The 131,678-nt window shown below is 50.9% G+C and overlaps 24 protein-coding genes and 1 non-coding gene across 26 annotated transcripts; 11 read left to right on the top strand and 14 right to left on the bottom strand.

Moving 5' to 3' along the window:
* Positions 1 to 5,140: 5,140 nt before the first annotated feature.
* LOC100908098 (PHD and RING finger domain-containing protein 1) lies at positions 5,141 to 6,810 on the bottom strand. Its single transcript, XM_003745793.1, has 5 exons — positions 6,666 to 6,810; positions 6,266 to 6,530; positions 6,050 to 6,169; positions 5,732 to 5,945; positions 5,141 to 5,614 (listed from the first exon to the last, which is right to left on the bottom strand). The coding sequence occupies exons 1-5, from the start codon at positions 6,711 to 6,713 to the stop codon at positions 5,443 to 5,445; spliced, it is 819 nt and encodes a 272-aa protein (XP_003745841.1). The 5' UTR covers positions 6,714 to 6,810; the 3' UTR covers positions 5,141 to 5,442.
* Positions 6,811 to 7,892: 1,082 nt separating this feature from the next.
* LOC100907817 (histone-lysine N-methyltransferase ATXR6) lies at positions 7,893 to 8,911 on the bottom strand. 2 transcript variants are annotated; one of them, XM_018640493.1, is made up of 3 exons: positions 8,806 to 8,911; positions 8,454 to 8,664; positions 7,893 to 8,367 (listed from the first exon to the last, which is right to left on the bottom strand). In XM_018640493.1, the coding sequence occupies exons 1-3, from the start codon at positions 8,825 to 8,827 to the stop codon at positions 8,301 to 8,303; spliced, it is 300 nt and encodes a 99-aa protein (XP_018496009.1). In that variant the 5' UTR covers positions 8,828 to 8,911; the 3' UTR covers positions 7,893 to 8,300. The 2 variants fall into 2 exon arrangements, with proteins under 2 accessions (XP_018496009.1, XP_003745840.1); XM_003745792.2 differs by having other exon boundaries at positions 8,473 to 8,664; positions 8,806 to 8,825.
* Positions 8,912 to 10,096: 1,185 nt separating this feature from the next.
* Positions 10,097 to 14,239, bottom strand: LOC114828358 (PHD and RING finger domain-containing protein 1). Its single transcript, XM_029112192.1, has 6 exons — positions 14,188 to 14,239; positions 13,799 to 14,057; positions 13,560 to 13,679; positions 13,252 to 13,462; positions 11,713 to 13,049; positions 10,097 to 11,043 (listed from the first exon to the last, which is right to left on the bottom strand). The coding sequence occupies exons 1-6, from the start codon at positions 14,233 to 14,235 to the stop codon at positions 10,259 to 10,261; spliced, it is 2,760 nt and encodes a 919-aa protein (XP_028968025.1). The 5' UTR covers positions 14,236 to 14,239; the 3' UTR covers positions 10,097 to 10,258.
* Positions 14,240 to 18,880: 4,641 nt separating this feature from the next.
* psidin (phagocyte signaling impaired) lies at positions 18,881 to 21,276 on the top strand. Its single transcript, XM_003745912.2, has one exon. It carries the CDS (start codon positions 18,934 to 18,936, stop codon positions 21,274 to 21,276), a length of 2,343 nt encoding a protein of 780 aa, XP_003745960.1. The 5' UTR covers positions 18,881 to 18,933.
* Positions 21,277 to 23,382: 2,106 nt separating this feature from the next.
* Positions 23,383 to 26,825, top strand: LOC100907678 (ras-related protein Rab-10). Its single transcript, XM_003745791.2, has 4 exons — positions 23,383 to 23,841; positions 25,138 to 25,324; positions 26,157 to 26,376; positions 26,531 to 26,825. Exons 1-4 carry the CDS (start codon positions 23,715 to 23,717, stop codon positions 26,609 to 26,611), a joined length of 615 nt encoding a protein of 204 aa, XP_003745839.1. The 5' UTR covers positions 23,383 to 23,714; the 3' UTR covers positions 26,612 to 26,825.
* Positions 26,826 to 29,298: 2,473 nt separating this feature from the next.
* Positions 29,299 to 32,047, bottom strand: LOC100901360 (uncharacterized). The gene is made up of 10 exons (XM_018640485.1): positions 32,023 to 32,047; positions 31,678 to 31,811; positions 31,335 to 31,525; positions 30,867 to 31,245; positions 30,636 to 30,771; positions 30,347 to 30,476; positions 30,137 to 30,259; positions 29,814 to 30,039; positions 29,495 to 29,648; positions 29,299 to 29,369 (listed from the first exon to the last, which is right to left on the bottom strand). The coding sequence occupies exons 1-10, from the start codon at positions 32,045 to 32,047 to the stop codon at positions 29,299 to 29,301; spliced, it is 1,569 nt and encodes a 522-aa protein (XP_018496001.1).
* A 1,910-nt stretch (positions 32,048 to 33,957) lies between these two features.
* On the top strand, positions 33,958 to 38,534 carry LOC100907531 (nuclear RNA export factor small bristles). Its single transcript, XM_003745790.1, has 10 exons — positions 33,958 to 34,080; positions 34,236 to 34,388; positions 34,511 to 34,801; positions 34,911 to 35,176; positions 35,276 to 35,385; positions 36,877 to 36,913; positions 37,031 to 37,102; positions 37,207 to 37,438; positions 37,555 to 37,841; positions 37,958 to 38,534. Exons 1-10 carry the CDS (start codon positions 34,032 to 34,034, stop codon positions 38,198 to 38,200), a joined length of 1,740 nt encoding a protein of 579 aa, XP_003745838.1. The 5' UTR covers positions 33,958 to 34,031; the 3' UTR covers positions 38,201 to 38,534.
* Positions 38,535 to 38,678: 144 nt separating this feature from the next.
* Txl (Thioredoxin-like) lies at positions 38,679 to 40,560 on the bottom strand. Its single transcript, XM_029112202.1, has 5 exons — positions 40,192 to 40,560; positions 39,870 to 39,948; positions 39,553 to 39,723; positions 39,323 to 39,470; positions 38,679 to 39,204 (listed from the first exon to the last, which is right to left on the bottom strand). Exons 1-5 carry the CDS (start codon positions 40,284 to 40,286, stop codon positions 38,849 to 38,851), a joined length of 849 nt encoding a protein of 282 aa, XP_028968035.1. The 5' UTR covers positions 40,287 to 40,560; the 3' UTR covers positions 38,679 to 38,848.
* A 4,283-nt stretch (positions 40,561 to 44,843) lies between these two features.
* LOC100901077 (uncharacterized) lies at positions 44,844 to 47,446 on the top strand. The gene is made up of 4 exons (XM_029112190.1): positions 44,844 to 45,006; positions 45,178 to 45,238; positions 46,517 to 46,757; positions 47,010 to 47,446. Exons 1-4 carry the CDS (start codon positions 44,844 to 44,846, stop codon positions 47,205 to 47,207), a joined length of 663 nt encoding a protein of 220 aa, XP_028968023.1. The 3' UTR covers positions 47,208 to 47,446.
* Positions 47,447 to 50,599: 3,153 nt separating this feature from the next.
* On the bottom strand, positions 50,600 to 52,628 carry LOC100900934 (transmembrane protein 11, mitochondrial). The gene is made up of 5 exons (XM_003745908.2): positions 52,528 to 52,628; positions 51,672 to 51,851; positions 51,314 to 51,412; positions 51,094 to 51,184; positions 50,600 to 50,965 (listed from the first exon to the last, which is right to left on the bottom strand). The coding sequence occupies exons 1-5, from the start codon at positions 52,551 to 52,553 to the stop codon at positions 50,792 to 50,794; spliced, it is 570 nt and encodes a 189-aa protein (XP_003745956.1). The 5' UTR covers positions 52,554 to 52,628; the 3' UTR covers positions 50,600 to 50,791.
* A 404-nt stretch (positions 52,629 to 53,032) lies between these two features.
* LOC100907245 (uncharacterized) lies at positions 53,033 to 54,971 on the bottom strand. The gene is made up of 6 exons (XM_003745788.1): positions 54,757 to 54,971; positions 54,500 to 54,678; positions 53,848 to 54,064; positions 53,496 to 53,719; positions 53,266 to 53,417; positions 53,033 to 53,192 (listed from the first exon to the last, which is right to left on the bottom strand). The coding sequence occupies exons 2-6, from the start codon at positions 54,648 to 54,650 to the stop codon at positions 53,073 to 53,075; spliced, it is 864 nt and encodes a 287-aa protein (XP_003745836.1). The 5' UTR covers positions 54,651 to 54,678; positions 54,757 to 54,971; the 3' UTR covers positions 53,033 to 53,072.
* Positions 54,972 to 64,192: 9,221 nt separating this feature from the next.
* LOC100900786 (SAC3 domain-containing protein 1) lies at positions 64,193 to 65,802 on the bottom strand. Its single transcript, XM_003745907.2, has one exon. It carries the CDS (start codon positions 65,165 to 65,167, stop codon positions 64,193 to 64,195), a length of 975 nt encoding a protein of 324 aa, XP_003745955.1. The 5' UTR covers positions 65,168 to 65,802.
* Positions 65,803 to 65,940: 138 nt separating this feature from the next.
* Positions 65,941 to 68,430, bottom strand: LOC100900642 (trypsin II-P29-like). Its single transcript, XM_018640484.1, has 7 exons — positions 68,191 to 68,430; positions 67,978 to 68,053; positions 67,093 to 67,163; positions 66,750 to 66,850; positions 66,445 to 66,668; positions 66,181 to 66,356; positions 65,941 to 66,099 (listed from the first exon to the last, which is right to left on the bottom strand). Exons 1-7 carry the CDS (start codon positions 68,428 to 68,430, stop codon positions 65,941 to 65,943), a joined length of 1,047 nt encoding a protein of 348 aa, XP_018496000.1.
* Positions 68,431 to 71,408: 2,978 nt separating this feature from the next.
* Positions 71,409 to 83,207, bottom strand: LOC100900499 (oxysterol-binding protein-related protein 9). The gene is made up of 11 exons (XM_029112189.1): positions 82,996 to 83,207; positions 81,052 to 81,181; positions 80,160 to 80,248; positions 79,936 to 80,028; positions 73,920 to 73,994; positions 73,713 to 73,763; positions 73,128 to 73,603; positions 72,832 to 72,969; positions 72,517 to 72,682; positions 71,691 to 72,419; positions 71,409 to 71,519 (listed from the first exon to the last, which is right to left on the bottom strand). Exons 1-11 carry the CDS (start codon positions 83,107 to 83,109, stop codon positions 71,409 to 71,411), a joined length of 2,172 nt encoding a protein of 723 aa, XP_028968022.1. The 5' UTR covers positions 83,110 to 83,207.
* Positions 76,685 to 79,285, top strand: Ctps (CTP synthase). The gene has a single exon (XM_003745787.2). It carries the CDS (start codon positions 76,913 to 76,915, stop codon positions 78,824 to 78,826), a length of 1,914 nt encoding a protein of 637 aa, XP_003745835.2. The 5' UTR covers positions 76,685 to 76,912; the 3' UTR covers positions 78,827 to 79,285.
* A 153-nt stretch (positions 83,208 to 83,360) lies between the features above and the next one.
* On the top strand, positions 83,361 to 84,459 carry LOC100906953 (small integral membrane protein 15). Its single transcript, XM_003745786.3, has 2 exons — positions 83,361 to 83,688; positions 83,875 to 84,459. The coding sequence occupies exons 1-2, from the start codon at positions 83,662 to 83,664 to the stop codon at positions 84,100 to 84,102; spliced, it is 255 nt and encodes an 84-aa protein (XP_003745834.1). The 5' UTR covers positions 83,361 to 83,661; the 3' UTR covers positions 84,103 to 84,459.
* A 644-nt stretch (positions 84,460 to 85,103) lies between these two features.
* LOC100906809 (NADH dehydrogenase [ubiquinone] 1 alpha subcomplex assembly factor 2) lies at positions 85,104 to 86,094 on the bottom strand. Its single transcript, XM_003745785.2, has 3 exons — positions 85,766 to 86,094; positions 85,401 to 85,588; positions 85,104 to 85,282 (listed from the first exon to the last, which is right to left on the bottom strand). The coding sequence occupies exons 1-3, from the start codon at positions 85,890 to 85,892 to the stop codon at positions 85,154 to 85,156; spliced, it is 444 nt and encodes a 147-aa protein (XP_003745833.1). The 5' UTR covers positions 85,893 to 86,094; the 3' UTR covers positions 85,104 to 85,153.
* A 1,805-nt stretch (positions 86,095 to 87,899) lies between these two features.
* LOC100900356 (AP-3 complex subunit delta-1) lies at positions 87,900 to 96,065 on the top strand. Its single transcript, XM_029112188.1, is given in 19 exon segments — positions 87,900 to 88,080; positions 88,616 to 88,711; positions 89,273 to 89,434; positions 89,581 to 89,818; positions 89,960 to 90,034; positions 90,037 to 90,098; positions 91,459 to 91,532; positions 91,820 to 91,869; positions 91,969 to 92,067; positions 92,184 to 92,478; positions 92,573 to 92,797; positions 92,917 to 93,378; positions 93,471 to 93,726; positions 93,769 to 93,995; positions 94,126 to 94,327; positions 94,424 to 94,624; positions 94,735 to 95,096; positions 95,190 to 95,325; positions 95,501 to 96,065. Coding segments are annotated over 19 exon segments (3,504 nt in total). The 5' UTR covers positions 87,900 to 87,984; the 3' UTR covers positions 95,687 to 96,065.
* A 54-nt stretch (positions 96,066 to 96,119) lies between these two features.
* Positions 96,120 to 98,177, bottom strand: temp (protein prenyltransferase alpha subunit repeat-containing protein tempura). The gene is made up of 4 exons (XM_003745784.2): positions 97,709 to 98,177; positions 97,194 to 97,462; positions 96,855 to 97,090; positions 96,120 to 96,648 (listed from the first exon to the last, which is right to left on the bottom strand). The coding sequence occupies exons 1-4, from the start codon at positions 97,934 to 97,936 to the stop codon at positions 96,335 to 96,337; spliced, it is 1,047 nt and encodes a 348-aa protein (XP_003745832.1). The 5' UTR covers positions 97,937 to 98,177; the 3' UTR covers positions 96,120 to 96,334.
* Positions 98,178 to 100,781: 2,604 nt separating this feature from the next.
* On the top strand, positions 100,782 to 102,202 carry LOC114828356 (carbohydrate sulfotransferase 11-like). Its single transcript, XM_029112185.1, has one exon. It carries the CDS (start codon positions 100,782 to 100,784, stop codon positions 101,817 to 101,819), a length of 1,038 nt encoding a protein of 345 aa, XP_028968018.1. The 3' UTR covers positions 101,820 to 102,202.
* Positions 102,203 to 107,221: 5,019 nt separating this feature from the next.
* Sur-8 (leucine-rich repeat protein shoc-2) lies at positions 107,222 to 109,483 on the top strand. The gene is made up of 6 exons (XM_029112187.1): positions 107,222 to 107,284; positions 107,411 to 107,554; positions 107,658 to 107,754; positions 107,901 to 108,088; positions 108,180 to 108,436; positions 108,542 to 109,483. The coding sequence occupies exons 1-6, from the start codon at positions 107,222 to 107,224 to the stop codon at positions 109,407 to 109,409; spliced, it is 1,617 nt and encodes a 538-aa protein (XP_028968020.1). The 3' UTR covers positions 109,410 to 109,483.
* A 3,925-nt stretch (positions 109,484 to 113,408) lies between these two features.
* Positions 113,409 to 119,467, bottom strand: LOC100906227 (E3 ubiquitin-protein ligase RNF170). Its single transcript, XM_003745782.2, has 5 exons — positions 119,125 to 119,467; positions 116,546 to 116,604; positions 116,276 to 116,372; positions 115,871 to 116,140; positions 113,409 to 114,003 (listed from the first exon to the last, which is right to left on the bottom strand). Exons 1-5 carry the CDS (start codon positions 119,170 to 119,172, stop codon positions 113,734 to 113,736), a joined length of 744 nt encoding a protein of 247 aa, XP_003745830.1. The 5' UTR covers positions 119,173 to 119,467; the 3' UTR covers positions 113,409 to 113,733.
* A 1,661-nt stretch (positions 119,468 to 121,128) lies between these two features.
* Positions 121,129 to 121,293, top strand: LOC114828363 (U1 spliceosomal RNA). Its single transcript, XR_003777124.1, has one exon. It is a non-coding gene; the product is annotated as a U1 spliceosomal RNA (small nuclear RNA).
* Positions 121,294 to 122,243: 950 nt separating this feature from the next.
* Positions 122,244 to 125,504, top strand: IntS8 (integrator complex subunit 8). The gene is made up of 9 exons (XM_003745904.3): positions 122,244 to 122,479; positions 122,562 to 122,670; positions 122,768 to 122,948; positions 123,054 to 123,338; positions 123,433 to 123,736; positions 123,844 to 124,426; positions 124,569 to 124,789; positions 124,908 to 125,112; positions 125,213 to 125,504. Exons 1-9 carry the CDS (start codon positions 122,389 to 122,391, stop codon positions 125,412 to 125,414), a joined length of 2,181 nt encoding a protein of 726 aa, XP_003745952.1. The 5' UTR covers positions 122,244 to 122,388; the 3' UTR covers positions 125,415 to 125,504.
* A 723-nt stretch (positions 125,505 to 126,227) lies between these two features.
* On the bottom strand, positions 126,228 to 128,851 carry LOC100906081 (NADH dehydrogenase [ubiquinone] flavoprotein 1, mitochondrial). The gene is made up of 7 exons (XM_003745781.2): positions 128,684 to 128,851; positions 128,170 to 128,257; positions 127,916 to 128,062; positions 127,315 to 127,754; positions 127,025 to 127,210; positions 126,614 to 126,859; positions 126,228 to 126,495 (listed from the first exon to the last, which is right to left on the bottom strand). The coding sequence occupies exons 1-7, from the start codon at positions 128,790 to 128,792 to the stop codon at positions 126,314 to 126,316; spliced, it is 1,398 nt and encodes a 465-aa protein (XP_003745829.1). The 5' UTR covers positions 128,793 to 128,851; the 3' UTR covers positions 126,228 to 126,313.
* Between the last annotated feature and the right edge of the window lie 2,827 nt (positions 128,852 to 131,678).

Below are 131,678 nucleotides of genomic sequence, written 5' to 3'. Positions count from 1 at the left end.
CTTTAGCGGACCTTCTTCGATATCCGAATGTGCTCATGATCCGCTCGGTGTTCGCAGTCGAATAGTTCAGACCCGTTTCGTGTGAGCGGAGCTCGTCCATCTACCTCGTGTGTGACATTCACTCGGTGAGCTCAGCTGTTGGCATCTGCGCAAGATATACCCGCCAAGAAAATGGAGGGAAATCCGGCTTTGATGTAGATCCGAATCGAGAATTTTTTTTCCTCCCCAATATTTATTATAGCAATCTAGTGAGTACATTAATGAGCATATTTCATTCTGGAGGGGATGTAAGAGATTATTACAGAGGATTGATCCCTCGATCACTACCTGTATCTTTCCGAAAATATTAGCACGTTCTGGCGGTGTGCTTCTTAGACTAGTTCAAAGGGTTTTTTTCTCTTCAAACGTCTTACTAATCCTTCATTGTCGAGGAGCTGGTGCGCCTCTCTGTTAACATGCACTTGGAGTCGGCTTCGGTGACTCTGCGCGTATTTCCTGATGACGGCGTCGACAGTTTCTACCTCCAAGTCCTTACGGAGGTTATCATTGCGAACAAACCACGGGGCGTCGACAATGCCTCGTAATATCTTATTCTGGAGCCTTTGGACGATATTCCTATTGCTCTCGCAGGTACAACCCCATAATTGGATTCCGTAGGTCCGGATCGGTCTCAAGACCTGGCGATAAAGTAGCAGCTTGTTATGGGTAGAAAGAGCTGAAGGCCCAAGAGCCAATAAATTTTTCGATATCTTAGGTGGGTTTCGTCAGCCTTTTTCTTGACATTGGCTTCCCACCTCAGCTTCGCGTCGAGCGTCGTCCCGAGGTATTTCGCGGAATTTTCATGAGGGGCCTCCCGATCATTGATGGAAATCGGCACGTATTCTACTCGCTTTATGTGAAGTTTACATGCATTGATTTCGTTTCGTTGAGCTTTATTCTCCATTTCTTCGTCCACAGATGGACTACGTTGATCGCTTCTTGTAGTTTACTTGATGATTCGAGAAATGGACAATTATTACTTTCTTCCTGAATCGCACAATATCGACGGCAGTCCCAAATAGATCGGCAGTTTCTGATAAACGGGCGGTCTCCGCTAGACGGCCAGTCTCCAACAAACGGGCATCTTCTGGGGGATCCACAAAATAGGCGGGCAGTCTCTAATAAACGGGCACCTTCAGGTGGATCGAGAAATAAACGGACATGCCCGTCCATTAGAATATTTACGGTATCTGGGCTGGAGTGAGAAGTGTGCGACCTGGATACAGCTTTTGTAGAATCCACGAGCAAAATCAATGCCTACCCAAACCGGAGCTCGTCCGCTCCAGAACCCCGCTGCCCGAGCGTTCCACAGATATCCTCCCGCAGACTTTCGGTCGCTCATTTCTCCGTGGCTTGGCCTAGAAAGGAGCTTCTCTCGTAGTGACTCCCTTGGGAGGTGCAGCTCTAGGTGGAGTCAGCTGACCCGTTCGAGGATTCGTCGGTGTCCCGGGTCAGTGCCTTCGGCAGATTTTCTTCTCAATGGATCAGTATCGTCTACGCGAACAAGCTAATCGTTCACGATAGACTGTCAGCGGGTGTTCTACGAACGTTGCAGATTCCAGGCGGAGCCCAGGAAGTGCGTGATACTCGAATATTAGGTTTCTAAGGATGCCGTCGGAATCGAATCGAGTCGACCGCCAAAAAAGCTGGACACAAACTCAAATCCCTCAGCTGTCAGGTCTATCTCAGGATCGCCGTCCGCTGCTGCCTTCTCTGCCGCGGCCGCAACATCAATCTAGGCGCTCATCAATGATGTACCCACCAACATCCCTTTGCTTCCGCGACGGCTCGAAAACGGCGATCTTGATACGGCTTGGTCACGACGTCACGACGGTCGGACTGGGGCGCTGCAATCATTCAGATTATTGAGCAGCTCTCCCCCGGGGCTCAGGAACTCAACTTCAAACGAGATATCTTCCTACTAGCCGTGCGGCTGACCCAGATTCCAGAATAAGTCTCAGAGAGGTGTCGCGTTTCAAGTCGTCTGGGGCCCTTGAATTTTTGATCTTGATACTCTGTGGAGAATTTCGTCATGATTCATGGTCCAGGGACGTTTCGGCTAAGTACAAAGTGACCGCCTCGTTCCTGTATCGAAGCTTAGAGAGGCTCCATTGAGGAACTAGTATTTGAGCTTTCACGCTTACTCACATCGGAGCCATTCAAACAAGACTTTGCGGAACACTCCACTCGCGAAAGAAAGCCATCGACTCAATCGAACTCTGTCATACGGTTGGTCTGCTCATGATGCTTGCCGGGCCCAATCAGATTGAAAACTTTTCCAGCGTCTCACGAAGAGGCTGCAGTAGAACGGTGGGATTAGGGCGGTGAACGAGAAACGTCTCGTCCAAGGCCAGTAGTCTGTGAATAACAAGCGAGTTTATCTAGGCGTCAAAGCGCTTATGGTCAAGGTCATCGGTTGTGATCCTTCATGTACAGTTCGATAAATAATAATTGACATCACCACACCCAGCCCCGCAGTCGTAGTTAGAGGAACCTTGACCCAGAGCTCACTTCTCAGCGGGAGGGCCTAGCAAATCACACGAAGCCAATATATCCGAGATTTTCAACTGAATCAGGTCAAGGTTCAGGTGGGGGTTTTCAGCGTTTCCAGTCTCAGAGACAACGCTCGGGGCAGTGAACACTCGAGGTTGCTCGTTCCGTGTCCTGCTTTCGGCACCTAGACCTTGACTCTTGGCCCATACGACACCGAATAGCTTGTTCTCTTGTTTGCATTCCGATAAGGACTCGAGCATGTTCGCGACGCTTCCATGAGCTCAACAACATGCAATGTTCGTTCCTATTGTGATAGGTCCGTTGTAGAGGCGGAGTTAATCGGAAATCCTCGAAGCACTATTTCGCGGCAGTGGGTGCAGCCAGAGCAGCGAACTTGGAAAGTCGCGAACTTGAGGAGAGCCAGGAAGGTCTCTATAATTCAAGGAAACAACATGTGTCTGGTGCATCACAAGCTAGTTCGGAAACATTACACTATTCTGAATGAAAACGAGGAACGCTCACCCAAGGACTCTGTAATTCACATCCCCCGTGTACGGCACGAGGGACATCCTCCCGTTGGACATACAGCTCACGTTTCCCGTCAACATGGGCAAACATAGGAATTATTTACCGACTTCAGGGGAGGAGTCGTCCAGACCATGGAGGGTCTCATTACTTTAATCTCGAGACTTACACTCACTCCTTCACGAGCGATCGACTCCTAGTTCGCGCGATAGGTACTTTCGATCGAAATCTAGAGCTTGGGTATATCGGAAATCGTTTTTCTCTGTCTCACACTCGAGGATCAGCCATCGTACATGGAGCATGGAGCCTACGAGCAGGAGCGAAGATGCGAGGAGGAGCGTCACGGAGCGTCCCAAGTCCTAACCTTCAATTGTCAAATCAAGGAAATTGAGGATCTATCAGCCCTGGAATCCAGGAGGAAGCACTGTACCTAGTCACGCACATTTTCTGCAGTCGACGGAAGGATTTATCGGAAGGGAAGGGAGACATGTTCGTGCTATAAAAATTAATTAAATCGGCTAACTTTGATTTTCTCAAAATGCTTGACGACGAGCGAACACCATCGCCAGTCGAGCGAAACGAATGAGTAATTCGTCCTCGACAGATGGAATGGCTGAAGGACGATCTCCGATCGCTCTTCGGTCACTTGGTGATTACCGATTTTCCATAATATAATATCGGGGACGAGGAGAGTTGTGATCGTGATGATGCTTTGCGTCCTACGTTTGACATTGTACGATCTCAAAGCGAAGTGATTGGAGAAAGTTTCACTCGAACACCGCGTGAGCATCCCCGAGCTGTGTTCGAAAGAGTGTGATGACGCAAACCTCAATCGGACGGGGGCAACGCTTTCTGTGTGCCGTCGATCGTCGTCCGGGAAGTATTTTAATTAAGTCTTTCGTCTGCTCCTCTTAGAAGCATTGTTTGGGGGATTGCTTCCACGGTTCCGCGCGATTTTTTTCGGAGCCGGAATCAGCAGAAGATCCAGGAACAAGCTGACAGGAAGTGCAACGCTGCTCATAAGGATGATTGCGAGAACATTCGAGGTCTAGTTCAGCCATATGAGACATTATCCGAGCGTCCTCCTGGAGCTCAGATCCCAGTCCCCTCCGGTGCGATCTGGTCCTTCTTGCTCTCGACGGCGACGTGCAATCTTCTCTTCCGAGCATTGAAATCGGCCGAATAATGAGGGGTTTACGTCGCATCCAATCTCATGTTTTTCTTGAGCTCACCGGTGTTAATTCCTATCGGAGATCCACTCCGACGCGTGTCTCATCGTCTGCCGTGAGCGGCATTCATGACGCCGGCCGTGAGAGAAGGAGACTCGCTGCGAGTACGATTAGCCAAACCGACGATTCTCGGTCTAGATCTTGAATGTTGCTCATTGTAGACGAAGAGACACTTCGATGAAAAGCCGATACAACGTAGCTCCCTATCAGCCCGATTCGAATATTACAGGAGGAGAAAGCACGTCTCGATCTCATCTTCCTAACGAGACTATGATGACGGTATCGCATCGGGAGAACAGAGATATATGAGCTCGGCAAAGACGCTCAAAAATCGTCTCACATGGCCGAGTTAGACCTCGATGGTGCTCGCACACTCATCAACATATGCAGTTCCGAATTGCCTGTCGGCATTTTCCCATTGTTTTCCGATGCCTGGATAAGTCAGACGAAACCAAAATTCCTTGAGGCGTACCTGAGTGTAGAGTTTACTTGTCAGTATCTTGAGGATCATCGACTTAGCCCCTCTCCCTGAATCCTCCGAAGAGGAGATCTGGCAGGAATAGAATGGTACCGGTCAACTTGGGAATTCGCTCCTGATATGGCAGCTTGGTGAGCTCCGAAGCTTCGCGGCACTCAAGGGCTTAGCATTCTCCCTACGCAACTCAGTTATCACAATGAGAGCTCGAGGGTCGAGGGGCACATTAGATTGAGGGGCGACATTCTGAATGGAGAGCCAAAAGTTGCGATTAGCATCCCTGGGCGGGGCAGGCTCAGTTTCGAACATCCCACACCCCAAGCAATCCCGTCCCGAAAATAAGAGAGGCCTACGCTATCGGACCAAGCGGGCGAACCAGAATATTCCTGCGTCATTTATTTGTCAATGTATCTACAGAAGTGAAGAAACGTTTAAAAGGTGAAATCTCGCGATACAACGATCGAGATGTATCGCGGTACTGTGAAAATCTTTCTACAACTGCAAGTTAGTCCATTGGAAGCTCCGGGGAAACGTTGCAGCTTCATCGATGACCTCATCGATTCGTGTTCAAGCGGATACGGGTCGGGTTGCGCCCGAATCGTTGCTTCCCGCCTCCCGCATTACTCCCATAAACCCACGCTCGTTCCAGTTCTACAGTGGAAACTCCCTACGAGTTCCAGGTCAACGTCTGTGCATTGCGGCTCGAATTGTGGCTAAGCGATTCCGAGTGGGTCGTAGAGCGGCTAAACGGTTCCAGAGGGGTCTCGAAATGATCCTTTGTCGAGGAGCGTTGACGTATTCCTCGGGCCTGTAGGAATCGTCGCTATCATCCTCCGGGGTTGGAGCTTGACATCTGGGAAGCGTGATGCGAATTAGACTCCGGATGGAACATTTTGTGTTTCGCCCTCGACTCCATACGCAGCAGGATCGAGGACACGCAAAATCGCCAATCCAGCAACGAGAGACTCACTGCGGACAGAGCCATCGGCCGCGGACGGCGCTCGACGGACGTGGCCACAGGCATTGAGCATGATAAGCGTCGCCGCACCACTGACAAAGCAACATGCTGTCCTCGAATTCGGAACTCCGACAAACTCTGCAGACAGGATTGTTCCGGAGGAAACTATCCGACTCGTTTAGTTGAGGTGGATCGACCTCGACCGGTAGTATCTCTAAGACTTCATCTACAAAACAGAAGTTGAGAAGTTATCTTCAGATCCATTCGATCTGATTGATAGTTAGTGGAAGCCGCTGGGCAAGGTTCTCAGTTCTCGATTCCCCCAATCACCTCGAAGTATGACTTTGATGTTGCTGAATGGACTCCGGCAAAGAACGCAAGTGGCTTTGCTTCTGCTCCACGTTTTTATGCACTCAAGGCAAAATGTGTGAGAACACGAATCAGGTCGACCTGTCATAAGATAATAGTAGCTCAATCCTCGGGCTTAAGGCGCAGACGGACACCGAGTCCATGGGTGAATGCGTCGTCAAAGTCGAAACTTCGTACCCTGTAGCTGCGACGTATACGTCTTCCCGAGACAGATCGGACAGATTATGTCCTTCCCGGCCGAGTCTGAGTCGTACTCGGTTTCACTGGTAAAAACTGCTCGCGATTCGGCATCCATCATCCTGGGTATTCGAATTTCACGGTCGCTTTCTGACTCGGTCGATTCGATTGGATTCGTCACGCGTTTATTTATTGTCGTCCTGCGTTGCAAGACTGGGCTATCCCCGGAGGATTCGGGGCTTGTCGGGAGAATTCTTCGCAGGCACTATGTGAGGAGGGGATTATAATTGAAACCTAAGCTCAAACGAGTCATGACAATCTACTATCTAGTCAATAAAACGAGCTACGTGGGACAGGTCTCAATCAGCGAGACCGTAAAATTAGGGCATTGCTTACTCACTCGGCGGCTGCGACCTAGAGAAATCGTCGAAGAAGAACTGGCGGACATTGGTGGCGTGGCAAGAGTCAAGAGACTAGTTCCCAACCTCTTTCATTGGGAGAACTCTAAAGCTACGGGTCGGGAGGCCGATTCGGGAAGTTCTCGCGCTGATTCAGGCGAAAGTCTTTCGGTGCAAAATATTTCCGGTCAGGCTACTGCTCTGACCGGAGACTGCGCGACCAGCTCACGTCGGACGTCGATTGATCTTTACGAATCCAGAAGTCGACGGGACCCAGGTAGGCATTCGGTTCACGACGAAAGATTGATATCGAGACAGGAGTACGGATGAGCTGGATAATAATAATTCATTCAGGCAGCTTCCACACCCTGTGCATGGGGGAGAGTCTCCGACTCCGTCCCCGCTCCGAACACGACGAAGATGCACGACAAACTCTATCAGAGAATGAGCTGAAATTGCGCAACGAAGAGTACTGGGGCCCCGAATCTCAACCCCCGATGAAAGAAGGGCACTGTTCCTGTATCGAGGAAAGATCAGGAGCTTTGGAACCGCAGCCTCGCATGAGCCCGGCATTCCAGGCGATTATCCGGGAAGAATGAGCTCAGTATATAGATATCTTCTCCGAGCGGAGGGAGAATCCGGTGGAGCCCCCTTCCTCTTTCTCAGGAGAAGAATGGGCCGTTATCTCCCTCGGCAGCTCTTCGTCTTCGGGAAAAATTTGAATATCTTTCTACTTTCCCAGCGAACAGGTGGGTCAACGAGGTCTATAAAGTTGCCGGGCCTCAAATTCCCTTCTCTTCCTCGAATTGTTCCATTTCCCTGCTCTTCGGAGCTCCAAGCTCGATGATGATTTGGAGCAGCTCCTTTTCATTGAGTTTGGGCATTCGCGAGCGTGATCTACAACCACGCCTGTTTAGTCTACCCCGCAAAAGCATAGACTTGATGCTACTCCTGAAGTGTTCTGTTCAAAATTCAGGAAGCTCTTAATGGTGGATGGCGAGAACTTGTAGCAGAAGATTGAAGATTCCAACACAATTATTTCCATATAACTAGTCGTCAGCTTCAGCTTTATTGGAGAACCCTAAAGAGCGTATGTCTCGTTCTGTGAACTCGGTGACTTATGACGACGTCGCCTGCATACAATGCATGCGGATGAGTTTTGCTCTCGTCTAACAATAAGTTGATGGAAGGAATCGCAAGCGTTTCTATACATTTGGGAATTCAGTAAGTTCGCATATCTTCAGTGCAGAGCGAGTTTACATCTACGACTTAAATCACGACAGATATCAGGGCCTAGATTTGACCTTGAGCGATGACTTCACTGGGGAGATGACCCACCGACACAGACCTGGCATTTATCATCGTCTTTGACACCATGAGAGGATTACTCCTCGCCTGATTATGTGATTATGAACAGTATATTCGTACATATTCTCCGCGGCTCGGAGTGACACTCCGCAGGGATTTCTAGGAATTTCGAGCGGTCTCCACAAGCTTCCAACTCTATCCAGGGACCTGATATGCCCGGTCTGCCCTACATTCGAAGTTGTCTCCGAGTACTGATCCGCTCACGGGGAAGTGCATTCTGTCTTTTTATTGGAGCCCAAGCATGTGTCGGAGCGAAGAACTATCTTATTCTAATCACTTAATCCTGATCCGGAAAGAGCAGCGACTTGGATTCTGCGTACTTCCCTCTCGGAACATCTGTGGAGACGATTTAGACATATTAAACAGATTCTGTGAAGCTTGCGAATCGACGAACGGATACGAGAGTCGATTAAAGAACTCACCGAGGACAATACCACGTACCTTCCGGTACGGTCGGAAGAGGCGGTGATAGACAGCCGCAATGGTACGCATCGTTACAATGATCGCAGAGCAGCAGGAGTGCTTCTTGGTCGGAACGGTAGCAGAGCATGCAGGCAATGCTGTCGAAGTATTGCGAGTATCGGTCACTTTCGGGAGAGGATGCCTGCACGTGAGCTTCTTCCAAAACGTCGTCTGAAGAGAATATTTCCCACATAAATTCTCTGATGATGCAAGATTTGTGCATGTTGAGCTCGACCCGACCTTTCCGGGGAAGCAGAGGCGCGATCTCAACTCGACCTCCCCTTCCGATATCCCAGAAACCTTGAAACTCACCCCCAAGCATGATTCTAATCATCGAGAAAGATTTCCGGCATAGAGCGCAGGATGTCTTGTTCTTGCTCCATTCAACGATGCAAGTCGCGCAGAATGAGTGCTCGCAGGAATCTGGACGACCTGAGGAGCAAGGAAGCTTCAGAAACTCAACTATATATCCCGAATACTAACGATTACGCGTCGCAATTTACGCGTTTACCGGGGATTCTAAGACCTTGATATCGAAAATTCTCAACCAACGACCATGATCCCACCGATGTCTGCTGCACACAAGTCCCTCGTGAAAGCTACGGGAATCACAACGGTTTCCGAGTCTATGATATCCTTACCGAGTAGCGATGTCTCGTCCAAAGTTCCGAGGCAAATCGGGCACATTTGCTTTCCTCCTGAGGCGGTTTCTTCGCTTTCGCTCTCACTACTATAGACTGATTTCTGATCATATATCTTGCGCCCCGGCCCTCGAGCTCCCACCGGACTCTCGGAATCCGATGATTGACTCATGACGCGTCTTCTTACAGTTCTCCTTCGAGGAAGGATTGGGGACTCGTCTGACGATTCGCTATCTGCGGGTCGACTTCTTGTTCGTTGCTAGAAATTAGAGAATAAGCATTATCTCGCTGCACCGGGGGGCTCATTCAAGGGTCTCTGATTTCCTCCATCAAAATAAGAGCGGTAAGCCCACTCACCCTGCGTTTGCGATCCCGCCGGCTCGTCGAGGACGACGAGCTACTCGACATTACGGAGAACTGGACTCAATCAATTACGAGGACTATCGGAGACGTAAATTTCGAGTATAGGCACACTCAGCGCAACTTTTTCCAGAACCTACGATGTATCCTTCAGCCGCTGCCGTCCTCACTTCATTATTCACTCAAGCCGGGATCCCTCGTATGGCGAGTCGCGAGGTACGCGATTTGTAGAAACGAATCGGTACTCCAGAGCAGCTCATGCGTTCTTCTAAAAGACTCTGAAATTCAAACCTTGATACGAGCAGCGAGCAGCGCGGGCTTAGCTACTGAGCCGAAAGCAGACGACCGAGTCTATTGACATGTCCTGAAATCGAAGAAGTCGTGTTCCCCCGCCCCACGGGTTAAGCTTCCCTGCGGAGTCCCAGAGCGGGAGCCTTCTCAGAACGATCGCCGAAAATACTCAAGAAGGCCCCCACCGATATTTAGAGGACTTCCGCACGTTGCTCGCGAACCCTGCTCTCTATCATTGGAAACCATCCAGATTCCCGGACGGGGACGCCTTCCCCATTCGTGACCGGTGGATAATCAAAAGTCAGTCCATATGTATCAATGAGCGAGACCTGCGCAGTATTTATGAGTCGATAATCAATCACTACAATTAGTCAATTCCACCCGGAGGATCCTGAGGTCGACCTACGAAATCTATGAACAATTATTCCTCACTTTATACATGGGGAGACGAGACGCTGCTGCGAGAAGAGACGTCACGTACCTTCTCCGAATTTACAGTCCAACTTTATCTGTATCCTAGCCCGCTTCACGTATGTGTGGCAAAGTCTATGTATAGCCTTCGTACAAACTAGACGCTTTTTCTCCGAGGAACTTGTACAGACTTTTTTGATGACCTTCTTGAAAATTTCCTTGTAGTCTTCCTTCGAAATCTGATGTTTCTTGTAAAACTTCTTCAAATAAGGTCCCACTTCTTTTATAACAGCATCTTTAAATTTCTCTCTAGAAACGAAGTACTTCACATATTTCCGTGGCTCTTTCTTTTTTATAGTGTCTGCATCGGTGGGCACACCAGGAACAGCTCTCTCAACATCCGAAAAGCTCTCCTCGGATTCCATACCGCTACTGTAACCCTCTGTGTGAGAAAAGTTGACAGTTGACTGAGGCAGGAGGGCGTCACTCGCATCGGCGGAGTTCGATGAAACTTGACGTAGCTCCATGTCGCCCCAAGGTTTGGGGAGCTCCGTTGCTTGCGAAAATTTAGTTTCAGGTCCCACAAAATCCTCCGCACTTTCGTACTTGACTGTCGGTGACGCTTTCAATTGGTCGACAAGTGGGAACGAGCCGTCATCGAGCCCGAGAGGCCGTCCCACATTATCCAAGTCGCCGATAGGAGCGTCATCCGAGACCTCGGATTTAACGGTTGGCTCTGCCTCCATGTGGACCTCGATAGTCGTAGACGATGTTTGAGGTGGCTGGGGAGCGGAGTAGTCCACGGGCTCGATCTTGATCCGGGATAAGTCCAAGACGGGTGCGGAGTCTGAGTTCGCGATCAGGTCTTCGGCTTTTCGTGGACGTTCACGATCTCTGCGCTGGTCTCCATGCGCCGAGGATTCCGGCCGAGAAGTATCCAATCGGCGCTTATTCGAAGTAAGAGACTCCGGCACCGAATCTCTCTCAATTTTTATGGATCGATCTGAGATAGTGTTCCGTCGTGATAAGCCTGGACTACGGGTTCTTTCACGTTTGACTCTCGGAGTCGCCGGACTCCTGGCAGGGCTGACGCTTCTTTCACGAGAGAATCGTTCGTTCTTTATACGGCAAGGACTTCGAATTCCGGATCTCCGACGATTCCGAATCCCATCGCGGCTCGGGCTCCGCTTGCTTCCACCAGAGTCCTTGTCGACATTCAATCGATCCCTTCTCTCGTCATCTGAAAGGTTGAAGAGTTTAGAGGCGTTCGACTGCCTGAGGAGCCGTACGGGAATCTGAGAATCTCCGATTCCCCCGATGCTTAAAAATGAAAGTTTCCCGAGAACACTCATAGTTAGCGCGTTCACGAAAGCATGTCGATGCGTATTCAACGCATGTGAAATCTCGCGGCAGAATATAAAATCGCATATGAAATTTCGCTTTCTGGTGAAGAATATCAGTACATGGATCGAGGAGGTCACTCTCCGGTCAATAGGCATTACGCGAAAGAACTCACATCTCTTATCACTCGAGCGCGGGACTTCTCTCTGTTCACGGTGGCCTCGATGCGAGGAGCTATCACAGGTTTCGTCGTTATCTCTGGGCTCTTCCTTCACCCTGACGGGCTCGGATTTTACCTCAGAGCGCCGATAATAATTGCTATCCGTTCTGGAGGTAGAGGGCTGTTCGCCGTCGAGATCGCGGAATATACTCAGGGAATTTATGACCTTTGGCACAGTCAGCTTGAGGGAGTTTATCCATCCTTGCGATTCCTCGATCGCCTTCCCTCTTGCCACATTGTGCGCTTCATCTGCGTATGGGACACTCGAAAATTTATTTTTCTTCGATTTCTTCTGGCTCGTAGCTTCCGGCTCCCCTCTCTCGACATGATTACTGTTCACCACGTCCTCGATGCTGCGTGAAATAGCGGTGACAGTGGATCCTGAAACACGGGAGACTCGCTGCGGTTTATACCGGGTGTCGTATTCCAAGGCGCTGGAAGAAGCCCGAGGTGCAGCCTGTCCGACTTTTAGGCTCTTCGCCTTCGACGAGAGACTGTCTTCCGAGCTTCTTCGGCCCGACGAAGCTGCCATAGCCTCTAACTCTTTCCCGCCAACGAGACGCAAGGTGCCCTGACTGTCCATCTTCAGTTCAGATTTCTTGTCCAAGAGAACTGACTGTTTCTCCAAGAGACCGCCGAGAAAGTCTACACCAGAGGCAGAGCTGCACCCAGCTCGATCTTCTTTCTTAGTGTGGGTTTCTTGTCTCCTAGCGAGAGGTTCGTCGTCTCCGCTTGAACCCTGTGGCTCGAAGCTATTGTTATCCCCAAATATGGTCAAATTGGGGGCTACGCCGAGCAGCGATCGACGATGACCGGACGACTCTGCCCGGGATGATGTTCCTCTACTGGTTGACGGTTCTTCCGTCGAAAGTACGGGGAAACTGATGTTGTTCCTGTTCAACTTATGCAGCAGTCTGTCCGAGAGCCCCAGAGACCTTGCGATCCGCCATTGCTGGTCGCTGGAGGCCGCGTAAGCTTTTCTGAGTATAGTCAATCTGCGACCACCTTTCCGTTTGCGCGTAGCTCTCCGGCGTGTCTTCTTTCGCTTGGTTGTGGCAGTGGATTTACGCTTCCTGGTGCTTGTCGTACGTCTGGTGGTCGAGGTTCTCTGTGTACCCCCACGACCTCTCCGAGAGGAACGGTTCGTTTGCCGAGTTGTTGTGCGTCGCGTTGACTGAACGCTTCGCCGAACTCTCTCAGTCGCTCTCGTCCGAGGTACATACAGGGAATAATCCCCGAGAAGAACGAAATCTTCGTCGTCACCATCCGAGTCTATGTCCTGTTCGCGGCATCTGGAACAAAGAGAGATGAGCGTGAGTACCATGAAACCTTTCTTCGATTGCTCTTTCTCTCAGATGGGGCAGCCGATTCGCGCTGAGAAATGAACGGTCGCTGGATTTCCCCGTCAACAAGGAGTCCTCGCGATGTCTGCGCTCGACCATGTTCTTGAACTTAAAGATCGCATCGGGTGCGTGGTTCCGGTGGAATGCTTACCGGGGGCAGAACCATTGACCAACAGGTACGCTCCGCAATGGAGGTGTCAAACAAGAGCAATGGTACGCGTCGTCGCACTCGTCACAGAGCAACAACGTGTCCTCTTGATCAGAACGGTGGCAGACGAGGCAAAGGATATCATTGAGAAATTGATCCGCTTCATTGATTTCTGGCTCGACTGTCTTCACCGGTAACTCTTCCAGAATGTCACCTACAAATGGAGTGACCGAGTTTAATCCGCGTCTCGACTATCGGATGCAACTCGAGACGAAATCAAACTTCCCCGGGGCTTCCAGTCATGGACTTACCGCGCAGACTGATTTTTATTTTTGAGAAAGAGTTCCGGCATAATGGACAAGTCGAGTTGTTCTTGCTCCACGCAGTGATGCATTCTATGCAGAAAGTGTGGTCACACGACTCAGGACGACCTTCGGGAGTTTCAATCTTATGAAGTTACGAAGTTTCAGTCGCAATTGACGGAATGGACTGTGAACGTGTTGGTGAATCCCCGTCGTGTATGACCCAATCAATTCTTTAGAAATCAAACCTTGTAAAGTTGTCTCGTACAGCTTCCCCAGGCAAATGGGGCAAGCCGGTGCATCTCCAAGAGATCCTGAGTCACTGTCGGACTCGCTCGCGATCACAGGCTTCGAGTCGGATCTGTTTTTCCGCCTCTTCCGCCATTCGATCTCGCCATCCGGGTCGGAGGACTCACTCAAGGCTCGTCTTTTGACATTCTTCTTGCGAGACACGATCAGACTATCGTCTGAAGACTCGGAACTCGAAGGCCGCACTCTTTTTCCCAGCTGCTTCGGGGGGAATCGAACTCTCAGATAATCTAAGACGTGATTCAACTCAAGCCCCATCGGCGTACACTCTCGGTTCGGGAGCTAAGAATTCAAGCATCCTTAGGATTCTAAATTCGGATGAACTCACCCCTCGTCCTGGGCCAATATCGCTTGATGAAGAATCGCTGCGCGACATCACGATGCCCGTGCACGATTCCACGCTATCGCTCACGTCAATCGTTGAAACATGTGTTGTTTATTTTGCTTCCTTGCCGCAGTAACGCATGAGCCAGGGCGGAGAGTGTCGGTGTGTGATGCTGGTTTTATATTCCGGGCCGTCGCTACGGCCGCTGCAGTCCCGGCATTCTGCTTCTGACGAATTGTCTCGGGGAGTAAAAAAGACGATTACTACAAGCTAGACCTCCGTTACACCACGGTCTCAGCAGGCTCTTCGCTCCGGAGCGGACTGTGACGTTCTCTTCGGAGGAAGCTGAATAACTTGATCCGAAAACCGCGGTCCTGGCTACTGCACTGGCAGTCGACATCCGGCGCTATTGACATGCTGCATGCAGGCAAGACTGAGGTGCTCCATGGGTTAGGTCGAAGTCTCATCTACGATGATCTGCGGACATCATGAATCCGATGTCAACTATATCTATATATATAAAATAATATATATTTTCTTATCGCCGCGACAACCAAAAGAAGGGACCAACGTGGGGCCTACTCCATCCTCCCGAATCCCGACTTTTACGACCTTACATCTGACTCAGCTGAAGATCCTTATTCTCCGACATGAATTATTATTACCGGTCGACCTTGGCAGATGTGTTCATCGAGATCGGGTGTTCGGAGCACGTGGGTCCCCAGGATCATGATGGCGAGTCTTGTCGTTCATGATTCTATGTTCATCATTGCATGAGCGTTTTGCGCCATGATGATAATTTTATGATGAACTCCTCGGTGGCTCCTCTCCGGGGGAATTTCGCAGCTTTATTTTTCGTCCATAGATCGGCACCGAATCCAAGTAACTTTCCGCTTCTACACGAACATCAATAAAATCTATGTGGGAATTCATTCACTCGCGCATCCAGAGCGTGGGCTGTGCGTTCCCTTGAGGTCCACGAGTCGGGAATTTTCCCATGTCACCGTGGAAAACACAAATGTCCTGATTGCAACTTTACGAAGAAGTATAAAGAAGCTCTAATGAGCCGCAATGACGGGCTACGGAAGACGCACCTATCGTACATGTCGGAAAGTTTCTTTATTCAGAACTTCGAAAGATAGAGATCCAGTTTTCAAAAATACGGGATCACACAAGCTGAGACAACATTTTTGTAGCTCGTCTCATCCGTCATCCGATAGGTCTTACCTTCCTTGAGGCTCAACGTCTCGATGTCTATCAGGTACTCGGTAACTGTACGCAGCAGTACGTTGAAGAGGGTGCGATCGACCAGTCGGCACCGGTAGAAATCGGGCTTGGCGCCAGAAGAGCTTTGTACTTCAAGTTTTTTGGCTTCTTTTGCGGTGAAGTCGCAAAAATAAAGATCGTTCCGGTCGGTGATTACTATTTTGTTGCGTCCAAAATGCAGAGAGCACTTCACGATCTCCCTCGGGAAGTTTCTGATCGACAGCTCTTCATCGTCCATCTCCGCGAGGCTTTCCTCCCGAAGCTTGTAAAGAAGGTTGAACCTATTCCTATCCGAATGCTCATCGTTGTTGAGATGGTTAGAGCGGTCGGAATCTCTCCGCGAGCTCTTCGGTTGTTCACGTCCCCAAGTCCGGGTCTCTACGTCGAGGGTCGCTATCTCGCCTTCCAGGCTCTTTCGAAACCTCCCGTATCCACCGACAACGAAGATTCGATTGCCTCTCACGTAAGTGAGGAAGGACCGGCGACAATCCGGCATTTCGGTGAAAGGTTCCCAACAGCGTGAATTCGAGCTTTTCAGGAAATTGTACCGATACACGGTCTTATTCCATTTTCCGTAGCCGATCCGATCTTCACCCCCAATGAGATACCAATGGTGTTTGTGCGCGATCAGACCGAAGCCGACGGCGCATATGGGCATATCGGCGAATCTCACAAATTTCGATGAGCGTCTATCGAGGAGGAGAGCGACTTTGCTATCCATGATGACGGCGAGAGTCGAGTTTCCTTTCCGGTGACCTCTCAGGCCGAGTCCGGCACTTTTGTACAGGTTGAAAACGTCGTGATCCAGGGTGACATCCTGGGCGTATAGACAATCGAAGAGCTCTTGCGCTCTCTCCGCGCTTTGGCCCCGGATCACTGCCATCACGGCTTTGAACATCAGATCCTCATTCCAGTGTGAGTATTCTCTTCGAAGAAGATTGCGAACCACCTCCGAATTCTCCGGAGTCAAACTATCGACGATTTCTTCGAGCCATAGGCAGATGAACTTCTCGCAATATTCACGCAAGGAATGCGCGCCGTAGAAGTCCGCCGCTTTGAACGTGTCTAGCGCGTTCGAAATGTTCAAATTTGTGATGAGGTAGTTTTCGGCACTGGTTCTGAGAGCATCCATCTGGAGCATCATTCCCGCCGCAAGAACGCGGAACACGTTGTTCTCATTCACTCTGACCGGCACACCCCGCTCACAGTGCTGGATTATCAGGCACATTAGGTCCTCATCGATATTCTGGAGTTTGACGCTGCTCGTGAGGCTTTCCCTCATGCCGATCCTGAACATCGCCTTGAAGTAGTCCGAATGCTTCTCCAAGCAACTTCTGTTGGTCCTGAGCTTCCGGGAGCCCACGACAACGGTGAAGTCTTTGACGAGATCCTCCATCTCCGAATGGAACTTCATCCACAATATTCAGCGATATCCGGGAACTTGGTCCGAGGATGAACACCGACGGCTCTGCTCTTTCGATCAGCTCTCGGTCGCCGCAATCGAGAGGAATATGTTGCCTGCTGAAATCTGGAGCAGCTGTAGTTCCGTGAAGGCGACGTAATACGCAATCACTGCCCCAACAGCTGATTGTACTCGATGCTCCTTTTTCGTTGCTTATCCCATGACAGAGAAACTTCATCAACTTATGAAGCACGAATCTGGGGTTCGACTCGACTTCGCGGGTCGAGTCGAGTGAGGATCATGCGACAGACTCCCAGGGAGGCGGGAAACATTCGATTTCACCTATTGAGCAATGTTGTGCTGGAACACTGCTTGCAATCAGAACAGGGCGGCAGATCGAGGAGTTTGCGAACGAAACCGCGAAAGCCGCCAGCCTTTGAGCCCGGAGAGGAAGAAATCTCTCGGAGAGTCGTCTGCTCAAACGCAAATCGTCAACGAGCTGGATTCGGAGCTCTCTGCCCCCGACGGAGTGCTTTCTCGTTCACTGCGGGGGGAGACACAGACCAGAACTCCGTCGGACCATCTCCTTAGCACACGAGTCCCGAGAATGCGACAGGAAAGCTGAATCGAACACTCGCTGCGCAAAAAGCTGCGATCGTTCCATGATTTAGGCGAGGATTCTATCCGAGCAAATACAGACATGTTTCTTTGACAAGAGCCGGCGCCAAAGTCCAGCCGTCGAGAGTTTGGCGCGTTTCGATTTCTCAGCCAGCCCCGAGCAATCCATCAGCGCGGAAGATGGCTAATGTCACCATCATTGAAGCTTCGGAATTGACTACATGTATCTCGTGACTTGTCCAGAAACCAAAGAAGCTGCGATCGTCGATCCTGTCGATCCGGTCAAGGTAGAGTCTCGAAATTTTCCGAGAATCGTCCGTACCGCTGATTTACCCTACGGAAAACATATCGCCCAGGGTCGCTTCAGATGTATGATAAGCGACTCATTTCCTTTCCCAGGAGGTTCGGAGTAGTCGTTAAGCGAGGCGTGAGTCTCACGTCGATTCTAACAAGACATCATCATTGGGATCACGCGGGAGGGAATGATAAACTGCTTCAACTTTAACCCGGTCTGAGTGAGAGTTCACGGAGGAGACGAGAGGATCAAGCAGCTCACTTGTCTCGTCAATCGAGACGGGGTAGACATCGAAATAGGCGAGTACCTCAATGCTGTGGGAGAAAAAACGGAGACCGAGGATGAGGAAGCTCGCCTGCACAGCGTTTGGGCTCCCTCATGCTCATTCCCCGGAGAAAATCGGATCGTTCGACGAGGAGAAGCGACGGGAAAACGTGTGGATCGTTATTCCCTTACAGGTGGCATAGTCACGAGCACGATATTCACCCCGTGCCATACGACTGGTCACGTGTGTCTCCTTGGACAGTGAGCTCATCAGACTGTGATCTTGTGGCTTGTTCGCAAAGGGGTCCGGAATCGATCGATGAAGATCTGTTTGATGTACGGGGGCCGGGTGGGGGATCGATTCCATAAAGTTTCGCGGGTCGCTCGATCGGCCCCCGCTGTATTTGGGTTCCCGCTAACCGTGGTCGACGAGAGACACGAATCATCCGTTCTCGGATCTCGAAGTTTCTGATGAGTCTCCGATGGATAATATTATAATCGCTTGCTTCGGATCCGCGCTCGAATTCAGCGCACCAGCGAGACGCTGGTAGAGACCGCGGGAGAGCCGTCAGCAGAGATCACAATGAGCGCCGTCAGCAGAGATCACAATGAGCGCGCCAAGTTTGTAAGTTTTGTTTTGACTAAGCAGCAGCCGCAGCACCGGGCACTGCTTGCTGCAGCACTTCTCCGCCGCCGCAGAAGCACGTCGGGAAGTCGCGAGAAGTCGGTGAATTAATGCAGTCGTGTTCCCTGGTTTCATAGGAATTAACTGTGGACGCAATCGTCGGATCTCCCAATCCGCTCGCTCGATTCGTTTCGCGAGGCCCATTAGTCGTTCTGCGAAAGAGCACCGAGCCAGAATCGGCTCCTCCGCAGAGAAAAATCGAACAACAGCAGCAGAAGCATGGCAGCCAAGAAAGATGAACAGCGCGCGGCTCTCGAGGAGCGCAGATTGAAAGGAGCCTACGATTTCTTCGACAGTGGAGAGTACAAACGAGCTCTGCAAGAATGCGAACGTATCATAAAGAAGTACGGCAGCAAAATGGGAGACACGGTGCATGCGCTGAAAGCGCTCGCGCTCTCGAAACTGGGTCGCTTTCCGGAAGCCGGATCGGTGCTCGACGCTCTGATCTCGAACCAACCCACGGAAGAAGCGACGCTGTCGCCCATGGTCATGGCTCTACACGAAACCGGGCGTCAAGACGAGGTGGCGCCGTTATACGAAGCCGCATGCAGAAAGTGTCCTTCCGAAGAGGTCCACAATTCTCTATTCAAGCTGTACGTGCGGGATGGAGAGCGCACAAAAGCCAAGAACGTTTCTCTACAGCTATACAAGCTCACCGATAAACGTACATACTACTATACGGCAGTTATGCTCCAGTACCTGAGCGCTAAGGACGCTTCCGACGAGCGCCAGAAATCCATGTGCTACATCCTGGCGGAAAAGATGTTGGATCGACTCAAACCGAATGTAGATGCGGAAATCTTCCTCGAGTACATGATTTATCGAGATGCGGCCAGATTCGAACAGGCGTTGGAGAGGCTTAACGACCTGGTCAAGAAACAGCACTTTCCTCCTTTCGAGAAATTCGTACTCCTGACGAAAATGCAGGCCTGGCAGGAAGCCGCACGTGAGGCTGAGAGCATGTTCGAGAAGAGCGAGTGTCTGGATCATGTGTGGCTGGAAAAACGCTTCGAGGTGGGCGAGCTCAACGGCGAGCAAATCCAAGACGTTGCGAACAAGCTGCTTGATTTCATTGATCAAGTTCCAGACCATGACAAACGGCGTGAGACAATTCTCAATAAAATTTCAATACTAAAGCGACTGGAGCAGTTCGACAAAGTCGAGAGTCTGCTCGTGACTTTCTACGAGCGTTTCGACGGCAAGATCTGGTGCACAGTCGATCTTCTTCATCAACTCCGGGAGCTGCCAGAGGAGAAGCGGAAATCAGTGTTCGAATCGCTTTCGAAAATTGCCAAAAAAGACTCACTATCATGGCAGACCTTAGAATTTGAATTCGGTCCAACGAAATCTGAAGAGGAACAGCTGGAGATCATCAGCGATCTGTGCAATAAATACGACCAGGGGCCTGAGCTCGAGAGACAGTCTGACACCAACCCCTTCGATGGATATCTTGAACTTGCGGCTGACATGGCCGCGGAACTGTTCCTCACTAAAGACAATGACGAAATTCTTCTGAAAATGATCACGACTCTGCACGCGGCCCAGAAGAAATCACCGAACGGCTTCAAGTTGAAATTGCGTCTCCTCTGGTGCTTCTGTGCCATTAATGCGGGAGAAGAAGCGCGCTCGATGATTTCGTCGTTGAACATCAAATATTTGCAGATGGAAAGTTTGGGATATTTTTTCACACCGTTCCTGGAACGGTCCTCGTTCGCGGTCGCGAGACCGCACTACCGTAACTTCATCGGGCTCCATATGCACTCGCAACGCGATATCGCCGACGGCATCGTCAACTGTTACAAGTACGGCTCTTTCTTCAAGATCGAGGAAATGGAAGAGCTCTGGGAACGGCTCGACAATTCCTACGAGCTGGCGAACGCAAAGGTCATTTTCAACCTCGACATGTGCATCACCAAGAAGCTACAAGTCACAAAAGCTCAAAAAGAAGTCAAAGAAGCCGCCGTGGTTGTGCCTTCGATTCCTTGGGATAAAATCAGGGAGAACTGTGATATGAACGTTTTGCCCAAGCGATACCACTCAATTTTCCCCAGCCTCGAGATAAAGAAACCAGAGCTCCGACTGCGATGGTTGGTGCTGAATTTTTTGGCGGCCCAGACCGAAAGTCAACCAGCGGCTCGCGCGGAGCTCGAGAGAGAACTCACCCCGGATCCGTCTCTCAGAGAGGATCTGAGCAATGCCTTCGAGTATTTTGTTTATCCTCTAATCGTCGATGAGGAGAAGCTCGCCGACCGTCTCGACGAAAGGACAGCCAAGATGCGGGATTTCGAATTGAAGTCTCTGAGGAGCTTGCAGAGATTTATCAACATGATGTCGCAGTACGTTCTCGCGCTTTCCTGTATTGCGATCACCGTTCAGAGTGAAGCAGCCAAAAAAGCCGTTCTGGCAGAACTCGATAAGATGGAGAAGCTGCCGTTCAATCTCAGTCATTTATTCAACAACGAGGACACCCCAGCTACAAAAGGCCTTCGGGAAAGTTTCGACAACATGTGGTCGTCGTGTGTATCCACTTTAGGTCTGGTTGGGACGTTTTTAAAAAGTTGATATCAGTCAAGAATACAAAAGCTGACCTATTATGCATTCGAGGTTCGTTTAGCGGAGATAAATTATACACTTTACTACCCGTTTGGTAAGACACTGTCTTGGTTTGTGTTCTCGAAGGGAGCTCATGTCTGGAATGCGCCCGAGGGGTTAGCCTCCAACGAGCCTCTCCTCGACCAATCGGTTTCTCGTCGGCAGATTCACGTCAAGCCATGATGATACGAGGTCCTGAATGCTTTGTATCGGCAGCTGTACTCACAGTGGTCGAGATTCCTTGGAGACTTACAAGGGGAGTCATCTATTGAGGAATGTCGGTATGACGTAATCCGATCGTAGCGATAGGAAGAAGACATCGCTATAGTCACTATTATCAGTCATTCTCTTTCGACCCAATCCTGCATCATCGCCGTTCCAGGCCTCCCCCCGATATAATTTCGTTCCCAGAGCCCTTGCTCGAGACTAGAAGTAATTGAGAGCACTACCAGGAGTAGCCTGAGCTTGATGACTCTATGACAGCGGTTCCCAACCTTTTTGGCTCCGCCGCTCCGTAGCGAACCCAGAATTCCCCCGCGGCTCCCAGGATAACCAGTGCCAACGCGGCTCCCGCGGCTCCCAGGATACCCAGTGCCCAAGCGGCTCCTACCTACTCTCCCTTCTTTTTCCCCTATAAGGACCATTCGCAGCTCAATTCCGGCAACTGAGGCGGATGCAGCGGACTCTTCCGAGTATGAGAAATCAGAGCGAGATATTCACTGAGAAGACAATTTCATTTTATTTCATTAGCTTATTGTTTCCTCCCACAATCCTCAAGATCTCGGCCACCAACATCACAAGTCGTCGAGAACCGGGCACGACACAAGGATTCTTTCAGTGAGATGGTTGCTCCTGTTTGTCTCTCATGAGCTTTTCTAGACGCGGTGGCAGATGAAGTCGATCCGTTTCGGAACCTTCCCTCGGAATTGACAAACCCTGACGGCCCGGACCTACACCAGAAATTCGTCCGCGGCTCCCGCAGAAAAGTCCCGCGGCTCCCCTAGGAGCCGCGGCTCCCAGGTTGGGAACCGCTGCTCTATGATGACTGATAAGGGGAAGCAAGGGTCGGAAATGGTTAGACGCCTCCTCAATGCCAATGAAGATCGGGATGATGAGTGAGAAACTTCGGGTACGGCCAGGCTTTCTTGGCCCCCGTCCCACGGAAGCGCCCGGACTCCTCGATTCCAAGCAATAGTAAATAGGGGCCAATAATCGTAAGCGGACCGCATCCTTGAGCTGCCTCAATCTATCAATTCGAGTAAATGGTGTAATTGACAGAATTCGCAGCCGAAACCCCTAGGGACTCACAACCTTCCACCGTCAATGTAAATCATCCTCCTGATCATAGTCAACTATCGTCGAATCAGCATAGGACCTCAGGAAATTCCCGATCACCTCAACATGGCTTCGGTGTACTAAGGACCTTACGAAAAATCTTCAGAACGCTGCGCCGCTGCAATAATAGTCAGAATGGAATGGAGGAATCGGTTCTAGTCCACAACGCAAGTATTGGGGAAACTGGTTCATCCTGTCCCCGATACATATCATCAGGCAGATTTTTCCCTTGAGCCGGGCCTGGAGAATTCCTCTCCAGCCTCGCCGCGGCGTGACATCCTCACGGACACCAAGAACTAAATATTGAGAAAGCATGGCGTGACCGCACGGTCGGCGGTCGGGACCCGCCTTGAGATCGACAGCGCGTTCAGCAAAGATCATCAGCCAGAGTCATTTCCTATTTCCTCTCAGAACGCGCGCTTCGAATCGGCTCATCTCTAAAGTCTTCTCCTCTCAAGTCCCAGCCCACTCTTCGCTCGAGAACCCCGCGAGCGTCCCTTCCATAGGATTATTCTCCCGGAGGACTCTGAATCGATCGCTCGAGTCTGCTTGCGTCTGGGGCAGCACAGCGAGTGTGATTCTTTCGTGGTGCTCAGAAGAGTAAAAGAGCACCACTCACGGTCATGGCAGCAGCAGCAGCGGCGGCGGTGCGGACGACGACGGTAGTAGCAGCGGCAGCGATGGTGTGGTAGCCACAGCAGCGACCTGAGCAAGACGACGACGATTACGTCCGACGAACGTTTCTTCGTCGTGGTGTATCAACAACACACGTTGAAAATTCATCATCGCGTAGGAAGCCTGCGCTCGTGTTTTGGACGCGGGATTAGGCGGTGGGAGTGCGCCGGACTCGAAGTGCCCAACTTGCCTCGAATGACCGAAATCGACCAAGCAGCTACTGTGACTGTTGTCGCTTGTGCTCTTTTCGTGTCTTTCGACGACGACAAAAATTGCATCTGTACACCGCCCTGATTGCCTCTATATCACTGCTGCTTAAGTAGCCGATATCGCTGCTGATCGATAAACGTACTCTGTTAAGTGAAAGTTGAATCTGTCGCTCATAATCTGCGATCACAATGGCAAAGAAGACCTACGACCTGCTGTTCAAACTCTTACTCATCGGAGATTCCGGGGTTGGCAAGACGTGCATCCTCTTCCGATTTTCCGACGATGCCTTCCATACGACGTTTATTTCGACGATCGGTGAGTTTTGATGATGGACTAGAAGCGGGGCTGACGATAGTCGGAGCCGCCCCGATGCTCGAGTTCACCGAGGAAATCGGAGCATCCGGCGGAGGAAAACTAGAGCCCTGCATTGGTGTGTCTCGTTGTTCTGTTGTTGACGGCAATAGTCCTCTCCCTAGTCGTGGTGCTGAGCAAGGAAAGTGGATGACCCATAGAAATTTCTCGGCCTCGTAATTTCCCGAGTGCGGACGAATAAGACGCCGCTGGCTGTGTCCTCGAGAACCTCTGAGACGATAGGTTGTCATGTTGCTGAGACGAGGAAGAATGGAACGAGATGACGTGACACTCATTCTCTCTCTTGAAGCGCTCACTTTTCGGTGACGATTGAGCCGGTTGAATGTATGTCGGTTTCCTCTCTAGCATGACGGGAGAATACCCGAGCGCAAACAGAAGCCAAGCATACCTCTTCGACCGAAGCCGAGTAATTGAGCAAGCAACAATCTGAAATTAAGAATCGTCCCGTTCCGACGATGCCGTCCACTTGCTTGTCTGTTTGATGGGCCTCCGACGGTGGGTCTCTGACATCAGCCAGAAGTTTCCGTCTGACTCAGTCTGATGGCGGGTGCCACCCGCGGCTTGTCGACACGTTTACTTACAATATTTTTTTTCGCTGACGATTCCTCTCTTCTCCTCAAGACCCAGGCGGTGCTTCTCAATCGTCGCGGTTCGATCACGTTCGTCTCAGCGTTTCTCCGGTCCCTTTGCCTCTCGTTCTAGAGTCTCGCTGAATGATGGGGTCCATTCTTGATTGCGTTTTCTACCAAGGGAGCCGATCTCCCCATGAGGGATGTTTGGCTTGGGGCTAGGCAGAGCAGGCGCTAGGAACGAAATCTCGGTCCGACACTCGATTCTTTGGTCTCTGTTTAAAACACTCAGATTTCTGAATATTGCCTTCTGACTGAATCGGGTGGTCGTTCCACGATTGTTCGATCTTCGTAATGATCAACGGATTCAATGCTCCGACGAGTCCAGTATGTATTCCCACGAGATGAATAGCTACTGAGAAACGCAAGAGTTCGTCGTATTTCTCGAGGGTCATCTGAAAGAGGGGGAACTTGACGAAGCTCAGCAAACTGTCGATATGACGTTACGTGATTGTCAGAGTCTCTGTGCTGTATAATAGGATCTTCTATGGCGCGTTCTCCGCCCAAGGGATCCGGTAGTCATCGTTATTATATTATAGAAGAGATTGCAATCATCAAGCGGCGGATGAGCTTCGGATTCGTTCGATAAAGATTATCCAATTCATTCCAGGTATCGATTTCAAGATAAAAACCATTGAGCTTCATGGGAAGAAGATCAAATTGCAAATATGGGACACCGCGGGTCAAGAACGTTTCCACACGATCACGACCTCATACTATCGCGGAGCCATGGGAATCATGCTCGTCTACGACATAACGAACCAGAGGAGTTTCGAGAATATCGCAAAATGGTTAAGGTGAGTCGACGGAGGAGACAATGGCCCAGGGGAAGAAAACGATCCCCAGAACAGAATCAGTCAAGAAACTCTTCATCAGGTCTTCCGTCTATTTGATCTGCCATACAGATAGTACCGGAAGCATGACTGGAACCTTTTTTCGAGATCGATGGAGCGAACCTCAGTAGGAAGACGGAGTCCGAAGATCATGACTCTTGGTTTGTTCCTGAGACATTGGCTGGCGTATTCCGGAAGTCCGCTAAACTTTCGATCAATATGGGTCCACGCCCCCCGTAAATCGTGGATAATCTGATAAGCTCCGGCTATTGGCTCGAGAATGCGAAATGCCAGAAGACTGATACGAGCTCTCTGTGCTTGAGTCATCAGAGCCGAATCTATTGGATTTCCCTAGAATGTTTCCAAGAGTGCGCTAAGAGTGAAAAGAGAGAACCTTTGAGGCGTGGACATGATTCACGAGGGAAATAGCTCGTCGATGACCGATCGGAGAGCTATTGCTTCCACGCTGATGTAGAGGGATTGAGTGTCGATTCTGTCCCACAATGGGCTGGGCAAAGGGAAAAAGAGCGTTCGAACGATCGTAGGCGGGAAATCCCCCCTTGTGCGTAGGACCAGGACGTCCACTATGGTGCAATGTTTTCTTCAATCATAGATCGTTCTCAAGGGACTATCGGTTCCGATGCTCCTAATGCTCGCCGGGATGCGGTGTGAAATCTCGAGGAATGATCCATAGAGTCAGGCCAATTTTTAGTTTCGGCAATTTCCCTGTTGAAGAGAATGCTCGCGGTAATGGGCCCAAGATACCACCGAAATCAACGACTTCTATCCCGGACAGGTACATCGACGAACATGCGAACGAAGACGTCGAAAAGATGATCTTAGGGAACAAGTGCGACATGGAATTGAAGCGAGTCATATCTAAGGATAAGGGCGAAGCAATCGCACGAGATCACAATATAAGTTTCCTCGAGACCTCCGCTAAGGCCAACATCAACATTGAAGAAGCTTTCACGCAGCTTGCGGAAGCGATCCTCCAAAAACAGACTTCGGGAAGAGTGAGTATCGTCTTAGATCCTCTGAATCGACATTGCTTCCAACTTTCGGGTGGAACAGTCGAGAGAGTCGAGACATTCCATAGGATGGAAAATCGAGCCCGAAATCTATCCGCTCGAGAGAGTTTCTGATTGAGAATACCGTCTCGTTTCACAGGCGGTAGACGCGGCAACCTCGGGCGGTATCAACGTCGGACCAAGAGAGAGACCTGCGCTTGGAGCGAATTGCTGTCATTGAGTGGAGCAAGCCGCTGTGATTCAAGCACTGTCTTTGAGTGTACAAAAAAATATTATACTAACAGAGTTCAACCAATTGATACAAACTTCACGAGGCAAAAACTGAGCACCGGTGAGGTGCCTAACGAGGAGAACTAGACAGACGATCGGTGAGAATGAAGCAGATGTTAATAAATATGATGGGGCGAAGCCCACTCCATATTGAACCATCCAAATTGTGTCCAGAGGTGCGTTGTCGGGGGACGAAAATCACGGTCTTTGAACCCTGCGGGGCTTGACAACCAGCCTCCGGGACAAACCGAGAACCTGCTGGTTCCATGAGCTTGTGAGCTGCCTGCGCATCCATCCACGCACTGTTGCAGCCGATGAGAGTCTAAAGCGGAGATGGCTAGACAGAAGGTCGAGATCATTCGAATGAGGCCTGTCGCCGCAGCTCAATCGGCCCGGAGTTTTGTGTCGCGCCCCGATGGCTCACGAAGGCCTGCTACTGGGCCCTCGAGCCAGATTTTCCGGTTGTAATCGATGGCTGGAGTCTCTCGTGCCGCCCTTCCATGTCGATGACCTTCACCGGTTCCGGCCAGGGAGCACAGCTTTAAAGTGGATTAGTTCCCGAGGCACAAGTTGTTATAGTATTTTTGACGCTGTACTGTATGATATTCATCATCTATACTCGACTGATGTACGCCATGACGACACAGCTCCAAATACAAGCCGATCGATCGGTATCACTCGCCGGCGAAAGAGGAATCGAATCACAAACAGACCAACAGATACACTAGACGTTTGGTACACCGACATATCGACCGATCGGTGTACTATGACGGAACTGATTCGACAGCCTGATGTTACGACCGCATTTCATGGCACGGGTTCCGTCCCTTCGAGTGTCGAAAGGCACGGAGTCCATATTATTAGAGCTGAAAAAAAATGGAAGGTTTGAAGGAGAAGATGGAAGGACCTACCAAGGTAGAGAGGCTTCGAGCGGACTTTCCAAGCCCGGAGAAGTGGGAATAAAAGGCAAATAATTTTCCAGAAATTCGTATTGCACCTTTTTATCTTCGACTACTGAGATGACTCTCAAGAGTCGAAACTCGTCGGCCTTAGCCGCTTCCCCGATATCCGTCCCAAGTGCTGATCGAACGTTCCAAACAAGTGAGTCCTCCACGTTCATCTATGTGCTCTACCTACTCTCACCATTTCATCTCCGCGGCATCCGTGGTTCCCGGCACCCGTGGTTCGCGGCATCTCCAGTTCTCCAAGTCCTTCCCCCTATATGTTGCGAGCGAATTTGTCCCGACTCGTGCGGAAAGGAACTCGACACACTCAACTTCTTCGCGCTCTAAGTGGTCTAGAGCGAAGAGCGCCACTGGAGAATCGTTCCGCCAACTACCTCGCGCTCCGTCGTCCACCTGCCTTCATGAGTTCATCGTAAGAAGCTCGTTTGGGCATGAGGCTATGGCAAGGTCGCGATTGGGAGAAAGGACCGTATCAGCATCAGTCCATCTGACTACGGAGAATATGCATGAGGATCAAATAACCCTCTAACCACCAACTCCAAGATCTGATTTCTGATCGCCGATCTTCTCTTCGAACTTGACCTTCATCCCCCCCAGAATCTTCGGTCCTGATACTACCTCGGCTTTCCGCCCCCTAAAAATCTTACTTGACCCCCGCCCCCCGAGAGACCCGATATGCCTGGGTGCAGGACCTAGTCCCAATCACTGATGGTCCGGAATATCACCGGGGGTCAACCTTCTCGTAACTGTCTCGAGTCATAATTCACATGAGCTCCGCCTGTGAGGGACAATGTCGAGGGACGATGTCCCTCTTCATGACGACCTGCTTCTACATTACAGACGAAACTACGTGAGCCAAGGTGGAAAGAAACATCTTCTTATTGTTAGCTTCGAAGGTGTCAATACCGAATTGGAGATAGCAAGAACTTGCTTAAGACCGTAAGATGTCCCCCCATTCAGCGGGACGATCGGATCAATAGCTCGAAGCGAGGATGGAGAATCGGCAAAAAGTTCCAAAGTATTATTCAATTAATCATTTGATTCAATTATTATGTCCATCTGAGAGTTTATTCGGGTTTACATATACATATATTAATATTGTCGTGTGCACATGAATCAGCCTTAATCAGTGTCGGGAGTCGTACACGTTCAACGATCACATCAGTGACCGCCAGCCAGCAGGACACCGGTAGAGCGAGCCTGTGAGTGGTTGACTGAGCGGTCGAGTGAGTGGGGGGGGGACAGAAGCAACGTAGGAGGAACGAGAACCCAAAACGAAAAAAACTGGGCATCGGAATCTATTGGGTTACTACCGAACTTCAATTACCTCCACATGAATGGTTGCCGCGCTACCGCAGAGTCCGAGTGGGAGTGACATTCGGAGGCAATTATCAAGATACGCACGGCTCATGAATTTTCCCATCTCGAAGCCATCATTAGATTATTATCGTACCGAGCCGAGCGAACTGCTAGCCGCTAGGCCGAGGAGAGAATGCCCGAGTCTGAGCATTGTCTCGAAGAAGCTGACGTACAAATTCATTGACCTGAAATTTCGGCGTATTCAGAAAGGAGGTATACGGGAATAGATAGTTTCAGCAGACGCAGCGAAGTGGTTGCTAACCAGTTGTTGTTCACTCCGATTCATCGTCTATTGTGCGTGCCCTGGATGATATCAATGACCTTTCTTGTACTCCGTAAGGACATTCCGGATCTTCTCGAGCAAAACATCTTGTCCCTCACGGTCTGCAAGGGTTTGAATTCACTCAGACGTTGATCCGATACAGGATCGCAAAGGTTTGAATTCACTCAGACGTTGATCCGATACAGGATCGCAAGGAATCTTCTGCTTTCGTCATAAGCGGACTTACTGTGGAGCTTCGTCTTCATCTGACGGTTCCTATTCACAGCCTTCACTGCATCTTGCATCGTCACGAAGTAGAGGTTGGTTTGGGGGGCCAACCACCGCTCTTCGAAACAGAATGCCGTGTCTTCGCGAGAGAAGAGCTCGCTGAACATGGAGATCTGAGCGCGAGAGTATTGAAAATTCGAAAAACGTAATGAGGTAGAACGATAACGTCCCGACTCCGCCAGATCCCAACGATCAAGAATCGAATTCAGCGGGGGACAAAGTGTCTGAGAGAAATCCCGGTCCTTCGTTCATGGCTTAAGCTCTGGAATTCCTCTTACCTCGTTCAGATCCGAGATTAGAATCCCGAGCTCGTGTAGCAACAGCTGTAAAGCTGGTGCTCTCCTGCCCTTACGGGAACGGCTGTCGCATTCAATCGGGAGCTCATCCAAGATATCCGAGTCGAGCGAGTAGAACCTCATCACGTCGCTAACTAACTTCGTACAGTTTTCGATTCTGTCTTCGCGGAAATTGTCGCTTAAGGTCACATTGGAAAAGTCCGATCGCCTGACGAAAGGAAGGAGGAAAGCGGCAAATATCGCTCGATTAAATCGAACCGAAAATACGGAACACCGAGTAGTGCCGACCGATGATTTCAGCTTACGTTCTGTAACGAATCATCCTCTCAGCTTTCGGGAGGTACGTTTCTGCTTTATGATCAGGAGGCGGGAAAACTCTTCCAAACAAGTCGTATTTCAGAGCTGTCTTATCTCGGCTGAAGAAGCCTCTGAAAGTCGAGAAAAATCCTCAGGTTGTGACCTCCACAAGGTCGTGTTCGCAATACGACTCTGCTCGTGAGCGGGAGGAAAATGACCTAATGTCCGGCGAATTCCACATGCGGAGTGCATCCTCAGGAACTTTCAAGCGTTGGGCATACGAAGCGATGGACTCATCCTTTGGGGATGGATGCAGCGCGAGTTCGCATAGAGTGTTCGCGATGCTGGCTGGAAAACGTCACAAATCGGTTTCGCTCATCTCTGAGAGCTGACTCAAATGATCGGCATAATTCAGTGCCAATCATTCTCCGAAATTATTGGCAAATTGTTCCCCGAAGGAACGAGCTCTTCTACCCGTCCTTCTCTTCGATCCGATAAACCACCTACTAATGAAATCGTCTGCCCTCGCAAAAATCTCCGCGTGCGATACCATAACGGTTTTGTCGGTTTCCAGCAGCCAATCCGAGAAATGTTTAGGCTCGATCTTGAAATGCGCGAGGTATTTCTCGACCATCACCGCATACTGCAATGAAAAAATATTTCCGCTTGTAGGCATTGTGATTATTCGTTCTTCGAATGGAGACCTCGAGCTCCGGCAGACTTGGAATGCGAACTTACAGCAGTCCTCGAGATAGCGTCCTCCGTCGCGCGGTCCACTTTCGCTGTAACAGTACTCGTGCCACATGGGAGCTCGTCGGCCTTCGGCACGACGCTGGACGCGGGGTCGGGGAGGTCTCGCTTCGCACTGTCGGGGGCAAAGCTGGCCGCTGCTCGGAGGAGTTCCTCCTCAGTAGGCTTCCGATCCTCGTTTCCAACGTCTTGTTCGTCATGTTCCACTGCTTTGGGAGACTCGGTGCTCTCGCCTCGGATGATCGTCTCACGATGTTTCTTCGGACCTGTAGTCTCTTTCCCGGGCGATGAACGAGTTCTCTTCCCAAAGGGGCGAGAATCAGCGGCGAGCTCATTCAAAACCCTCTGAGGTTCACCAGCGCTGAACCTGGAGCCAAAGTTGGAGATAAACCGTCGACTCCATCGACGAGAGGTCTCGGGGTATTCTGGCCATTCCGAGTCGGATCAAGGACGTACTTGAAAGGTTTCAGGAGGTGCGGTTTTATCACTGCCCATCTCATCGCTTCCTCTCGGGTGAACACACGACCGCACATTTTCAACATTAGAGGTTGTCCATTCTTGTGGAAAAAGTCAGCGACTCGAGCACCAAATAGTTTCAGCTCGTATATATCCCTACAAATGAGATCAACGGGGGAGTCTACGGGGACCTGTAATTTTTTCAGGACGGCTAGGAATTAAATTCTCCCGAGGGCATGGTCAACAAGCGCGATTCTCTACGTCGCCTAGTCCTTTCCAGACTGATTCAATTTTCTCGGTCGAAAATTCCTAAATCCGGTATGGAGGAGCGAGACAAACCTACCCGGTATTTCACCGACTTCACAAAGTCCTCTCGGTCTTTTCGCCATGTAGCTAATTCGTTCAGACTCAGACGAAACTCGCTAACCCATTCCAGAACTTGAGTTTTTTGACGATAATTCAGATCTTTTAGCATATCTGGAAGGAGCGAAATCTTATTCGAACTTCCATCCAAGATCGGAGAGGTCTGGAGCAAATTTCGAATTACTCGTCGGATAGCCGCCTGGCGACGACTGACATTCGAACGATTCGATAGAATTACTCCGAGAGCTCGTTGTTCCGAGGGGCCAAAGTGTGCGGTGCGATTATTCAATAGCAGAGTAGGAGACTCTATTCGATTTCGGCTTGCCTTCGCAGTCTCGTTCTGTATCCATGATGACAGGCTCCGGGTGCATGCACCCCTTCTCGGTGCACAGCGGAGGTCACGCTCCCCCCGGACAAGACAGAACGGAGAGCGACTCGTCCGGAGTAAAAAACTCGAAGTGTTATTCTGCGCGCTCAACGATGGTTTGTCAGAACGTAAACAAAAGGAAGCGCTCCTCCTCGGCATATGCGGCGGCCGCAATGTCGAAGAGCATGGCGGTGTACCAGACGACTTGGAAGGTGGCGCGCGCGGGCTTCCCTCGGGCGGAGCCTCGAACCCGATATGGCTCGGTTTCAATCCGTTTCCATTCCTGCTCTTGAGATTGATATTCCCGCTTAGCACGCTCTCATCTTCTTCTGTCGCGTTCATGGCCTTGCGATCGATCTCACGAGGCGATGTCCTCCGTTCCAATCTCTCCAATTGATTGAGGACGTCGGCGAACGATAGGCCCCTCCGACCGGGAATCGCCCCGATCTGCTCCGAGCTCCGAGTAATCGCCGACCGTATATCTGAAGGCCGATACGCATTGAGAGAGCCTAGGTCAAGCTTATGATTCCGAGCTCTCATAGACGAACGCGCGATCTGCAGAAATTGCGGGACGAGGCTGCGGTGGATCGCTCGAAGCGGGGGATCAGGCTCTTCCTATCACAATCAGGCGAAAACTTGCTCCCATCAGCAAGGCCCCGAGACTGACGGGGTGACCCCTTCCTAGAGTCTCGGTCTTCGAATTCGTCACGGATAAGCTGCTACGGCATCGATGCCCTCGTCTGTTCCCAGGCCTCATCCGGATGAGCAGGTAGTGCGAATTTATCTGAATCGCGAAAACAGGACCCAGTCCTTTGCGTCCCTCCAGGGAAAATGGTAGCGAAATCGGACCGTGTCCGCGGTGCTTCCGCCAGAATCCGGAGTCGGAAGTGGGGGGGGGCGGGCCCCTCCAGAAAGAGCTAGAAAAGTCTGTCACCATGTGCCTCAAGGAGGCAAGGCTGTAGACGATCGCTCGGGATTCTACGTCCACCGATCATGAGCGCCGCAAGCTCAAAATAACTACGTGAGAGAATAGATTTGGGAATTTTGACAGACATCACGGACGATCAGTTGTCCTCAAGCGGGTGTGTGTTCGGAGCCGTCCTCATGCGTCTACCGGTCGAGATATGCACGGCCCTCGGCGAGCTTCTAACAGCAAGCGTTCCTGCGGCAGGGCTGTTCAGCAAGGCCGGGAAGGCTCGCGCGTACAATCGAGAGCGTATGGAAGACCCTCGAAGCATATACTTCTGAAAGATTATTATTCCAAGTCGCGGCCGCGGCCGTGGGAGGAATTCACCGAAAGCAGGTACCTTTTCACGCCTTCTGGAATCCGAGCTACCTTGTTTGTCATTAGGAGCCGTCTGGCGCCGGGGTCCAGTCTCTCATTGGAAGAGAAATTAGATCGTGCAAAGATGCAATTCTTTGGAGCCAATCCTCAGCTATGGATTGGATGAAGGGGCCCCTTGACCCTAAGGCTAGTAGGAGCAAGCGCATCGAGTCATTCGTGGGTCATCAGCGCGGGAAATCTCCGTGCGGCTCCTTGCATGACGCCTCCGCACATTCAGCCATAAGTCATTGCCGCATACAATACGGTCTTGTTGAAGCGCTGATATCCGTTGGTCAAGAGCGCAATTAACTCCCGGGAGCTTCAGGAGAAGAGCGATTTTCTCGCTATCAATACGGGATTCCGTCGGCTATCATCCTTGGAAGGGCTCTGTGCGCCGAGGACAGCAGCCTGACATTGCTCGGGCTTGTTGTCCCGAAGATTTTCGGAATGGATTCCTGAAGGGGTACTGTGTGTGGAACTCCAATAAATTATCTCCGGCGTTTCGAAAACCGCGCCAAGCTGCCGATCGCCGCCATTTGCCAATATGGCCGCCCCTCCACAACAAGCTGAAAGCCGTCCAGCGAAATTGCCTGGGTTCGATGTCTCGGTGCTAGTTTTGGAAGCACATCCATCTCGAAGGAATATGAAGAAATTCAATCAAAAGAAGAAGTTCCAGAAGCCACCACGGAGACGTAAGTAGCCGAACTACGTTCCAAACTTCCAGAAATGCGACATGTCTCTATTCCCGTCGCCGAGTGTGTGTTGGCGTTGAGTTTGCCTCTGCCATATGGTGGGGATGTGAGATTATGCAGATTCTGTAACTGATTTCTGGCCGGATCTTCCGTAGAGTTGGACGAGGATGGCGACACGGACATGGACGGCTCTTCGATGGCGAAAGGCCGTCAGCTCTCGAGGAATCGCATGATGACCACCAACATGAAACCTCCGTGGAAGCGAGACTTGACTTTCACCCGGAAGATGGACCCGAGTCGTATCGTCCGTAAGTTCTGTTTCCCGCTGCATCTATCATTCTGCTTGCCCGGGCTGAACTAGGCTCACCACGAGGAGAGATCCGCGTGTATTTTATTGTACTTTAACCCCATGCAATCTCTTCTCCTCCAGTTCAATCACTGTGGTATAGGATTTTGATCCCTGGCGGGCGACGGTTCGGCCAAGATTTCGTTGTGCGCGAGCTTACGAGCCGTTGTAAATGCCCCCTGAAAATGTTCAACTTCCATCTGGACGCGAATTGCGCCATTTTCTTCGTGAGGGAACATAGAACTGCACAAGAACTCAAGAAACTCAACAACACAATCGTGACTCCTCAGGGAACTAAAATGTCCGTCATTATGAGGACGAGCGATCTCCCCCAAGTACCGTCCATCACTGACGTCATTGAGAACGCTATAAAACGTGAGTTTTAATATTGCGTCCCGGGCTGCACGGGCCGCGGTAGACCTGTCAGATTCGAATGTTCTTTGTGGAATGCTGTGAATTCAACGATGACTTTTCTCCCCTACAGAGGCAATGTCGAACCGTTACGACACGGACTCGAAGCAGTTGAACTTATCCCAGTTCGAATCAGATGAATCCCTTTTGAGCAAAGGCTTGTACCTACCCTTGTGCAGGGTCAATGTTGCCAATTGCGTTGTCAGTGTAATCACCGATCACATACCGGAAGTCGTGGGCATCGACATTTCACGGAATGAAATGTACAATGTGAACTGCTTGGCACCGTTGGCCGTCAAGTGCAAAGAATTGAAAATTCTCAAAATGGCTGGAAACAGAGTAAGTCGCGTAGCCGGGACGGAACAAGCATGAACCCATGTCAGCGAGGCCCGCCCATTTCAGCTGTGGAAGAGAATTGACCGAATGATCTTCTTCAAGATAAAACACGTCAGGGATCTCGACCCTTTGAAAGGTCTTCCATTGACGGTGGCCACATTCGCTGGATGCCCTTTCACTCATCATTACAAAGAAGTCGATGATTATGTCAGGTAACGTGGAGTTTCCCGTGATTTTTCGAAGAACTCGATTCATAGCGCACAGAGTATCGTTGTATAATCGCTAGGCTTTCTAGTGTGGCAAGATACCGTGTTCAAGTTGCTTCCAGAATGGACGTTGCTTCGGACACGATGCTGCTTTTGACATCTGCGCAGGGCCTTACATTCCGTCGTAGGGAATCATATCAGTGGCACACTTCGTAATTTATCACGGCCCTGCGCATTCCCAAATGTCAACACATACAATGTTCCGATCGCCCAATCAAACCCCAGACACTAGTCGAAGTCGAAGCATGCACATTGAAAATCGAAATGCTACGGTTCCCCGAATCTGACTAAACACATTCGCTAACGAGTCCAGCTCCTGAGCTCCATCCAGTCCCCGGGGCAGATTTATCCAATCAGAATTTGGTTCCGGATTTTCCTGAAGTTGCGAGCTCCTCCGCGTCTCCCCTGCCAAAACGATCAGGATCTTTTTCCAGGCGTAGTCCTCACAGCGGAAAGACCGATTCACTTGCGCGGGTTGATTTTTGAAATATGAACAGCGGGGTACAGTCCCGAGAAACTGGACTCATGGCATCTCGTCATCCTGATCGGTCCGCGGACCAGCTCCGCCCGTACTCGTTGAGGCTCAGTCATTCGAAAATACCCCATCCTACCCAATCGTTGGAATCGCGGGGTTCTCATCCGAGACTCGTTTACGGTGAAATACCCCGCACTCCGTACGGGGCGGAGAAATCCACTCGAAGAAGAATCCTCGACCTCTGGATCCCTGCGCCTCTGAAGACGTTTCTCTCTGAGTGACATCAGGAGGGCAGTTGAGCCGAAGAATTGGCACCCAATTCTGGCATGGTTGTGGATCTGAGTTGCGTACTGAGTGTGAAAAAATGAATGTCACTGGCCAAAACCCGGTATCGGGAGCTACCGTAGACTGGGACGGCTCGGGAGACCAATGAGTCCAGGCATTGGAGACTTTCCGGAGGAATTCAAAACCGACCCCTGCGAGTGAGTTGGTTCAAAAAAAGAGACTCCTCGAGAGGATGAGAAGTTCCGCTGATAAGAGAACGTCGGAAAAATCTCAAACCGCCTACACTATGTCATTCCTCCGAGACATGCTCGGATAGCTGTCGAGCTCGAATCTTCTCCAGAATATCTGTAACCAAACAAAAATGAAAAACATTCTTCTTTTTGGGACTGGATCCGGTATAGCTCCGGGGCTCGATCTTGTAGCGATCCATCAATCATGGAAAGCTATCGCAGCCGAAAACTGAGCGAAATGCACAAAGCCACAAATCGATAATTCAAGATAACAAGCGCACAATATTCCACTCTCCTCTATATGAGTTCAGCCCCTATGTGATAGGGAACATGAATTTCGTCCCACACGAATCACGTTCCGAAGAGAGACAAGACAAAATCATCTACAACTTTTTACCTGTAGACCAGCTTGAAACAGACGTGAAGATTCTCAGCAATTTATTACAGTGCCATACGCGAGCGTTTCCCGCGAGTGACGATGTTGGTGAGCATCCGATCGGATATATAGTTAAATGATTGTCATTGACATCCAAGAATTTTAACGCATCTTATTGTACGAGCCCGCCCTCCTATAGCTCTAACAGGATGCCTCCCTCGACAGGACCAAAAGGAGCTGCCACCACCCATTGTGTTTGATATTGAAGAGGAGAAAATTCTTGTGCCTCGATCGATGGTTAGTCACATGAAGTCGTTTATTGGCACGCATAGGTCACAACGAGTTATTCTGAACGAAATTGCGGCGCGCTCTGAGCTAATCTGGTGCCGATGCTATTCCAGCCGAGCTTCCTGCCGGACGAGAGCGTGAAACCTTTGGTCGTCGGTTTCGTGGAGCAATTCTTCTTCTGCTTCGATCGCGAGGATCGAGGTCCCTTGTTAGATGCCTATCATGAAGCGGCTCTCTTCTCGCTTTCATCGGCTAACATCGCCAATTCAAAATACAGCAAGGATCGGGAAAAACTGGACTACAACGGACAATCCAGGAATTTTCTACGCATGCAGCACGACGAAGGTGAATACGAGCGAACTTACAACGTTTCGTGATCTCCGACGACTCTCAGATGGCATCGCATTTTATCTCTCAACTCTTTAGAACGACCGACGAGCTAAGCGAAAAATCTCTTCCAGATCTCAAGCGGAGACTCTTGGTCCAAGGTCGTCTGAACGTGATAGATTTCTTCAAGAAATTCGAGAAAACTCAACACGACCCGAACTCGTTCATCGTTGACCTTTCGCTCATGATGCCAACAATGATGGTGTTTCATGTTTCTGGGGTATTCCGGGAAAAGCGGCCCGACGGGAGCTTTTTCCCGAACCTGCGGAGTTTCCAACGAACTTTCGTCGTTGTTCCTCAGGGAAGCGGTCTGGCTATAGTCAATGAGGAATGGTTCATAACGATAGCCACGGACAAGCAGGTAAAGCTCGGACAGAAGTGCCTTGTCGCGGGATCGGAGTCCCGGAGATACTTCGAATAGCGACTTGACGAAAGACTGAACCGTTTCCTAAGCTCACTTCCTTCGTCTTCTTGCAGTCTCGCGCCTACCAGGAGCCTTCGCCTTCACGGCCTCCCTCACCCGCCATCGCCGGCACTTCTACCATGACCGACATGACGTCGAGAGAAGAAGTTCTCGCAAGTTTCATGGCAGCCACAAAGATGAATCGGCAATTCGCTGTCGACTGCCTGGAACAAAATAACTGGAACCCCGAATCAGCCTACGCGGTTTTCTGGCAATTGTCACAAAGCAAGAAGCTACCGCCCGAAGCGTTTGTCTAATCGCTGGATCATTGTTTTCATCGATGCATGTCTGTGTTCGACCCTCACCACACCCACTTTTTTTTTCGTACCATTCGTGACATCACACGGGGAATGAATGAGAATACTGTTGAGAGGAAGTTTCTCCTAAAGACTCATAAGCAAATAAAACCTATGTTTCTGATGACTACTACCCCGTTAAGGTAAAACAATCCAATGACCCGTTTCGGTGATGAAGGAAATTCGTTTGTTATGGAGTGGTACATCTTTCGCATGTGAATACTTCATATAAATATTGTGATCGAAGCAGCTGATCCGACACTATAAATGAATTGGTAGTTGATTTGAAAATGAAGGCTTTTCCCTCCTGATTTTGCGGACTGGTTTGATGGCTGGCTCGGCGAGCGAGAAGAATTCGCAGAGCCCTCGCGTCGCGCTGGCGGGCTTTCCGCTCTCGAGCTGACGCAATCGAGACTACGAAGCTACAGATATTCTTGAGAAAAACTATCGACTTTTATTACAGAAATCGACTCCATGATTCTCCTTGATATTATATCCATTATCATCACCGCCAACATCGCAGTATACGCAATAATTATTGCCATGACTGCTGCTGTCCATCGTGGTCCGATTTGATAGCTTCTCGATATCGATGACTCCTCGGATCCGTCAATGAACTTCGCCTTTATGACCGGAAACTCGCTTGAAATCACTCATATTCGTGGAGCAGAGTCCTGTGCCGAAGAGCTGGAGCTGATCGATTCTCGTGACGTCCGAGCCATCCTGGTTGTCCTTGACGAACAGCTGTATATTTGAAACATTCTGGAATTTGACGTATTTCAGCTCGATCTGAGCATCTTTTTCGGTGTCTTTGCTTTCCAATTCGAGCATTTGTACGGGCTGCATCGACGCGGCAGCATCGAAATCCAGGGTATGCAGCTGATTTATGTAAATACAGACGGTCTTCGGCGCGTTCTTCGGCCCAGTGAGACGGAGTGAGTGGAGCTTCACCGGTTGCGTGAAACCTAGCAATTTTTGAAGCAAATTCAGCGATATTCCGAGTTTCCGGAAGGCTTCTGTCCTCCCATGGTTGAAACCATCCGTTCTGAGATTCACACATTCCAATCTCTTCAGACTACTCACCGATGTTGATAAGCAGTTGCTCGTCGCAATCTGACTCCAAGTAGCCTTCCCCTGCCATCAGCTTGGCGAAATTGTTCTCATCGCTTTCGTTGAGACATTCCGAGTCTTTCTTGGATATAAGAACTCCGATATCTCCGTGCTTGTGCGGCTTCACAATGGAATGATAAGAATCTCAGTTCTCGTATCACAAGCCTCGTCAACGCTGGGGCACGAAATGGGCAGATACTCACCTGCTCGCCGGACCCTCCTTTTGCGATGAATTCATTGATTTTCGCTTCCAAAATCGTGGAGTCGGAACCTCTCAGGTTCTGGAGCCGTTGTCCATTTCTGAAGAATATGAAAGTGGGGACCGCTGTCACATTGAAGCTCTCGGCGACATCACGAGCTTCATCGATATCGACCTGTGAATCGAAAAAATTCGGACGCGGTCAAGAAAGTTCGCGGAGAAATTACGCCCAACTATTGGGTTGAAATCATCACATCAAAATGCGTGCGCGTAGGTTCGAGCTTCTCGATCCGAGATCCGTCATCTCTCGCAATAACTCACCTTGAGAAAAACAGCATCAGCAGCGTGGGTATTCGATAAGGCCGTGAAATGGGGAGCAATCTGCTTGCACGGACCGCACCTATAATAAAGAACCGAATCGAACCATGATGCCAAGATCCCTGTCATGAAGTGTTCGAATTGTACAAGCGTAGATTATGATGTCATTCGTCAAGCGCGAATTCTCAAATTTTCTCTCGTCGATCCCGTATCGGATCCGTGTGGCATTATTTTTTCAATGTTTTTCTGCTTCATCATTGTTGACAGAGCCAACGTCTCGTCGCACGGCCTCTCCTCCAACCGGCATGACTCGACGGGGACTCACCATGAGGCCGTGAAGTCGGCGACAACCAACCGCTTTCCAGCCGCCTTCATATGAGCCTCGAACTCGGCTTGATTACGCACGGTTATGATAGTCATCTCGGTGGTAGACAGACCAGACGGACGTCTTTCGTATTGATCCTTCGGAATCCGGGAGAGATCTACCCGATCGTCCAACACACAGATATGACAACAACACACCGGCTCTTACGCAGGAACGAGCGACTAAGTGTTAATACTCGGTTGTGTACGATTCCCGGCGCCAACAATAGCTCCCGGTTCTCACGTAGCTCGGATTTCTCTTGACGACGACGACAACAACAATTCTTGTTTCGACCTTATGCTTTGACCAATCCTCGACGGCATCGGCAACAACAGCTCCGCCAGTCGCATCGCTCCCCGTATTCGCCGCTGTTGCTCGCTAGACTGCACACTATGGCGCTCGACGCAGGTCTAATAATTGCCCGCTCAATTCTCTTCTTTGAAGAAGCTTCGGAATAATTTCAGCTCGGAATTGAGCTTCAGAGATGTTGAGGCTTCTCTTTAGGATAATAATCATGAGAACGGCACGGGCCTCGTAACTCGTAAGAATCAGCGCAATGAGCAATGATGTCGATGATCTTTGCCCACCGCTGACATTTTCCCGTGGCACGATTGATAAGAGAGAGTTTTTCTCTCAACCTGGGACGCTGAAAAGTAATGACTTCGCGCTGCTCTCCCTATACCCAATCATTCTCTCAGGGGAAAAGTTAATTCCTTCTACATCCGTCTGCTATTTGTTTACTCAGCTGTTTGAACTACGTGCGATGTAGCCGGTTCTGAGTACTCGCGCTCCGCCGGAACCGATGACCTTCTTCGGGAATCCCAGGGACCCTGGGCTATATATCTTGTAGGAATGTCCGGATGTTCTCTATTCGGGGCAACTCGAGACCTCGTCGTCTGTGCCCGGTGCATGATGCATATGGCGCGACAGGCCCTGACAATTCTCTTCAATTTCTCCATCAATTCTGAGGAATTTTCCGTCATGCTGGATTTCCTCATGTGCTCCCAGTGGGAGTGATGCTTGATCCACGCATGAGCCCGCACGAATGATAGGGACGAAAAGCCTCTGGAGGCTCTTCGTGATTCATGGTTCATCATCTGCGTTCCGTACTTCAACTCTACTCTCTGCGTCAATCTCATCCTACAGGCAAACCACTATCAATGGAGAATGGAAGAACTCTCCTGGGGGTCCCCAAGAACCTTACTGGTGTCGTCGACATGGCCTCCGACCCGCCAAGGGGAGCGAATATCTCGGCGAATATTCCTTTCCTGAATGAGGAACTCCTGAGCGTCCCTGAAATCCGTCTCGCGCCTACTTCAGTCCACTGGCGCCGCTGTCATTGAAGACTAATTGTGAGCTGAGAAGCGCTTCGATACACCCGCTCGATGAAGCATACTCAGTGCTTCACTTGGCCATTATTTGAGAGAATTCTCAAGGGGAAAGTTTGAGGGGAGGGGTTTGATCCGCGGGCTCGCAATGAAGATTCGATTCGATTCACCGTCCCCTCTCCGATCAGATCGATTGCGCTTTCTGAAGGTGCCCGTATCCGAGCGATAGCCGACGCGATGGCCGATTCTCCGAAGGACGTTCTGAAGGCTGTTTTCATGCCAAGTTTCCCCTTCATCCATTTCCACACACCATTGGCAATCCCCACTCCGAGACCAATGAGTGATGGGGTAAAGCAGGCGAAGTTGAGGAAAACAAAGTGCATAGAGTGAGCGACTCCGGCCGGCAAAGGTTGTCACCATAGTGTTATGCATCGGAGCCGTGCGGAGCTCTCAGTGCGCTTTCTCGTTCTCTCTTAAGAGCGTCTCTTGGAAAAAAATGGTGGTGGACGTTCGGACGACGCCAGGTCCGGCCGCGGTGCCCGTGGGTACGAAACGGGCTGTCGCAGCGTGAATTGAAACGTTTAATCCTTTCCGTCATCGTATAGTGGGAGTGTTTTTCAGGCTTATCATTTTCTGACTTAATCTTCCAACGTACATAAATGAATTTTCTAGCAAGTGCGAGTTTGAGACTTGCAAGTAAAAGGTTTCGCTTCGTCATTCGCGCGAGTCTCCTCGTTGAGAGCCGCCTGACGTACGCCTCGGGGTAGCCCGCTTTGCACAACGGAACCCGAACCAAGTCGATAAGGGATCGGAAGGATTTCTCTTTGATGGACGCCGCGCAGTCTCCCGGAAGGGACGCCCTTATGAATTCTGCGCCAAAATCAGCCACGCGCTGGAATCAATTGCTCGATAGCTCAAACATGCGCCCAAATCCATTTCGCCCAACTGAATCCCGCCCAGATCACTTCCGCTCAGGTGGATTTCCCTCATATCAATTTTACTTGAACTGAGCTCGTTCAAATCTGTATTGTACTCGAATCAATCGCGCTCTGGAAACAGCTGCGTTGCTGAAATCGATCATCCGCTCATATCCATATGCACCAATATCAAGGAACAGCCCCTTGGCGATAGCCCGCATGGTTGATGAATATTTATATATTGTGGTCTCTTATCGGTCAAAACAAAGGATCTCGCTCTTGTGTTCTCACACAAACAGACAATGCAGAAAAGCGACGATGCCGCGACCCCGACAGCGTTGTGACTTGTGACTCATCATCATAAACACATCTCGCTGATTCCTTTCGAAATTGAGAATCATTCTCTGTCGACAATAATTTCCGCCTATGGCTCGGAATATTGTTTGACACCACTCGACCGGATGACTCGCTGCTTCGCATCTCGATACCAGGGGATCTCTTCCGATTTTCAGCATTGTACACTGTGAACCATAGACAATCGCGTGGAAGCTCGTAGAAAGCGGCTACTAGCTTGGAGCCGAATATATATGTTTTTCTTAGATTCATGGCCCCATGAACCATGAATGATCGCAAGACCCAGATCGCGGGGTTCATATGCATATCCCCGGAGAACAAATACTGCGGTAGACAGACTCGGCGACCCTTGAGGATTCGTCTCCAGCAATTGGAAGAAAAATCGTTTTGGGTTATTCGACGTACAACTTTCGTTCTATCGTGCAGTGTGAGTGATGCCGCTGCTATTCGCTTCGGGAGAACGAGGCCTGAATGGCTCATCGGCGAAGAGATTTTAAGCGAGCGACTCTGATTGAATTCTGTTCCACGAGTCCGCGAGCAGCATCTTTTCGAGGGAAAGTTGTTGGTGCGATCCGTCTCCGTAGGTCAATAATTAATCAGGCTATCTGCAACATCAGGTTTCTCATTCGGCTCGATCAATACAGGGGGACGGTGCTCGATCTTGCCGACGTAAGCAGAGCTCTCGCTGCGTGGTCAGTCTCTTTTCGGCAAAGGAGCTCTGGGAGCTGTGTATCCCGCATCGGCCATCGCCCCGGGCCAAACTTGGTTACTCCTGAATAACTTACTCGATACAAGTCCCATCAACGCCGCTCCACCCAGGGTGCGGCTCCAAGTTCGCTCAACAGATAGTGTTGGACGAGCACAGGGTGAGGATTGTACGTATCAGGTCCCGATCGACGACCATTGTCCGGTCGGTATCGATGCCCCGAGAAAATCTGAATCGGTCATGGATAGAGCGACTTTTCCACTGGCGAATGAAAAACCGGCAGATCGCAGCCAAGTCTCGAGGAGGTCCCCCGGATAGTTCACTGAATAGGTGAAGGGTGAGCCGATTCGCCCCCGAACGCTGGCTGTGATGGCGATGACTTATGGATCTCTTCCACAGAGAATATTCATCAGAGAGCACACGTAGTCATCTGATATTCTTTCGGCCGGTAGGACTAGGTTTATGTGATCTCAGGCCTGGTGACAACGCTCTTCGCGCCGGCAAGGTTCTCCGATGGAGCAATCCCTCTGAAAGTTGGCGAATCCCTCGAAAGCGAGTGTAGAGGGTAGACAATCTGATCCCTTCTAGGAGTACATATCTTTCGTTCCTCGAATCCAGTCGGGGGACGATTCAGGAAAGTCTTCATTCTAGGTTTTCTATGGAATCCGCCGGAAAGCTCCCGAGCCATCGCGGTGTTGGTTACCCAAAGAGTCAACATGAGTCCTTCCGAATTCTTGTGAACCAATCTGATGACGACATAGGGACTGCGTCGATTTGCGTCTGCCCCGCGCCTCGGTCTCAGCCAGCCTGCTCGGAGACCGCACAGCCATTTCCCCTGACGGAACGTTGCCGCTTTCTCTCCATGTTTTGACTCCGCTCATCGAATCAACTCTCTTTGACGGCGATGTTGATGCGGAGTCGACAAAACAAGGAATCGTTTATTCGAGTCGGCAGGACCTCCACGGAAAGCTCGGAGCTCATCCCGAGGGAAAGAGAGAAGTGGTTAATTTGCTCAATGTGCTGATGAGCAGATTGTTCCTCGGAGGAAAAATCGGATTATCTCAGTGGTGATCGTGAGGCGGGCAAGGAAGCGGGTCTCTCAACCTTCATCTACGCCCACTCTGGGGTTGGCAAGGGAGAGGGCCACGCGTGACTCATAGGGTGGGCACTCGAGGTGGCAGCAGCAGCAGCATCGCCGGCAGCCTTACCGCCTCCAGCCCTGGGTGAGCTTCGGGTGCGGAAGCCGGCATGAGAGTACAGTTTCGGGTTCGGAAGTTCGATCTGTGATCGAAGTATCCGAATCGCGATATGGCGTACAAAATTGCGTATTTCTCGATTCGGAAACCCGACGATTTTCTTCTGAAAAGCGAAGACGATTATTATGACGACGGAGACTACGATCCGAACGAGTACCCCAATAACGGTGTGACCCGTGCCCGTGTGAACGAAAACATCGCCTACGCGGCTCTCGGTAAGTGGCTCTCTCTGATAGCTCTACATGGATTGTGTCACGCTGACAGCCGAAATCATGCTCACCGATGGCGATGATGCCGTACGTGTCAAGTGCAAGAGTGTCGTTCCTCGGCGCGATGCCATCGGAAAACGAGTTCGTAATTTGATCGACTTGTCGTTGCTTCCCCAGGAGTGACAATTCTCGTGTGCGTCTTCGTTCTGGGACTCCTCTGCTTCATGCTCAAAACAAAGTGAGTTCGTGCAAGGTAGCTCGATAAGGCTCAATTAGGAGTCAGATTTCTCTTACCGGAGCTTCTTTGACATCAGCTCAGATGGAGCCCAAAGCTCGCCATCTTCGATGATGATCATGGAAAAGTTTCTGACTGCTCTATCTCCCCTCTAACGTATCATGCTGTCGGAAAGGAACACAAATCGATTCCATACGCCGTCGCTCGCCGACAAAGTGGGGCAGGTTGAGTCGGTCGCCGGAAAGCTCGTTCGCAGACAGCACTCGTCGTTCCCCGAAGAGTTTTCCTCTCGGAACTATCCATCATGCCAGAAGGACTTCGCTGCTCCACTGAGAATCCGGACAAAATCCGAGAAAACGAGCTCGAGGGTCGAGAAAGAAGCCCGAATTCCCCGAGAGCTCCCTTCCTCCCTGATTCGTCACACATGACGGCTGGACGCTGATGATAGACATAGAGCAAAAAACGTAACGTATGTAATGCGCGTACGCCTCGGAAACTCAATCGGCGGAGGGTCCCAACGAAGACACCCGCATACAATAAGTCAGCAGTAGCGTTCCCTTCCGAGGCTAAAGCATCAAAATAATACATTGCAATATCACAAGAACTGAATGAGAATCAATTTGAGGAAATTATTTCACGGATTCTTTTCGGACGAATACGGTGCGATTCAACATTCTCCCCGAGCTCGGCACTCTCTCGCGATATTCAGGAAAGTCGGAGTACGGGACGATACTCCTGGAGCCGTCGGAAATGACCCATCGTGGTTTCCGTCGGTCACTCTGAAAAACCGAGACAGAACTTGGGGAAAACAAGACCTAAGCTCCACTGCGATTCGGCGAACGTCTGAGTTTATAGATCTCTGTCTTAAGCGCCGGAAGTATACTTCCTCTGGAGTCTTGGAGTCAGATGCCTCTCGATTCATTGCTCGCATTCGTCGGCGCCCTCCATAAACCCTCTCTCTGTGACTCTCTTCCCGTGTCACCATTCTATTGAATAACTGACAGATGGATGATACTCGTCTCGAAAATGAGCTTGACGAGAGCCGACTACGTGAATTGCGGTAAATATACTTAATCCGCTTTTGACGACAAGCTCCATGAGACTGGGATCGTATCACGCGATTCAGTCTGGTGCCTGTCCTTTTGAAGCAGATTGGGGCGATTTCATGCTCGTTTCATTCATGTCGGCGGAATCGTGGCGGCATAAGAAAAGTTTCGCGAGCCTGCTCCGCGGGAAAAGTGTCACCAACATCTACTCGGTCTCACCGGATGCTGATTGCAGGTATATGAAGAATGCGACTGGGTACGATGAATCTCGGAGGGGGAAATCGTGGTCCCGGATGTTTGAAAAAGAATCTGATCAACCACAAGAAGCCAAACGACCGAGTTCGATGCTCTTGAGTTTTGGAAGGTCTATGCCTTCTCTACCGACTGCCCCGAGCCATTGCGATCTGTACGACGACACAATGTCGTGTTCGAATCTCAGCACAGGTCTCACCGGATTCCAAGAATTACCCGTCCTGGTGAGTCATGCCGAGAATCTTTACTTGAGCCTAACGACTCCTGACTCACGAGGCGATAAGGCTTGTTTATGCCCCGCGAGAACGTCAGAGCCCCACCCCTCCTGCTGAGAAAGCTACTTCCATCAAAACCTAGTCTTGCGTCCCAGAGTTTTTCATGGAAGATGAAACATCATTCGTCGGGCTCCTCTTGCCTTCATTCGATTAGGGCGGGAACTTGCGAAGCTCCCTTTACATCAAGGTTACATTTTCCAGCTGACTCACACCCGAAGAAACCGGAACAGGATGAACCCCGAGTTGAGCTTCGCGATCGCTTCAGCAAAATCGAGAGCGAATCTATCGGAGAAGAATGCAACCTCGAGCGTGGACGGTAGGGTCCCTCTCGCTGAAGACGAAGCCGATTTCCATGATAGTCCCTATGAAGTTGTTCTCGACATAAAAACTCCTCTATGAAGAATGAGCTCCGCACGGGGACCCCGAAATGAGCTCATCGGGACTTTCCCTTTTCCAATATGATGCCGAACCCGGGCTCGGCTGTTTCCGTCCCAGATTTCCGCTGAACCAACAGGCATCTGGAAATCCGTTTGAGTAAGGCGAGGCTATGTGTAGATAAATACAGTGTTTAGGAGCTTCGGAAGATTTGAAGTGCAATAATCTTAGAAGAGAATAAATGATTCATATGTTTGGAACATCCTTCCAATGTCTTTTCCGTGCTGACGCCGTTTGCGACACCGTCCAGGGCCGCGTCCCAAAAAGACTCGGTTTCGAACTTTGAGGTATGAGAAAGAAGCTCCCCATGAATTGCGCTTTCGAGGGAATAGTGCCTAGCTTTTCTCCTTCCAAGAAAAATTTCGAAGTGTGGGAAGTTCTCGGGGTTTGCCCAAGAAGGTCGAACGGCGCGATGTCGAATTCTACCCTATAGCTCTGATATCTGATATCAGTCTCCTCATCCACGCTTTGCAATCCTTCTCGAGAACTACCGCACCTCAGATCTCAGGCAGCGAGGATATGTTGACTCGCTAGACTCGGTATGGGGCTGACGAGACCGGATCCCTCGACTTGCTTCGCCCCGCGCCCTTCCCCCTACCCTCAAGGAACACTACGATCGATTGTCTAGTCTATTTGGGGGGAACATTAGCGTCCGTCGGTGCAGTTTGTCTGCCGCTCTATCGGATCAATCGGGTTGCGAGGTGGGACTTCTTCTTGGTGAGTTGCCTGTATCTCGATCCAAGCTCGAGGCTAGGCCATCAAGGAGATCCGGTCGTACTCCCATCTTGCCCGAGCCTGCCGTCTCCTCGGAATTCTCCTTCCCCTCTGATTCGCTCCAGACACCGAAGGACTTGCAGCACGAACGGATCAGCTACTATCCTGTAATCGACTCTCAGGGGGGATAACGCGCGAATGGGGGCATGCTTGAGCGGCACTCGTCATAGAACGACGTTCGAAGGGTCATATTTATGCGGCTTCTGCGCGGATGGAGACTGGAGACACATCCTAAGCTACGAGAATCAGCATATCCAGTATTCTGAACCAAAAATTGTCCACAGGAATTCAGTGCCTCGCGCTGCCAATAGCAGCAGACGCTTCCCGACAGATTCCGATCGATTCTTTGTCCATAGGCCCAGGAGCAGACTTAGATCCTTCGAAATTATTACCATTTCACTCCAGTGATATATCTCATCGCTTCCTGGTGGTACTCCAGGAGGCGATGTAAGCCCCGGTCCACCCCAATGGACAGCCGACAAGGAGTATCCGACCCAAACTCTAATCCTTTGTGTTCCAGAAGGCTATCAGACTCACGGGTCCCGGAGATTTCCTCAAGTGACGTATGGAGAGGTCCTCGGACGATGGCTTCAAGGTGAATATTCCTTGAGTTCTCATCCATTCGGAGTCCGCTGAACTCTAGCCGTCCCCGCAAATATATTCGATATCTGAGTTACAGACGGACCGGAGGCTATCAACAAGGTTGGGACGGAATCTGGACCACACCTCCGATTCCACGATCCGAAAGCTGAAACCCGATGAGCACCTCGTTGCTTCCCCGGCGTCGAAAGAGCACGTAGCGACACAGAGTCTGTTTTACAATCCGAGGTGGGTCTCAGATTATTCCGTATGAGACTCTGATTTTGGGACAAGTTGCGCAAGAGATAATGGAGTCGATCTTTACGTCGACTTCAGTCCACAGTGGAAACGCGCCTCAGATCCTCGTGAGTGCGTGATAGCCTTGATCGTCGGACAGGAAGCTTTCGCCGCGGAAGTCTGTGATCTCTCACAGGGCTCAGGGATCCGGAGCGAGTCCGTATATTTTGAAAGGCTCGCCGCCAGATCGGACATCATGAGATATATCGATGGCGACCCAGGGGCCATCTTCGGCGTTTTCATGTCGGACTTTGATGCGCGGCTCCGCACATTTTCCTTATATCACGATTCAAAACATGAGCTGGAAGAAACATGCTCTCCTGGCCGTATCGAGTTCTTCGATGAGTGTGCGCTCCGGTCCCACGCCTCCCGAATCTCAAATCTGCGGGTGTGTTCCAACCCGTCAAGTCGGTCGTATCCGATCGTGCGTCAGAAGAAATATTGAGCCCCGGAAGTCCAGAGTCGAACTGTCATATGATCATACACGAGATCTGGAGAGACCCAGTCCATCAAAATGTACGAGCTCCGAGGCAGAGCTCTAACAATGAAGTGACCTTGCAATAGCTTGCAGTTGAAGCGGCGAGACCATTCACCATATCCTTTTCCCCTCTTAAGACAAATTCGCGGACCAGCTTTTCGTCTCGTCGCGGACGCCTACTCAGAATGGCATGGGAGGAGTAATGGAAAACACTCGAACCTTGATTTTCGTTTCCAGAGTTTATTTACACGGAATCGTATTCGAGTCATCCTAGCTTGTATCAACATCGGGAAGGTATATGCATGAGGAGCAAGAACACGGATGAGTCCAGGAACCACTTGCTGAGTCAATGTACCGATTCCCGAGGGAAAGACCCCTAGGTCTCTCTCTGTTTCTCACTAGTTTCGCACCAATGAGATGTAATCCCAAATGTGCGACTCCGGTATCAAAAACCGGCTTTGATTTCATGCTCACTCCCTTCCAAAAGCCGTGCTCCCATACGCTTGGAATCGATCCCTCGCGAGAGACCTTCTTCCCCAGAGGATCTCGATACAATCCCTGGTTTTCGGAATCGCAAATGAGATGCGGCATCTGTGTGAATCACCAACCTGCCAATCGCATTCTCCTATCAAACTTTGGCATTCTTGATTCCCAAAGGGGACTGATTCCATTGGATGGTGAACAGGGGAGCAAGAAAGAATGTCTACCATAGGAAAAAGAGAAGAAAAAGGAGATTTACCTCCAGAAAAAGGGGCTCCCGGACATCCTGCTGGGAACCTTCTTCGACCTTTCTAGACAAAAATATTCCATCTGCTGCGGGCTACTCCACCGCCTTCGCGATCACATCCGTCTACAATGTGATGAAGAACTATTCAGCGCTACAATATCACTCGTTCTCACGATCCGATGCACGGCGCATTTCCATCGCTCAATAATCGCGGGGTGCGCGTATCCTCGGGCAGTCAGCTCGATCAGCAAAGATAACAGACGACGATTCTTTCAGGTGTGCCCCACTTGAGTTGAAATATGTACGGAATGCAAACTCTTCGAGCGCGAGGAAAAGTCTTTATGGCTGCCACGTCAGGATTACCTCTACACGATCATTACGGACTCGGACGAGACGATGATCGATTGCGGCATTGTCGGCGATTTCAATCTCAGACAGATCCCCTTCAGAAGGGAATCCCGCTCAGGCCAAGAACTCCGCCAGGAAAGGATTCCCGATCGATCCGATATCCACGCCGAAGAAATACACGCCGTCCAACTCTGGATCACGATTCCCGATAGTCGATCGTTTCAAAGCTTAAGGAATCATGCTTATCTAGCTTCTTCCTCGAGCCGATGAAGTATGCGGCATGGATTTCCGGCGAGTCCGGGCAAACCTGAATTTGCTGAATCTAGCTTCTAGTTCCCAAACAATCTACAAATGTTTGAACCATTGGAAAACTCTGAGTACAACCAGAGATAGAGCAACCAAGGTCACAGTTGTGTGAAAGACCCTTCGCTTAGTGTCTGAGGATCGAACTAGAATCACAGATTTCGCGATTTTGTCTCCCGTGGGCAGCTCCTCGAGTATCTTGGGCGATTTGTTCACCTAGAAGGAAAATGCAGTGATCTCTTGAAACGCTGTTTCTGAGCGCTGAACGTCTGGAGACTGTGGACTATGTCCGTATCGGGAGACTCCCAGACTTCCGGAGCGGTTATACGTCACTGAGAACCAACCTGGTAGTGTACGCAGGGATCGCTGCTCCAAGACATGTTGTACAACGTGCAACACAGGGCGTTCACACCCACCAACGGGAACATGATGTACCTGAGGAGGAGAAAGATATGCGAACAAACGTCTTGAGAGCTTAAAGCGATTACACCCGAAGTCGGCTTCTCCGGCTCCGTACAGGTGTACAGAAATTGCGCTGGAGCTCCATTAATACGTCAAACCTACAGAGATTGGGAAGTGCTTTTGGTGGCCGAGAACGTTGCTGCCGTTGCGAGGCCACAAGCGATCCCGACCCGGTTGAGGCCGTTACCGATGTTAATCCATCTGAAAAATCAAAACCCAAAATCAGGTCGTCATGTCCGCAAATTAATGTATGACGAACTGTATCTCAAAGAGTCTGGAACACGCGACGCATCGAGTGAATCGCGCCGGAACGAGCTAATTCGAGATTTGAGGAACCCGAAGTTCGAACCTGGGCAGAGCGAAAATCACACAGGGATTGTCTTGGAAAGACTCGGGACATTTGTGATTTTTTAATTGAGGCTTCGCGTCGAGGCGGCATGAGGGGCTATATCAATCTTACCTCGTCGTGGCGTCCGCCAAACTCCGCGGTTCGATCACGATGATCTTGGGGGTGAATTCTAAAGCTCTGTCGAACTCGAGCTCGTGGATTTCGTGGCGAGTCGACGCGTTGGAATCGGAACCTCCGATGTCATGAATTATGACCCACTCTGGCGATATGTCTGGCGATGGCGGGAGACCCCTAAAAAAGTATTGGTTTGATATGCTTGCGATCGTTCTGAATTAGTTCCATTATTCAGGCTCATCGCGAGTTTCGAGATCCATTGAACCTCCCCGGAGCGGGTTGCCGCGCGTGGGAGACCAGAAGCCCTGGACCGACTCCAAATGTATTTACTAAACATGAGTACCAAGTAGATTAAATCATTGCGTCGCGAGCGATAGTTTGTATCCAAGAAGGCTTCATCTTCGATGAAAACATGAGACAATAGAATACCAAGTCCCGAAGTCGAACCCCGTATCACTCGATTCGCGGAAACAATTTTCTATGAAGATATTCGAGCCAAGCCAGCGAGACTCGCGGACTACGTGACTACGGTAAGGTGAAGCTCCTTAGGCCACAGCCGTTCGGAACGGACACTCTCAGCTAACGGCGGAACGGAGACATCGGAGCTGACTCCTATGACGACATCGATTGATCCGCGGAAAAATATGTAGAGCGAAGCTCGAGAATCAAGGAGCTCGATGTCGCTTCATTCGGGGAGGAATCATTGATGTCAATCTCCGTGTTGAAAACAATCAGTGTGCTGCTCGCTGAGGCAGGCGTCTTGCCTCAGCTGATAGGGAATGGTTCCCGCCGGGTCTGGCCTTTCTCCGTCGAGCTGCTTCCGCAGGGGGACCACTCGTGCCGATTCACTTACTGTGCTCGCTCGGAACCAACCATCATGAAGCAACGAAAACCGCGAACAGACACAAACTATCCATCCCTAGCTACGGCGGCCGCCGATAGACATCAATCACTAAAGGTCGGAACTCAAAGCAACGGAGCTGCCGCCTTCGAACAGTAGGTGCGGACCCGGGGCTCGTATGCAAGCACGTTCAAATGATATCCCCTGAAGCTGGGAGTGTCGGCCAGAACTCGCGCGACGATGACAGCGGTTCGAGTTTGAGAATAATGGAATCCCATCGCACATAATCGAACAAAATGCTGTCGATGATCTTTGACGGTTCGCCGCTGGGATAGGGGGGCGGACCTTACAGCAGCGGTCGTTCAAACTTACTATACTAGTTATACATCTCATCCCAATCTGGGCAATGTCAGGTCCATTCGCGATGAGCACGATCTCGAGTCTCAAATGGGGCTTGATGTCATGGACCCGCCATGATAATGCGCCCAGTTCCGGGATTATTCCCTAAGATGTTGTATTTGAAAGAGAGGGATCTCGTTTATTTCGAACAACCTGAGTCAAACCATGAATTTATTCAGTCGTGCGATGTGCTCAGCGACAATTTCGGGGAACTGCATGAAGGCGAAGTGTCCTCCTTCATTGAACACTAGGACGGGACATCGACTCTCGGTATCCCCCTGGAAAGTGTAATTGATCTTCATCTCATACTGGTCAATCAATCGGAAGTACCTCGAGTGAAATTATCCCTACCATTTGTTTAAGGCTAGCTGAATTGTCGTCCTTGCCGTCGAATATGAAATGGCTGCTAGGAGAGGGACTACCCCAGACTTTGGTCAGGGCGGCGCTATCTCTAGGTCTGACGAGTCTGTCTCTCCCTCCATAAATCATCAACCGAGGTATATCTGGGAAAAAAGTCAAATGAGATCCAGCCTCTCACTCAGAGGTTATCTTCCACCCAATCGTAATCTTCTCGCTGGAACCTTTTCGTTCAAGATCGCTGAACCAACGAGGAGCGTTCCGCTTGTCCCAGTATCTGGTAGCATGTTGACTTTGCTGGGACGAGCATGCGTCGTATCCGCTCATCTTGTCGAAACCTGTTACGACCATCGCGGCGTCGAAGAGTGCCAGAACAGCGGGTCTAGTCGAAGGACGCCGAACGAGGGGTAGAAGTATTTTCGAGAAGAGCCACTCCGGATGAAGAAATCTGCAATTCAGGCCGAAGTTGAATATGAGTTTGGATCGCCGGCGACTTCCTGGAAGTAGACCTCCCCTATCGATACGGATGCGATTCACTTGACCGATCGAGCTGCGCAAGTTCAGGGTTTTCCTCACCTTAAAATCTTCGTCCCGGAGCTGGATAAGGATACTAGAGATCTTACCCGGATCGGGGAATACAGGGCTGTCAACAGTGCTGGATACACTCCGGCTGAATGCCCGATCAGAACGTCGACATTCTCTATCCGCAGACTCGTGAGCAATTCCAAAATGAGCTGCTTCTTCTCTTCAGCCGAATGCCAGAAGGCCCCCGTTCGGAACGAATAATTCAGATCTGTCAAGATGTCATGGATAAGGCAAGGAAGTGAGCTACGTGAAATGTATGCCCCATATCGTAATGGTCGTCGGCGTCGAGCCTTCAATCCAAACTTGGAAGGGGACTGGAACTATATGTAACATTCATTCGCAAACTTCAATGCTATTCGCGTCGGAGAGAAAGGAACTCCCTATTTGGGGAAGAAAATCTTCCGGGTCGAACCGAGAGTTTTATCTAAGTAAGATGAGACTGCCCGATCATTCTGTTTGCTATTCTCCGGCGCGTCGGGGGCCCTCGGAGCGAAACTGTCGTATAAAGTTCCGGAGCACATAGCGTAAGTGTCCATTACGGATTGATTGCTTATTTATTTTCTTCGGCTATCCGAGTGCTTCGAGCTTCTCTATCGGAGCCGAACACCTCCTGAGACTACGGATCCTGCGTCTATTGTCTCACCCGGCAATGTCATGGCTACGAATTCCAGCTTCGGTATTCGCTTCTGGAGAGGAGCTATCAGACATCGGTAATCCTCCAATGATCCCGGTGTGCCATGGATGGCCACGATTTTTGTGGTGCCGTTTCTATCGCCAACTCGTATGTATGGCATTTCATAGTCCACTTTTCCGGAAGCAGCACTTGGAATTTGAATCTGCGATTCGTGAGATATGCCTCCATACATATGAGAATACGGAGAGAGAAATCCCCAAGGTTACCTTTAACTTCTCCACGACATGCGAGCACATGAGCCGTTTGAGGCCGCCGTGGACACTAGAGAGTTTCACAAGTTTCGGTGCTAACATCTCTCGGACCTGGAATATGATGCCGAGCGCAGGAGCGGAAAACTCAATGGAATCTCTGCAGACATGAGCAGAAGCTCGACAATTTTCCCGGTAGGGGAGGGAATTACTTGAAACCCGGAACGCGGATCAGCTGGTGTATCTACACCGTCTTGAAAAGTGAGCCATGCCGAGGTCAGGTCTGCTGCTGGACCGCGCGTACGAGCAAATCTCACTCTCGCAGACTTTGAAGGCATCGGTCTTTAAGAGGCAGGGAACTCACTGGTCGGGCCTCTATCTTCTCGCACAGAAAAAGCAGCAGTCGCCAAATCAGAGCTCCGCGATCCGCTATGCTTGTTCCGAAAAAATGTTTTTTTTTATGATCGATACAACCATTCGCATATGCATCGGCGCGCTGTTCACCTGAGCTCCTGAGCCATGTAAGTATAGAAATTCGCAAGCCTCTTTCTGAGTTAACGTCGCCTCGTTCTGAATTAACGTCGCCTCGTGAGTCCTGAAGGTGACAGAAAAAAATGACGGATGTGAAGGCTGCGTAGAGCTTAAAATCCCGTGCAAAAATCAGGCTCGTCAGTTTGAAGACGAAGGAACAACATTGGGCGCAATCCAGAAGTTTCTTCCGGGAAATTTCTTGCATCGATCATGATCCCGCCGGATGCTTCTTGAGGAGATCCCCTGATGTGGATACTCTCCACTCGTCCAGCTGGTGAAGATGATTATAGTTTTGGAAGAGATTCTCGGTCGGCATAACCCTCTGTGTCAGGAGTGTCAGGAGGCGCACCAACCATGATATCCAGAGCTGAGAATCAGCGAACTTTTGACATCGAAGAAATCTCAGAGGAGGCCGGCAATAAGGCACCGGAGAGGACATGCAGGACGCTGCGAGAAGGCAGGAAAGCCCTTATAGGCAGTGAAAGGCCAAATTTTTCAATCGGCGACGTGGTCGCTCGATAAGAGCTCATCATACATGTACAAGGCATCATCACTCGTTGAAACTGGAAAATCATCTTGGCGAGCATCGGAGTGGGTCAGATCCTTTCAGAATTTCCGTCTAGTCAGATCTTTCAGGTTCCTTCATCGCTCAACAGTCCTCCCCTGGGACTCCTTGAATGCCCTCAAAGGTACTTCAGGCCCGAAACGCAGGATCGGGCGAGAACGCCCGAGAGAAGCCAGGGTAGGCCCGCGGCGGCATTCATGGAAAGATGCGCGATTTTCCTAGCTAGCGATGTGCTGGTTCTCGAGGCAGTTGTATATGTGTATTTCCAGTGATAGACTTCCTTTGGATTCTCAAGAAACCTATCTTTCTCCTCCCGCTTCCGGACGATTGTGATAGAAATGAGAAAGACATGAAATGAGCCAGGTGCGAGTGGAAATGTTTATTGAGGAGGATAAGATCTAATATCCCCCAATAGGGGTATTTGGGAGATCTACGCTTCAGAATATGAATGGGTGGGCTTCTTCGCAGGAACGATTCCACAATTCCACATGATGCGGAGACTTTCGTGTCGAGCATCGATGGATGAGTCTTCAATGGGGACCCCTACAATCGAAGGGTCATGGAGCCAGATGCTGAACGGCAGATTTCTGTGTCCTTTTTCTGGGGGGCGGCTATCGACGACTGCACGATCGACCTTCTTCGAGTGAGCGCTCTAATCCATCTAAGTAATAATTTGTGATCTGATCTAATTCGTATATCTGAGGTGAGTCAGTGCAATGAAAGCCGGAAGACACGATTCCCTCAAGAATCCATCTGCTAGCATTATCGCGGGCTAGCGAGGGTGACGAGTGATACCCCTGTGAAATAGATTCTTCATGAGCTACTTTTCAACTTCCCGGTTTTCACGATGAAATAATTATTCATTCGCACAAAAATCGAGTCTTTTCGAACCTCGTAGTAGGTCCGTATACGAGTGTAGTATAGACGAGTCGCGCTCCCCGGACAGATCTTGTCTTCGTTGGCCACGTCCACCGATTTCTTCCGGCGAAGATCGTCATTATTATGTAGATCACGATTCGTTTGAGACTCTGCTTCTCGTAAAATGCAGATCTCGATTCCCAACCAGGGAGAACATTCGATTGTCCAGAAAAGGGGGAAACTCGAGGGAAGATCCCGGACAATGGAGGTTCTTCAATCTGATCTTCCGAGCAAGTCTGTGGACTCACCATTCCTTTCCGCAGCATCAACAGGCTGACGGCAGGGTTGCAGCTTCGATGATAACTCGACGGAATTCCGCAGCTTCACGATCGCTATGTCGGCACGCCTATTCGTTGCATTGTACTTCGGATGCAATACTGTCTTTTGAACTTCGAGAACGTTCCAAGAAAATCCCGACAGCTGCGGCTCCGCCTCTATCTTCTCTGATTGCAGGGGGGAGCTCTACTCACTAGAGAAAGCATCGAGAGGGGGTTATCATATGTTGATCGGAAACCCAATACGCCTCGGATATCGGTGTAGTATTCACCAGGAGAAATGCCTACGTGAGAGGGTCTGTCCACGGCGACATTTTGATGGAATTTCGAGCTCAAGAGAAAATGGAGGCGGAGCTCGGCCTTCGACGGATGGTTTCTCTCAGAATTGAGACGATGCGCGCATCAACCCATGAGACGTTAAACATCGGGGAGAGACTTGGACTCGAGCTCTTCTCGCGGCCTCGTCGAGTTTGAGTTATGCTTCCAATCAGGGTATTTGTTCTAAGCTGAAGACTCTACCTGGGAACCGCAAGCTTGAAGGCATTTTAAAATATCAGCCTCGGAGTCTCGGCTCTAACACCGCTTATCCACGATCAATCTACAGTAGCGACAACAGTATTTTCAAACATACATTCGATGCTTTTCCGAGAAAACGGATGAACGTTGAGAGCTGAAAATGTCAGAGATGCACCGTATCAAGGCCCACCCGAAACCTATGTTAGCATATCGATTCCACATACTGTCTGTGGAAAAAATTGAAAATGCCGGAAATCAGAGGCTCGAGAGTATTTTCGAACCATGCTAAATCCCCATGGAGGAGTACGTCGGCTAGTAGAAAGCGGTCTCTAACTTCGGCCCACGCGAAGACACCGACCAACAAATTCGTAGTCGGAAGGTTCATGTCAAGAACGAACTCCGACATAATTTTTAGCTCGAACGGATACCTGCTCCCAAAGTTTATAAGGATGCCATCCGAAGAGCAGCCGAAGCCCGTTGTCACGCGTGCGAGAGGGGCGTAGTCGCCGGGGACAGATCTCCCGGAATATTGCAGATAGACTCGATCGGGACGGACCTACTAATCACCACAAGATACTCAGACTTGGATAAAAATCTATGATGAGGCGGATCCGTTGTCTGGCACCCTGAGGGAATTTCCTTGTGCCGCGGATGAGTCCGTTCCACTCTCGACAGTGTTGTCTCAAGTGCAGTGATGACGTGAAGACGTGCCCCGAGAATTCCATGGTAGGATAGCAGAGGCGGCAGGAGGTCTCAGGACTCTCCATCAATATTCAGACGACGCGTACCCAACTCGGCTCCTTCTTACAACATGCTGGGCGTTCGGACAATGCATATTCCGTCTCTCAAATCGGAAAGACGTTCGAATAGGCATGTGTGGCACGTATGCAGTCCATGAGCCGCATACTCGCCGTCTGTGGCATATCATCGTCACACCGGAGAAACGCTGTGCCGTCCCGAATCCGCAGAATCCGGCTCCGCTGAATCGAAGCCTTCTCTGTATGGCATTCAAGTCTACAGCAAGTACTTTGACTCCCGATCCGCTATATGAAGGCCTTTCGAAAACATCTGAACAGAACCCAGCGTTCTGCAGACCGGCCATTCTGTCGATCTGCTGTCTCATCCCCTCCTTCGCCGTCCATGCAGAATTTGCGAACCCCAAACGTTGTGGGAGGACTCTCAGTTTCCGCTTCCGTAGAGTACTCACATGCTTGAAACATACGAATCGTTCTTTTAGATGTGTTCGGGACATCAGAGGTGGAGACCGGGGAAAACATGAATATTTATTCTACCTCATTCCTATTCCGTATCCTCCGAAGGCCCGACAATCAAGGAGCGATCGTGACGGCAGCTGAATCACCAGGTCAATTCTTGGTTGAATTTCTTCGATGCTCTCCTCAAAATTGAAATGCTGACATTTTTGACTAAATTTTCGCTCCCTCAGTGGTCGAATCCGTAGCGAGATCCGTGACCTCTCGATCCAACATTCGAATCAGAAAGAGCAGCGTCGTAAGGCATGCGATCCTCACAAGAGCAAAAAAAGCGACTCCCAGGGTTCTATAGACATAGCAACGGGCCAGATGGCGGGGGTTTTGAGTCCTTCGATTGCTTGAACGGAGCACTCTCTCTGCTATAAGACTCACTCATGATTCCGCAGATCCCCGAAATCAGCAAAATAGTGGTTGGAATTTCTCTCGGTCGCGCAAATCCGAGAATGTCTTTCCCTCGATTGACTTAATGTCGGTCTAGAGCCCGCAGAGAAATGCGCGTAGATATTCGACCTCCCCGCGGTACGGAGTAGCCACTGAAGGACACACGCGAATCGGTGAGGGCTTGGGTGAGCACGTGGAAGCAGCAACACACCACTTCTCCACACAGAGGAGCGACCGAACCTCTACCGTAGACGTGTGTCCTTGTAATCGTCTTGTCAGATTCCGAAGAATGCCTTTGTCTCATGATTTCTCCAAAATCGAACGGACGCTCTTCCACTCCCTACAAGCTCTGGTTCACGAGCCGCTTATTTTCCGATGAAGGCACAAGGCCTCGCATTCGGAAACAGGAGGAATTTCTCCCCTGCTGATTGATTGTACCTCGTCCTGATCAGTCTCGATCGGAACCTGCATTGCGGGACTCATTGCTGGCGACGAAAGGGGAACGACGCAGAATAACCTCCCGCGAGAGGATTCATACATCCTCCCCCGATGAGCGGGAAGAGTAGATGCTCGTCGTCGTTCCGAACGGGCTCTTTTTGGAACCATCATCTGCTGCTCACCAGATCATCGGGCTGGAGAGGAGGTGATCTTCGCATAGGAGGCGATGATCGTGAGAGGACTCTTCCCGTAACTATCTCACGTGAATGACTTCTATCGTCAAATCTGACTTCAGGTGATTCGAGCATTCTGGTTGAAGGATCTGTCTCATAAGTGCATCAATATAGAAAACATCCCTCCGGGGAGCAATGACTATGCATTGGGGGCCGACTGATGCATTGGACAACTGGAGCTCCGTGGATTCATGAGAAGCTCCTCATCCAACGAAAATCCGCTTTCCACTAGCCCCTCTTGGCGGGCAGTGAAAGACGCGGGTGATGAGGAGGCCACAGTCTCTATGTGGTGGGCGATTGATGAAACAGCGCTGAGGCTCTCCCTCGTCCGATCAAAGTGGATTCCGCTTAGCCGCCAGTGTACGGCTCTGAATAACTCCTCGGTATAACGATTTATACGTATATATGTATCCCTCCTTCGTGCGTTCGCGCGTTCGCTCGCTCGTCCGACTGCCTACCTATCGCTTGGTGCTGCTTTTAATAAAACAAGGACATTAGTCAATCTTGGAGAAGGAGGAGAATTAACGTGGGAAAGTCAGCCATCCGAGTGGTATCGGTATTGCCGGAGCCGCCGCCGCTCATCTGATCCGCTTTAGTGCGGCTTGAGGGTAACCGCCGCCGCGGCGTCTCTCCGAGTACACTTTCGGAATAACACTGGTCAAGTGACGAAGCGAATTGCGTCCATCAAACACTCATTATTCTCTAGAAGAGACTTCGAGCCAGCCTCCTCTTCTGCGAAATGTCTGAGATTTTATATGGGGAAAATCGCACTCCGCTGCTGCCGAATCGAATACGACTGCCCTACCCTCGGGCGTTATTGAAACGTCTTCATACCCCACACCACCCTACAAGGATACCGTCAATAAATGATGCCCTACCATGAAGTGTTCTGGAGTGTAGATGGCGCCCGCGGACACGAAGCCCTCCGCAGTTAAAGTTGTACAGCGCATCGAGAGCCCATTCGCAAGAGGTTACCCCGGATGGTTGTCTCTCGTAAGCGTTTCGAAGGCTCTCGAAGAGCCTCTATTTTTCTCCAGTCGTGATCGGACGATGGCCATGCAGGTTCGAAGGATTCAAAAGAATTCCGTTACGCGCTCGAAGATCTTCTAAATTGTGATTCGGAAGTCCCGCGGTAGGCATCTACAATGTCTCGGCCTCAAGACATTCGATGGTAAGCTCCCGAAAACACTGTGATCCTTCGCTCCCTTAAAATACCGCGAGACAGATTGATTCTTCTGCCTACCTGAGGTCCAGGGAAGGGTCTCGTGAGGCGTGATCGGGAGCACGTATGGGAGACGGGCATATGGGAAACGGGCATATGGGAGACGGGCATGTGGGAGACGGGCATGTGGGAGACGGGCATGTGGGAGACGGGCATGTGGGAGACGGGCATGTGGGAGACGGGCATGCGGTACCTAACCGCCTCGGTCTTCCCTCCAGGTTTCTGGAACACCCCTGATTATTCCGGGAACCTCCGGTGGGGAGTGAGCCGCGGGAGCAAACCCCTGATGCCGCTCCCCGCAAGATTCAATGATTCTTGCCGACACCAAATGCCCCTTTTCTCCGACTTTCATGGTAGGATCAATCGCTACCTCCGCAAGTCGTGAAAAGACTTCGCTCTATTCAATGCTTGAAGTTGTCCATGGAGCCTCGATATCGCGTTGGCGTCGCCTCCCGGAGACCACAGTCGGGCTTTGGAGTGTTTTTCGGCTTTTCCACCCCGGATTTTTCGTCCGGAAATTCCGTCTCTTGAAGCTATGGGTGTAGTAGAGGCTCATCATTCTCACATCGCGAAAAAGCTCCGAGATTATGCGCCGTCGTGAACTCAAGAACTTTTCGGCTTGCTTAGAAATCCAGCTCTCAAGATCTCGTTGAAAGCTTCGCTGCGTCCGTCTTCATTATTCCCCTGTTCTCGCTATCCGGAGTCGGTGGCGACCGTCTGATGTTCTCTACCACTCACTGCGGAAAGCTATGCGATTCGCTCTCCGTCCATCTGAAGTATATCGCTCTGGCCAACACCATGCTTCTCATAGGCCAACTCATCTACTCGGCTATCCACTGCTCAAGATGTCACTGTAGCCTCGATGTCACATTCTTCCTCCAACAGTTTTTCTGGTGAGTTCAGTGACTGGGTGTGGTTCGCCTGAACGCAGACGGAATCCCCCGAGATGATAAAATCAAAAGTTCCATGCGTCCAGGTGCGGCGTAAATAAGCTCCACTTTATGGCGTCAAGGTGGCTCATATTGCTAACCCTATTCAAGATGATGTAGAGGTTTGTTCGTTCCTCTGTACAGATCAGAATCGCAAGCACGTCACCCGCAGTGATATCGACATATCCATTTGTTCAATGCTCATCATCGCCGCTCCACTATTTCTTTCCTCCCCTGATTATCATCTGACGAACGAGAAGTTCCGCAAACTTATCATCACGCCTATCTGAAGTTGATCATAATCTCCTCTTGCTCTGAGCAGATCATTTTTGATCGAGGTCGACAGATTCGATCGGACATTCCTGAAACGAGGAGGGTCGTATCGAACATGTTCTTCCAATTTCACCTTCATTCGCCTTCAGACACTCCGAGGCTGATCGGATCTCGGATTTCATCTGCAGATTATATCCGGACAGCAATTCTCATGTCGTAGCAGAGAGCTCTTGGAGAGCGCATGGGATGGAAAGACCCATTCGAATTGTTCCGGCCTCACACCGGATTCGAGATTGGAAATCGGAAGAAAGCCCGGAACAGAGGAGAATCTGCATCTCCTGGAATGTGTATATCAAGTCTGCCAGGTGTCTCGACTGCTCGCACAGCCCGAGAGCGTCAAATTCCGCCGGATCGGTCCACACAGAGACCTCTTCCGGAGCTCCACTGCGAGTTTCATTATCAGTATCGTCGTAAGTTCGTTTGGTGGGTCTCGCTGAATCCTGGTCGTGTCCCAGAGAACCTCTGTTGAATGATCACGTCGTTTCTCAGACGAGAGCCACAAGGAAAAAAAGTGGAACTCACCCGCGAGTAGATCTCATGGGACACGCCCTGAGCGTGAATGGTATCTGTGAGTGATTCCATTTCTACTCATTCGGGAAAAACTCCTCCGAGCAGATAATGAATAATTAATAATTAATAATCAGATAATTCATGCGCAAAGCGGGATTTATCGTTCGCAGTTGGGCTCGTTCTGGCCCCCTCGACTCAGAGCCGATCCATGACGACATGTATGTCGCCGTCTTCGCCGCTTACAGCGAAATCGTCGGTGAGAGGGCTTCACGGGCTTCACTTCAAAGCTTCGCAAAGTACAAAGTATGCTCAGTAAGTCAAAAATACTCACATCAGTAAGCCTCCCCGCCGGATGCTTGCCGAGAGATGGGTTCTCGACGGAGCGGTGTACGATTTCCTTCTCAACAGGTGACCTCCCCTCAAGACTCCGGCACTGGAGAGAAATCCGAAGAAACATCGCGAAAAGAGGAATCGGGAAGGGGAGTCTCTGGCGATCAAGCGTCCTGAGGCAGATTCGGGGAGCCCCCGAAAATCTGTTCGGAGTCGTTTCCGATTCGAGAACTGATTTTATGAATGGAAGGAAGCTCAGAAAGCCGGGATTCGCATCCAGCAAATGAGGCTCATCGGTGATTGGATGAGCTCGGAGCGCATATGATCCAAGAGTACGATACTTTCAGAATCAATGGTCGTCGGCCGTGGGACAATTTTTCACGAGCAGAAGATGAAGTCCGGTCTAGAGGGGTATTTAGTTGTCTTAATTACGCTGATTATTCAACAGTCGAACTCACGACGGACAGCTGAGCTCCGGACCGATCTCGCAGTAGGCTCGCGCGATTGCGTCTTTGGCATGGCTTTCGGAGGTCGCAGCCATGAATCTGAACAATGATCGGCGGTCGGCGATTTCCGGATCCTTGATTCCGCAGCTTTGGAAACTTGTTCGTATCATTCAAGGAATTAGGCAGCCATTGACCACCTTTTCGAGGGAAGATGGGATGAACGTTTCGTTACGCGCAACAGGTATATGTCCTTGCTTATTAGATTGAACAGATTCCCGAAGCAATAATGTAGCTCCTCGACGCCGACGACACGCCAAGGAATCGGCAAAGACAGTTCGGATGGAAAATCGCAGTGAATTTCTCGATGACCGCTGAGCATCGATAGACGCCGCTCTGCCAGTCGAGTTGAAAATTTTCTGGCTGTAGTCGAGGGTACGCCCTGTATCGCATACCTTCCACTCCTAGGAACTCTTCCCAACGAGGTATTGATTCTCGTAGACGGACGTGTATAGCTTCCTTATCTCGAGGAAATCGGATTCAAAATGCATTGGTTTATTCACAGTAGTAGTATCGAGGAGAGGTCCTCGGAAATAGCGAATTTCCTGCTGTCGTTCGGGAATAAGGTCGTTTGATCCTCAATGAATCTACAGTTTCGATGCGTTTTGAGAAAGTTGACCCTAGAGTTCCCGTCTAGCGGCAAGCCACAGAATTCAACGATTTTCTCACAGTCGCTCTCATCACAGTTGAGCCAGTCCGACAGCACGGCCAGAGGGAACGCGCAGCTTCTGCTGCTGAAAGCCACGTTCAGGATTTGCAGAAGATCGAGCCTAACACTGTTGAGGATCTTGCTGACTAAACACGACTCTAGAACGTGCAATTCGTCAATCGAATGAAGAAAGCGGAAATTATTCGACGAAAAATAGGTCTTTGCAAGTTTCAGAACATGTTTCATTTTGGATTTGATCTCCGGCGACAAATTGAAAGCCCTATAAACAATTCTGGAGCTGCGGAGATTAATGAGTAACCACAAAGATTCCATCAGAGGACGATCTTCGTCCTCGATTTCAAGCTCCTCGTAGATTCGCAAGAGTTTGCCGAGAGTGTCTACGAGATGGGTGTCGTTTATTTTGGGATCGAACGAACTCAGCGGTACGTCGCGCCCAGAGCAAAGAACCACCGATACCGTATAGAACTTCACGCATCGAACCAAGATTTTTCTCGTCAGAACACACGCACTTTGCTGGAGTGTGAGATCTTGACGCACAGCCCATAATCTATCCCATATGAAGGGGTAACACCTCGGGAAGTCCGCAAGCCTTACTGTGTCACCCAGGAGATACTCGACGGTTTTTAGGAGGACCGCGGGAGGGCGCACGTCTTCAGGCTTCTCGGCTGATCTTCCAGCGGCCGATCGAGTGTACCTCTTGAAAACGACTTCTCTTTCGAAGAGCGGATCGAGCTGTCTATTTCTCGTGCGCTCATCGACTTCCCGCTTCGGACAGAACTGAGCACACATTCCGACGAGGGTCATGGTCACTCACTCGTGGATAGCTTCCGCGCTTAAACAGCCAATGCCGTCGAGTGCTTCCCGGATCTTCCTCCGAGAAACTTCCGACTGGAGCGAACGTCAGCTGGTTCCAAGCAAGGCCGGCAGCGAGCTTCTGATTCCCTCCCGATACGCTGCGCAAAACAGGCGGTGTCTGGGATGGAACTCGCGCGCTCGAGTCTGCTTCTGTGTACCGCGAAAAGAAAAAGAAACCTATCGCGGCAGGAAGCCACTCTTAAGCTCAGCCATCGATGCGGGAGGAGAACGCTCTTCGATACGAGAGAGGAGAGGAATACTCGCGGAAGCTTCTTACATGGGACGATCTATTCGGTGGCGCGACTCTCTCACTCGAAACTTGGATACTTCTAGACTAGGGAATGTGAAGTCTATTCAGGGCTCGTCTCGTCCCGCTTCTTCTCGGCCTGGGAATGATGATTATTTATCAATCCTAGAGGAAACGGTTGCCCTGCGTTGGGTCTCGCGGAGGCTCGAAGGAACTCCAAGGAGCTAAACGTTATACTGTGGAAGGCGCACTATCCAAGACGGCAAGATCTCTTGATATGATTGATACATCGCATGTACAACCCTTACTCCTTACTGTACGCCGAGGGGGGGGGGGGGAAGTTCCTTGCTGGAGAGTGTGCTTTTTGAGTTCTCCTAATCGAGATTTCTGCGGCCATTATGTTCCCCTCGGAAAAAGCAGGGCGCTCAGTATACAACGGTGTCCCGGTTGGAGACATGAACGGGCGGTTGGTTGTCTAATCGGCATTCTCGATTATCCAGTCCCGAAACTTGCTGACGCGAGTGTAAACTCCAGGAACTCCTTTCTGGGCACACTTGAAGCCAAAGGAAACAACGCCTTGCAGACACCATCTGTCTGCCTCATCGCGAACCAGCAAAGGTCCACCGGAGTCCCCCTGAAAGATGAATTCGAATTGCGGAAACTCAACGAGCTATTATGTGGCTGGGGGGAGTGGGATAAAATCGTCAAATCGTACCTGGCAAGCGTCATGACCTCCGACGTCTTTGCGTCCCGCACAGACCATGACGTCCTTCACTGTAATCGCTATTTTCTTCTGGCACTCCTCGTTACTCCAAATCGGCAATGAGACTTGTTGCAATACCTGCGACTGAGGTCCGCCGAAAGACGTTGAGCCCCAACCAACGACAAAACCTGCGACAACGAAAGATGTTTTTCGCTAATGTGCATTGATAAATTCTTATCGATAGTGCAAACTACCTCCTCAGGAAATTCTCCATACCGTCGCGACCGGCTGCATCGGAATCGTCGGGAAGGCAACAAGGTTGGACCTTGGTCGAGAATTCAATAGGATTTTGGAGCTTCAGTATAGCGATGTCGGCGTAATAATTGGTCGCGTTATAATCCGGATGCTGGACGATTTTCTGCACTCTGACATCCCGTGACGGATCACCGTTTTTCAAGTTGATCACACCGATTCGCGCGGAGAGATCTGAGGCTTTCATACTGAAAAACCGCGAAGCTCCGTGAAAGAAACGATACTCAAGGATTCTCGATCATGCATTCTGATCGCGCTCGGGTCCTCACTTCTTCAAGCAGTGCGAAGCGGTGATCAGATGCCAGTCAGAGACGATGGTAGCGCCGCAGAAGTGGTCCAGACCGGCGCGCGATGGTCTCATGAGGGCTGCCTGTGAAATGAGTATGGTCTGAGAGAGGTCGTCTCAGCTAAAGAAGTTTAGAGGAGCAAAAGTGAGCGTAGCTCCAGAGCCCAATCCCCGAGAGAAGAGCAAGCTGACAGAGAACATGAGATAGCTCGGTGAGGAAGAGATTTACCTTCTATCTACAGGGTGCGTGAGTGAATTACGTGAGAAAGCTACTTCTTGCACGGCGATTCTTTGGTGTTGCTCTCAGATCTGTCGTTGCCACTTACAGTCCAACTCCAGTCGTCTTTGTGAACCTCTTCACCGCCCACGATTCGGGATGTTGTGCTTACGCCACAAGCTGGAAGTCATACGTGTTCTTAGTCTCCATTCATCGATTCATGCCGTCCAAGTCATTTTTCAAGATTCTTCTATGCGAGCGGCTAGACCCATAAAGGGACTTTGCTGACGTCATCCACTGCAGCGACATCCATGCTTGGTTCCGCTGTGCTCAGAGAGGAATCTGTCAGACGATCTGACACAAAAATGATCTCCGGGGGAATCTCCCTCAATTGAATAATTAATCCCTCAAAGCAAAGCTTTCTCTCGAAGGAAAGTCGCTTACGCCCCTCGTCTTGTATTTCGGATTATTCACGATTCTTTTGAAGCACTGATGTACGTTTGCTCCGCGATCGGAGTCTGACTTGTGTCCGAATGAAAAGACCTCCGACTTTTGGCGTTGGCCTCTCGCCAGTGCCGTGATGTTCCGACGACTGCCACGAGACCCTTGAACCCGCTCGCGGAGGAGAAAAATGAAACATCGATCAAAGTACGCATTCCTTCCCTGTGCGGTCGTTTCGCGCGGGGCATTCGAGAACTTTCCGAACAAGTCGCTCCTCTCGGAACCCGTTTTCGCTCGTTCAGATCGAGTCCAGCTCTCTCCGTGAGCTAGACGATATCCTTCGAAGATATTGAATGATCGCATCAAATTGGGCACCCAGAGCAGGGACTCATGGATTTCCGGAGGTCTCGAACTGTGATACGAGACTTCAGGTCTCACGCTTTCTCGATTAGTGTATGGATTGAGGTCTGGTGAGTGTTCCTCATCGTATTCTCGTAAGGAACGAGATTCGGCCGCCCTCAGATATCATCATACAATGCATTGTAATGCTTACACGTTTGGAACTTCAAAATCGGCTTCTGTGTCTCCTTTTTGTCCTCGAAAGTGGCACCTGGCGAGTACAATTTTTCCTCCAAGAATCATGAAATGCGAGTATGTTTAAGAATCATGAAATGCGAGTACGAGCTTGGCGAGCGCTGAAACAGGCGGAATTTACCATCAGTGTGGCTCAAATCCGGATGTCTCTCCAAGTTAGCTGGCGACTCGCCAGGGTGTCTCTGAGGTCCCTCAGGACCTGGTGGCCTCTCCGGTCCGCCTGGACCGGGTGGTCCTCTGGGTCCATCAAGTCCATGAGGCCCGGGTGGTCCTCTGGGTCCATGATGCCCGGGCGGTCCTCTGGGTCCATCAAATCCATGAGGCCCGTGTGGTCCCCTCGGACCGCCTGGACCGTGGCGAGGCCCAGGAGGTCCCCCAGGGCCCCGAGACCCATGTGGTCCCCTCGGCCCATGGGGACCACGTCGACGGTGGGGTCTCCTCTCGCCGCCGGCGCCAGGACCGAATTCAGGTCCGGGACCGAAGTGTGGACCGAAACCTTCTTCCAGAGGGGGATGTCGGCGGTTCCGGTGATGGGCTCCGAATTCACGGAATGCGATTTTTATACGGACAGTCCCTTCGAAGTGTCTTTTGATGCGTCGTCGATTTCCAGCGTCTGCGAATTCTCGATTGTTAGGGTGGACTCCATCGACGAGGATGACTTGGCGGAGGCCATCGCATTCTGAACGAGAGGAATCACAGAAAGTAAACTCGCGGGATCCTCCGCCGGAGAATCCGGAATGGATAAGACCCCTCATACAAATCCTACACGATCCGTCGGGGCAATGTGACGAACCTTCATTCGCTACGGAGGCTGACCCTGTGGGATCCGACGCGAGATCAGTATGGTTTGGGTCGACCAAGTGGACGAAAGGTAGCAAGGACGCGAAGCATATCCACTTCATATCTGTAAAACGATCGTCAAGGATGACTTTACTTCGTTCGGTAGATTCGATACTCTCTACAGTGGGAATCCGCTGCCAATAGCAGCGGATCGACCTCAGCGATATGCGTCACAGCACTTGTTCCGGGGAAATCCGAGAGTAGGTGACGCCTGTTTCACAACGATTGAAAGTATTTCTTCCGATTCGGAGAGCGCGTACCGGTGACTGGAAATCTAGAAATTCACTTCGGCGCCTCCCAAGAATCTCAGAACCCGAGGCTTGGAGCACCAGCTCCGGAAGCGGGAATGACTTACACATTATTGCAAGGATCTTTGCAGGGAAAGGCTGCTCCTTCCAAATTCGTGCGCGAGAGGGTCCAAAGTGAACTCACTTCCGGAAAAGACAGCTTTCACAAAACGCAATGTCATAAGTGATCTGTCAACAACTCCTGCGTGTTGTTCATCTCACAGATACACGATCAGAGCACGGAAAACGCGGTCGTTTCCGCGGGCGTTCAATCGGATCCCTTCCCCGCACCCATCGCTGCACGGCGTCTGTTGCCCATCGGAACGGTGCTGTTGAGGGAGAAGCCCCGGAGATGGGCTTCCTTGGCGATTTGCGATCAGGCTTAGGAATCTCCGTCTCGGTAAGAGACGTCGCGGGTCTCGGCGCGTCTTCCTTGACAGGTGACGGCACACATATACCGGACTCTGATCAGCGGAGCTTTCTGTCGAAGCTGCCTCGTCGTCGAGCAACTTTCAATGAACCTCTGTCGGAAGGAAACAAGCAAGCGAGCAAGCAGGGAGGGTCGCATGGGTGAGAAGGCAGTCGTTTTGTGCATAGACGGCGCGAGCTGGCTCTCGATTCTCGTTTCTGGTGGGACGACTCCTCAAATACGAACGTCATCGCTTTTATGATGTTCGCTCCACTCACTGAAAGCGCATCTTCCCCGCATGACCCGGAGGAGCCGTTTGGGTCCGGTCGAGCTGCTCTCGACTCCGTCATCCGGTGTCACCGGATAGATGAGCGGCGTTCTCTCCTCCACGTCACGGAATTCGCAATACGGTAGCGTTCGGAATCATGAATATGATGATGACCCGGAAATTCCTACCGCAGAGACCATCAACGAGTACTGATGGGGGAAAGCAGGCGTCGACTACGTGAAAAGTTTCCTCGAGCACCCTCGCGTACTCGGTACATTCTATCGACAGCTCTAAAGGCAGAAAAATCATAGAACCATGATGATCATGTTCAACACTTGCCTCCTCAAATCACATGATATCAGAAACACTCATCTCATTCATTACGAAAAACGGATCGGCCTCTTTTCCCTGAGCTCTCCCAGGTGCGTCGGCGTGGGGGGGGGGGGGGGCTAGGGGGACTAAAGCCCCCTGCCCCATGCGAAGACGCGATCTAGCTTTCCCTTCCATGAAAATTCTGCGGACGCCACTGAGCTCTCCCGGGGAATTTGGTCACCTGAAGTCCGCCTTATTCTTTTCGAATCAGTCCATGCGCCTGATGATTATTTTGCGTTATTTCTGTACTATTCCTAATCCCAGTCGATGAGACTCTCACTATTCCCATTCCATTTTTCCGAAACACCCCGTCACTCATCTCGCACTGCTCGACGATCTCGGGCTCAGACGGGTGCGGGTTCTAGGTTTGAGAGACACATAGATATGCTCCCATGCGGGACGAGCCGTATACTGAGTGTGCCTCCCATAGAAGTTACTCTCACGCTTCTTACAAAACAATAATATGAATAAGTTTATTGAACATTCGGAGCTCGTAACACAGCTTAAGGTTTTGTAAGGCATTAGTCGTAGAGGAGTATGTCCCGAAAATCTGTTAAGGTCTCAAGAGTTGAAAAGCTCCCGGCTGATTGATAAATTAAAATCAAGAGCAAACGTATTTCATGAGAGACGTCAACAATCGATTGGTCTGGTCTCTCCCGATCCCGTGTTCCGGTCGACCGGATTGAAGGATCATCCACATCCGTTTCCCCCGTATCTTATTCACCATCATCGTCGTCATACATTCAGTTGATGAATACGAATTTGTTCCCTAAAGCGCTACATAATCATTTAGACTCCCCATAGTCCACGATACTCGATCGCCGACTCGACCAGAACAAGTTTCCGTACATTAAAATAGACGCTCAAACATTCCTCATCCGCCTAGATAGAATCAGAAAACTGATGATGAATCCGCGGATCGAGACTGACGCTGTTTCAGTAGCGTCAGCGTGCTGCCTCCGGTCCGGATCCGGATTCTGGCATGGAATGCGGACTACCATCCTAATTGTGGAAAACGGCACCCGTCTCCTCGGAGTCGGATCCGAAATTGATGGGTCTTGTGGCGTGAGTCGAAGATAGCAAAGCTTTCTGCCTACCGATGCACCGAGCAGGATACACGATAAAAACAATTCTTCCCGTAGAGGGGGCGATGAAGCCAGTGCAGAACTCGATGCGCAATGCACTCCGCTTTCAGGCGTGTAGAATGGTCGAGACTAGTTTTCAGCGTTCGTTACGAGAGTTGCATGGCTCCTTCGGCGTCCTTGACGCATTCGAGTCTCGAGCGAGTTCCGATAGACCCAGTTCTCGCCCCTATCACTGAACAGCTGCAAAGTTAGAACAGAGGATAAGACCACGAGAATCGAAAATTATTCCCCGGATCTCTGGCTGAGGACGAGTCGCCAACTCGATAGTATCCGCCGCGATTTCTGAGAGGTTACGGCTAAGATATAACTCGGGAGTGAGAAATCTATGGATGACTTTCGCTCTCAACTCACCCTTTGCTTCCACCGCTTCCCTGTCTCATTGCGTTCTCGGGTCTCGTCTCGTTGACGTTGTTCGAGAAGAGTCTTATGTTCGGTAGCCTTATCTACATTTCCTTCCCGGAGGTTGTAGGTGACGTTCATCCAGAGCCTCCTGGATTCGTAAGGCAGCATTTCGACGGAAGGTCGAACCTGTTTCTTGATCGTTGCCGTAGTGTGCGGGTTGAAAAACTCGAACGTCTCGTTCGTGTCCAAGTATTTAGCCGTCATAAGATCGTTCCACGCTCCCGTTATCTGAACGAAAGGCGTCGGAGATCGAGATCCGTCGTTCTGAGGTCTGTGGATGACTCCTTTGACTTGATGCTTCTTTCCGCCGAATGTCGGTTTCGTCAAGAAATCTATTTTCGCATTGTAACCGGTCTTCACACAATTAATGTGCACTTCACCCCCAAGTTCTACCCACGGCACGCCGAGAATGGAGCGCGCGTAAGCCGATGGGAACGTACAAGTGTACTCCTCGTCGTACTTCTGGAAACTTATGCAACCTTGGCCTAAATTTTGTACAGCAACAGAAAGCCCCAAGAATTTACTCTTGGTCCAGATGTGCGCAGAACATGTGATTCCCCTTGATATACACTCGGCGTAGAATGCCGAAACGGGCGGATGATGAGAAACTTGTTCGGCCACGAAAGTCACGTCGTCTTCTGTCGCCCATGGACACGGCCCATCCGATGCTGCTCTCCTCTGTGGAGGCGGGGGAGGGATTGAAAATCGGTCAGTTACGCGTCGAAACCCGCAGGAAGAACGGAAGTTCGCTAAACGTATCCATCATTGATCCTACCTCGGAGCCAGCTGGCGACAGAGCGTAATGACACTTGAATATTTCCCCAAGGATCGGATTGTAGGGTTTCTTCGCGACCTCCGCATTCCTCCCGGCGTGGAAAGCAGACAAATACCATCGTACCACCTCGATCATCCGCTTTTCCGGAGTCGTCTGGTCAACGATGCTGAAACGCGAAACGGAAGTCGTGATGGCAATGCTCGACCGAACACGAATTGACCCGGGAGGGAATCCTATTTCATGCGAAGCCGTTTAGCTCCCTCCCGTGTGCAGTCGGGTAGTATTTCCCCCTTGGGGAAGACGACGGAAACTCACCTTACGAAAAGGTCGGCATGAGCGAAAAAGTCAGCATACATTTCCAGCAAGGATCTTCTCTCCAAAATGAAGGTCGGGAGCGTAACTTTGGTAAGGTCCATTCCAATGCGGATCTGAGACACAAGATGGCCGAGGACGCTGGAAACCCATGAAGAATTTACGTCGCTACAATCTTAGCTCCTGACCGTTCTTTTAGTAAGCTGTCAACGGAACCCGGATTCCTCCACCCCGAGAGATCTTGAGGCGGAGGTTTCTCAGATGCTTGTTCGAAACTTGACAATAGGCCGGCCGCTGACCTGAAGTTGGCGTTCTGGTCAGCCGAGTCCGACTGATTCTCATAGAGCTCATCGAACTCGTGAGGTTTCATGTGGGAGGGAGCTTCGGGCGGCGCCACGAAGGGCGTCATGTCGGCTTCGGACAATTCACAAATCGTCGAGCTCTCCGACGGACTCTGTACGATATTGCCTTGCGATGGGCGCCCATCTCTGGAATTCTTGCGACCTTTCTTGAACATCGGAGCGTGGTCTGCCAGAGGACTATCGGAGAGGGGAGTTTCGGTCCCTTCCTCTGTACTGACGGCGTCCTCGCACGCGTCGAAGAAGTCGTCGTCCGATTCTTCGTTATCACTGTCCTCCGACGACGAATATGAGGTAGCGGGCACGGACGAATTGAAGTTGGAAATCTGCAAGGATTCCGTCGGCGATCGGATACTTTGAAGCGACCCGTTCGTTGCGGCTGCCTTATCTCGTTGGCCAGCGACGTCGGTCGTATTCTAGAGGGAAAACGTACTCGATGAGTTCCGATCCTTCCTGGATGTTCGATTACGCTCAACGAGGACCCATCGTATTGTATATTCCTACGTCGAATATGAGTTTGCTCACCTTGGCGATCTGCAGAGAGACAATGGAATGCTTCACAGTTTCGAGGAAGGCCTAGAAGAGACAAGATTCAGAATTTCCAGACAGGATCCGGTTTCGCAAGATCTTAGAAGAATCTCGCGTAATCTGCGCTGGATCACATTCGTTCAATTTGCGCAGCCTGAGCAATGGGAATTTCTTTTCCTGGAAGCATGCAGGGGCGTGACTTACATTGGCATTATTGCAAACGCCGTCAAGCTGTGAGCGTTCTCTCTCATCGAGAACTTGGGTCTTCTTTCGCAATTTCTGCAATTAAGAATGCGACCGGTTATTGGACTGAGCTTCTCACAAACCAGGGGGAAATCTCCGACCCAATTCGATTGAGAGCGTGACAGAAGAACTATCAGGGATCGCTCAATCAAGATCCTCATTTAATTCTCGGAGACTCGTCACGAAGCGTCGAGTCGCGAACGTCATCATGCAGAGCGACCCGTGTGGATATGACAATAACATCGTTTCGGGCACCGCTAGGATGGGGGAAATTGATTGGTTTCGCTGTCCTGAAGACTCATTTGAATTACAATCAATCATGTAGGTTACTCGAACTGGTACCGGTTTCGAACGTCAAGGAGTGTTCATACATACGTGACCATTCTCTTGAATACACCAGTCATGCAACGATTTCTACGAGGATGACCTACAGGATTATTTCGGGGTGAGCTCGGTTCTATTCGAGAGAACCGGATGCATTCCGGTTGGGGAGAATCGAGACGATCGGGATTCATCTGAACACGGGGAGAGTCCATGTACATTCTACTCGAGGAGAGCCCTGGCACTTTTTCCACCATGGGGGCGCTATTTTTGATTAGCCACCGCTACACCGTCGCTTCTCACGTCAGCCAACAACAGTGAAATCGAGCACAGGATATGAACGTGTTGCTTTTAATGCATGCAACAGTGGTGTTCGCAATAGCTCAGTCGACCGCTCGAACGATGAATGGACAGACGGAAAGTCTGTCGGTCGGTCGATCGTTCGCACAGACGAACAACCTGCCGCCTCAATGAAGGTCGCAGCCCGACTGCAAATGTAGCGGGCACCATAATCGGAATTTTCTAATTTCCGCCGATCTCCGCGGAGTCGCGGGATGGATTCGTCCGAGATAGCTGTCCCTCTTTGACTTTCGATCGATTCCACCGAGCTAGGTACTAGTTCGGGTGAACAACGAAAGAGGCCAAATTAGTGATCCAGTAAATCAACAATCTACGTGGGATCATAACCAATCCTTGACAGTCGTACTCTCGGCATGTCATATGCGGATCACTATTCGAACGTGATCGATAACGGCGTCGACTCTCTCAAAAATGACGAACGTCGGGTCGCTCGTCGAGTCGTACAGCCCGCGCACTCCTCACGGGATTCGAAGGGTAGTTTTTTCCGCATTCCGGCCTCGACCAATGAACACCGAGTTTTTTTTCAAAGCGAGTGTTCACTTAGGCGTCAATGACCTCCAATCCTGGGAGCTTCGGACGATTATCCGCACGGGATAAGCTGAACAAAGACGGGTGCAACACTAAGGAATCGACCCGCGACGAAGTCAATCCTTGTTTCCGGAATGAAACTCGAAAAAAGGTCGGAGGATCTACGACTCTGATGATCGACGAGGCTCAGGACTCGACACGGATGGAGCTCGAGAACGTGTAGATTCCGTCACAGAACTATTTTCCTCTACAATCCAAGGCTTTCCAAAATCCATCCGCCCCTCGCGACGATCCTTTAGCTCTGGGGAAATACCCACGACCATGGCAGGATTCCCCTCACGTATTCAGAGATTCCGGACGACCTTGCACGAGATCTAATCAATTCGATCGCGTCGCTCATTAATCTCTTCGTCGAGCCCTTCCAGCAGCAGGAGTCTCTGTGCGCCCCCTTGGCGGCCGTTCGCTACGCCGGGGTTTTTCTGTCGCAATTGAGGTGAGCGTCGGCGTCGCCTCATTTCGCAGACAGAAGTTAAGTTTGAACAGGAGCAAGCACCGCCAGCCAAGTTCACAGACGGCAACTTATTCTCTGACGTCGGCATCAATTACCGATCGCTCACTCTCGGAGGCACTTTCGAGAAATCGATCCGGTTGATCGGTTGACTGTCTCGAGATTTTCTGCTCACATCCTCAAATCACAATTGTTTCACGAGCGAGTGACAGAAGTTGAAAATCGTCTCCAGGACCAACGCACTGTACTTTCTGTAGCTCCAGAAACGAGTGTCAGTCGCTGTTCTAATCGACTCGCTGCTGCCTGTGACGGCACAGCTGACCGTACAGCTTGCGCCATGGGATATGATTTCATCATGCATTCGCTTAATTCCGATGCAGTTCGGACGTTGTTATACCTACGATGACGTGCAGCACACTCCACCACCCAAGGCACGTTTTACCACCGCTTCCATGTTAGTCGTTGCGTTGAACACACTCGCAGAACAAAACCGACCCGCTCAGAATTCCGTGCACTCGGGAAACGCTGCCGCCGTCGCCGCACACTCTAAAGCCAAGCAGCAGCAGCAGCAGCAGCAGTAGCTGCCCGTAACGAGCAACGACGAACCGACCGACCGACCGAGCTAAACTAGCCAAGCAGCCAGCCCCCTTACTCACTGCCACTGGCGGCTGCGGCAAAAGGGCCCGGAGCTCCGACGCTTAAGCTAATCGACGGAACCAGGGGCCCGCCAATCTGACAGCAGCTGCTCGGCCGGCCGGCCAGCCAGCCGAGCAGAAGGTCGTCAAGGAGAACGCAGACGGAGAAGTTGAAAATTTTGGCTCATCGCGGGGCGAGGGCAGAAGCGTTCGCAGCGTAGCAGTGACCAAGACTCGATGCCTGACATCATGAGCGAGCCGCGGTAGAAAGGCGCGAGACCCGATGTTCATCACCCGCCGTTTTAGCGGCACCACGTGAGACACCGCTGAATCTTCTCCATTGTGGTGACATTGGTCCGCGCGTTCCGAGTGTTTACCCGTCTCGAAGAGAGCGCGCTCGCCTGTTCTTCGAATTCCAGACATCATGCCGCACCCCTGGATTGCGAGTGAGTCGAAGGCGTGAGTGAGGTTCGGGGTCTGAACGACTCGGATCTCTCGTGCTCCGGAGGGGCGAGAGCGCGAAGACCCCTATCAGCTGCTCGCGTATCCAGCCCGTAGAACCGCAGCCCTCTCTCGCATCCAGTGGCGCGGCGTCTCGATACATGTTCGGGCGAGCGAGACTAGCGAGCGCACTATCAATCCTGAGGCCGAGTCCTCGCGGCGTTGTCCACCCGACGCGTTCTGCGGCCGTCCACGGATTTCGTGCGCTCAGTGCAGCTCTGAGGGATCGACCGTTGACGCCTGAATCGACGTTCCCTCGAATCGTGCCGAGCGAATCGAACATGAAGTACATTCTGGTCACCGGTGGTGTCATCTCCGGAATCGGGAAAGGTGTGATCTCATCGTCGATAGGCGCGATTCTCAAAGCGGCCGGTCTACACGTGACCGCCATAAAAATCGATCCGTACATAAACATCGACGCGGGAACGTTTTCTCCGTACGAGCACGGAGAAGTGTTCGTACTTGACGACGGCGGCGAAGTCGACCTGGACCTCGGCAACTACGAGCGTTTTCTCGACGTAACCTTGCGGAGCGACAGCAACATCACCACCGGTAAGATCTATCAGAGCGTTATCAATAAGGAACGAGCCGGGGACTACCTTGGAAAAACGGTCCAAGTCGTGCCGCACATCACCGACGCAATTCAGGAATGGGTCGAACGAGTTGCGAAAACACCGCTCGACGGAGTTCACGTGCCCGACGTGTGCATCATTGAGCTCGGCGGAACCGTCGGGGACATTGAGGGGATGGCATTCATCGAGGCCTTCAGACAGTTCCAGTTCCGTGTGAAGAAACGCAACTTCTGCTCCGTTCACGTTTCGTTAGTTCCCCAGCCGAAAAGTACTGGCGACAGCAAGACGAAACCCACTCAGAACAGTGTGAGGGAATTGCGCGGCCTCGGAATTTCCCCGGACATTATCGTATGTCGGAGTGAGCATCCGATCAACGATGAAGTCAAGGACAAGATCTCTAATTTCTGTCATGTAGAGCCCAACCAAGTTATATGTTTGCACGACGTGCCGAACACGTATCACGTGCCGGTGTTCCTGCGTCAGCAGGGCCTAGTGGGACTATTCGCAAAGCATCTGAATCTGCACGTCGAGCTCGACCAACAGTCTCTCGATGCGTGGAAATCTCTGGCGACTCGTAGCGACAGATGTGCCACCATCGTGACGATCGCGCTCGTTGGGAAATATACGAAATTCGAGGACTCGTACTCTTCGATCATCAAGGCCATGCAGCATTCAGCTCTACGGGCCGATCGCAAACTCGTGATCAAGTTCATCGACGCCGAATCTCTCGAGAATAGCTACAAAGAGACAAATCCAGTCGAGCACTACGATGCGTGGAAAAAAATGTGCGAGACCGACGGCGTACTCGTTCCCGGCGGTTTCGGCACCAGAGGCATCGAGGGAAAAATCGCCGCGATAAAATACGCCCGGACCGCGAAGAAACCTTTCCTTGGGGTCTGCTTGGGATTCCAATGCGCTGTGATTGAATACGCGCGTGACGTTCTCGGCCGCAAAGGGGCGACGTCTTCGGAGTTCGTCAAGGAAGCGTCAGGCCAGGAATTAGGAGAAGGATCGACTGATTTCGTAGTGATCGACATGCCCGAACACCATCCCGGTCAGATGGGGGGCACCATGCGATTGGGAAAACGGGAGTCCATCTTCCAAACCGAGGATTCGGTCCTCCGTAAATTGTATGGCAATAAAGCCGTCATACACGAACGTCACCGTCATCGATACGAAGTCAATCCGGCTGTGGTCGACGAGCTCGAGAAGGCGGGATTGAGGTTCGTCGCCAAGGACACCGATAACCAAAGGATGGAGGTGCTCGAGTTGCAAGACCATCCGTACTATGTTGCCGTTCAATACCACCCGGAGTACGTTTCTAGACCGCTGAGACCGTCGCCACCGTACCTCGGTCTGATCTTGGCCGCATCGGGTCAGCTCGAAAGTCATCTCGACAGCGAACTGGGAACCCTGCAACAGTGTTCCGAGGCTGACCTATGAAGACAAGACGTTCCGACCAGGAGGTCGAGGAGGACTCCGGTTCCAAATCGCCGGCCGGTTGTTCGCCGCCGGACACCTCAGGACGAACGATTGCATTTTATACCAAATGTCGAAAGATCGCGATCGCCAATCCGACGAGTTCTCGATGTACAATTTGAATTGGTGCGGGATGAAAGGATATTTTTTCAAATGTTGTATGTAGTTTAACCCTGACGTGTTGCGTGCAGACTGTTTCGCAGAATGCAGAGGATTCGATGATTCCGTCGACGGAATAAAGAGTAATACCTTCTTGTAGACGACGCGAGAATTCTCTCTGGGCTCGAGTTGTTCAGTGACAGACTATATCGGAGTCACAATGTCGGATCCGAAAGCGGGCTATGGAAGAATTCGACGGAATGAACTGTGTAATTCTACTCCTCGACCAGCGGTCTCAACCGACTGGCCAGCGGCGAGACGCTTGTGGTAAATATTCTCTTTCCAGCGTGCGCTCCAGAAGAGGCACAACTCTCCGGCCACGGCATTCATACTTTCACTTTGAATGCGAGACACTCGACCGACTGACTCGACAACTGAGTGACCGACCACCGGATGGCAGCGAATGCCACATTCCCGATTTCTTCGAGATTTCAAGTGGGTATAGAGGAACGTTTCGAAGCGATGTCGAAGAAGAAAGTGATCGAGACCACAGGTTGTGCATCCACGAATCGATCGCTTCCATCATCAGGGAAGTGGCAATCATCCTTAATCAGGGATTCCAGACACTCGTGGGAGAGGTGGCGGGCAAGGAACCAAATCATGAGAATTCGGTCGGTACGATCGTCACCGTGGGTATTCGAGGGCGTTTGTGAGAGCCCAGCAGCTCTGTTGAGAGTCTCCGACAATCGAGTTAAGCCGATCGAATATGCCGCTTCCCCCTCTCTCGCTTAAAGGATCCCGCTCCTCTCGAACCGACTTCAAGGTTCAGGTGATTACTCGGAAGCGTCGAAGCTCGCGTCGGTTGACAGACTGCATTTCCATCATTATTGAGCCGACGGAAGGTCTGCCCTTGTCAAGGACTGTTTGCACTAATCCACTCCTAGACAGAGGACAATGGAGGGTTCTTAACTCACGTCAATCTGCTGTATCAGAAGCTGAAGATAGCTGTCAGCTTCTGCCAGCTTGTCATCGAAGTTCCTCACAGAAGTCGGCCGTTCCCAGAGATGCTGAAATAAACAAGCCTAAATGAATACAGTTGCTCGAAATTTCGTTTGCTTGATGTGACGAGCGGAATGATAAAGGCATCCGTGCCTCAGGAAGTACACAAGACATCCTTGATATTCTCTGCCGTATTTACCAAGTTATGATGAGCGTGTCTGTGAGTGTGGCGCAGGATGGTATCCTCGAGTGCGCGGACCCAACGCTGCCGCTCCTCAGCGTCACGAGCTGTGGAGAATTGCCGAGTTTTAATTGAGAGTTCTGCCTCCTGAGTGAGATTGCGTGACAATCTGTTGCTCGAAAGGACTTTCTTCAGGTGAGCACAGGTGGCAAGCACGGGGTCCGCTTCATCGCCCAGAGTGCTGTTCCGAATCGAATGATAGAATGCTGTCACTGCGTATATGTATCTTGAAAGACCTGTTCCGTGGTCAGAGCCGTATTGTCCCCACGGCGGATTCCCACGGAATTCCCGGGGAATCCATTAGTCATGATCCCAGCTTGACTTCGGGGTGATTCCGTGGACATTGAGCACCGAGGGAGGGTCAACCGACTGGCGCACTTCGGTATACCGCAGGCCGCCGTGATTCCTGACACTCGAATTTAGAATATTCGAAGAATTCCAGGGCATGCCCGTGAGCAAGGCATCGACTCAAGCGAATAGATTGGCTCGCTCGTCACTTGCGGAACGAGCCACCTCTCGGAGCTCGTCTCTCGCCGTTCGATAACGTGAACTTGGCTTCACGAGATCAAGCGACCGCGAATTTCACTCCGGCGATACCTAGTGCGTTGCACTCACTTTGAGGAACCAAGCGCTCGGGACGCCGCGCCGTGATTTCCCACCAGGAGAGGGTCCTCCACAAGATGGAACTGACAGCACATTTACCCGCATGAGGACCTCGAACCAATGACGTTGAAGCAATACAATAGGGAATCGATATTCCCCTTCCCCATGAGTGTACGTCATTCGATTCGGGTTATGACGTGAGAAGGGAGAAGTACCATGAGCCACAGTATTTTCGGGAGCCACTCACCTTGGAAATGGAATCCCTTTCGGTCTACACGAATCGTGAAAGTGGAATCGTCTTCGTCGTCGATCCCGATCACAGCTCCTTGAAGTCTTACACAACCACGACGAGCTCCCCGCGCCATGTTTTCTTTCGACTGAAATAGGTTTTCCTGTTATTTACCACGCGCACCACTCACGAACACTGCTGGATTCCGACGTCGGAATCAGGCGCCCGGGAATCGGCAGAGAATTGTCATCGAGCAGCTCCGAGTCTAGATCGAACAAAAGGCTTTTCCGGACACGGCTATTTCGGTCACGTTTCTCGACATCTGAGAGAGTGATCAGACTTCGGAGAGTACCTGACCTATGTTCATCTGACTTTGACGGCTCTGAGCCGGGACCGAAGAGTCTCAGAGCTATCCTGAAAAGCCGCGACCCTGACGTCCTGCTTTGCCGACTCGAGGAAGAGCAGGAAACTCGTCTGCATATTGGATGTACCGTGAATCTGATTCGCGATCACGCCTGATCAGTATTTCCTGAGCTGTATTTTGAGGGTACAGGCGGTGCCATCCACGGAGCGGGGATCGCCAGTTTCCATAATTGCGGCTCCAGAGACTATGCACTGGAATTCCCTAGTCGTTGACCTCTTCGAAATGCCCGGCGAATTCTGTGATATTCGTTCCGCAAATGAGCGTCCCCTGCTTCGAAAAGCTCAATCCCTACTCCCTACTATCCCCAAGAGTCCTGCTTATCTGCCGCACTAAGCAAGCAGACCCAGCCACTCGAGGCTACTTTCGCATTCTAATGATAACCGTTTCCATTGCCCGCGCACGGCGAATGCGCTGCGTCGACAATGATCATTATCGTTGGAGGCGAATCTTCGATGCCGACCTAACGAATCAGCCGGGATACGTCCGTCGGCGGGCAAGCTCGACCCTATGGCTCATGTCCCGCGAACCCTTGCACTGGAGTTTCGACCCGTTCTCGACTGCTGCTTCGATAGCGCTGAAAATCCAATGCCCGGTGGGACGGCTTTGTCTTCTGCGCAATAATTGATTCGGCAAGTGGTAGCTCAGATCCATCGGGATAGAGAAGCGGGAAACGTTCCGAAAATCCAGAATCCTATCGAATCGACCGCAAGTTTGGATCCTCCGTCGCTATGCAGTCAGAGCCGTCTTACCCTCCAGCTCAGTCTATCCGAGTTCGGAGGACGTAGGTCCGATTGCTAGCTCAAGGTATCAGTATCCCGAAGGGCACTCCTAAGTTCCCGAGCACCAAATTCTTCACCTGATGCTTCGTGGATATGCGCCGTAGCGAAAACATGAGAGCGGAACCAGCACGACTTGTTCTAGATAGGATTTCAATTAGACAGTGAGGCTCTGAGCCTCTCAGTTTAGAGAGCCGGAGCCGGGACGTCGGGTGCGGTGAGCTCCGGAACCCCGTTACTTAGGTGGGCGTAGAGGACTTCGGCACCATAAATCAATCGAGTCCGGAGCAAGCTCCTTCGTCTGTCTACGGCAGTCGAAGCGACACGTAGATCAAAAAATAGGTGCAAGCGCCAAAAGACTGGGGTTCTAATCACCCTAGGTAAACAAGTACCCCCTCGCTCTCACCCCCGATACTGGATCTGTACATAAGCACCGCCTAAGCAGAAATAAATGACGAACGCTGTGAAAGGAACCCGGAGCTGCTACTCTATGTCTTATTGTACAAATCAAAGCCTATGAGCTAGTTCCAGGTCATCTTTCCCCAGAACCTGAGATCGGGCATTCCAGGTCTAACACGATTTCTTATCAATGAGATCAGGACATCCATTCGGATGCTCAGCTGGAATGACGGGGCGTTCGACACAAGACTTTCTTCATGTGAAAAATTCGGGGACAATTTCCGGAGAGTTGAGGGATCCCTTCTCCCCGAGCCTGGTAAATCTCGAACGCTGAGTGGCAGGCTCACTCGAAGAAAAACTCACCGTATAGTATGATAGCAGGCCGGCATTGTCGTCAAGAACAAACCAGCGATACTGCCAACCTTTCATCACATTGGTCCATTTCGACAAGGGACCCTCGTAGTTCAGGCTGGCCATGGTTGTTGAGCGGAGTTTATTCTCGACTATTGGTCTCTTGAGCCACCAGAGCGAGACACTACGATGGATTCCCACTATTTCCAGCCGTCACACACTCGCTCACAGTCGTCAGAAACATCCACGAATTATACAAACACTAAATATCATCATCCAGGCGAGATTGAGAGAGGAGCACCCACAGTGCGGCTCGAACGAATCACAAATTCGTACCACAGGTAACCGCGCGGATAGAGCCGGACGGTAGCGGTTTTCACGCTGTGCTGGGAGGCTGCTCGCTCGACGGCCGAATCTCACGGCTATATGGCAGTCTAACATGTTTTATCACGAGGAGCGGTGGAGAATCGTAACGAATAAATGCATTCGATGCTCTCCCGGTGGTACACGACACATTCCCTGCGGCAGGGGCCAGCGAAGTAGCAAAGTTCCGACTTTTAGGACTGACAATCAGCCGGGCGCACGAGCGGGACCACAGCAGTCGATTCGGCTGGGCTCCCAGCTGCTGAGAGAGTTGTTCCATCATACCACGGCGCAGAAAACTTTCGAAGAAGAGAAATGTCCGAAGCAGAGCGAGTTTTCAAGGTTCGTAGGCCCCCAGCGATCGGCTGAATCGACCGTGATCCACGACCAGCGGCAGGGCATTTCGAGCGACGCGTTTCTCGAAATGCCCTGCAGCTGGTCATGAGCATGAGAACCTTCCGCGGGGATGCGTTCAAGCTTCGAAAATTCGCCACGATTTTCTGCTAAAAGTATCCGCCTGCGTTTCAGGTCCCCTTAGACGCTCCGTGGTACGTGGCTTGGATACTCCCGCTAGTCGAGTACGCGGCTGTGAATCCGTGGGAGTTCCTCCAGTACACGATCATGTGCTTGAGTCCCTTCTTGTGCCTCTCTGGGATTCTATCTTGGAAATTGGCGAAGCAGCTCGAGAGGGAAGAAAAGTTGCGCAAAGCGCACGCGAAGCGAACAAACGCGATCAAGCAGAGAAAGATCAAGTAGTGGCCAAAACTCGACACTATTCGCCGGGAACGACCCATGGATCCCATGACGCATCCCATCGAGTCGGCTCGAATATCAATTATCAGGGAGAGAGCCAGAGCGAATCACTAAACAACACCCGCTCCATCGGGTGCTTCCGTTGAACGATGTCATTGCTGCCGAATGGGTATCATCCTGCGTGATATTGTACTAGTGTTGTGAGACCGCATTCGAGACCCGATCTCACCGCGACATTCCAAATCAGGCCTCGGATTCTAGAACGGCTCCGAGTCGGCAACGTTGTAAATTCATGAAGCTTTCTTAATTTCTACCGAGCAATAAAACGGCAGACGATTCCGTTTGATGGTGTGGCTTGACAAGGAGCTTCTCCGACCTCTCTGAATTCTCACACGCTCGTGGGCCCCGGTAGGACTTCGGTCGGCCTTACTCACTCCTTCGAACACCGATTTCTGCGGGCGAAGCCAGCCAATAATTTCGATCGACCTCGCGCTACCCTCCTATTTTCCAAGTTCGTTCTCATTCTCCTCTGGGAGAACGAGCAAAAGGATCTGGCAAGAGCTTCCGCATCCTTCCAATGGACAGGGCTCTGACGGAGGTGGAAGAGGCCTCTTGAGGGATCGACGAGAAATCTAGGAATTCTCAATGCGGTCACCAATGGTTTCCCCGAAGCGGGAGCTTACCCCGTCCTCCCGCTCATGGGTGGCGAATTACCCTGGGATTGAGTGCGTACCTCATGGTTCCTGAGGTACGCACCGCCTCGGGTATCGATGATACATCTAGTTCGAGGGGGGAATACCAGAAAGGGGAAAGGTGGATGAAGAGGTCTCAGGTCATACATATCCAGAGGTCCTTGCGACGCTCCTGAGTCTAGAACATCCTGTCTTGCCCTTGATGAGCACAGGGCTCTCGAGCGTCCCCGAGCCGAAATCGAGGGTTATCTAATGCGTTTATGCTTCGTGAATGGAATTCCCATTCCCCGCTCTGCAAATGAAGGCGCGGTGCTGCTGAAGATTCTACTCAGGCAAAATTTATTCGTCGATCTCGAACAAAATCACAGACTACTATTTTCATCCTTGTCCCTCAGGGGCTGACTTCCAATTTGGGGATTAGATGAATAGTTACCGAGTTTGGGAAAGGCGTGCGGGTCTGTACTGGCCGGAATGACTTCCTTTCCCATATCCTGAGGAACGAGAATATCGGTGAGAGAGCTTCGGTGAGAAAATCAACCTGGATGTGCGATTCCGCCGTCCGGAAGGCTAGACCTGAAGATACCGCTTTGGATCGGGAAGGAAGCTTACCTTTTCGAGGCGTTTTGCGTTTGCCACAGCTTGGGCCTGACGAGCGATTCTCTCCTGTATTTCCTCTGCAGTGGGAGGATCACGTCTCCTCCCCCTCAGCCAAGCTTCCCACTCGAAAGGCAGTTCGTAATCGACCTCCTCACTCACCGGCTGGACTTGACGTTTGCTGCGACGGCCACTTCTTTCACCTTGCCAGATGGAGCAGTATTCAATTAGACTCCTTCTTTTGACAATCGCATTCACTAGCTCCCTCACCTTCCCCCCCTCCCCGAATATTGAATGCTTGACTGGAGCTATCTCTCTCAGCAATCATAAAGAATTCTTGAGTATAGCAAAGACCGAGCTGAGGTTGCTCAATTGATCACCTGCTTGGAACTCGAAGTATTTGTTGCCAAGATAATCCTCCCCAACGGGTTTCAGCGGAGGCTGTCTCCGGAGTGAGTTCCAAAAGTTGTCATAAAGAACCTGGAGAACACTCCGCTGCCGCGACATCAGTCCGTTCTGCGTTTTCGGCTGGACTCTCCTCTCACGGTGTTCGATTCTCGGGACGCGACTCCTTGAGTCGGCTCTCGGTTACCGAATATAGATTGAAAACCCGCAATTATGGTGAGGAGAAATAATTGCACAACGAATGTCACGGCTCGAACAAAGCGCAGCTGGCGACCTCGTCTTGCGGTAGATCGCCAGGGCATACTCTCCGTTTAGAGTCGGCTTGTTGATGTTTTCATTTTGTCACTGTTGTGAGTTGTGAGGTAACCTGAGCCGGGACAAATGCAGAGAGGCCCTGCTGTGAACGGGATTCTGATGAGCGTTCCCTGGATTCGAACACACTCCCGACGGGGGTGATAGTAAGCCTTGATTGGTTAGCATACGATGAGTGTTCAATTTCGAATTATAGTCATAAAGCCTCTTCTGCGAAGAGCAGACGACCATAAGACGACACGCAGCTGCAACTCTCCCCCCCCCCTCTCCCTTCTCATCCATGAATCCCGTGGAGCGTGAGTTAAGAGATCGATCCCGCGAGGAGGTGCTCTCCTCACGAACCGAGCGCCTGGATCTTCTATCGACTGTATCCGGGAAAAGGTGATCCGAGTCGCTGCGCGCGCAGGCTGATGTCTCGATGCTCCCGATTGCGTGGCACGAGAGATGAAGGATCATGATGAGCATCATTTCTCGCAGCGGTGTTCACTGCGTCACTTCAAGCAGATATCAGATCAAAGTTCGGGAGCTCTTCTTCTGCAGCCTGCCAACTCATCCGCAAATAATCGATATTCGTCACTCCGCCATAAAACTTATGCTGGGACTGAGATTTGATTTGGACAACAGAATTTCCTAGGGGTTCCGCTGATAACAGTAGGGAATTGGGTTAGGTGTGGCCTGATCGGGAACATAGACTCTCACGAAGCAGTGCTGCTTAAGCCCAAGCAGCGGCTCGAGCGGCTCAGTCAGAATGCTCAGACTTGAACGATCTGAAGCTTGGAAGCTTTGACTTTCTTGCTGTATGGGAAGCATGTTCTTGAAACTCCGGAATAGCAACGAAGCGACGTCTTCATGGATCGGTCTCGATATGGGGAATGAGTCCGCAAAGATGGACCGTCAACTGTTCATTCTATCGGCATCGACGGCTCCATTGATACAGCCACGGAGCTTGGGCATCGGCGACTTCGTACTCGTAGAGTAGGATCGAGTCACGGAGTCTGCTTTGATTAGAGAATCGTTCCAGCTACGCTACCGCACACACTCACAGATTTCACTCGAAGCTCTCCGGAAACGATTTTCTATTTATCATCGAGGAAAAAAATATATGATTACGCGGAGCTCTGACCGGAATCATTGTCATATACAGGCTTGTGGTCAACTACCTCCCGTTTTCTTCGGCATAAAATGCGTCGCCTCTCATCCTTGGGCTGAATGGATTGAATTCGCCGCTGATTGTTCCAATTTATATAGCGTCGATTATTATCCCGGGCGCCCGAGGAAGGTATTCGAATCCATTGAGTGAAATTGGTGACATCAGGAGTTGAGGAAAGCTCCCGATTTTCGATCCGACGAACCATACATCACACCAGTCCTCGCCCCGGCCCGCTCCTGGATCCTTCGGACTCAGTGAGCCTTCGCCCTCTCGTTGATCGATTCAGCGATTGAGATCTCAGCGTACTCTTGAATTGATAGACCTCAGAACATTGAGAGCGTTTGCCGAATAGCGCACCTAAAATTCTCTCACCCCGACGACGGACTATCAAGACTGATCTATGATTCACCTATCGGGCATGCTCATGCGAGTACATCGAAGAATCTGATCGCCATCAGAGTCCAAGTTCGGTAGGATGACTCAAGACCGGATCAATCCTTGCCGCTAGTTTCTGATATCTGATTGAAAATTTATCAAGATCATCCGTTTCGCGCCGCCAGCCTTTTTCGAACCGTTCGCTCCGCCCATTTGTTTACGTGCGCTCCGCTAGTCGCTATGACTGACTGTCGAACTGTCTGACTGACATTACTTACACTAGAAACACTGGTCGGAGTGCAATCGAGTTTCTCTGTGAGCGCAGACTCGTGATTCCATCACGAAATCGGCGGAACGATGGCCCTCAAAAAAGTCAAAGGAAACCTGGAGCGTATGTTTGACAAGAACCTCACTGATCTCGTTAGAGGAATTCGGAACAACAGAGATAATGAGGTAAGAGTGACCCAAGTTCGCAGCTGTGGCTCGACGTAGCGTTCGGATGAACGGCGCTGATGCGGGGATAGATGAACGAACAAGTCCAAGGCTCGAGTGTCGCAAATCCGGTTGAAAGACCGAACGTATGAGCGTGCTCGACTAACGAGGGCGAAAACATATGTCGCGTGGATTGTCGACTTTGACATCCGGATTTCACCCAAACCGGCTGTCAAACTCGATTAAGCGGAATTGGCACTCGATCCGGTCGTGTAGCTCGGAATCGATCCCAGAACTCCGTCACGGAGCGGAGAAAACCGAATTCCAGAGAAAGGTGATCACGAAGGGTCTACCTATCACGTCGAAAGCCGGAATTCTACAACGAAATGCCCTCCAGAGGCATGGAGGCGAGGCGGATTGCGCAGAGATTCCACGTCGGAGGACAGTCAGATCTCATTGACTGGGATTAAAAGTAGCAATTTGATTCACGAGGAAGTTCACGTGACGGACGTGCACCGAATATGCGCTCAATAACACTGGTGAAATCATCTTCCAGGCGAAATACATAACGCAATGCATGGAGGAGATCAAGGAAGAGCTTCGCCAAGACAATCCCAGCGTCAAAGCGAATGCTGTCGCCAAACTGGCCTACGTAAGTGTTCGATCCGTTATCCTTTGATACAACAATAAGCCTCTATCAAGGGGCCGAGAATGGAATGAAAAAGCTGCGTGCACTCCGTCAAAGCCAACGCTGATCTTATCAATCGTACGGAAAGCGGGTTGCTTCTCTCGAGGCAGAATGAAATACGCGTCAGAGAGTCTCGCGGAAGAAATTTGATCGCGGCGTTCGAGAACATGCTGCGCGCAGTCTTCCCGGCGACCGACCACCGTTGCGATATATGGGATCAAAAGTCAATCTCGGAGGCGCCCAAGCGTTCTCTTCGACTTGAGATATGACTGAATTCAATCACGAGGCTTTTGGAGCGAAGCAGTTCTCGTCGAGGTAAAAACATGATTCCGAGCATGATTTTTTGCCACATGACGGATCATTCCCCGAGTGAGACGAACGCTCCCGAGCGAAATACGATGAGTTGACTTAATGGTTGACCAAAGCAGCATAGCGATGAGAGTCGATATCCGAGATCGAAGGAAAAAATTACTTCTACGTTATACAATGGTCATAGGATAATCAAGGATCGTCTTCGCTTCACAGCTCCAGATGCTCGGATACGACATAAGTTGGGCGGCTTTCAATGTGATCGAAGTGATGTCATCATCGAAGTTCACTTTCAAGCGGATAGGCTACCTGGCGGCCTCCCAATCCTTCCACGATGAAACAGACGTGCTCATGTTGACAACCAACATGATTAGGAAGGTCTGTCGGTGATTTATTCCTTAGCTGGGAGCAGCGGAGTGTTTCTTAAAAAAATATTGAATCGACGGAAACTTCGCGCCGACCTGTCAACACCGTCGGAAGAAGCCAGAGGGGCTCTCTAATCTCACGTTCTGAACACGTTGCAGGATTTGAATAGTGTCAATGTGTACGAATCGGGTGTGGCGATGTCGGGCTTAGCTTGCTTCGTTACTCCGGATCTGGCTCGCGATCTCAGCAATGACGTCATGACATTGTTGACTTCAACGAAGCCGTACCTCCGGAAAAAAGCCGTTCTCCTAATGTACAAGATTTTCTTGCGGTTTCCTGACGCCTTGAGGCCTGCCTTTCCGAAGCTCAAAGAGAAGCTCGAAGATCCCGATCCAGGTAAGCTGGAACGAGTTGAATGTAATCGACGAGAGACGTCTACTTTGCGTCCGCTTCTACAGCGACGAAGGGCCGGAACCCGTGCCCCTGTAGGGATCAGGTCCGCTTCAGTGGTATAGCCTATTTTCTCTACATTCCCAGGGGTTCAGTCTGCAGCAGTCAACGTCATATGCGAGTTGGCGCGAAAAAACCCAAAAAATTACTTACCGCTGGCCCCAGTTTTTTCAAACTCATGACTTCTTCAACGAATAATTGGATGTTGATCAAAATCATTAAGCTGGTAAGTTTTCGCCCAGGTTTCGCCTTGGCAAATAGCTCCGCGCTATTCATTCCATCATTCGATGTGGAGGGTCTTGGCTCGCCTCGGAGAATGTACAGTAAAAGCTCGTTACTACGAACACGAAGGGACCGACGAAACTGGTTCGTTGTACCGAGTTTTCGCTGTAACGAATGCCGCTCAACACTATCCCTATGGCGGGCTGGCCAAAGGAGGAAAAATTCCTTGTTCGTTGTACCGAGAAATTCGTTGTAATGGGGGTCGTTATAACGAGCTTTTACTGTATTCTGATTTTGAAGACCTCAATTCTATCCGATAGCTGGGTGGAAAATTTAGACAGGCTCGACTGCATTCCGGTGACCGGAAAGAAGTATTTTTTCGCGGAAGATCGACTGATCTTGATCCTCGCAAATGTCCGCGATGGAATCCGAGAGCAAAGGCTACCGGCAGCTGCCCGTGATCTTGGTAGACGTGGAAGCGAAGAGTATGTCTTCATGTTATCTGTTTCAGTTTGGGGTTTTGACCCACTACGAGCCGCGATTGGGAAGAAAACTCAGTCAACCTCTGATTTGCCTTATTCGAAGGTAAAGAGAGTGAGCGACAACACGTCGAGTAGCCAGAGAAAAATGCGACTCTTCGCATTCTTCGACACCGCTGAAACGCACGGCCCCCCAGCCAGGGCTCCGTCTATAGCACCCCGCAGTCGCTTGGAGCACCCGAAATGCCCGGAACGTTGACTGCACAAAGGGCGGCCGGAGACCACATTGAATGAAGTTTTCGTTCCTTAATTCCTCTCGTAGCGGTAGTTTTGGCGAAGTTATTTCACGTAGAAGCGAACGATCTTCTTTCGTCTTATAGCCATTGGTGGCAATGAGTTCCGGTTATTGCGACCACACTGTGACTTTCGTTGTTCAGTGATAGTCGGTTCGATTAATTTCCACAAACCACAGGGGCAACGAAGCATGAGACCCTTGTCTAGCTTCCGGCGGCTGACGATGGAACTGACGAACCAGTCATAGCTGTAGAATGAAGATAGGTGTATTGTCGACGCTATCGTAGATATTCTCGATAATGGACCATCATGCCAAGGATAGGGTGTATTCTCATGTGTTTCTCGAAGCTTTGAGCGAGGGGCGCAGAAAGTCTCGTATTCTTAACCTCGGACGACGAGCCAGTCGAATTGGCTCGGGCTCGCTCCCCCGAAGTGTCTCAGCGTATCTCCTACTTTCAGTTCTAAGCGAGTCCTTGCGAGCTTCTACACTGGTCAGAATGACTGAGCAAATGGTCAAACTGTTGGCGTGCTGAAAGTATACCTAGATTCCCGAGAGTCTGATTTTGATTATTTTCCGATTTCTGATTTCAGTTTGGGGCGCTGACGCCGCTTGAGCCTCGCCTCGGCAAAAAACTCATAGAGCCACTGACTAATTTAATCCTCAGGTACGCTTCGTGTTAGGCAATTTCCGCATTATCAATGCTTTTCTTTTCCGCAGAGAGAGCTCCCTGGAACTCATCCAGCGAATGAGTTTGGGGTCGATGCATGCTCATTTCCCGTTTTTGCGACGGTGCATCCTGCATGAGCCCTCGAGCCGCCGGCATGAGCACGCCTGCATGCTTTGATTTTGAATGTTTTTCGCTCCAATATTCATGATTTCATTTTGACGTTGTCGCAGCACGTTGCTCTGAGCTTCCCCTGCTGGAAATTAAGTTTACTGACCACGTTGCAGCACTTCGGCCATGTCACTCTTGTACGAGTGCATCAACACAGTGATCGCTGGTGAGTATTGTGATGCGGTGACCGAATGTACAACCCCCGTTAATGAGCATGAAAAGACGATTCCGTCGCGTCTCGTTAAATTATCATTAAAATTTGCAGTGTTGATATCGATATCATCCGGACTCCCAAGCCACTCTGCATCTATACAGCTTTGCGTGCAGAAACTCAGAGTGCTCATCGAAGATTCGGATCAGAACTGTACGTTTCCCGCATAGAGATTATGCGAAAATTCACTTAGCCGGGAGTTCGAGACAGCGGAGCGCCGCGGTCTCGGCACCTGAGATATAGTCCGACTTAGATATGTTGTGTTTCAGTGAAATATCTCGGTTTGTTGGCGATGGCGAAGATTCTGAAAACGCACCCGAAAACAGTCCAGTCGCACAAGGACCTGGTACTTCAATGTCTGGACGATAAGGATGAGTCAATCCGACTGCGCGCGCTGGATTTGCTATATGGCATGGTCTCGAAGAAGAACCTCCAAGAGATCGTTCGGAAACTGATGAGCCACGTCGATAAGGCCGAGGGCCAGCACTACCGCGATCAGCTTTTAGCAAAAATCATCGACATATGCTCACAGAACAACTACCAATTCATCATGAACTTCGAATGGTGAGTGTATGGGGATTCCCAGCTTTCCAGGAGCCTTCTGCGAGAATCGTCGCTGCAAAGCGTGCTCTTATCGTAACGTCGTCTCCGCTCTCAGGTACATCGGAGTTCTGGTAGAGCTGACGAGAATCGAGGGTACAAAGCATGGAGAGCTTATCGCTGGACAGATGCTCGATGTTGCCATTCGAGTCGAAGCCGTTCGAACGGAAGCGTGTCGACAAATGAGTCATTTGCTCGAGAACATACCGTTGTTGGTCGGACAGAAAGATTCCATAACACAGGTGCTGCTCGCCGCCGCCTATATCTGCGGCGAATTCTGCCAGTGAGTACGAGTATTGGATCCTCGATCGATACGTGGAATTATTCCGGATGTTTCTCGAGGCGAATTTCTCGTATTCGGCTGTTTGACACTCTTTTTCTGCCCCCCCCCCTTCAATGAAGCCTCCTGGACGAACCAGAGATCTGTATGGAACACATGCTCAAACCTAGGGCAGCTCAGCTCCCAGCGCACATTCAGGCGACGTTCGTTCAAAATGTGCTGAAGATTTTCGCTTCGATATCGGAAACTAGCGACGATGCCACGTTCCGTAGACTGGCCAATCATCTCATTGAAAGACTTCCGATCTTCGTGCATTCGGGAGATCTCGAGGTCCAAGAGAGGGCGTGCTGCGCCTTAGCGCTCGTGAAGCAAGCTCTGAAACTCTTCGACAAAGGAGAAGATATCAGGGCAGACCTCAAGCTTATATTCAAGGGTGAGCTCAATCCGGTAGCGCCGAAAGCCCAGAAGAAAGTTCCGCTCCCCGAAGGACTCGACTTGGACGCGTGGATCAACGAGCCTCCAAGCGATAGCGAAAGCGATCCTGAGTCTGTCGGAGGAATGGATGTATTCTTCAAACCAGAGAAGTACGTTCTCCCTCGATATCCATCGATGCTCTTTGTTCTGGTCCTCGACTCCCCCGAAACGAAACTTAAAGATTTGAATCTCTCTCCCACAGAGCAACGATCGCGGAGGAAGTTCGCTATGAGCCCGATGAGGAGGAGCTGGAGAGACGGCGGAAAGCGAGGAAATCTCTACAGGCGGAAAATCCTAATTATTTGAAGGGCTCCACGAAATCGAAACGAGACACCAAGGGACTGTTGGAGAGGGATATGATGCTCATAATTGGCAAAGATGAGAAGAGCCATCGCGACAAGGATTCCAAGAAGCGCAATAAGTCAAAGAAGAAGGAAGGTCGCAAGTCCAAAAGCAAAGTGACCCTCTTGGCTCCTGCAGGCAACGAAGAGAACGAGGAGGAAGACGAAGAAGTGGACGTTCCCACGGTGAAAATCCAGATGGAGTTACCGGATGGAGCAAGGATGAGCGACAGTGATGACGACAAAGACATCAACGATCCTCACAGAGCCTTGGACATCGACCTCGCTGGCACGATGGACCTCTTGCCGTCGACGTATTCCCTAGGCAGTTCGAGCGTCAGCAAAAGCCCGAAGGATCAGTCGCGCAATCACATCGAGAAGGCAGTGTAAGTTCCGCGTCTGATTGAGATCGCGTTATTATTCCGCATGCCGTCGATGCTGTCTCGGATCATAGATAATAATAATTGATTTCTCATTCCTCCCGAGGAATATTCATTGATTTCTCTTTGTCAACAGGGACGCTGGAGTGGAGGCAGCTGCGGAACCCACGAAGGAGAAGAAGAAGTCCCACAAAAACAAGAGGGATAAGTCGGAGAAAAAGGACAAGAGAGCGCGGAAGGAGTCTCGAGAAAAGAAGAAAGAAAAAATTGGCGACCTTCTCGAGACTGGTGATCCCGTTGCAGTGAAGCCCAAGTCCAAGAAGTCCAAACTCGAGAAGGTTGGTTCTAGGTTCTCGATGCTATCGAGCCGAAACTGCGAGGAAAATTCCCCTTCTAAGTCGGGTGATAATTACGATACTCCTCACTCGCTGCAGGAATTGAAGGGAGAGAGCGGCGAGCGCAGAAAGGGACAGAACAAGAGCAAGAAATTAGGTTACGAGGAAGCGCCGGGAATAGCGACCCCGTCGCATGAGAGAGGGAGTTCCGTGCCGCAGACTCCCATGAGTCCGTCCCTGGCTCTGCTTCAATGCGAGTCCAAGTTCGAGCATCTAACAGAAGACTCCAACATGAAATTGGTAGGTCCACGACAGGACTCCGCATTTCCCGCTATCCACGTCGAATGCTGTGACGGATTCCGTTGGAGGATCTTCGTCTTATGCTCACTATCCTCGATTCTTCCCGACAGAGCTATGAGATCCGAACACTGTACAATGTTAGCGACCAGCTTGTTTGTGCCTTGAAGTTCACCAACAAATCAGCCCGTCCACTGAAACAGCTAGAGTTATCGTTCCGCGACGGACAGTGTCTGCGATTTGTAAGACCCGAGTCGGAGGCAACCACGGTGGCGGCCTTACCGTTCGCCCTTTTAGCATCTGGAGCATCTTACATCAATGAGTTCGCATTCGACGTGAAGAGAATGGCCTCAGACATAGTGAAGGCCACCTTGACCTACATGCGTCTGGACGAAGACGGTGCCGTGAGCGAAAAGCTCGACTGCAAGATAAAGGTCCCGCTCGTGGCCTTCCTTGTACCGCGACCGGTAGCTAGGTGAGCACGGGATCCTAGCTCGGAGCCTTATTCATGAACATTGGCCGAATCCGCAGCGTCGGAACTCTTGTAAATCTTCTCTCTTCGTTACAGTGACGTGTTTGCTCAAATGCTGACCTCCGGAACGTTGAACGCCGAAGGCTCTCTTACGATCCCAGACGTTGAGGTTGATTTCACTCATTTACTCTCGAAGCTTGCGTTCCACGCGCGTTTCGCTCTCGTCGAGCAGGTTAGTCGAGCGTGGCCTGGATCCTGAATCCTTGGTGATGATTTTTATTACTGGACGTTTGGATGTGACCTGTTCCTCGAATCTGTTCCCATCCCTTGACCTCTAGAATATCTTTCCCCGAAGGATATATCACGTCTGATTCATGTCTTATTCTATTTGTTTCCGCTTCAACCAGGTGGGTCAGACTGCCTCTCTTCTGGCGACGGCTATCACAGGAGAAATCGTCTGTCTGCTCGTCAAACGCAAAGATCAGAAGAATCATCTCGTCATCGACGGCAAGAGCGCTTCTGAGCAGCTGTTAACGCAGGCGTTAGCAGAGATCAATCGGCTGATCACCTCCGGGAGCTTATTCGAAGACTGAGAGAATCGACTCTCGTTCTCGGAGAGCGGTCGCTTCCCCAATCTGTGCTTCCCGAACCGAAAAGATTTGTGGTCTCAACGCATTCTTAGCATTTGAACGCCAAGCCCAATACCGCAGTGTTTGCCGCTGTCGACGCTTCACAGAGGTCGTCGACTGAACCTTCTTCCGCTAAAAGCGACAGCAGTATATAGAGTGCAATTTATTGTTGATTGGGGGAATTCCGATTTTTTCCGTTGGATCTCCTCATGTGAGAGTGACAACTCGAGCAGAATGCTCGAGTTTTTAGGAAGATTAGAGTAAAGTATGTTTATGAGTGCCTGTGAATGCTCGCCTTGAGACCGGATGTTCTCAAACGGATGAATAAAGTTTCGCTTATTGGCTAAGGGAAGAGCGTGAGCCTTGTCATGCTAGGGAAAATCCCGTCGTCGCAAGAGATCCCATCGATAATAATAATTTATTGACTTCCTCTCGTCGGTCATATCTGTGTGTTTCTCCGGCATTCTCCAAGCAGGACTTGCCTAGGGGGGATTTCCCTCCACCTTCCGGTGAAATATCCTGCGGGACCCATGCTGGAATTCGCTCCTGCGGACGGGTCCGAAATTGAGGGGGAGGGTGCGGGAACGGTTTTACAGTGTCTCGGCCGCACCATCAATCTGAATCATTCGCCTCGATGATCGGTCGTTCTTGTTCGTCAGTTGAGCCGTTAGCCTGTAGCGGAGCGATATCGATGTGGAGCGTAGCGCTCGCCCATCGTACATGCCTCTCGCAGAGCGCCGTTTGCCAATTGCCGCTATCTCGAAGCGTCTTCCTCAAGAATGATTGTTCGATTTCTCTGACATTTTCTAGTCTCTTAGGATCCTTGTTCTCCTTAAGAATCAGGCGTTGCCGCTTCTCCGCCCATTTCAGAAGGCCGATGTTGGCGAGAACGCAAAATCGACGATGACTCCACAGCGCTTCGTGTCCTGTAATTTTAAAGTTTTTTTTCACCTGCTCGAGCTTTCGTTGTGAAGAGCAGTTCGCAGAGCGGTGCTAAAAAAAATGCGCACGACCCACGAGAGTGGGAAACTCTGGCAAACCACCCCTGAGCATGGCGATTTGCATGATTTCGAACGGGGAGAGGTCAATACCTCGTATGATATGCGGAATTATTCGTGCAGTCCCCACCTACCTGGGAAAGTGTGGATGAGATCCGATACGAATGTGAGCTCAGACTCGAACAGAGGACGCGAATTCACCCTGAGAAGAACATACTGCCTGTAACTCATTCCTGAGTAATCTGAGACATGTGATTGTAGAAAATCCTTGCTCCGTTGAAGTTCGCTTTCCACAATCAACGGGGCTCCCTCAACGTATTCCTTCAACAGATGGCGCCGATAGTCCCATGCGTGATAGTTGGAAAAGTATCTGAAATAACGAAACGATCAGGTGCCTGAGGCTCAAGTCTCGAGTATACCAGCCCTGCCAAGAAAGACATTGTTGGATGCTGCTTCAGTTGCTCAGAACTCACTTTCCAGCCATGGTTTCACAGAGCTGGAGCTCGCTGTGGAGAACGGCCTGACGTCGCTCCAACGTGTAATTCTCCATCTCTTGGGATAACACCCATTTCCGATGAAAAAACGCCTCAGCCGTCTTTGGTTTTCTAGACAGAGCTAGATGAGAAAGTTGCAATTCTTGTTGGAAGCTGCACTTTTTCTGCAGGAAGAGTTTTTTACGACAATTCCATCCTGCTTCAAGTTCCGGATTGATGAGAAGGACGAAATTTGAAAGCTGCAGTAACTGCGAAAATAAAATTTGTCAGCCGATCACTCCTGAGGAGAAGCCTCCCCATATGCCGCACTAAAAGCTTTCTCTGCGGGTTTCGACTCCGTACGATTCCTGCGCGAAATCAAGGTGGGAGGAGAGTCTCTCGTTGGGGGGGGCTACACGGGAGAATTCCGATCCTCGTACTCGCTTAGTGACAGGGACCACCGAGATGCGCGCGGCGCTGTGGCTTTCCCGCGAATTTACGGATCAAGAACTCACTTTTTGGGCATCCTGGGTTCGGAGCAGCTCATCGTGAGCAGCGACATAAACAGGAACAAGGCACCAAGAGTCTAAACCTAGGTGATTTTCGATGACGTATACAGGACTGCGGTTCGCGCGTTCTTGATCGTCAGCACTTGAGATCACGTCGAAACTTTCTAAAAGTGGATTCTTCCTCAAGATCGACTCCAGATCGCTCAAGATCCTTTGGCACAGATCTGCATCCATGATCGCTCTCACGTCATGCTCTGTATATCTAACAGATCGCCAGAGCGCCGACTTTCACGTGGGCAATCCAATCCGCAGAGGAAACTTCCCGAGTTGTCACTCGAGCGTAAGTTATGTCAAAACTCAGCGGAACATCTGTTGTCTGAGGATTCGTTGTTGAGGAGAGTGCTATTACGACGACCCAGACGACGAACACTCTCCTTCCTCCCCGCGACATCAGCCGCCGCGGCGCGACGTCGGCGACACTGTCAAGAGTTTGCGAGACACGATCGAATCGTTCTGCATGTGTCGGCTCAGGGAAAGAGTGGCGCCAATTTTCGAACGTCCGTCCGACCGCTAAGAGATGGTGCCGCCAGCACGGACTATCGACGGAGTTTCGCGGGAGGGAACAAGATTTCGACACATTGAATAGAATCTTTGATGATGATTGTCGATCATCGACTTCGTCGTTGTCCTCCGTTCCAGGAACCGGTGTCGCAGGCGGAACAGAAGTCCGTGCGCCTCAGTTGACGGAGACAGTCGGAGGCTAAGATCTTGGAGAGTGATCGGCGCACTCCCACTGCTGAGATTCCACAGATGGTTTCCCTCGATTGGATGCACTGAATCTCCGACAGCTGTGCCAACCGGTCTCACGATCTTGTGTGTTGGACGATCCACTCCCAAATCATTCGTTTTTCCGTGGATTGCGAGAAAACAAGAGGACTCTCGAGGGAGCGTTCCACTGGATCTTCGGATATCGATGCTACAGATTGCGTTGTAAGTGTCTTGATGAATTAAATTCGCTGAGCTCCTGTAGAAAGGAATGCTCCTTCACGGAGTTGATTTCCTCCTCCGTATGGGATGGATTATAAGAATAGGACCAGGAATCACGAGAAAACCCACAGTATTCCTGTGTCGTGGACTGATCGGACTGAACAGTACCACCCGGGGCAATCCTCCGGGTGATTCGCCTGGGAAAACATCATGCTGACATTTCATATTTCATCGTTGGTGGGACTAGCCAACACGATCTATGTGCAATCATCCCTTCTCGATCCGTAACACGACGTCCACACAGAGGACCTGCGTCTGGGACGATAGTTCACGAAGAGACGTGAACATAGGTCCGATCAATCGTGAGTGCCTCTCGGAGACGGATTTCCTCCAGAGGTGAAGGGCCGTGGCCTGCGACCAGCTGAACACCGATATCCCGTTCATTCAATGGGCATACCCGGAAAAGAACTTCCCGGAGTCCCTCAGGTTCGGGATCTTCCGGCGGCATCGAATACAAGGCACCCAGAGCTTGGCCTCTCACTATTTCGAACGCGAATGAATGACCGACTTGACGACGGTCCTTAGCGCACCCACTGGTCGTTCTTGTGCGCGAAAAGGAGTATTCCCTTCGGACCGCATCAATACGAGCCCAAGGCTGACGCCCTGAACCTGGTAGCTGTGAAGCAAAACTGAGGAAATTGAATATTATCGAGTTTGAGTCAACTTCCACTCTCTTTTCCTGGGGACTCGTGCAGGGAGGAGCTAGAATACGTTTCGATCTCACGCGGCGTTCTCCCGCCGTACTCGCGCGCTTAGATCTGATCGCTGCTCCCTCCAACGCGAGGCCGCAAGCTCTGAATTCCTAGGGCGTGATATAAGGCGCGTGACCGTGAACGCGTCGTGGACCCGCTCGAACAGAATCGAGCTGCGATAGAAGTTTGCATACGAGGAAATTTCCGATGGAACGAAGAGCGGGCTCAGGTTCGCGAGTCGAGCAGAGGAAAGAAAAAAGGGAAACTCGAGGAACTTCGGCTTGTCGACTCCAGGTCGTCCCATCCATCCTGTCGGGGAGATAATGTGAAGACACAACGATTGGTAGGGCGACTTCCACGACAACGAAGGCCCCTAGGAACCCTTTCGCCGTGTCATACGAGGCCATTGACCCCGAACATGAGACGTCAGATAGTGAGCCAGATTTTGCTGACTTTGACCTTCATAACATGCGAAACCTGTAATGTGACATCATCTGTTCCGTCTGAACTGAATCTCCAGCGTAAAAATGACGTTACGGGACAGCCAGATAAGGGAACGATGGAGCCGATCTCGGAGATTCGGACAGGGAGATTTCATTCTCTCCCTATCCGACGTAATCGCTGTCCGCGAACAAAGGGATCCGTTGTCGTTGTTCCCGCTGCTGCTGCTCTTGTTGTTGACGTTGCTTCTGCGGCTGCTATCACTGATGCTGGCGCGGTGGAGCACTAGATGAAGGAAGCATTCTTTTCTTGGATCTTCTGCGTCGACAACAAGAATATTTCCCTCCCTTTCCAACACTCTTCTGGTCCCTTATGCGGAACCGCTGGGTCATCGGCTCGGCTCTGCTTTCCACATCGACAGCGACGGAGCTTTTTTTTCGCATTACAGCAGACGCCAGTCGTCATCTGGCTCGCAAGTGACAGATCCTCTGACGACTTCCCTCACGGGCGCTCCAAGCTCGCCGGCCCGCTCACTTGGTCCATCTGTTGCTCAAGTGATCGGTCGCCTCGCAGACCGATCCGTCGGGCTGACGGCAGCGGCGGCTTCGCAATTCTTCAGTGGCATCCTCCGCGGAGGATTCGCATGTGCCAAAATCCCTGACAACATGGAAGCTACCCTGAATCGGTTCGCTCAGCTGATCGTCTGTTTTCTTCTGGGGAACTCGCCGCCGCACAACAGAGAGCTCTCCGAGCGAAACCGACAGTCGGAACCCATCGACCAGTGTTGCATCCTCGCGATGGAGTGCGGACTCGCCGACCGTCATCGCCGGGAAGAAGTCAGGAAAGTCCAGAGCGAGTATATCGAGACTATCTAGTGGAGGGGCGGTAGAGCGTCGAGCATGCGTAGAGACTTGACGCTTCTTCTGTGCGGGGTAGGGTTCTTGGCTCTGCTTGGTTATCGGTACGACCTGAACGCCACCGCATTGTTGGAACGCAAATGGTTCTTTCGTTTCAATCGTCGTTATTCTGAGGAGTCCCCGCTGCGTGCCAACCTCGACGACATCAACTTGACGCTGCCCGACTCCCAGGAATACCGGCAGGCTCGACTGAAGAGAGTCTGTCTCCGGTACCAGGATCGTCTCAATCGAACACGTCATCGAGGTCGCGGAAGTAACTTTTTCCCAAAAACTCACCAGCCTCGCTTCTGTAGCACTGCAGATTGTCCGCTACTGGTGGATCTCAAGCACAGATTTCTTTTCTGTTTCGTCCAAAAAGTCGCGTCGACTTCGGCTAAAGTCCTGTTCCTCCGCGAGTTCCGCACCCCTGATCGAGCTCTCAGAAGAGACGAAGTCACCGCTTTACATGAAGTTGCCAACGATAAACTGCTCCGGGTAGGTCCGATGTACTACGGTCCGAAGCAGTTGAAGACGTTTCACAAAGCCATGTTCGTTCGTCATCCGTTCGAGAGGTTGGTGTCCGTTTACGAAGACAAGGTGGGTCGGGAACCTTCAGAGGTCTCGTTTTTCTACGACAAATACTTCAAGAAATTCAACGGACGCCGGAACATCACTGGAACGATGAGTTTCGTGGACTTCGTCGATTATCTGATCGAAACACCAAGATTCGAATACGATGAGCACTGGATGCCATATTTTGAGAGATGTGAACCCTGCACTGTCGGCTACGATTTCCTGGGGAAGCTGGAGACCGCTGATAGCGACTTCGAAGCCATGCTCAAAGTGAACGGACTCGACGAGCTCGAACCCCGACTGAAACACCTCAACGCACGCAACGAGTCCACCTTCGTCGAACAGTTCTTCATACAGCTAGAACGAAACCAGATTATGGCCTTGTATAGAATATACCGTTTCGATTTCGAATTATTCGGCTACAACATCCTCAACTACATCGACACATTTGATAACGGCATGTTTTAGTTAATGTTGTATCGAATAACCAAACTTACAAGACGAGGCACATTCCGGCCCCTCCAGTCCTCACCGCGTCTCGGTGGTCGATTGCTCAGAGGAGTCTCCTCGTCAACTTGAATAAGAGATTATAGAATACCCTAACAAAGCTCATCAGATACTTGTGATGTTGTAAAGTTTTAAGAATACTTTTTAATTTTTAAAAAAATAGATATCCCCTCGGGCGGTCATCGTCTCACAACGAATGCTCGCTTAGCCGCGTGGATATTCAATCGCTCGAATATTTCCCGGCGGGAATCCAATGACACATGGAATTTGTACTGCACGAGTATGAAGCTTCGATTGGGTTTTATCGAAGAGAATTGATCGACCCAATGCACGAATTCGTATTCACCTTCAAAATTGTAATAAACATGGTACAAATGCTCGATGAGCATGTCCTGATTTTTTCACCCACAATTTTGTACGCAATGAACTCGTCTCAACGAGATGGAAATCTCATGGAAGCGACGACCAGTATTGATCCGCGAGGTATCGGTTTCTGAGAGGGTCTAAAGGAGATTCGGAGGCTCGACCATCTGACGGCAAACAATGCCCCTTGCTTACAGATAGATGAGAACTATGATCGAAGGAAAGAAGAGAAGTTACTGAAGGGAACTGCCCTGGCGAGCCTTTGAAATCTAACATTTGATGTGGCCACTTGCTCTCGCCGTCTTGCTGTGGTCTAGCAAGCAAGTCAGGTAAGCAAGTCAGTCTGCTGGTGACTGTGCATCGTGCGTCGTGTCCGACTGCCAGCGACTTCTCACTTGCTCGCTTGGTCACGCCTCGAATGCTCGCTAGAGAAAAACGGATATGCCATTACTGCTACAATGGTCTTTTTTCTGCGACACCACTAGACAGAGAGCGCCTCAGCGACGTCATCGAGCTGTCAGTTTTGAAACTTGCCCTTCGTAACAATATCATTTAATTGTGACAATAATATTGTATCAGAGCTGAAATCCTCGATGCGTCGGGCATCCTGGATCGAATTGAACATCACTCTATATTCCTGTCCGTTGGCCATCGGACACGGTATGACTTCCACAGATGTCAAGATACCGGAGAGCCCGAGGAAGAGTCATACAACGCCACTGCCATTGCAGTGATCGTTCCGAATGCTGTCGTCGCCGATGAGGTGAATGCCATATGATTATCATAAGTCAGAAGTTCCATGCACATTGAGCGGCTTCCTCTCTGACTGGGGAGCCGATGTCTCACGTCCTAATTCGGAGTTTCTCTGACTTTAGCAAGGCCGGACCTTCGACACGGTATCTCTGACCACGGCGCCGGCGGTACCTGAGTGCTCTCCAAGTCCCCTTCTCCGTCCCGGCTCGTGGGGGATGAGCCCACTTTTTTCCTTCACGTCTCCGTACATATTCTACATACTTATCGTCGCGGCCACGCTGTATTTGGTAGCAGTTATCATGTGCATCAAGGTGAGGCGGGAGTCTTCATCTGCCAAAAATCGTCCTTGCAGTCGACAAAGCATCGAGTATTCTGACCTCCCTCTCTCTGTCCTTCTAAAGTGTGTCCTCAGAGCCCACAAGGAACCGACTACCGGGAAGAGAAATGAGACTGAATATTCCGGCGTGCCGACGTGTTCCAGAAGCAGTCGCGTTCCAAATCTTCCGAGCCCAACTCCATGTGAGTGATATCTAGATCCGAATTTTCAAGGCTTCATGATTGAATTAGAGGGAAGCCTTCCGTGCACCTCGCTGGGTCTCCCATGTGCTTGAGGGTGAGTGATCCTAAGAAGTTCTGTCTTCCGAGGCCCGGTCTGATCGACGCATACGTGACTCCTTTCGAAGACGGATATCTTCTGCTTCGCTTCTGTCATCACACTGGCCAGCGGGAGGGAGAATGGAGGAGTCTGCGGGAAAAAATGAGTCCGGATTCAAGATCAGCCCTCACGGGGAATTCCTCGTTGGCGACGGTGCAATCTAGAGCATTCTTGATCTGTTGACAATGTCCTTCGCTATCTTTGGGCCGAATATAAATTACCTCTGATCCCGTTTTTCCGACGTAATTTACTTCGGGGAGTATCTGCCTCAGTCGGCTGATTTTCCGATTTCCAACGATATTCGGGCGCCGGCCTCGATGGCGCGGCTCACATCGATGATCGACCTCAGCTCATCATCGTGGGATGGGGAAAAAACCAAAAGGACAGGGATATCCCGTCTCGAGAACGGTCGCACGCTTCTGCGAACGCCCCACCCTCCACAGCTTCGATTTTTCTGAGAGCGATGTTCTAGGACCGATTCGAATGTCTCACGATTCACGATAAACACCTTGTTCCCCTGGGCTCGCCCACCGGAAATTGATTCGATAAGGGAGGGAACGCATCGATTCTGTCGCGTTCTAGGTTCCCCGGGAAGGCTCATTGGAACGGGGGGCATTGAGCAGTGTCGAATGATTCCTCGATCGCACAGAGAGGCTGATCCCCGGGATCGGGAAGAGCTACCGAACGAAGTCGAGATTATCCGCTTCGCGAGACCCAGACATTCACCTCTGAGCGGCGAAGGGTTGACGGATGTCGTTTTAGAGCAAGCTGCTTCCAACCTGTCAGACCCACTTGACAGACAATCGATTAAATCTCCGAGCTCAACTATGCGTCGCAGTCAAGGTCATGTGGCGAGCTCTGATTGACGCTCAGGTCTCGATTCGCGGGGCCGTCGACGATACATGACGATAAACGTGAATCCCCGTGACAGTCCCTTTTACGCGATCGGTCCCTCCCGCGAGAAGCGCGAGTTCTCTCCCCGTTCGTTGCCGATCGCCAGAGCACAATCGGGAGCCCGCGATGAGCTTGACCTTGGAATCTGGGACTTTCGAGGTCGCGCACGACCACCGACCCAGGGTTTCGGGTGGCCTGTCAACGAGTTTCTGACCACCGACTGAAGAGAGGGCAGTCCCGAGACGACCGCCTTCAAATGACTCAGTTACAGTGATAAAGAATGCCCGCTCATTAGGCGAAGGAGTGTGGCTGAACACGATTAAGGTTGCAAGTCTTGTTGCGTGGCCTTGAGATCCGGGCGAGCAGCTGCGGCTGCGGTGGCGGCCACCTAGCAGAGCTCGGCGGCCGGGCCTCGAGAGCAGACGATCTCTCCAGTTCGCAAGGCCTATGTGTAGAGTACGAACGAGCTGCGGAAAGCTGAGGTTTTTCGCACCTAAAGGTCCACAATGCCGCGGCTCCGGTGATGCATCGCGTCCTGTGAGAGGTAAGGATCGTTCTGCACCAGATCGCGAGCTTCTCGGAACTCTTTTGAAGAATTCATCTCCCAAAGCAGGCTCTATCGTTCGGAATATTTTGTGCTTTCCCACGGCGTCTGTCGTCGGCGGGACAGCGCTTTTCGCATGCAGGTCTTGCATGGCCATCTTCTGGCCGAGGGAAATGCGGTGCAGTTTCCCAGGAAAAATTTCGATTTTCCATGCTCGGCTATGGGGCCCCATAGTGAGAGACGGTCCTTGCTCAGGACTCGTCGTCTGGACAGCCGCATCGGCGGAATGAGGCACCAGGGAGCTCCATCGTCAGCAGCGATCCCAGAAACGCCGTACGGGGCTGCTGCCGTATATAATATGCGTGTACGCGTGCTCGTGTGTGTGTGGGTATGTGTGCCAGAGCAACGGCGGTGGTGATCTCCGACTGCCGCTCATCACCCTTGCGCGTGTCTGAGCCCGAAGGGTTCCTGTCAGAATTTTCCTCTGGAGCTCCGCGAGTAGCCGGTGGCAGCTGCGATGAAGAAATACGCCGGCCGATTACGACTTCAAACGACGTCTTCACTCAGTAGTACCCCTATCGATTTCGGAGTGAAGCATCGTCGGCTTTCGGTTTCGTCGGGTGCGTGTGCCTCTGACTTATCTTCAACGATACAATTTCATACTCCTGTTCTTGGGGAGGACAGTGATTCAGTTCGTTTCCGATCGATTCCGAGGCTCCGACCGGAACCTTTCGGCGCGGTGTCAGCGCGAATTTCCCATCTGAACTCGAGTGACAGTTCTCGGATAGGGCCGCAACGACCTGTGTGCATCAGTTGGCCGTAGCGCTCAAATGGATGGAGTGGACCCTGGCGTTGATTCGGCCGCCGCTGCCGCGCCGCCGTCAGCCGTCGACGCTGCAGCCACCGCCTGTCTCATCGCCGACAGCGTGAGCGGTGAGCGCGTAACGCAGGGGCGCTGGCGTTAACTGACTCGGCTCTTTGAGCATGAGTCGCATTTGTGATGTTCATCAGGGCGATGTGCCACAGATTGCGGCATTCGAAACGCATTTGCAGGAGGCGTGCTGGTCAGCGATACATGAGCGGAAAATAGAGCGGCTTCAGACGTTTTCGTCCCGATTGTCATCGATGGCAAGACCGGCCCGGGTCCACTCCCTCGAGAAGTTGGGAAACAGGTTCCGGAAGCGAGCTTGTCCACTTCGCGCAACTTTCTCTGTCACGACGAGTGTTCCTACTTGGACACCGAGCCCCTAAGCTCTGTACGAGACCAGCGATATAGTGGGAGAAACGCCGCGCGGCAGCGCCCGAGAGCTTTGTTGAAGCATGCAAAGTGAAATTTTGAGTGCTCAGTAGTCGTGTGCTTTTTTCGTCGGCCGACGACTCGCCACTGGAACACGCTCTAAGTGATTGCGGTGCCGACTGTCAACGACATTGAGTGGACAATAGTCCGAGTGGGTAAACAACAAATCACGACATGGTGCTTGCTCCACACCGAAGTGCGGATAGCTGAGATTATTTCGATATTTTCGGAGCGCTCAGTGCTTCAACCACGTTGAGCGGGAGCTCCGAGTCTTGGTATGGCTCCCGTAGACGCCTTGTTCATCTTGAGCCCGTGTTATTGCTGAATGTTGCTCCCGTGTCCTAGGGGTCGATGAGAGAGACTGCCGCTAAAGCTGCTGCTACTGACAAGGAACGAGAAAGAAACTCGATTTATCTTGATCTCGCGGTTGACGTGCACACATCCGGGCGTCATCTCGAAGACTGGCCTCAGTTTTCGGGATTGCGTGTCCTACATGAGCTATTCTATTGAATTTCTCTTCGCGATTCTTGTCAAAAAATACTGCCGGCATGAGAAAAAAAAACTGCGCTCCGGAAACTTCCTGCCGTGAGAGACTTCCTCGAAGAGCGGCTCCGAGCCCGCTTCGCTATCTTCTCAAGTGTAGACTCAAGTAAACTTTGATGGACGTTCGCTTCTCTCATAACAAATGATCGTTATTACGTTTCAGGAGGAGAATCGCGAATCCGTGGGCAATTATGCTCTGGTCGTAACACTGAGCCGTTTAGCTTTCAGTGAAGTTCGAATGAGCTAGCTTTTTGATCGGCAGAGAAAAATACTTCCATCGAAAAACAATTTTTTGACACTAGAGCACAGCCAGAATGGATCAGCCGTCAACGTCGAAGCAGAAGTCTTCGTCAGGAACCCCTCCTGGTGTGAAACAGGTTCGTATGAGACACTTGTCTGCCTTCCGGAGTCGGAACGTGATTTCCTCACTCACCGAATCGGAATGCTCCATGGAATATGGCGGGAAAGGGTCCGCGCTCGAAATCTAATATCGGATTCCACAGGTGATGGTGACCACCCCCGGTGCTTCAAAACCGAAGCCTGCATCAAGGAAAAAAACCTCCATCCAAGCAGATCTCGATGTCGCCAAAGAGCTCACTCGTTGCCGAGACGAAGGAAACACCAGACTCGACCTTAGTAGATCCAATGTGAGCATCGATCCTCGCTTTTGTTGGACTAGTCGGCATCGGCGAAGAGGTTGTACGGACGAGAGGAGTAGGGGCTCGACTGACCTAAACAATAATATTGCAGATTACCGCTCTCCCTGCGAATGTCAAAGATTTGACTCATCTCGTCGAGCTTTATTTGTACGGCAACAAGCTTTCTACGCTTCCCAATGAAATCGGAGGTTCGTATGTGCGGAGCGGTACGCCGAAGAAACTTTTCACATCTTCGGCATGACGGCAGAAGATTTTTCGATCGAAAGTTGACCAACGTTCGTCTCGCCGTCTTCTGACTAGGCCTGGATAACTGAGTGGTTTCTCCTCGTTCCAGGCTTGGTGAACTTGGCTACGCTGGCGCTGAGCGAAAATTCTCTAACACATCTGCCTGACTCACTCACCAATCTGAAACAGCTCAGGGTTCTAGATCTCCGTCATAATAAATTCACTGAAATCCCCCCTGTTATCTACACGCTACGCTCCCTCACGACCTTGTTTCTGCGATTCAACCGCATCAGAGAAGTAAGCTACGTTTCCCGAGTCTTGCGCAGTGAATACGGTTTGCCTGCCGCGAGTTTGAGATCGCGTGTTTACATTGAGCTCCTCTTTCCAGGTTAGCAATGAAATAGCTCAACTTTCCAACTTGACCATGCTGTCCTTGAGAGAGAACAAGATACGAATGCTGCCTGCGGGTATCGGCCTTCTCGAGCAACTCGTCACTTTGGATGCATCCAATAACCACATGCTACACTTGCCACCCGAAATCGGCAAATGCAAAAACCTTTCCACGCTCGACGTGCAACACAACGAGTTGATTGACGTTCCCGAGACCCTTGGAAACCTCAAATCTCTTGTCAGACTTGGACTCAGGTGAGGATGTTTGACCGAGCCTTAGGGCAAATGATAAAATAGGTTCGACGCTCTCCGAGCTTGATCCACGGTAAGGCACTCGAACGGTCTCTGCTCGTCCCGCAGGTACAACCAACTGACCTCGGTGCCGAAGAGCTTCGCGGCTTGCGCACTCATGCAGGAATTCAATGTTGAGTCGAACAACATATCGGCTCTGCCCGATGGCCTTCTTTCATCTTTCACTCAAATGACGTCTCTGACCCTCTCCCGGAACCAGTTCACCAGTTACCCCGTAGGAGGTCCCGGGCAGTTTACGTCGGTGCATTCAATCAATTTCGAACACAACCACATTTCGAAAATTCCTTTCGGCATGTTTTCCCGAGCCAAAAATCTCAGCAAACTCAACATGAAAGACAACCAATTATCCGCTTTACCTCTTGACATAGGAACTTGGACCAACATGGTTGAGTTGAATTTAGCCACGAATCAACTGGTGAAAATTCCCGATGATATACAGTACTTGCACTCGCTTGAAGTACTCGTGCTCTCCAATAACATTCTGAGACGTCTTCCCGGCTCGATTGGCGGTTTGAGCAAGCTTCGCGTTCTAGATCTAGAGGAGAACAAGCTCGAACAGCTGCCGAACGAGATCGGTTTCCTCCATGATTTGCAGAAGCTTATGGTTCAGAATAACCTTCTCCAAACACTGCCACGTGCAATCGGTCATCTTACCTCACTGACGTACCTCAATGTTGGCGAAAACAACGTTCAGCACATTCCCGAAGAGATCGGTACCATGGAGGCGCTCGAATCGCTTTATCTCAACGATAATCCGCTGCACGCTCTACCTTTCGAGCTAGCTCTATGCAGCAACCTCCAGATCATGTCGATCGAGAACTGTCCTCTGAGTCAGATGCCGGCCGAAATCGTTATCGGCGGGCCATCGCTGGTTATCCAGTACCTCAAAATGAAGGGACCCTACCGGAGCATGTGAACAACGACGAACTGTCTCGATGATGATTTGACGATTTTGACGGTCCTATTGAGATGTTTCTCGCGGATGAGAACTTCGAGACGGAAAATCCGAAAGGGGAATCCGAAAAATTAAGCCATCCATAGACAGCCAGAAATCAATGGTGTGCCATAATTTCCGGACGCAAGCGACAGACGCCGGGATTATCGTCAAGACATGGCTGATGGATCCTACTGGCTCAAAATTCGGAACTTGTGGAACCATTGGAAGAATCGGGGGTCGTACGGACTGTGGGCCCCGGCATTGACTAGTGGGAAACGACTCATCGACTCATGTCTTGACGGAAGGAGCCGGAACATCTCCTTCCGATTTCCCGAGGCTGCTCGACTATCTGTATGTTCTCAAGAGTCGATAAGTGCATGTTGTGTTGCTGCACGCAATACTGTTTATGCTCGTTCCCGTGTCGTGCTGGTAATGACATCGATTCATCAACTGATCATTCGGAAGATTGTGCGCTCGATACATGAAAACGACTGTGATGGAAATTATTCGCTACCGATCGATGCGATCGCGAGGAGACTCGGAGACGCTGCAAACTTCGACTCCGCTGAAGTTTGTCCAGCGCAACGGCTCGGAGTTTTGATTCTACTGATGTTGCCATATGCCATTGTTGTGTTCGGTCGCGAAACGACGAGATGTTGTTGAAGTTCGATCCGAGCATGGGGAATCGATCGAGTTTGGCGAAACGTCGACAACTCGGGTACCTTTAACTCCGGGGCTCCAGTAGCGCGGGGCATGGGAAACAGCTGACCGAATATAAATCTCTGCGTGCTTTACTGTGCGAGAGGGTCGATCCTATCTCGAGGTGTGAGGGTTCGCGCGTCGTTCCGAATACCGCCCCGACGGAAGCAAGAGGAGGAGGAGGAGGGGGAGAATACCGATTCACGGTCATGGAGGGTGAATGCCGTCCTCAGGCAGGACGACGAATTCTTGAATGATGACGTCTGGGTTAGCACGGCCCAATCTGAGGGAATTGTTGACCGATCACTTGAGACGTTCGCTCCTTAGCCAGCGATGTAGCGAGTTTGATGTCCACTGTTGAATGGTAAACAAGATAAACAGCGAACGACGAGACTATAGGTTCGTTGATGTTGATTGTGTTGATGATGATGATGATGATGAGCGATCCCTGAGAGTACGAGCGAGAAAGGTTCTGAATTCCGAAGAATGTGAGCGAGCTACGCTCCCGGGGGTGTTGTTGAATGCTGTACGAGGATTTGAAATGTCGAATGAGGTGAAGGAGCCACGTCGTGGCAACGCAGCGGATTTTGAAATATGTATGCGTAAATCACATTATCTGGAAGAATGGTGAAATGACTGAAACGGCAGTGATAAAGGATTTGTTAATGTTGCAGGAACAAAAAACTTGTTGCTTCACCCAGTTATGAACGTAGCTTCAGACATGAATACAAACACACAAGGATACGTCTGCGAACATACGTCTTAACGTATATGAAACGATACGGATGATCTTTTACTAATGGTTGAATGACGGCTATTGGCTATTGCTGTTGCCGAAACCGTCGTCGCGGACGTTCGGAGCGTTGCGACGATTGAGGGTTGAATTTGAAGTTTGACCTAGCTTCATCTCGATGTCGGGGACTCACGGATGGATCGATGCTTTCGTCCTCGGTCTCTCCATCCTACTGTTTTTCCGGCGGATGATCGGAGAGGATAATCATCGGAATTATCTCACCATCTCTTGTTATGAGACTTCGGACGTAAATGGATTATTCGTTCGTTGTATTAGTTCATAGAATATGAATTGTTGTCGTTTCAAGCCGTGTATGATGTACCAGCATCTAATTAACAAATGTTATGCGTGCACTTCTGCAATCTGTAACTCGTATGACTGATTGTTCGACTGTGTCATTTGATCGCAGAGCAAGACAGCGGATGCTGCGATTCAAAGGCTGAATAAGCGACGGCGGCCACCCGGCCACTAAGCACACGGCGCAGCGGTCGCTCACATAAGATAGTAAACAAAATACCCCAATGTTTACATTGATCGATGGCTTCTTTTTTCGTTATTACAGTCTGAGTCCGACGCCGTGGAGAACCGGCTGGAGGCGAAAAGGAACAAACAGACAATCGAAGTGAGGAATCCGAGCGTCATAGGGACTAGGGCCAGGATATCACGGCCAGTCTTGGCTCCGGGTTTCTTCGGAATAAGGAGTCAGGGCAGTGTGGGAACTTAAGCCAGAATATCACGGTCGAGTGACGAGCCAAAATGAAGCGAGGGGTCTCAACGGCGCGGCGTGCCGCCTCCGCCTGCGGCTGACCAGCATAGGGGATCGTTGACAACTCAGCAGCAGTGGACGGTCGGCGAGCAACGTATTTTCTCCTATAGGAAGGGAAGCTGCGTGCCTGATCGTTCGAAGCAAAACTTCAATACCCGGAAGCGGCAGCGGGGCAGAGTGCACCGAAAAGGACTCTGCACCGAAGGAACTTATGTACGCGGTGCAAATCCGCTTGCTTTCCCTCGTCAAATTCGGAAGTCAGGTGTCGCTTGCTTCTCGTAGATGCAAGCGGGACTCTGATTGTGACCAGTTCTCCGTCTTCCACTTCGAGATTTTCTTCTGACTCTTCCTCGTCCATAGGCTCTCATGGTGCTTAGTCTCAGAAACACACGGTTTCGAATTATATTCTCTCCTCTCTCCGTTTTCACTGCATAGGTTTTCCGATAAAGTCTCCGCATAAGGTTTCCAGCCTCCCAATTACCCCCGCAAGCAAAGAGTCGCACTGATGCAAGAAACCGTCAAGCCTCTCCAGAGCTTTCGGAACTAGGGCTCCTCGGTCGAGATTGCTTCCCTGTCTGATTGAACGGCACATATCCGTTCATACTTCTTTGTGAACAGATTGAACGTTCTCATGGATTCTTCCGGATAGACTCCATTTGATCGAATCCGGTCCTACCTCTCTCCGTCGAGCGACTTCGACTAATATCAGCCACATGGGCGAGAAGACGAACAATTATCATGAGGCGTATCGGAATATATTATCAAACTTTCATTCCTGCGTTTGCTTTCGATTCCCCCCTACTCTTAGGGTAACCGGCTCCTTCAGATCCTCCTCATTTTGCACAGCGTCTCCCTAATGACAGAACGCTTCTCGCGATTACCCTCGGTAGCCCTGGACTTTATCACTGGCTGAGTATCGACCGCCACAGAATGCGTGGTACAAATGATCGGAAGGGGTGTTCTTCATGAGCGGCTTTTGTCCTCCCACATCTGGTGAGGATGAGAGGAAATGAGGAGAGCGTCCAGAAGGCGACGCGGGCAGGAACGGTGGGGGGGGGGGAAAGGGGCATCAGTTCAGTCGGTCATCTGAAATATTGATTTGACGACTCCTTTCGTATCTTACGAAGATTTCAGAGAGGGGAGCAGTGTGCTTGAATAATAGCAATGAACATAATACAGGGGCTCGGAGTTTCTTGCCAGTTCGAGACGGCATACGGAAACGCCCCTACGAGTTCGGGAAAACAGACGACGGCGAAGTACTTGAGCAGGTTGTCCTGGCTGAGAATGCGACATATTGGAATGTTGACCACAGAAGGACCGAGCCAATTGATATACGGAAGGCTGGAGGGAGCCGGAAATCTGTTGGCATCATGTGTCATGTATGTCCTGAGTCGAAGACAACCTCTCCGTCAGACAGAGGCATGCACCCGCAGCTCGACCATGCTGCGACGGACGTTTTTCTTTCGTTCGGGAGGCCCCTGGATCTCGTCGGGATACACTGTACTTCGCCGGGGGAAAACCCCTACTCCGGAGCCTGTCTTGGGAAATGTTGGATCTCATACGTATTCCATGTCGAATAAAGAGCACGATCTAAGGAATATCCCGCAAAGGATAAAAGATTTGCGTTCTACACTTGGAAATTTTTGCACAGGGAATCTCGATTCGCTCGGCAAAATAATTTATTTCAAGATTTTCCCTCCCTAATATTCGAGTGGGGAAACTTCATTCTCTGAGCAATTCGGGTGCTTCGAGTACCGTGCTCGGCATCTGGACACGGTCGAAAATATCGTCTCTCGGTCGAAAATGGAACTCAAATAGCATCAGCATCATCACCAACAACCAACGGATCTCTCGTGTAACCGTGATAATTATATGAATGACATCGCGATGGAACTTTTGAGCTTCGAGTCATAGAGCGGCCTCAAGGTCGCAGAGTTTCTCCTCTCTCTGCTCTCAGTCACGGGCTCCTCCTTCTCACTTTTCCTGCTCCGATCGCTGAACAGCTCTGTATCTACTATATAACTATTTACACTCATGGTGCTGATCTATTCGACGTAACGTTCCGCGAGGAGTCTCCGGTATATAAGCGACATGTAGACTCCTAAGACGATCAGGACAAAGAGGTCATCGAGGAATCCAAGGAGGCCGAACATTGCTTCCGGGACGACATCGACGGGCGATAGAAGATATACAAGAGCCAGGAAGAAACATACGGCGATCCTGATCCGGAACATGTACATTAGGCCTCCGAGAGAGAAGAATTCGCTTGCCAAGTGGCTCAACAACAGAGGGAGATCCCGAACGTGCTCCCAGAACTGAAAAGAAAAATATTTGATCCACGATTCGGAACCCCTAGGTGGATTAACACTTAATCAAACCATAATTGACCATATCCTATGGGGCTTGGAAGTGACCGTGCTGCCTCGGGCAATCGGAACCCAAGAGAGAGAGGAGTGAAACTGAGCCTGGAGTGTCTTGGAAGCTCTCATTGCGTCCGTCGAAAATCATGTTCAAGAGATTACCACACGGGAGAGATTGAACAGGGAACAGCGAACTTCATCCCCCTTACAAGCTGGCAGCAGCTTAGAAGAGGGATGGAGGGGGCCCAATGAGCATCGATTGATTCCACAGATATGCCACGAAGATTCGCGGTCGTCGGAAAAGGTTCCTATCCTCGGAGCGGTGCTCGGAGTTTCGTTCCCGGAAATCGCTCAACGTAATTCGAGGTAGATCTTCGGTGGCCTGACAGGAATCAGCACCAAGCAAAGGATCTGCAGGCTTCGCCAGGCTGGTGGCTGCTTGTAAGAAGTAGCAGATCTTCAGCACAGAAGCGCCGGTGGCGACGCTCCCCTTCTGCAATATTGCTTTCTGATTCGACGCTGAGTGGAATCCTTCATCTTATCGATGATTCCGTCGGTCTGAATTAACTCATCCATGGGCCAGACTCGAATTATTCAAACGTCAATTATTTTCAATGGGAATGGGAATAAACAATTCATCGGATAGATCCCGGGATACACCCGACACCGATGTGGATTTGCGGTGCATATACTATATGCGATATCTCCCGCAGGGGTCCGCACAGTTTTAGCGTTCCCATCGAAGGGCGGTTCTACCGAATCATCACAACACTTTTCCGTGAACAGCGCTACAGCTCGGGCTTGGAAATAAATATATGATCCCCTGAATGCTCCTTTTCAGAGGACTCCCGCGACTCTTCTCATGCTCACTTTTTCGGGCTGATCCACACAGCCAAGGTTTAACGTCCCGGGTACTGTTATTCACATTGCTTCCGAGGACGGATCCATAGAGCAAATGTACCCAGGAGGATCAAGGCCGAGTACCTGGATCGAACCCACACCGCCTCCCGCGCGAGCGGCGTCGTTGCGGCATTTCACGAAGTCCATTGGTGCCCATAGGAGCCGTAAAGGGCGGCACCTTCAGATGGGAGAGCTCGGAAAATATGGAAATTTCGGAATGTTTTTATTTTTAAAGGTATTCGCTGTGGCTGAATGGTTCCAATAGTACTCTCTTATGTGAGTTGGGTCTATTGAGCGCGGGTAAGGCTAGTCTCTTCGAGAAAAAAATTCTCGCCTGTTTACTCAAACGTTACTTTAATAAATCGGCCTTTAGCTCCTCAACGAGACGTTCTAGAGTGAATCGCCTAGCAAACAAAAGATGCGGGATCGAAAGAGCTTTCCAACGCCATCAAGCAGTCCGAAATCACTTCAGCCGTTTAGCCGCAATCGTCGATTTAAGGAGAAATTTTCGATTTTCGGAGTGAAGGAGCCGAGACTCAAAGTTGCCAATATGCTCAAGAGTTGCCTATCCGTCCACAGAGCTCCTAAAGAAAATTTCAGGAAAATCGGTCCAGCCGTTCAAAAGTTATGAATTTCCGTAGAAATCTACCACTGTGCGTCGGTTCTTCTCATGCTCGGATCATCTCTTCAGTCCCAGGGCTCCTCCCCTCTCAACATGTGCAAGATAGTAACTTCTCGAACCTTCAAAGATTGGTCGATTGTGAAACCAAGTGCGTCATCGAGAAAGGAAGCGGCATGCAAAATACTTTCTCGTGTTTTTATCCGAGAGCTCTCTCTACGGGCGGCGTGTCCCGAACCCGGGGAGGGGGAGGGGAGTGTGTGAAAGAATCATGGTACAAATAAGCTTGGCGAACAAACTTACGGGTCGTGGCTCCCCGGAATATCGTCGATTGTAGAAATTGATTTGCCTCATCAACACCCGTCGAGCTTCATCGTCCGCGACGGGTTCGAAGTTCCTAAGCAGAGCCGATACGTGCTGCCGGCACGTTGGACACGAAGTCGTCGGCCGTCTTGCGGGGCCTTGAAGCCATTTAATCAAGCATTCCGCGCAAAAGCGATGCCCGCAGTTCGTCGTCAGGGGAAGTCGTATGTCTTCGAGACAAATGAGACATTTGTCATCAGAATACGAACGCTGGAAACGACGCAGACCTGGGTGAGCAAGGTTTCAGCGCTGGGCGGATTCGAGTGAAGCTTCGGAGAGCCCGGAGCTTCCTCTGGGATTTGGGAAATGAACGCATACGATGATTGGGGCGGTCAGGTAACTTACGTTGGCTCTTTGCGTCACTGCCGTTTGCTCCGCCGGAGGTGGGGGGTTCTGCCGCGCTTGCCACCATTCTCCAATCCACCGGAAGTCCATCGTTCTCCTGCAAATATCTGGATACTTGTGCTGTTTCCGATGCAAATTGGATGCGATCGGGCAAACTAGATGATCACTCATCGTTATCAGCATCATCGAGACACGTTGCATAAAACAGAAAATCGGGGGACCCCCGAGAATGGTTTGTCGCTGCTTCGGGAATGAAAACTGAGTGCTCACCATAGGTGGTGGAGAACCCCGGCAAGGAACACGATTGTAACTAGTGTAGTTGTCAACACCTGTGGAGGTAGGTCAGTTTTATTCCGCTAGTTCAAATCTCGTAGCTTAAACTTTTTCGGGCTGACCCACACAGCCAAGGTTTAACGTCCCGGGTACTGTAATTCACATTGCTTCCGAGGACGGATCCATAGAGCAAATGCACCCAGGAGGATCAAGGCCGAGTACCTGCATATTTTTCCGGCGATAGGGATCGAACCCACACCGCACAGTGTGGCCAAACCCGATTTTAGGCGGCAGAAATCGAAAATGAAAAATTTTGAAAATTTATGTCGTGGCTTCTTGGAGGAAGTATGGGGACCTCAGAAACACATACCAATCAGAAACCGAGCACTTGAATCTCTGTGGAGAGACTCTGGAAAGAGGAAGTTTTTTTTGCTCCGGACTGTCACTTTTTTCTTCCGATTCGTGCTGACGCTCGAGTTTCCGTGGAATCGATTCAGAATTGAGCGAACACCAAATCGTGAGTAAGATTGAGTCTGAAACTCCACGTTCAGCGTTTCATTCGACGAGAATATGCAAATTAGAAGTTTTTCTGAGTGCATCCTTTTTTGCGAAAAAATCCTGATTTTCATGAAATTTCACCGCCAAAAAAGTATATGGACCAGGGCGGACCCGGGCGGCTCATGGGTCGGAAAATCTTCTTTCACCCTCCCTCCTTCCATTTCCGAAAAAAAAAACCAGCAAGTTTTGGCGAACGTGGATGCGTGCTGTTTTCAGATATTCGAATTTGGGTGCCCCGGAGGACATTTGTGGAGACAATCTTTAACTCCCGGAAGAACGAGTGCGTCGATCGGTTGGAGAAACTCATTTTGAGTCATGCTCATGTTGAAATTGAGCAACTAAGCAACAGATCTCACATCAGAAAGCAGATCACCAGGCATGTGTCCCGAGTGAGGGGAAAAATCGAGAGACATAATTCAAAAGCGGAACGTTTGTTCGAAAAAGAAGCCGAATGGCTCGAAGCCAGAAACTTCGAATTCATCGTGCACTACACTGAGGTACCCGCACAAGAAGACGTGCCCGAGGAGCCGGGACCATTAAGAGCGTCACAAGGGACACCTCGAGCGGGACGTCCAGAGAAAAATTTATCGGACTTGGCGGAGAGGACAAAACGGGACAAAGTCAAAGATCTTCTGCCTGCCGGACCTTCTAAGTTATTGTACGCGGCTTACCGCTCAGTGTTTGCTACCGGAGACCGAAGCAGCGCCAAACAGATCAAAAATGTCGGTACTCCCACGAGCGAAACTCCGAGTATCTGCAAAAATGCGCGAACCTGTGGTTCAGTAGAGACTTTGGCTCTATACCTCGACTGCAAATGGAGCACGCGATCCTACGGTCGCCTACGGAAGAAAACTGTTTCCTTAGGTCATTCTCTGCTACCATCCTACAAAGGGTTCAGAGAGCCAAGAAATTCTGCCTCCCGTCCACGGATCGTCCAAATTGCCGGCTAAGAATTCTTTCTTCACCTCTTCTCTGCCCCGTTTGGACGCAGAACGATGAATGAAGGCTCAATCGAGCTCCATTGAACAGGTGTGGCCGAGATTGGAGGAGAATCCCCCATATCGATGCGATACGGCGTGCTCCCCAAGCACGAGGCATGGAAGCCATGTTCTACCCTCAGTCGCCAGCAGATAGAGAGCTCACTATTTGTGAGCAGCCCAAGAGCCAGATATCTCCTCTGATGACTGATACGAGTTCGTACTACGAGAATAATCCAAAAAACTCACTGAAATAATTTCTGCCGCCTAAAATCGGGTTTGGCCACACTGTGCACCGCCTCCCGCGCTAGCGGCGTCGTTGCGGCATTTCACGAAGTGAAACGCACGTTTGCACGAGTAGTGACAAACGCGCTAACCACTCGACCACCCGTCGGTAAATCTCGAAGCTTAGCGAACATGAACGGCCAGCTTGGATCTTGAACGCGTGTTCCGATTTTCTCGCAAGGGCGAGAGATTCAGAGGAGAACACGATGCTTCTCGTATTTAGATATTCAGACAGGAGCCGGTTTACGGGTATTCAGCCCCTGTGGGCTGACCTCGAATTTTTCGGCCAAAGCCTCCCTCTGTTCACATATGCTTGAAAGGGGTCGAGTTCAGATACCGTCTCCGAAGCCCTTCTCGGGATTCCGACGCCGGGTCGATCGTGGAACGTATCTGCTCTCCGAATGGCGTTTGACAGACAGTTGACTTCACGAAGGAAGCCTCGGTCATTAGCAGTGAATCACTTTTCTACGTTGCATTCGACACAGATCTCTTCCTCAAGTACTTGAAAGCAAAACACTGTCACGCTGACTCGAGCTCGAAGCCATACCGAGGACCACCTGTACACGTTAATTTGCCAAATTATGATTTCCTCTCCTTGCACGTAATCCGTGCCTCGGTCGATCCCCTTCGTCGGGCTCAGACAGCTTCCATATCCCAGCTGATCGCGCGTCAACCGTGACTCATACGGTAAGTTTCACGCTCAGTCGGCCGCATCTCAGCACAGAAATATCGTGGGTCGAGGGCCAATCCACTAACCTCATCCCCAACCCCTGCAAGAGTCGAGGGATCCTCGTTATCGCTCATCCTCGCAGCTTCCTTGTGGAATCTTCCGTCACCGCCTTCCGTCGATCGTTCTGACTTCACAGCTCCTTCTCTGCTTCGTATGTTTTTGTTCCTTGAAATTCCCGTGTGTCCCAAAGATACACGAACAACTGGTACAGGGGTGCCGCTGCAACAGCACAAGATCGATGCAATATTTTCGACTCAACATACGAAGCGAATGTCTGATCACTGGATGTGCTTCATCAAGACTGGGATGAGATCGGATGGAGAACACGGAATAAGATTCGACGTAGGCTGCTTGCTGGCACTATTCCTCGTACCTTGAGGTCCACGGCCAGCATAGCAGCTGATGGTGGCGCTAGTTTCTCTCTGCGCACCCGGAAATCGAAGCTCGTTCCGCAGCCCGCGGGATCAACTGCATGGACCACGGTGCCGGGTCGAATGTGGGCTCATTTTGGACGTAATTGATAAACAGGGAATTGGAAAGCTTGTACTGGCACACAAGATTGGTTAGTGAGATAGGGTAGACGGCAGTAGGGTCGTCTCCGCTGTCGCTCAGCGTCGCCAAGGCGGATCTGAAGCTCAGCCACCACACTCGTGAAGAATCGAAGAAGCACTCGGGTAGAGTTTCCACAAGACAGTGTGTTTATTGATTGAAAAAGGTCGTTTCTTATACTATTGTCTAAGAGAGAGGGGAACCTATGTTGGGGCGCCGATCCGGCACCCCTTCTACTTGATTGATGCGCACACCCCCGTACACTATGGGTCCCCATAATTGAACGGTGGGCTCTCTCGAGCCGAGCGCTTTGTCGGCACTTGTGGTCGTGCGCAAGCGTATGCGGAGCCGCAAACCGGGGTCCAATGAGACCCGGATGTAGTTAGATATGCGAATCCGAGATCGGCTGACTTCTAGCTAGCTTCTCTTGAAGACGGCTCAATCCATTTCGGATGATTCCGTCCCGATGACAGGTGGTTCGAGGCGAATGTTTGAGCGGTCTTCCAGAGATTGAAGATGCGTCCTCGCGGGGTGGCTCGGAGGCATCGCTATCTATGTTTTTCTAATTTCAACAGTAATGAGACCCTGACTCCATGAATTCTTGAACGAAGAGAGTCGAGTCAGCTTCTGCAGCTGAGTTGATCATCAAACTCTCTACAATCCACATAATAAAAGCTCTTTGGTGTTGCTGCGCTGCGAATTACAGGCATGTCTTCATTCTCGAAGTCTCGCTCTCGCGAAGGTTCGGAATCCGGCTGGGGAGAGATACTAGCTGGAAGCGATGAAAGTGCAATCGATGCGACGTTACTTGGTAGAGACAATTCTGACTGAGCTCGCGCGGAATGCGGTTCGCTGGATTCTCATCCGATTCCAGCTCACAACAGGGCAGATGTCTTTGTCTAGGAGCCCACGGGGCCCTGGGGACCTGATTCCGGTCGGTAAATCATTAGCATGGAGCGGAGTTGATCTGAAGGTCCATTTTCGCATGCGGAGAAGCGAAGTTCTCTTATCTGGATCCCTTTTCCGAAGGAGACCTCGGAAATTCAAAGAGAAAGACTGACTCAATCCGATGAATCAACCGTGGTATCTGATAACTGTGATTTCTCTAACGGCTATGACAGTTGGCCAGTGGTCATGCCGTGAAATGAAGCCCTGAAAATTGGTCCTCTGGTCCGTCGAGACAGTCGGATGCCGGACTCCGACCACACTGGTTCGATGAACCGAAGCAATCCGACGCTCGATAGTGACCGGAGCCATGCAGGTCCTGTGGAGAGCTTCGTGGAGATATGATACAATCTGAGCCAGACGACGCATGGGAACGGATTATAGAATTGCTGAGAAGAGACTGATAGAGAGGGTCTGTTGTCACCTCATACTACTCTCCTGTTCTCCTGCTCGGTATTTAGCTGTAACGAGCTCATCGATCATGGCTGGCTCGGACACCCGGCCAATACAACACCATCGTAGCAGTACTTACCCTCATACTTACCTGGTGCCGGGACCTCCATGATCATTGAGGTGGAGACCCCAGGAGGAGGCTTCGTCATTGCACTTCGACGGGGTTGAGACCTGCCACTCTCCCAAACTGGGAAAGATGGGGCATGTAATTTTTGGTAGTGGGGGGTCTGCGTTCGCGCAACCCCCTCCCCTTTACGACTCGAAAAATATAAAACAGCTGCGCTACTGATATCTGTGTGATTAGGAAGCGCAACTTGAGATTGAACCGGAACCGTCTCAACCCCGGACGCGAGCTCCCATCGGGAAATCTTTCCCGGCGGTCATGAGTCTCTTCCCCCGTGTCGAACTCGCGGTGAACGGATTCGAAAAGCCAAACTGTGTCTGCGCCACGCTCTTTGGGCATGAGCCAGTCGTCCCGTCAGACAGGATTTCGGTATTTTATGCTCAATTTCATCAGTGATTACTAATCAGCATCACTGATCTCGCTTGGAATTTTTCCTCTCGCCGAGCCTGGGTTCCGCCATGCAGGCGGCGCGCGGCTTGGACACGTGCGCTCGATCAGGTCAAGGTACATATACGTATGGTTCGGCGTCGATGCGTAGAGAGGGGACACGGCGGACTCCTGGGGGGAATATATGTGCGACGCCGCCCAGTGCCGGATCCGGAGCATTGATCTCCGGCCTGGGACATCTTTTAAGGATTATAGAGTCCAGGCCACCCGTCGTTTGGATTGATTGGAGAAAGTGTCGTTCATCAGCGCAGTCTCCCCTCTCATCACCTCCGAGACCCAGAGCGCGTGGTTATGTTTCGCAATCGACTCCCGAATACGATACGTTCTATGCAGTGTGGCATGTACTATAACGGACTCCAGTGACCAGCTGGATGATGCTTGTGGTTCGTGTTTGGGTTCACTCGCTCATCGGCTGCCTGAGCGCGCCTTTCGGCATCATCGTGTGAATGCCTCGCCGAGCTTCCACGTGGCCGAGACGGACGCCGAATAATTCCCGATCACATGCCGGATTCCATTTTTCATGATCGATCTAGCCGCGCTTCCTCGCTCTCCTGAACAGGAGAATGATGAATATTGTTTATCTCCGACACCGATCAGAAATCAGCTGTGCGGGTTCCGCGTATTTGTAAACATCAGGAGCTCTGTGTATGAAGGACTGGTGCTCGATCGTTCATATCTGAAGCAGTCCGTTCGCCGTCGAGTGGGATACGCCGTGGAAACACCGTGACGTAGATCGCTCTGAGAAGTATGCGTACCTGAAAAGTATCTACAAATGTCGAGTAGTTCGGTAGACAAGAGGCAGTGGTTCGAATTTCTTCTCGATGAGAACCTCCTGGTCGAACACCTCAAGCAGCCTGATGCCGGTACGTTGGAAATAGTGTCTTACATTGTAATCCGAGCGAAGCCCAACGCAGAATACCATTCATAAGAGAAACTGTGTTCCAGATCCCGGGTCATGGGAGCTCTGTCTCGTGCTGCTCTCTAACAGCAATGATAATCCGGACAAGGCTTTCAAGAAGAAGATGCTCGCGCTCCGGATCGTCGCCTTGAACAAGTGAGCATACGGGGATTCCGGGGAATGCCAGTCGTTGAAAAGCGACGCATTTGAAGCTTGTCGTCGGATGACCTGAGCGTTTTCTTCCCTCTCATAGCTGGGACCTCGGCAAGCTGATGTCGGAATTACCCGTGCACATGCAACAGCTGCTCCTCGGAGAATTCTGCGCTCTCACCAAAACCCCACACAGCAATCATTGGGGAAGTCCTCACGAAGCGTTTGCTTACGCCTTGTACTGTCGCTGGGTCCTACGATACGTGTTCAAGTCGCAAGTTCCGGTGAGTTAAGCGCCCCAATTCGGAATCCTACACACCTGGCACTCATCCAAGGCAATCACAGAATCCAAAACCATGGCTGAGAATCGAGCGGCTTCCCGTTTGCAGGTCAGAGGCCATCGAGGCTTGGTCGTTTCGTTGCCGGGACAGACCGATCCGACATATGTGGCTCCCGACATTCTGGAGAAACTCGAGAAAAGCCTGACAGAAGAAGCAGACCAGTGCGCGGAGTGGCTTCGGGAATTCCTGAAGAGCCCCTCGGTCACGATGGCGACTCATGACTGCTTCAGTCTGCGAGCTCCACATTTTCTCATCGAACGAGGCTGCAAAGCTGACGAAGACACGCTCAAAGCCGAGACGAGTCTCGACCTCGGCAGTTTTCTCTTTTTCAAAGTGCGTATAGAGGAGTTCGATCATGATGAAAGTCGACAGGTTTCATGGATTGTTTGGGTCCGTTCGTTTAATCACTTGAAAACGTAATCCACAGGAACGATACAACGAAGCCCGGGAGCTGCTCGTGACCGCTCAGCAACTGATGCCAAAGAGCCATTCCGATTATCCGAGAGTCGAAGGTTTCATCGTGAATTTCGTCGAGCAAGAGGAGTCCACGGACGAGGAAATGGACCATGAAGACGATGACATCATAAGACGCATCGATAAAGTTCTCGAAGAGAAACCAACCGAGGAACGATTCCTCAATGAAACGTCCTCTCAAAGCTCCGTCGAAACTCGGCTCCTCATCTCGCAGAGTGCCAGCGAGATACTGAAGCTCGCCGATCAAGTTCCAAATGGTGAACAGCTGTCATGGATATATGGCCGGTGTGGAAGTTGTGCCCTGAGCTGGCCCGATCAATTATTATTATTATTGATCGTGCTAATTCTTCTCGTTCCGATCCAGGACACACACTGAACTCGGATTGGCAGGTGCTCCCCACGCAACTGCAAGGTCTAGTGAAAAACTCGCGGACTCACATAATTCTTGCGAAAGCGATCGAGCTCAGGCGTCTCAAGAAGTTTTCTGAATGCTCGCAATTGCTGAAGCACCTGATATCTGCGTTTCCAAAAGCCGACCGATTGCAATGGGAATTGGCGTACACTCACATCATGGAAGGGGTGAACATTCTCCCATCTGTGGAAATCATTCTCGCGGGACAACGAGCCCAAGACATGCCAGTCGGAATGGTAAACACCGCCATCATCGAGCTCCTCAACGAAGAGAGATACGAAGCCGCGGCGAATCAAGATGCTAGAGGAGCGATTATGGCCGTAGTGCGACCCTTAGCCTTCTGCTGTTTGCGGATTAAGGAGTCGAATCATGAGCAGGAACTCTGGAAAAACGTCATATCCTTCCTCCATGTCAAGCGCAATCACGCGGATGCCGATGGATGTCAAGCGCTGATATTCATAATCCGACGCCTGAGGAACAAGCTGGCCAAAGGAATCCTCATATCGCTCCTCGCCCACCTCTACAATGTTTTGAGGTAGGTTTCTCAGTACTTCTCACTCCAATGGGGAATCAAGGGTCTGCGGCGGGTCTCATCGGAAGAAGCTCCGCCCATCCGAACTCCCCCGGAAGCGGGTCGGAAGCGAGAAGCCCACTCAATGACATTCGATCAATCGCAGGGACGATTCGAATACAAGCATCTCCCACGAGTACCCCCAACTCTGGCCACCGTCGCTACAAGACGCTCCTCATTACTGTTTGGATACATGTGCGCACCTTCTGCAAACGTGTTTGCACGGAGCTCGATCGCCGCATTGGCTGAAGACTCATGCCGACCTCTGCTTCGATCAGAACTATTTCTCGGTGGCTCTGAAACACTACATCGAGACACTCGTATCGGGTTGGTGCTAGAAATTCTTATGATTCCATGATCCTGAATTTTAGAGAGGCCTCGAAGGCGGAGGCTGTGAATTGAATTGCGTTCTGTTCCCAACCGAGGCATCCCTCTCTCCTTGCAGTGACGAATTTCTTCACGGCACCTTGTTCGGTGCCAGGACTCGTCGATGACACCCTCTATCGGCGGATGGCGCAGTGCTGCGCGAAGCTCTCCTGTCACACGCAAGCCGCCATATTGTTCCAATTCATGGCTGCTCCGGATTACGCCGCTACCTTCAAGTCATTAAACGAGAAAAATTGTAACGACAGCTGCGACTCGCTGTACAAGTCAGTATTGGCTCGTGACTTTCGGAAGAATCCCGCCGTGCGGATGAAGTTCGATGGTAGTACCTCGACTACGAAGTCTGATATATTTGTCGAATTCCAGATACATTTGGGACACTAACATCCTCGAGTTCCTAGCGAATCTCCACACGCGGAGAGGCGAAATTGAAGCTAAGAAAGCAGTCTTATCCCACATGTCCATGCTGGAACTGAACTCGAACAATCCGAAGAGAGTTCTCGAAGACGCCGCCGCACGGAGGAAATGCGCCTTCTTGAGGACGTTAGCTAAGCAGTACTTCCTATAAGCGATTTGTAAATTTTGTATATGATCCTACAGTATTCGAACAGAGAAAGAGAAGAAAAAAAATGTCTCATGAACCATGAGATGTTGATGGCTTCTGGAGAGCTCCTTGTAGCGTCGATGAGAGGACGATTCTGTTCAAATTGTTCATGGCGGCCTCGCGGGTGTACCGGATCCTCGTGAAGCCCGGCGAGCAAAACGTATCCAACAAGAATTGATTACAGACCTCCATCCAAAAGTTGGAATCAATGCAAAAGTCGGAGACCCGGTTCCATTGATATTCCGGAGAGAATCGGTTCCATTGATATTCCGTACGGCTCTGCTGAAGCCGTTCGACCTCAGCGAGAACCCCGATTCTAGAGCGGCACTTCGTGATTTTATCAAGCGATATATCACTGAATCAGTGGGATGAGAATCCATCTCTCGTGCTCGCGGTGGGGATGAACATTTAGCGAAAATCTTGTTTTTCAGCCTCGACGAACTCGTCTCTTGCTCATGAAACTCTCTGGCAACAACTATGACTTGACGACGTATGGTGTCATGAATTCATCGGGTCATTCAACGGCTTCCATGTTCGCTCCTATCTAGCGTCATAAGTCCCCATGACAAGACTTTCAACGTGGTCTACGAGCGACAGATGGCTACTGAGAAGTGGCGATGATCACTGTCCAGTGCATCTCGAGACGGGAGTTGAAAACAAAAGAGCTCCGAACCCCTGCCCTGTGAGAGGAGTGAGGTATCCATCTGGTCCCCGCGAGCCAGCTCGGACACGCATGGGCCTCGAATGAGAAGATACCGGTCAAGAGCCAACGTGTACTAGATCGGAAAAGTTTATTTCGACTCGAGTTTCTTTTTACATAAACAACTGAGGTGTGGCGCATCGAATGGCCGGAGGGAGGTCTATCAATTCCTAGCCTGCGCTCGAGCCTGGAAATCAGCAATCCTGCTCTCAACGATAGGTCTAAAGTGACGAATCAAGCCCTGAACCGGCCAAGCGGCTCCGTCTCCCAGGGCGCAGATAGAATGTCCTTCTATCTGCTTGGAAATTTCGTAAATCATGTCGATTTCCTCTATTCTGGCATCACCTATAAAATGACGTTAGCATAAGACCGCGACGGCGAAAACTCATGTCCTCCAGGAGGAAGAACGGCAGAAGGAATAATATAGAAGCCGGAGCTCGAACTCATCTGGGTGTCCACGAACCTCTCACGAAGCGCTCCATTATCTTGTTCATCCAACCCACTCCCTCTCGACAGGGAGTGCATTGTCCACAAGACTCGTGCTTGTAGAACTCGATGAGTCGATGAATGGCTCTGATGATATCGGTCTGTTTATTCATCACGATGATCGCAGCGGTCCCAAGACCGGTTTGGGCCTCAACCAGGGCGTCGAAGTCCATGAGGACGGTGTCGCAGACCGATCTCGGGATCACGGGTGTGGACGATCCGCCTGTTACGAGAGGAGGGCGTCATTTACATCGTCCCTCATCATGCTAGGTACATACGTAGATCAACACGTGCATAATATTCAGCGCTACTCTCGCCTCCACCAATGCATCCCTATCGATAGGCATGGGAATGGGAGATGAGAGCGGGATTCCTCAGAGTCGCATACCGGGGATGACGCAGAGCAGGTTATCCCATCCACCGATCACTCCTCCCGAGTGACGTTCGATGAGTTCTTTGAGCGGAATGCTCATCTCCTCCTCAACGGTGCACGGATTGTTGACGTGGCCCGATATGTTGAAGAGCTTCGTTCCGCTGTTGCGGGTTCTTCCGAAAGAAGCAAACCAAGCGCCTCCTGAGAGAAACGAATTCCAAAATTAGGTACCGCTCGCATGAGTGGAACCTCTCAATTTCGATGAGCTTGCCGACACTATTCCGGGGGATGGAGTTCTCACGGACCTCTGCGACAAATTGTCGGAGCCACAGCGACCGTCTCGACGTTGGTCACGGTCGTTGGACATCCAAAAACACCGACGTCGGCAGGGAACGGGGGCTTGAGCCGAGGCTTCCCTTGTTTGCCCTCGATTGACTCGATGAGAGCAGTTTCCTCTCCGCAGATGTAGGCTCCTGCACCACGATGAACGTACACGTCGAAGTCGTAGCCGCTGTTGCAGGCGTTCTTCCCCAGAAAGCCAGCTTGGTAGGCTTCCTTGATCGCTATTTGGAGATTCGACGCTTCGTTGTAGAACTCGCCACGGATGTAGATGTAGGCCGCGCGCGCGCCCATGGCCCTACCAGCGATGAGACATCCTTCGACGAGGGTGTGCGGATCGTGTCGCATGATCTCCCGGTCCTTGCATGTCCCAGGCTCCCCCTCGTCGGCATTGACGACCAAGTATCTGTAATTTCAATGGGAAAACTAAGGAGGTGAGCTTTGCTGCCGTGACGGACCGTCCCCCACGCCGGTCACTCCGCGAGAGACCGTCATGAACACGGTTTTCGATCATGAAGTATTGCCTCTCAAAATATCTGCGACGATTCGAAAAATTGGAATACGAACTTCGGGCGTCCGTCGGAAGGCTTATTCATGAAACTCCACTTCAAGCCAGTCGGGAATCCAGCGCCTCCCCGACCCCGCAATCCCGAGGTCTTCACTTCGTTGATGATCCAGTCCGCTCCCTTCTCCACGATCTCCTTGGTCTTGTACCTGTGGAATTGACACAAGCATCGCATTGCGCCCAGATGGGTAAACTATTCGAGACTCTTCCCGGATAACAAAGGTGCCGAGAAATTTCGTCTGGGAAGAAATCTCACCACTCTCCACGGGACATGGCGCCCTTGAGGCGCCAGTCGTGGCGTCCATATAGGTTCTGGAAGATACGGTCTTCATCCTTGAGAGGTCCTGGAATACTGAGCAAAATGTTGACGGCGCACGGCACACAGATGCTCTTCCTTGACGCTTTCGCGGAGGAAAGCTCCAAGATTATTATAGTCAACTTATATCGGAACTACTGAGTCCATGCAGTGACATGAGCTACAAAGAGGGCAGCGCCGCACGTCGATGTGCCTCAGGTCGGGGGTAAGTTCAGGCTCGTTTTTTTCTCGACGGCAAGTGACAACAGAAACTGATGGACCCAGCGGGCATGTCCGGACTTGTTCCCGAGCCTTGACAAGAGTTGGGTGAGCGGGAACTTGCGCTCCGAGCACCATGGCTGGTCAATCCCAGAACTCATTCAGTCTCATTGGGGTCCTGAATTTCCCCATCCGTTCGCTGCGTTGCTTCTCTGCCACTGTCGCGATGCTCCATTCAGAGTAGCTAGGTACTCACCGAACTTGGTTCTAGTCTGCGGCGGGGGAGTCCCCGGAGGAGTCGCGGCAGACGAGGAAAACGCCCTCAAAGAGCCACGAAGGGCTCCATTGCAGCGCTGGAGCAGCATCTGTTCCTTTTTTCCAGGTGTCTGGCACTCTTTTCTCGTCAGTCGAATGGAGGTTAAGGAGAAGTGAGACAGCTGCGCAGCGGCGGTGAGCAACACAAACAGGACCTGTACATCGGACCCAATGCCGCGCAGATTCGAAAACTGGCGACAGAGTGATATTGTATCATACGCAACATTCGCTTCGATTACGAGCATTCTCGAAACGCAAGTGAATCTGCTGATAGTATTGTCGTCCAGTCGATCGATTGATTGATCGATTGATTGATTGATCGCTTCTATCGGTGTGCCTAGACGAAAACTCCCTGATAGTTGACGTCGTCCGATGGATTAGATGGAAGCCTCTGACACGGCTGTGGCTAACCTCGTCTTCTTCGTTACCCTCGAAGGGTACCATTCTCTCACAGACGTCATGGAGTGTACATGAGGGAGCACCTAAAAGTTAGCCGATTCAGGGAAATTCGGGGGAATCAAGGGGGGAACTCAGAGACCTAAGATGTTTTCCCAACCGCTCGATAGCCGTTGCCGCTATCGGATTGAAAGGTTGGGCTCAGAGACCGCTCGCGGGCTTCTCCCAGGCTCCTCATTTGCTTTTCTGATTCCCTCTGAGGAAGTTCCGGATTTCCACGTGGACCGAGAAGACGATAGCCGCAAGCGAAAAATATTCTGGAGAGCGCTACTATGGAGTTCCCCTTCCCCTCCCTGGTCAGGGTTAGGCGGTAGCTTCGGATTAGCCCTATGACGGCAAAATCCTGAATTCAGCAATGCTCCGAGGAGTTGAAACCTCCGGCTGACGCCGCCTTCCTCGATGTCAATGGACTGGAGTATTTCTTAAGCGTGAGTTTCCCGTTGCCAGGGAGTCGCGATCGAAGTTTTCACAAACTGTATGTCTTAGTTCCGACACATGGCGGGCCAGTGAGGGATTCGTGGCAGGAACGCGCTCCCGAAATCCGTAATCGGCCAATTCTGCCCTCAGTTTAATTCCGGATGAGACTCTATTCTTTCAGGCGAACACGGGTAATAATCGGAGGAGAGTCTCTCGTCGAAAACCTTCTCACGATTCATTTACCTCATTTCTCCGAATGTCGCAACTGCCGATGATGGCTTAAGACCTCGCCTCTTCTCTTCTCCATCGACAGCCCTCCGTTCTCTCACGTGATGACGATTCTGAAGTATGAAATGTTTTCTGCACCTCTCGCAACGTTTTGAGCTGGTCGAGAGCAGGGGATTGGAGTCATGTCTCAGGGAGGGCTCTGTAGTTTACGGACCTCTCACAGTGGTGGAAAACTGGGGCTATGCGGGAGCCTCCTCGAAAGGAAATAAAAGGAAAAGTTGTGGGACTCCGCTCCGGCGCAGCACGTCCCGGACCCGGAATACGTGCCCAGCACCGCTGCACCTGTGTTGATTGCTGATCGTGGTGATCTCCCGAGGTGAGTGAGGCTCCTGTAGATTGCCTGAGAGAATATTACCCTCTATTCGCTCCATACGAGTGAAATATTTCCTTGCGAGAGCAGCGGCCCTCATGATCTCCTGGCTCGGAAGTTGTTGCTCAAACTGTTGGGAGGGTCTGAATTTCAAGCCGAAGCACAGGATAATCGCTGAGCCGGCGGTCCGTAAGTACGGTCTAGGACTTCATGAACGTATATAAGCATGTGCAGACTGCGGAGAGAAACAATATCTCGCTCCATGATATGTAATCTTCTGTACCATCACAGAGATCAAGATAACTCCTGCGACGGCTCATCCTTCGAACGATCCGTCAAAAGCTGAGGTAAGTAAAAGGGCTTCGGGAAGTTCACAAGTTGAACAGGAATCCTACTCAATAAAGAGAGGTTTAGAGTTGGGATGGAGGCACAGATTCGCCTTATTAGCTCACTCTTTCCGGGGATGTCCTAAGCGACACTAGGATAAGGAATCAATGAGTCCACACATGGAGCGATCCTTCTTCGCCGAACTTGAGGATATTGGGTGTGGGAGGAATCGGTGAAGATTCGCAATCCTCTTCATTCAAGAAAGACGAGACCATTCTGGGCATCAGCACCAAAGACGAGGACGTCCCTACTGAAATCTCAACCGAGAACGAAGCACCGGACATCCTTGAAGTCCAGTCGCCGATGGACTCGGCCTGCGGGATGACACCTGTGGACGGTGCAAGCGTGGCGAGGATCGTCACGGTCGAGCCCACGAGCCCCACCTCTTCAGCGAGTTGTGAGTCGAATGAAGCAATAAGCAGGAAGTTCCATCCTTAGGTGTTGATTGAATCGCTGGCTGATGTCGAGAACGCCTTTTACAGCTATCGAGAGTCGTGTGGCACCACGACCGAGAACCGCGGTTCTCGCGAGACCCGACACTCGTCGAGGCAGAGCCGCCTCTGCGACCCGGAGGGACTCGGTTTTCAGCGTCAAGTCCGCGTCACCGACCCCGAGCTCAGTGAGTCAGGCGATTCTCGAGATCGACGAAGAGATTGACGACATCCCGATCAGTCTGCAACCGATTACGAAAGTAGCCTAGGTTGAGGAACTGCCTCTCCGATTCTTCGATCCGAACCAGGCAGGAGCCAATGGCGACCGAAATTAGCTCCTGTGGTTGTTTGAAAATCTGTGTTCCCATATTCTAAGGCTTACTCAATTTTTTAATCGATGTCCCTGACTCTTGAGGGGAACTGAAGCGCTCTACCCCGTCGGCGTCGTGCTACTCCAATGAGTGCGCGAATTTCAACGATTTGTATCATATTCAATTCAATTCTCTCATAACTATCGATCCGTTCATACAGATCCCGTATAGAAACGTGGAAAGGTCTAGCGTTACGAGGATCAACTCATATAGGTAACAGCGGGCAACTTCAAGGTCATAAAACCTGGGACTGTCGTAGAACAACTATGGGGAAGC

This window comes from Galendromus occidentalis, unplaced genomic scaffold (assembly GCF_000255335.2).
Source record: "Galendromus occidentalis unplaced genomic scaffold, Mocc_1.1 scf7180000077485, whole genome shotgun sequence".
Classification (NCBI taxonomy): Eukaryota; Metazoa; Arthropoda; class Arachnida; order Mesostigmata; family Phytoseiidae; genus Galendromus; species Galendromus occidentalis.
This window is presented reverse-complemented; position numbering and strand designations above follow the sequence as displayed.

Bases quoted from the DNA above. Each gene is read 5' to 3' on its own strand.
- LOC100908098 (XM_003745793.1), bottom strand. From the start codon at position 6,713: ATGTCCGCCAGTTCTTCTTCGACGATTTCTCTAGGTCGCAGCCGCCGA. The intron at 5,946-6,049 runs GTGATTGGGGGA...TCTGTTTTGTAG, and splicing joins CATCAAAGTCATACTTCGAG to ATGAAGTCTTAGAGATACTA. The intron at 5,615-5,731 runs GTGAGTCTCTCG...CACGCTTCCCAG, and splicing joins GGCCGATGGCTCTGTCCGCA to ATGTCAAGCTCCAACCCCGG.
- LOC100907817 (XM_018640493.1), bottom strand. From the start codon at position 8,827: ATGATTAGAATCATGCTTGGGG. The intron at 8,665-8,805 runs GTGAGTTTCAAG...TATTCTCTTCAG, and splicing joins GATTAGAATCATGCTTGGGG to ACGACGTTTTGGAAGAAGCT. The intron at 8,368-8,453 runs GTGAGTTCTTTA...TCGTCTCCACAG, and splicing joins GGTACGTGGTATTGTCCTCG to ATGTTCCGAGAGGGAAGTAC.
- LOC114828358 (XM_029112192.1), bottom strand. From the start codon at position 14,235: ATGTCGCGCAGCGATTCTTCATCAAGCGATATTGGCCCAGGACGAGGG. The intron at 14,058-14,187 runs GTGAGTTCATCC...CCCCCGAAGCAG, and splicing joins ATATTGGCCCAGGACGAGGG to CTGGGAAAAAGAGTGCGGCC. The intron at 13,680-13,798 runs GTTTGATTTCTA...AAACTCCCGAAG, and splicing joins GTACGAGACAACTTTACAAG to GTCGTCCTGAGTCGTGTGAC.
- psidin (XM_003745912.2), top strand. From the start codon at position 18,934: ATGGCAGCCAAGAAAGATGAACAGCGCGCGGCTCTCGAGGAGCGCAGA.
- LOC100907678 (XM_003745791.2), top strand. From the start codon at position 23,715: ATGGCAAAGAAGACCTACGACCTGCTGTTCAAACTCTTACTCATCGGA. The intron at 23,842-25,137 runs GTGAGTTTTGAT...AATTCATTCCAG, and splicing joins GACGTTTATTTCGACGATCG to GTATCGATTTCAAGATAAAA. The intron at 25,325-26,156 runs GTGAGTCGACGG...TATCCCGGACAG, and splicing joins AATATCGCAAAATGGTTAAG to GTACATCGACGAACATGCGA.
- LOC100901360 (XM_018640485.1), bottom strand. From the start codon at position 32,047: ATGGATACAGAACGAGACTGCGAAG. The intron at 30,477-30,635 runs GTAGGTGGTTTA...GACGTTTTCCAG, and splicing joins GAGGGCAGACGATTTCATTA to CCAGCATCGCGAACACTCTA. The intron at 30,040-30,136 runs GTAAGCTGAAAT...TCCTTTCGTCAG, and splicing joins AGGATGATTCGTTACAGAAC to GCGATCGGACTTTTCCAATG.
- LOC100907531 (XM_003745790.1), top strand. From the start codon at position 34,032: ATGAAGAAATTCAATCAAAAGAAGAAGTTCCAGAAGCCACCACGGAGA. The intron at 34,802-34,910 runs GTGAGTTTTAAT...TCTCCCCTACAG, and splicing joins CATTGAGAACGCTATAAAAC to AGGCAATGTCGAACCGTTAC. The intron at 37,103-37,206 runs GTTAGTCACATG...ATGCTATTCCAG, and splicing joins TTCTTGTGCCTCGATCGATG to CCGAGCTTCCTGCCGGACGA.
- Txl (XM_029112202.1), bottom strand. From the start codon at position 40,286: ATGACTATCATAACCGTGCGTAATCAAGCCGAGTTCGAGGCTCATATG. The intron at 39,471-39,552 runs GTGAGTATCTGC...TCCATTGTGAAG, and splicing joins AAGGAGGGTCCGGCGAGCAG to CCGCACAAGCACGGAGATAT. The intron at 39,205-39,322 runs GTGAGTAGTCTG...AAAAATTGCTAG, and splicing joins GCAACTGCTTATCAACATCG to GTTTCACGCAACCGGTGAAG.
- LOC100901077 (XM_029112190.1), top strand. From the start codon at position 44,844: ATGGCGTACAAAATTGCGTATTTCTCGATTCGGAAACCCGACGATTTT. The intron at 45,239-46,516 runs GTGAGTTCGTGC...TGCTGATTGCAG, and splicing joins TGCTTCATGCTCAAAACAAA to GTATATGAAGAATGCGACTG. The intron at 46,758-47,009 runs GTGAGTCATGCC...TACATTTTCCAG, and splicing joins TCCAAGAATTACCCGTCCTG to CTGACTCACACCCGAAGAAA.
- LOC100900934 (XM_003745908.2), bottom strand. From the start codon at position 52,553: ATGATGGTTGGTTCCGAGCGAGCACA. The intron at 51,852-52,527 runs GTAAGTGAATCG...ATACTTTTTTAG, and splicing joins GTTGGTTCCGAGCGAGCACA to GGGTCTCCCGCCATCGCCAG. The intron at 50,966-51,093 runs GTTGGTTCTCAG...TTTTCCTTCTAG, and splicing joins ATCCCTGCGTACACTACCAG to GTGAACAAATCGCCCAAGAT.
- LOC100907245 (XM_003745788.1), bottom strand. From the start codon at position 54,650: ATGCCATACATACGAGTTGGCGATAGAAACGGCACCACAAAAATCGTG. The intron at 54,065-54,499 runs GTGAGACAATAG...ACATCTTGACAG, and splicing joins CGTAGCCATGACATTGCCGG to ATCTGAATTATTCGTTCCGA. The intron at 53,418-53,495 runs GTTCCAGCGAGA...CTTTTTTCCCAG, and splicing joins CAGCGATCTTGAACGAAAAG to ATATACCTCGGTTGATGATT.
- LOC100900786 (XM_003745907.2), bottom strand. From the start codon at position 65,167: ATGACCCTCGTCGGAATGTGTGCTCAGTTCTGTCCGAAGCGGGAAGTC.
- LOC100900642 (XM_018640484.1), bottom strand. From the start codon at position 68,430: ATGGGCCGAGGGGACCACATGGGTCTCGGGGCCCTGGGGGACCTCCTG. The intron at 67,164-67,977 runs GTAAGCATTACA...TATGACTTCCAG, and splicing joins GATTTTGAAGTTCCAAACGT to CTTGTGGCGTAAGCACAACA. The intron at 66,100-66,180 runs GTACGATTTGAC...TTCATCTTTCAG, and splicing joins GAGGTCATGACGCTTGCCAG to GGGGACTCCGGTGGACCTTT.
- Ctps (XM_003745787.2), top strand. From the start codon at position 76,913: ATGTTCGGGCGAGCGAGACTAGCGAGCGCACTATCAATCCTGAGGCCG.
- LOC100900499 (XM_029112189.1), bottom strand. From the start codon at position 83,109: ATGGCCAGCCTGAACTACGAGGGTCCCTTGTCGAAATGGACCAATGTG. The intron at 73,995-79,935 runs GTGAGTTAAGAA...TCTTAATTGCAG, and splicing joins TTCTGATACAGCAGATTGAC to AAATTGCGAAAGAAGACCCA. The intron at 71,520-71,690 runs GTGAGTTGAGAG...CTAACTTTGCAG, and splicing joins GGAAGCGGTGGAAGCAAAGG to CTGTTCAGTGATAGGGGCGA.
- LOC100906953 (XM_003745786.3), top strand. From the start codon at position 83,662: ATGTCCGAAGCAGAGCGAGTTTTCAAG. The intron at 83,689-83,874 runs GTTCGTAGGCCC...CCTGCGTTTCAG, and splicing joins AAGCAGAGCGAGTTTTCAAG to GTCCCCTTAGACGCTCCGTG.
- LOC100906809 (XM_003745785.2), bottom strand. From the start codon at position 85,892: ATGTCGCGGCAGCGGAGTGTTCTCCAGGTTCTTTATGACAACTTTTGG. The intron at 85,589-85,765 runs GTGATCAATTGA...CCATCTGGCAAG, and splicing joins ATACTTCGAGTTCCAAGCAG to GTGAAAGAAGTGGCCGTCGC. The intron at 85,283-85,400 runs GTAAGCTTCCTT...CTCGTTCCTCAG, and splicing joins ACGCAAAACGCCTCGAAAAG to GATATGGGAAAGGAAGTCAT.
- temp (XM_003745784.2), bottom strand. From the start codon at position 97,936: ATGGATGCAGATCTGTGCCAAAGGATCTTGAGCGATCTGGAGTCGATC. The intron at 97,463-97,708 runs GTGAGTTCTTGA...TTATTTTCGCAG, and splicing joins GAACCCAGGATGCCCAAAAA to TTACTGCAGCTTTCAAATTT. The intron at 96,649-96,854 runs GTAGGTGGGGAC...TTAAAATTACAG, and splicing joins TCTCATCCACACTTTCCCAG to GACACGAAGCGCTGTGGAGT.
- LOC114828356 (XM_029112185.1), top strand. From the start codon at position 100,782: ATGCGTAGAGACTTGACGCTTCTTCTGTGCGGGGTAGGGTTCTTGGCT.
- Sur-8 (XM_029112187.1), top strand. From the start codon at position 107,222: ATGGATCAGCCGTCAACGTCGAAGCAGAAGTCTTCGTCAGGAACCCCT. The intron at 107,285-107,410 runs GTTCGTATGAGA...CGGATTCCACAG, and splicing joins CCCCTCCTGGTGTGAAACAG to GTGATGGTGACCACCCCCGG. The intron at 108,437-108,541 runs GTGAGGATGTTT...CTCGTCCCGCAG, and splicing joins CTTGTCAGACTTGGACTCAG to GTACAACCAACTGACCTCGG.
- LOC100906227 (XM_003745782.2), bottom strand. From the start codon at position 119,172: ATGAGCGATAACGAGGATCCCTCGACTCTTGCAGGGGTTGGGGATGAG. The intron at 116,605-119,124 runs GTTAGTGGATTG...CTACCTCCACAG, and splicing joins TTGCAGGGGTTGGGGATGAG to GTGTTGACAACTACACTAGT. The intron at 114,004-115,870 runs GTAAGTTTGTTC...TTTTCTTTTCAG, and splicing joins ATTCCGGGGAGCCACGACCC to TTCTGGGAGCACGTTCGGGA.
- IntS8 (XM_003745904.3), top strand. From the start codon at position 122,389: ATGTCGAGTAGTTCGGTAGACAAGAGGCAGTGGTTCGAATTTCTTCTC. The intron at 123,339-123,432 runs GTGCGTATAGAG...CGTAATCCACAG, and splicing joins GCAGTTTTCTCTTTTTCAAA to GAACGATACAACGAAGCCCG. The intron at 124,427-124,568 runs GTAGGTTTCTCA...GATCAATCGCAG, and splicing joins CACCTCTACAATGTTTTGAG to GGACGATTCGAATACAAGCA.
- LOC100906081 (XM_003745781.2), bottom strand. From the start codon at position 128,792: ATGCTGCTCCAGCGCTGCAATGGAGCCCTTCGTGGCTCTTTGAGGGCG. The intron at 126,860-127,024 runs GTATGCGACTCT...CTCTCGTAACAG, and splicing joins CCTGCTCTGCGTCATCCCCG to GCGGATCGTCCACACCCGTG. The intron at 126,496-126,613 runs GTTCGTGGACAC...GTCATTTTATAG, and splicing joins AATGGAGCGCTTCGTGAGAG to GTGATGCCAGAATAGAGGAA.